The 144,179-nt window shown below is 44.1% G+C and overlaps 1 protein-coding gene across 2 annotated transcripts; it reads right to left on the bottom strand.

Annotated features, from left to right (window-relative positions):
- Positions 1-50,919: 50,919 nt before the first annotated feature.
- Positions 50,920-129,399, bottom strand: PTBP2 (polypyrimidine tract binding protein 2). Of its 2 annotated transcripts, XM_068239756.1 has the most exons (15): positions 129,280-129,399; positions 99,107-99,137; positions 87,640-87,715; positions 81,800-81,972; positions 77,555-77,698; positions 72,530-72,694; positions 70,708-70,818; positions 69,173-69,368; positions 66,977-67,027; positions 64,294-64,433; positions 60,813-60,846; positions 60,263-60,355; positions 58,527-58,743; positions 55,184-55,261; positions 50,920-52,499 (listed from the first exon to the last, which is right to left on the bottom strand). In XM_068239756.1, the coding sequence occupies exons 1-15, from the start codon at positions 129,285-129,287 to the stop codon at positions 52,370-52,372; spliced, it is 1,647 nt and encodes a 548-aa protein (XP_068095857.1). In that variant the 5' UTR covers positions 129,288-129,399; the 3' UTR covers positions 50,920-52,369. The 2 variants fall into 2 exon arrangements, with proteins under 2 accessions (XP_068095857.1, XP_068095858.1); XM_068239757.1 differs by lacking the exon at positions 66,977-67,027 and having other exon boundaries at positions 129,280-129,398.
- Between the last annotated feature and the right edge of the window lie 14,780 nt (positions 129,400-144,179).

Here is a 144,179-nt window from a genome sequence, read left to right as displayed (position 1 = left end):
AACAGCAGGAATACAACAGATCAGGATAGTGGCATTAGACGTTTTGCTCCCAATGCGTAGGCTACAGTGAAGCATACAGTCAATGAAAAGTATGATTCACTTTTACTGTTTTGCCGCAATGCACTGCATGCAGTGTGATACAATGCCACAACATGTTACACCACAATGCTCTTGCCCCACTGTGAACTTTACAAAGGTGGCGCATTGCACCACCTAAGCCACGTTTCAAAGCTGTTGTTATTGTTCATTAACCCCCGTTGGCATCTACCATTTGTTGTTGGTTTCTCTATATTATCGTATAAGCACTTTTGACACTTTATTCACAGATACCTGCTTAGCAGGCATAGCACTTTATCCAGTATATTGTGGACCAGCTCCACTACCTTAGTATGGGAGATACATATATATTAGTATATTATGCTCATAAATATTTATGCAGTTTACTGAGTTTGAATGCATTCTTGAAACCCGGGTTTCGATCTGAATGGGGTCTTTTTAGGAACCACAAAGACAATATATCATTATTTGCAATCAAAGTGTGCTATTATCATTATACACATACTGCATGTTGCATTATATTATCATGCAAGTTGAGGAGTTCATTATTGACTTTTAATTATTATTGTGATGTTCATAATATATGTTGAATAAAATGATCCTTTGTACAGACAATGGTGCTATATTGTCATCCTCATTTCTTGGCGCATTCCTTTTGTATATATGTCAGAGGCTATTGCACATTGCATGGTTATCGGTGCAGATCACTTCAATTTTTTGCAAATATAAGCATGCTAAGTGGAATTTTTTTTTAAACAAAGGTGACAAGTGGCACGATAAAGAAGTGATAATTGTAGGAATAAAAAGTGATAATTGTAGGAATAAAACGGGTAATGCCCCCTTAACCACTTGAGGACCGCGGGCTTTACCCCCCTTAAGGACCAGACCCTTTTTTTCCATTTAGACCACTGCAGCTTTCACGGTTTATTGCTCGCTCATACAACCTACCACCTAAATGAATTTTGGCTCCTTTTCTTGTCACTAATAAAGCTTTCTTTTGGTGCTATTTGATTGCTGCTGCGATTTTTACTTTTTATTATATTCATCAAAAAAGACATGAATTTTGTCAAAAAAAATGATTTTTTTTAACTTTCTGTGCTGACATTTTTCAAATAAAGTAAAATTTCTGTATACATGCAGCACGAAAAATGTGGACAAACATGTTCTTGATTAAAAAAAACCCCATTCAGCCTATATTTATTGGTTTGGGTAAAAGTTATAGCGTTTACAAACTATGGTGCAAAAAGTGAATTTTCCCATTTTGTAGAATCTATGACTTTTCTGACCACCTGTCATGTTTCATGAGGGGCTAGAATTCCAGGATAGTATAAATACCCCCCAAATGACCCCATTTTGGAAAGAAGACATCCCAAAGTATTCACTGAGAGGCATAGTGAGTTCATAGAAGATATTATTTTTTTGTCACAAGTTAGCGGAAAATGACAGTTTGTGACAAGGGAAAAAAAAAAGAAAAGTTTCCATTTCTGCTAACTTGTGACAAAAAAAAAAAATGAAATCTGCCACGGACTCACCATGCCCCTCTCTGAATACCTTGATGTGTCTACTTTCCAAAATGGGCGTCATTTGTGGGGTGTGTTTACTGTCCTGGCATTTTGGGGGGTGCAAATTTGTAGGCACCCCTGTAAAGCCTAAAGGTGCTCATTGGACTTTGGGCCCCTTAGCGCAGTTAGGCTGCAAAAAAGTGCCACACATGTGGTATTTCCGTACTCAGGAGAAGCAGTATAATGTGTTTTGGGGTGTATTTTTACACATACCCATGCTGGGTGGGAGAAATATCTCTGTAAATGACAATTGTTTGATTTTTTTTTACACACAATTGTCCATTTACAGAGCTATTTCTCCCACTCAGTATGGTTATGTGTAAAAATACACCCCAAAACACATTATATTACTTCTCCCGAGTACGGTGATACCCAGAGGCGTATCTAGGCAATATAGCGCCCATGGCAAACACTGAGATTGCGCCCCCCCCAAGTAGTCACATGCCTCCAGATAATCAAGTAGTCACTGCCTCCAATTAAAATTTTTAATTAGTCGTTTTTATTAAGTAGTTACACACCTCCAGATGCAATAATTTAGTAACCAGGTGCCTCACAATAAGCATTACAGTCAGGGGCATCAAGATCAAATAATTAGGTAGCCAAGTGCAGAAGAAGTTAGATTGTAAGCTTCTCTTGCACAGCCAGCCCGATCCCACCTCCCCACACAAGGTATACCTGCACCCCTGTAACAGAATTAGCAAATGCATTGCAGATGACAAATGATTCCGATGATAAATCACAACTAAATGATATCCCTGTGATGGTAAATTAGATGAGACAGAGTCTAACAGCATGTAATTCTGGATATCCTGCTACTGTAACATCACTCCACTAATGCCAAGCATTGCTTAATACAAGAGTCCCAGAAATCAGCCTCCTGTGATATAAAGGAAACCCGCCTATATTGAGCAGAATAATAAAACGTGATTCTGTAATATTATACATTGTTATTATACCACCAAAAGTGTGAATGGAATCACATAAGCAAATTACAAGGATAGCAAGAGGCCCTGTAGTGACATATAGCAGAAAGCAGTAAAAAGGGCCCTGTAGTGACATATAGCAGAAAGCAGTAAAAAGGGCCCTGTAGTGACATATAGCAGAAAGCAGTAAAAAGGGCCCTGTAGTGACATATAGCAGAAAGCAGTAAAAAGGGCCCAGTAGTGACATATAGCAGAATGCAGTAAAAAGGGCCCTGTAGTGACATATAGCAGAAAGCAGTAAAAAGGGCCCTGTAGTGACATATAGCAGAATGCAGTAAAAAGGGCCTGTAGTGACATATAGCAGAAAGCAGTAAAAAGGGCCCAGTAGTGACATATAGCAGAATGCAGTAAAGAGGCCATGTAGTGACATATAGCAGAATGCAGTAAAGAGGCCCTGTAGTGACATATAGCAGAATGCAGTAAAAAGGGCCTGTAGTGACATATAGCAGAAAGCAGTAAAAAGGGCCCAGTAGTGACATATAGCAGAATGCAGTAAAGAGGCCCTGTAGTGACATATAGCAGAATGCAGTAAAGAGGCCCTGTAGTGACATATAGCAGAATGCAGTAAAGAGGCCCTGTAGTGACATATAGCATAATGCAGTAAAGAGGCCCTGTAGTGACATATAACAGAATGCAGTAAAGAGGCCCTGTAGTGACATATAGCAGAATGCAGTAAAGAGGCCCTGTAGTGACATATAGCAGAATGCAGTAAATAGGCCCTGTAGTGACATATAGCAGAATGCAGTAAAAAGGGCCTGTAGTGACATATAGCAGAAAGCAGTAAAAAGGGCCCAGTAGTGACATATAGCAGAATGCAGTAAAGAGGCCCTGTAGTGACATATAGCAGAATGCAGTAAAGAGGCCCTGTAGTGACATATAGCAGAATGCAGTAAAGAGGCCCTGTAGTGACATATAGCAGAATGCAGTAAATAGGCCCTGTAGTGACATATACCAGAATGCAGTACAGTAAATAGGCCCTGTAGTGACATATAGCAGAATGCAGTACAGTAAATAGGCCCTGTAGTGACATATAGCAGAATGCAGTAAAGAGGCCCTGTAGACATATAGCAGAATGCAGTAAATGGGCCCTGTAGTGACATATAGCAGAATGCAGTAAAGAGGCCCTGTAGTGACATATAGCAGAATGCAGTAAATAGGCCCTGTAGTGGCATATAGCAGAATGCAGTAAAGAGGCCTTGTGGTGACATATAGCAGAATGCAGTAAAAAGGGCCTGTAGTGACATATAGCAGAAAGCAGTAAAGAGGCCCTGTAGTGACATATAGCAGAATGCAGTAAAAAGGGCCTGTAGTGACATATAGCAGAAAGCAGTAAAGAGGCCCTGTAGTGACATATAGCAGAATGCAGTAAAGAGGCCCTGTCCTGTAGTGACATATAGCAGAATGCAGTAAATAGGCCCTGTGGTGACATATAGCAGAATGCAGTAAAGTGGCCCTGTGGTGACATATAGCAGAATGCAGTAAAGTGGCCTTGTGGTGACATATAGCAGAATGCAGTAAAGAGGCCCTGTAGTGACATATAGCAGAATGCAGTAAAGAGGCCCTGTATTGACATATAGCAGAATGCAGTAAAGAGGCCCTGTAGTGACATATAACAGAATGCAGTAAAGAGGCCTTGTGGTGACATATAGCAGAATGCAGTAAAAAGGGCCCAGTAGTGGCATATAGCAGAATGCAGTAAAGAGGCCCTGTAGTGACATATAGCAGAATGCAGTAAAGAGGCCCTGTAGTGACATATAGCAGAATGCGGTAAAGAGGCCCTGTAGTGGCATATAGCAGAATGCAGTAAAGAGGCCCTGTAGTGACATATAGCAGAATGCAGTAAAGAGGCCTTGTGGTGACATATAGCAGAATGCAGTAAAAAGGGCCTGTAGTGACATATAGCAGAAAGCAGTAAAGAGGCCCTGTAGTGACATATAGCAGAATGCAGTAAAGAGGCCCTGTAGTGACATATAGCAGAATGCAGTAAAGAGGCCCTGTGGTGACATATAGCAGAATGCAGTAAAGATGCCCTGTAGACATATAGCAGAATGCAGTAAAAAAAAAGGCCCTGTGGTGACATATAGCAGAATGCAGTAAAGAGGCCCTGTAGTGATATATAGAATAATGCAGAGGCCCTGTAGTGACATATAGCAGAATGCAGTAAATAGGCCCTGTAGTGACATATAGCAGAATGCAGTAAATAGGCCCTGTAGTGACATACAGCAGAATGCAGTAAAGAGGTCCTGTAGACGTCACCTGACCTCTAGCAGCTAGCTGCACTACACACACATGCTGTTTCCGCTCCCAGGCCAGTCCCACCCCCATCAGCCCTAGCGGCACGCACGGCCATGGAAACAGCCAATCAGGAGGGGGGAAATATCGCTGGGGGTGAGAGGCTCAGAGTCAGCTCAGCCGGGCAAGAAGTGGCGCCAGTCGGTGGCCGCCGTTACTATGGCGACCACATGCTGGGCAGCACAGTGGGAAGGACTGTTTTGGGGGACAGATCGCCAGCTCAGGATTGCCAGCCGGCGGGGATGCGAGGCAGCAAGTGGGGGCGGAGCCGAGTCGCAGAGTTGGGGGCGGAGCCAGCCGAGTCGCCGACGTTACCATGGCGACCACACAGACGCTGGGGAAGAGCGAGGACGGAGAGCTGAGCAGCGGCACAGGGAGGACTGTCACTGCGCTAGTGCGCTCAGAAGCAAGCCGCGCAGGAGGAGGAGCCGCCAATGATTACGAGGACAGCACGTGGGTGGAGGTGGAGGAAGAGAGTCGCCGACGTTGCTATGGCGACCTGCCGAGACCACAAATGCTGGCGGGCGGGCCGGGAGGAACAGAGAGAGAGGTGAATCAATGGGCAAGCTGTGGGCGGCAGCCGCCCGCACACACACGCAGACAGTGCCGGCGGCGCCGCTCTCCTGACCGGACCTAGGGGGCGATTAATTGCTTACTGGGGGATGCGCCCCCCCCCCCCCCAGGTGAGTGACAAAGGGCGCCCATAGCAGCTGCCCCATGTGCACCCCCGTAGATCCGCCTCTGGCGATACCACATGTGTGGCACTTTTTTGCACCCTAACTGCGCTAAGGGGCCCAAAGTCCAATGAGTACCTTTAGGATTTCACAGGTCATTTTTGTTTCATGACTACTCCTCACGGTTTAGGGCCCCTAAAATGCCAGGGCAGTATAGGATCCCCATTAATGACCCCATTTTAAAAAGAAGACACCCCAAGGTGTTCCGTTAGGAGTATGGCGAGTTCATAGAAGATTTTATTTTTTGTCGCAAGTTAGCGGAAATTGATTTTAATTGTGTTTTTTTTCACAAAGTGTAATTTTCCGCTAATTTGTGACGAAAACTAAAATCTTCTATGAACTCACCATACTCCTAACGGAATACCTTTGGGTGTCTTCTTTCTAGAATGGGGTCATTTGTGTGGTTCCTATACTGCCCTGGCATTTTAGGGGCCCTAAACCGTGAGGAGTAGTCTTGAAACCAAATGTCGCAAAATGACCTGTGAAATTCTAAAGGTACTCATTGGACTTTGGGCCCCTTAGCGCACTTAGGGTGTAAAAAAGTGCCACACATGTGGTACCGCCGTACTCAGGAGAAGTAGTATAATGTGTTTTGTGGTGTATTTTTACACATACCCATGCTGGGTGGGAGAAATATCTCTATAAATGACAATTTTTTGATTTTTTTCACACACAATTGTCCATTTACAGAGAGATTTCTCCCACCCAGCATGGGAATGTGTAAAAATACACCCCAAAACACATTATACTACTTCTCCTGAGTACAGCGATACCACGTGTGACACTTTTTTGCAGCCTAGGTGCGCTAAGGGGCCAAACATCCTATTCACAGGTCATTTTGAGGCATTTGTTTTCTAGACTACTCCTCACGGTTTAGGGCTTTTAAAATGCCAGGGCAGTATAGGGACCCCACAAGTGACCCCATTTTAGAAAAAAGACACCCCAAGGTATTCTGTTAGGTGTATGACGAGTTAATAGAAGATTTTATTTTTTGTCAAAAGTTAGCGGAAATTGATTTTTATAGTTTTTTCACAAACTTTTGACAAAAAATAAAATCTTCTATTAACTCGTCATACACCTAACAGAATACCTTGGGGTGTCTTTTTTCTAAAATGGGGTCACTTGTGGGGTTCCTATACCGCCCTGGCATTTTACAGGCCCAAAACCGTGAGTAGTCTGGAAACCAAATGTCTCAAAATGACTGTACAGGGGTATAAGCATCTGCAAATTTTGATGACAGGTGGTCTATGAGGGGGCGAATTTTGTGGAACCGGTCATAAGCAGGGTGGCCTTTTAGATGACAGGTTGTATTGGGCCTGATCTGATGGATAGGAGTGCTAGGGGGGTGACAGGAGGTGATTGATGGGTGTCTCAGGGGGTGGTTAGAGGGGGAAATAGATGCAATCAATGCACTGGGGAGGTGATCGGAAGGGGGTCTTAGAGGGATCTGATGGTTTGGACGAGTGATCAGGAGCCCACACGGGGCAAATTAGGGCCTGATCTGATGGGTAGGTGTGCTAGGGGGTGACAGGAGGTGATTGATGGGTGTCTCAAGGTGTGATTAGAGGAGGGAATAGATGCAAGCAATGCACTGGCGAGGTGATCAGGGCTGGGGTCTGAGGGCGTGGGCGGGTGATTGAGTGCCCTAGGGGCAGATAGGGGTCTAATCTAATAGGTAGCAGTGACAGGGGGTGATTGATGGGTAATTAGTTGGTGTTTAGGGTAGAGAACAGATGTAAACACTGCACTTGGGAGGTGATCTGACGTTGGATCTGCGGGCGATCTATTGGTGTGGGTGGGTGATCAGATTGCCCGCAAGGGGCAGGTTAGGGGCTGATTGATGGGTGGCAGTGACAGGGGGTGATTGATGGGTGGCAGTGACAGGGGGTGATTGATGGGTGGCAGTGACAGGGGGTGATTGATGGGTGATTGATAGGTGATTGACAGGTGATCAGTGGGTTTTTACAGGGAAGAACAGATGTAAATAATGCACTGGCGAATTGATAAGGGGGGGGGGTCTGAGGGCAATCTGAGCATGTGGGCGGGTGATTGGGTGCTCGCAAGGGGCAGATTAGGGTCTAATCTGATGGGTAACAGTGACAGGTGGTGATAGTGGGTGATTTATGGGTAATTAGTGGGTGTTTAGAGGAGAGAACAGATGTAAACACTGCACTTGGGAGGTGATCTGATGTCGGATCTGCAGGCGATCTATTGGTGTGGGTGGGTGATCAGATTGCCCGCAAGGGGCAGGTTAGGGGCTGATTGATGGGTGGCAGTGACAGGGGGTGATTGATGGGTGGCAGTGACAGGGGGTGATTGATGGGTGATTGACAGGTGATCAGTGGGTTATTACAGGGAAGAACAGATGTAAGTAATGCACTGGCGAATTGATAAGGGGGCGTCTGAGGGCAATCTGAGCATGTGGGCGGGTGATTGGGTGCCTGCAAGGGGCAGATTAGGGTCTAATCTGATGGGTAACAGTGACAGGTGGTGATAGGGGGTGATTGATGGGTGGTTGATGGGTAATTAGTGGGTGTATAGAGGAGATAACAGATGTAAACACTGCACTTGGGAGGTGATCTGATGTCGGATCTGCGGGCGATCTATTGGTGTGGGTGGGTGATCAGATTGCCCGCAAGGGGCAGGTTAGGGGCTGATTGATGGGTGGCAGTGACAGGGGGTGATTGATGGGTGGCAGTGACAGGGGGTGATTGATGGGTGATTGACAGGTGATCAGTGGGTTATTACAGGGAAGAACAGATGTATGTAATGCACTGGCGAATTGATAAGGGGGGGTCTGAGGGCAATCTGAGCGTGTGGGCGGGTGATTGGGTGCCCGCAAGAGGCAGATTAGGGTCTAATCTTTTGGGTAACAGTGACAGGTGGTGATAGGGGGTGATTGATGGGTAATTAGTGGGTGTTTAGGGTAGAGAACAGATGTAAACACTGCACTTGGGAGGTGATCTGACATCGGATCTGCGGGCGATCTATTGGTGTGGGTGATCAGATTGCCCGCAAGGGGCAGGTTAGGGGCTGATTGATGGGTGGCAGTGACAGGGGGTGATTGATGGGTGATTGATGGGTGATTGACAGGTGATTGAAAGGTAATCAGGGGGGATAGATGCATACAGTACACAGGGGGGGGTGTCTGGGGAGAATCTGAGGGGTGGGGGGTGATCAGGAGGGAGCAGGGGGCAGTTTAGGGCATAAAAAATAGCGTTTACAGATAGTGACAGGGAGTGATTGATGGGTGATTAGGGGGGGTGATTGGGTGCAAACAGTGTTCTGGGGGTGGGCAGGGGGGGTCTGAGGGGTGCTGTGGGCGATCAGGGGGCAGGGGGGGGGGAAATCAGTGTTTTTGGGTGCAGACTAGGGTGGCTGCAGCCTGCCCTGGTGGTCCCTCGGACACTGGGACCACCAGGGCAGGAGGCAGCCTGTATAATACACTTTGTATACACTACAAAGTGTATTATACACTTTGTATGCGGCGATCCGGGTGCTAGTAACCCGCCGGCGCTTCCGAATGGCCGGCCGGTTACAGCAAGAAGGGGGCGGAGCCAGTCGCCGGTGGCTGATCGCGCCACGAATGACGCGATCGCTCCGCCCATGCCCGTACAAGGACCGCCGCCTCTGTGCATGCGGCGGTCCTTTCGGGATCCACTTCCCGGCCGCCTCTGTGCAGTGGGCGGTCGGGAAGTGGTTAAAGTGGACCTCCGATTCATCCTACTATTTCACTACAGTGTAATGATGGTAACACAGCTCCATAGAGAACAGGACTTACAGCAATACTTCTCATACAAATTCACTGGTGAAGCTCAAAACAAATATCAGATTCTCATTCATGTTTTTATTGTTTACCAAACTAAAAATAAAAAAAAATCCCCAAGTGCTTCCTTTAAAGTGGGTTGAAACTCCATATCAACTTAAAAAATCCAATTTACAACAAAGTTACTTATTTAGCTTACAGATGCTGTTGTTTTTAGTGTCCACTATCAGATTTAGGAGAAAATAATATATCTGCTGGTTTCCCTCTTTACTGTTTCTTTTGATGCCAAAAGTGACATCACTTGTGCCCTTTTCTTTTCTTTAACTGAACTCAGTGTTAAGTTTCCCTCCCTACTGCCACTGTTTATTGTCCTTCCCAAAGCAAACATCACCCAGACAACAGGATTACATCACTGTGTAAATTTAAACTCGGGAGGGATTCAATTATCTTCTGGCCATTGGCCTCAATTCACTAAGGTTAACTCCTGTCTTTAATAACTCTTCAGAGCTGTTTTACAGTTATCACAATTATATCACCATGGTGATAACAGTAAAACAGCTCAGAAGAGTTATTAAAGACAGGAGTTAACCTTAGTGAATTGAGGCTGTGTCCTTTTCTTATCCAAAACAGTAAGACGAACTTCCTACAATCCTGCTTGCACTGCAGAGTTCCTGCATTTAGGAAAAGATTCCCTAACCAGTTAAAAAGTAAAGGGGCAAAAGGGGTTTATGTTTATTTTGGGTGATTAACCCTCTGGGCGATACAATTATATCGCCCAGGAGGTGGCGCAGCACAATTTTTTAAAATTTTTTATTTTTTAAATCATGTAGCGAGCCCAGGGCTCGCTACATGATAGCCGCAGCGCAGCGGCATCCCCCCACCCACTCCGATCGCCTTCGGCGATCAGAGCAAGCAGGAAATCCCGTTCAGAACGGGATTACCTGCTGGGCTTCCCCGGTCGCCATGGCGACGGGGCGGGATGACGTCACCGACGTCATGACGTCGGAGGGAGTCCAGATCCACCCCTCAGCGCTGCCTGGCACTGATTGGCCAGGCTGCGCAAGGGGTCGGGGAGGGGGGGGACTGCACGGCACGGCGAGCGGCGGCGGATCGGCGGCGAGCGGCGGCGATCGGAAGTTACACGCAGCTAGCAAAGTGCTAGCTGCGTGTAACAAAAAAAAAATTATGCAAATCGGCCCACCAGGGCCTGAGAAATCCTCCTGCGCGATATACCCCGAGCTCAGCTCGGGATTATCGCTCAGGAGGTTAACTATGTTTTGGCACCTTTTTTATTTTTGGATGTTACAACCCCCTTTAACCACTTGCCGACCGCGCACTCATACAGCGCGTCGGCAAAGTGGCAGCTGCAGGACCGGCGACGCAGAACTGCTGCAGGCTAATTAATCAGGAAGCAGCCGCTCGCGCGAGTGGCTGCTTCCTGTCAATTCACGGCGGGGGGCTCCGTGAATAGCCTGCGGGCCGCCGATCGCGGCTCGCAGGCTAAATGTAAACACAAGCGGAAATAATCTGCTTTGTTTACATTCGTATAACGCTGCTAACAGTAGCAGCGTTGTACCAGATCAGCGATCCCCGGCCAATCAGCGGCCGGGGATCGCTGTCACATGACAGGCAGGAGCCTGTTAGAGGCTGCACAGGACAGATCCGTTCCTGTGCAGCCTCCGATCTCCGGGGAAGAGAGGGAGGAGAGGGAGGGGGGGAATTTTGTCGCGGAGGGGGGCTTTGAGGTACCCCCCCGCAACACACAGGCAGGCAGGAGCGATCAGACCCCCCCAGCACATCATCCCCCTAGTGGGGAAAAAAGGGGGGCGATCTGGTCGCTCTGCCTGCACCCTGATCTGTGCTGGGGGCTGCACAGCCCACCCAGCACAGATCAGCTAAAACAGCGCTGGTCCTTAAGGGGGGGTAAAGGGTGGGTCCTCAAGTGGTTAAAGTCCCTGGACTAATAGCCTCTCCATGTATACATCATACTTTCTAAAGAGTCTGATAGAATATGATCTTACACAATGCTTAGTGAATGGCTTAAAACTCTTTGTCATGTTATGCAGGTGAAACTAATAAAAGAATAAGTATAAAAGTCTCTCCTTCAAAATAAAGCGGCACCTTGGATTTTGGCTTTAATCTTTGGAACAGGCAATGTAAATACTGAATGATCATGTCTAACAATGCGATTCCTGTTGACCAATACTCTTGGAGTTTTTAATTATATTTGCAAAGACACCAGCTCTAAGAAAGATTAGTCTTCTTTCTTCCGACACCCACGCGTTCTTCACATTAATCAGAGACTTATTAAAATAGACACACTTCTGATAAGCTCTCCAGACTCTAATCTTACTTTTGTGCTTTTAGCAGAAATCTTTCTCCTTCAGGTCTATTTAGACACTGAACAAAGCTTTAATTGAATTGAGAGAGAAGTAGATTAGGTGAGGTTCTTTATAGATTATGTGAAGTTCTTTGTACTTGGAACCATATTTTTTTGTTATTAATAATTATATAAAATACAATCTAACCCACAAGTGTAAAGCTAAATCTGCTATATGCAGGGTGGAGATTAGACAAATGCCTTCTAGGGCAGCGGTTCTGGGCACCGCTGTTGACTGCTGTAGAGAGGTCCAACGTTATCAGAGAAATCTGAAAATATGAAATACTAATTTGACTTTTTTTATTTCTATAATGTATTTTACTCTAAATGTTATTTGGCTATTGCAGTTAGTTTATTTTAAAATAAATCTGTTCACCTGCTCTTCTGACAAGAAAACTGGTTCTTTTAAAATGGGGCAGACCCTGGAACAGCTTCCAGGTCAGAGTTTCGACACCCAGAGAATGCTGGTCCTTGTTAGTGCAGCTCCAAGAGTGATGTGCTGCTAAGAACAGTGAACGAGATAAACGAGATAAAACATCAGATAAAAATTATCTGGAGTTCGTTAATAAATAGACTGAACGTACAGTCGTGTTGTGTCTGCTTGGAGGAGGTAAGTCCACCACTGCCTCCTCTAATTACCAAATTTTTGGCTTTTAAGCTCTTTTAAAACCCCTTTTATCCTTTTGGTGCCTCTGTTCTCTCATATATAATGCTAAGAACAGTGAGATGAGCGAGCACAGAAGGGCTAGCCACTGGATGGTAAGGGGGCAGAAACTGGGTGAGAAATGTATTTAAAGTAGGAGGGACTGGAGAAGGACATAAGATAAGGACTGCCATTTCTTCCTGAGAATATTTGATGGGCAATCGAGTCAAATAACTATAACCAAGGTTGCAAGAACCCAGGGGAGCACTGAATGGTGAATGAAGGTGCTGTGACATAGCTCAAGTACATGACTATATGTTTAATTTCATATTAATAAACTCAGCTCGGAGAAGACTTAGAATGTTGGGCTTAATCTGCGAGAGGTAAATATTCAGATATGTTTGATTTTTTTGTTTCATTTCAGCTGTGTTTTAATCTGACCCTGAAAGTATTCATCCTTGCAAATTTGTTTTGTGCTAATGTAGTTAAGATAAGTTAACTCTAACATGGACAATTGACTGGATACTTACATTTTTTAATTCTAGGAGAACTGTTTTTCACGTTCATTTAAGGGGCCCATACACCTAACGATTTTCCCGCCGATATACAGCCGTTTCGATCACAGTCATCGAAACGGCTGTGAAATTGCCGTGCACACCGATGACAGAACGACCGATTTCCGTCCGAAATCGATCATTCCCGTCGACCCATCCGTGCGGAAGATTTTTCTCAGTCGCCGGCGGGTCGGGAGTGCGTCGTTAGCAGCGTTCGAATGCCCAACGACCGACGCAATACAGCGGTAATACATTCCCTGCTCCAGCCGACGCGAGTCCCCTGGTCTTCTTCTCCGCTTCGGGCTTCGGGCTCCAGAGCTACAAAGAACTTCCTGTCCCAGCCCTCTACTGTTTAAACTTCCCCTGGACAGGAAGTTCAGTAGGTGGAGTGGAGTCGGAGCGGAGAAGAAGACAGAGGACTCGCGCCGGCCGGAACAGGTAATGTATGCAGGAGGTGTGGTGGGGGGGTGGGGGCATGGCGGCAGCAGCGGCAGCTCCACAGATTGTGATCGGTTTCAGGCTGAAATCGATTCACAATCTATTTGCAGTAAAGGTGGCCATACGATCCCTCTCTGATCAGATTCGATCAGAGAGGGATCTATCTGTTGGTCGAATCTGATGGCAAATTGACCAGTGTATGGCCACCTTTACGCACATTCCTGCTAACCAAACATTATTTTTCAGACCAATAGATGCACCAAAGTGGGAGGAAAAGGTTGGAGCATCTTATGGACTGGATGCTACAATTTGGGTGTTTCCCTATACCCACATCACAATTACAAATTGTGCACATACCACCAGGTTGAGGGGGTATTGGGCAGGTTGTGGCCTCCTGAACATGAAAGTAGGATGAGAGAGACTGCCGACGCTGGCTGCTGCTCAGCGTTTTGAAATGACACAATAAACAGGGTGAGAGTGGCATCAGACGGGCTACGATCTCGTTAACAGAGAAACGAAGGAGAGAGGAGCCATGTTGGGAGCCTTTCTCCCCCGGCTCTCATGTTAAAGAAACCAAAGCCTGCTCGATGCCCTCTCAGCCAAGTAAGCTCTTTGGGACACAGGAGGAGGATACATAGGAATGGAGGAGAACACAAAGGGATAGAAGAGGGACAGAGGAAGATTCAGAGTGAAAGAAAAGGACACAAAGGGATAGAAGAGGGACAAAGGAAGATTCAGAGTGACAGAGGACACATGGGGACAGAGGACACATGAGGAGAAAACAGAGGGATGGAAGAGGAGACTAGGGGGGCATGAGGTGCAAGGGGATATAATAATTGGGGGAGAAGATCCACAAGATGCCCCAGCCTTGGACGCACCTAGTTTAGTATATATTTTTTCCCTGGTATTTACCCTTTAAATCTAGGTACATCTTATGTTCCAGAGCGTATTATGGTCAAAAATACAGTATTTGTAAAATGTTATGTTTCCAGCTAAGTGCCTGTACACACTGCTGCGCTTGCGCTGCACTGTTAAAATTGCATGCATTTTTTAATTGCAAGGTCTTTTCAAAAATTAAACATTGCAGCATTATGATTATTTTCTGGTGAAACATTGCCGCATTATGATTATTTTCTGGTGAAACACTGCTGCATTATGATTATTTTCTGGTGAAACATTGCTGCATTCCGATTATTTTCTGGTGAAACATTGCTGCAATACGATTATTTTCTGGTGAAACAGGCTGCCCACATTACGATTATTTTCTGGTGAAACATTGTCGCATTGCGATTATTTTCTGGTGAAATGCTGCCCACATTATGATTCATTTCTGATGAAACATTGCTGCTTTACAATTATTTTCTGGTGAAACACTGCCCCATTACGATTATTTTCATGGGGGGGGGGGGGGGACCCAAACAAATGGCTAGAGGCGCCCCTGGATATGGATCTTATGTATATGCATTGTTCTAACAGATGTGTTTAAAAACATTTTTTTTACTTAAAGAGAACCCGAGGTGGGTTTGAGGAATATTATCTGCATACAGAGGCTGGATCTGCCTATACAGCACAGCCTCTGTTGCTATCCCAAACCCCCCTAAGGTCGCCCTGCACTCTGCAATCCCTCATAAATCACAGCCACGCTGCTGACAAACAGCTTGTCAGAGCTGGCTGTGTTTATCTCTATAGTGTCAGTCTGCTGCTCTCCCCGCCTCCTGCAGAACTCCAGTCCCCGCCTGCATCCCTTCCCTCCCTTCTGATTGGAGGGAAGGGATGGGGGCAGGGACTGGAGCTATGCAGGAGGCGGAGGAGCAGCTGAGATTGACACTACAGATGTAAACACACCCTCACAGCACGGCTGTGATTTATGAGGGATTGCAGAGTGCAGGGGGACCTTAGTGGGGTTTGGGATAGCAACAGAGGCTGGGCTGTAAAGGCAGATCCAGCCTCTGTATGCAGATAACATTCTTTAAACACACCTCGGGTTCTCTTTAAAGAGAATCCGAGGTGTGTTTAAAGAATGTTATCTGCATACAGAGGCTGGATCTGCCTATACAGCCCAGCCTCTGTTGCTATCCCAAACCCCACTAAGGTCCCCCTGCACTCTGCAATCCCTCATAAATCACAGCCGTGCTGTGAGGCTGTGTTTACATCTGTAGTGTCAGTCTCAGCTGCTCCCCCGCCTCCTGCATAGCTCCGGTCCCTGCCCCCGTCCCTTCTCTCCAATCAGCAGGGAGGGAAGGGATGCAGGCGGGGACTGGAGTTCTGCAGGAGGCGGGGAGAGCAGCAGACTGACACTATAGAGATAAACACAGCCAGCTCTGACAAGCTGTTTGTCAGTAGTGTGGCTGTGATTTATGAGGGATTGCAGAGTGCAGGGGGACCTTAGGGGGGTTTGGGATAGCAACAGACGCTGGGCTGTATAGGCAGATCCAGCCTCTGTATGCAGATAATATTCTTCAAACCCACCTCGGGTTCTCTTTAAGTGCCTAACTTTCACTTTTCACTGTAAGATGACTATGTAAACATCCTAATTTATTGTTATTATGTTTGATGCCGTGCTGTGTCCACTATTTGTATTTTTATTCTAAGAATAATCATAATTCTGTAGAAAAAAAAATAGACTCTGATAAACAATTCTGAATGTGATCAAATACAGTTGAACCAAGGCTCATGCACCAAGGATACGTGGACACATATGCTTATTAGCAGAATTAAAACTCACACAAAGAAGGAGGTGTAAGCCACAAGCCCGCAGGCTGTCACTATGGATAATTGGTAATGCTTGCTAATAGTATCCTGAAAAAAAGACAGAAAGAATCTAATTCAAAATAAAAGTATAATTAAACATTTTCCACAACACTTCACTAGAATGTACACTTGAAATAAATCATTGAACTTTTCCCTAAAATTACAAAGTAGCTTGCGCAGAACCAACATGGTTTGACAATTATTAAGAAATGCTGAATAACACTTGGAGAGTTGGAGAAAGATAGGCCAGGGTTAGGCCTCATTCACACCTAAAACGAAAACACAAACGCTAGCATTTTGCATTTTTGTGCACTTTTTTCCCCCCTCCAATCGCTACACTGCGCGCTGCGTTTCTGGTAAAAGCACTTTTGTAAGCGCTTTTCCAGAGCGGTTTTGTAATACACTCCCTGATGCAAGTCAGGAACTGAACTCTTTGACCCGGAAAAGAATAAATACAATGTATTTATTCTTAAAAACGCTCACGCAATCGCTGCATAAAGCAATTTTGTGAACGTTTTGCGTTTTTTCCTATACCTTCCATTGAGGCAAAATTGCCTCAAAAATTATACAGGCACCGCTTTGCTAAGCGGATCACAAACGAACCGCTCAGCTGTGAACTCTCTTAGGGAATCATTGCACAAGTGTTTTTAGGGCGATTTTGAAATTCGCCTGCGCTTGAAAAAAGGGCAAAAATGCCCTTAGTGTGAATGAGCCCTTATGGGGTGTGATTCTATCCCAAGATAGTATGCTAACAAACATATTACCTTACATGATTTTTCTACGTAGAAGACAGTCTGGAAAATTGTCATAAAGGACCAGTGACCAGTGCAGATCACAGGGTAAACTCCAGGTCAAAGGAAAGGTAAATCATTTTTTTTCTGGACAAATTCATGCAGTCTCTCCCATTACATGGAAGCACTTTGTGCTTTGATCTCCCCTATAATCCTGTTTGTGTAATGCCAGTACTCCTGTAATCTTCCTGCTCCTGCATACAGGGTCTGTCACACTTTTCTGATGTCTGCCACTAGATTACTTAAACCTGTCATAGCATAAAGACTGCCACCTGTTCGATTAATAAAAGGTCCCGTTCCATTGAGGGCTGTCCATATCAGGCCTCATCAGTCTCTATAAAGTAATATATCTGTTGGCATAGCGGACAGCATTCTTTTCTTGCCTTGCAGAGCTGGGTCCCCGGTTGGAATGCCAGCCAGTGCACTAAATTGGCGGTGGAGGGATATTTTGTGACAAAACTATACATACTACTTAAAGTACTCCGGAAGATGTTACAGCTATACAAATACTAAATATTATTAATCATTTGATCCGCTTAATAAAGGCTTGCAGTGTAGCTAACTGATACTAATATGCAGGCATTTTTGTTTTAGTGCCTGGCTATAGGCAAGTACTGTTCTCAAAGTATGTAGGCAAACCTAGCTAAATATTGAAGGGTTTGTTCTGTACTCTACCTACACCCCAAGGAGAATATACACACTTCTGAGGATGGTGACCTACACATTTTAGATAGAGGTTCACAAGAAGGGTGAAAGAGTCTATCCATGACAAATGAGGGCAACCATCCCTAAAAAGGAGAGGAGGTCTTTGGCAATATTAGTCACCCACATGCAATGCTGTTGTATTACATTTTTATGAGTATTTTGTTTATACCTTCAGCCAGGCACTATAAAAATTATTATCTGCATAATGGTCCCTATTAGTCTTAACTGTTGGCTGAAGTGTGCATATTACCTGTTCTTATAAAATATCCAGAAATGTTCTTCACTCTTTAAAACTGAGGAAATTACTCTGTAAGAGTTATGAAATATCTTATAGAAGAAAAACGAGTCCAGCTGAACTTAACTTAATTTTCTTTGGACATTTACAACCACTACATATTCATAGCATCTTCAAAACCATTTCCCATAATGTAGAGACTAAAATAATGACAGGAGCATCTGAACATTATTTTTAGATTAACTAGCCCAATCAAAACCTTTCACTATTTTATACAATTGATCCAGTTCCAAACTGCGTAAATATGCTTAAAATTAACATCAGCTTTACCTTTTTAGCATCTCATTGACTATCTTTAGCTGTAATAAAGAACCTATAGGAAAGGAGTAAATCTTAAAGTGAACCAAGCACCATTTTTAGCACTCAGGGCATCTCAGTAGAACATTAAAAATGCATATTAACAGTGTGTTTTGTTACTAAAAAAAACTATTCTACTTCTTTTTACATTTAAATGTTTATTGCCTTACTTCTGCTGGACTGCTGTCCACAGAAAGAGGAAAGAGCAGGCAAAGAAGGATTGCAGTAATTAGCAGTAGCAGTAGGCAAACAAAAGGACAATGCACTTCAAAAAGTCAAACTTGATTACCTTCACACCTTCCTCTGGATACATAAGGGTAGAGGGAAGGGGGGGGGGGGTGATGGCCGCTCCTACAGCTAATAGAAGCTAGGAAAAATTGCAGAAAAAGAAAGCTGCTTGAATCACTTTAAAGAGGAGCTGTCAGCCATACAATCTTAGAAAAAAAACACCACATGTATAAGTATATAAATACCTGCTCTACTTACATAACATACAGTGGCTTGCAAAAGTATTCGGCCCCCTTGAAGTTTTCCACATTTTGTCACATTACTGCCAGAAACATGAATCAATTTTATTGGAATTCCACGTGAAATACCAATACAAAGTGGTGTACACGTCAGAAGTGGAATGAAAATCATACATGATTCCAAACATTTTTGCACAATAACTGCAAAGTGGGGTGTGCGTAATTATTCGGCCCCCTGAGTCAATACTTTGTAGAACCACCGTTTGCTGCAATTACAGCTGCCAGTCTTTTAGGGTATGTCTCTACCAGCTTTACCCATCTAGAGACTGAAATCCTTGCCCATTCTTCTTTGCAAAACAGCTCCAGCTCAGTCAGATTAGATTGACAGCGTTTGTGAACATCAGTTTTCAGATCTTGCCACAGATTCTCGATTGGACTTAGATCTGGACTTTAACTGGGCCATTCTAACACATGGCTATGTTTTGTTTTAAACCATTCCATTGTTGCCGTGGCTTTATGTTTAGGTTCATTGTCCTGCTGGAAGGTGAACCTCCGCCCCAGTCTCAAGTCTTTTGCAGACTCCAAGAGGTTTTCTTCCAAGATTACCCTGTATTTGGCTCCATACATCTTCCCATCAACTCTGACCAGCTTCCCTGTCCCTGCTGAAGAGAAGCACCCCCAGTGCATGATGCTGCCACCACCATATTTGACAGTGGGGATGGTGTGTTCAGAGTGATGTGCAGTGTTAGTTTACCGCCACACACAGCGTTTTGCCAATAAGCTCCATTTTGGTCTCATCTGACCAGAGCACCTGGCAAACTGCAAGCGGGACTTCTTATGCTTTTCTATTAACAATGGCTTTCTTCTTGCCACTCTTCCATAAAGGCTAACTTTGTGCAGTGCAAGACTAATAGTTGTCCTATGGACAGATTCCCCCACCTGAGCTGTAGATCTCTGCAGCTCATCCAGAGTCACCACTCTTGACTGCATTTCTGATCAGCGCTCTCCTTGTTCGGCCTGTGAGTTTAGGTGGACGGCCTTGTCTTGGTAGGTTTACAGTTGTGCCATACTCCTTCCATTTCTGAATAACCGCTTGAACAGTGCTCCGTGGGATGTTCAAGGCTTTGGAAATCTTTTTGTAGCCTAAGCCTGCTTTACATTTCTCAATAACTTGATCCCTGACCTGTCTGGTGTGTTCTTTGGACTTCATGGTGTTGTTGCTCCCAATATTCTCTTAGACAACCTCTGAGGCCGTCACAGAGCAGCTGTATTTGTACTGACATTAGATTACACACAGGTGGACTCTATTTAGTCATTAGCACGCATCAGGCAATGTCTATGGGCAACTGACTACACTCAGACCAAAGGGGGCTGAATAATTACGCACACCCCACTTTGCAGTTATTGATTTGTAAAAAATGTTTGGAATCATGTATGATTTTTGTTCCACTTTTCACGTGTACACCACTTTGTATTGGTCTTTCACGTGGAATTCCAATAAAATTGATTCATGTTTGTGGCAGTAATGTGACAAAATGTGGAAAACTTCAAGGGGGCCGAATACTTTTGCAAGCCACTGTATGTATTGCACTGTCTACATTTAGATTTTAGTGATTTATCTATAGTAAAAAAAGATAAAATCCTTTTTAGGATTTTCCATTTAAACTGTTTCTATCTTGAAGCCAATCCTGATGCCATTTCCTCCCTTACTCTTCTCTGCCTGATTGTGTATGCATTGCCCGTCCTCCTCCCAGTCCTCAGACACTCCCACCCAGCTCTGCAGTAGAAAGTGCATTGTCATCATCATTGTGTGACTCTGCAGAGCTGGTTTATTTGTATGGATGGATTTCAGAAGCTGCTGAGGTGAGTGATTTTCTCAGCTTCTCAGCATGATAAATATTGGCCAATCAGAGAGGAACAGACACGTGTAAAGAGAAAACAGGAGGGAAAGAGGCTTCAACCAATCAAGCTGCAAAAATAATGTCTAAGGGGAAATGTGGAGGGAAGTAAGGAAGAACAAAAGAAAGCCCAGCATGCCCTGCAACTTCCTTTGTGCAGCAGATGTACCCAATAAGGAGGAACAATGTTTTTAGATAACAAAAGTAAGAGTGCTTTTTAACTTTTGGATTGCCTGGTTAGCAGCCATATTACTTGTTTACCAGATAAAAATAAATAATTGATTTTTAATTTTATACCCAACAGTTACACTTTTTAAGAGATTTGCTCAATATCCAAATATTTACCTGGCTTCCAACTGTAAAAATTACTCATTCAAGTCCAAAGCTTGTAGGTTACAGTAGCAGTAAAAAGTATGTGAACCTTTTGGAATTATATGGATTTCTGCACAAATTGGTCATAAAATGTGATCTGATCTTTATCTAAGTCATAACCATAGACAACAGCACAGTCTGCTTAAACTAATACCTCACAAATAATTAAATGTTTCCATGTTTTTATTGAACACATCATGCAAACATTCACAGTGTAGGTGAAAAAAGTATGTGAAACCCTAGACTAATGACATCTCCAAGAGCTAATGGGAGTGAGGTGTTAGCCAGCTGGAGTCCAATCAATGAGATGAGATTGGAGGTATTGGTTACAGCTGCCCTGCCCTATAAAAAAGACACACCAGTTTTGGGTTTGCTTTTCCCAAGAAGTAATGCCTGATGTGAATGATGCCTTGCACAAAAGAGCTCTTAGAAGACCTACGATTAACAATTTTTGATTTGCATAAAACTGAAAAGGGTTATAAAAGTATCTCCAAAAGCCTTGCAGGTCAACAGTCCACGGTAAGACAAATTGACTATAAATTGAGAAAGTTCAGCACTGCTGCTACTCTCCCTAGGAGTGGCCGTCCTGTACAGATGACTGCAAGGGCACAGCACAGAATAGTCAATGATGTGAAGAATAACCCTAGAGTGTCAGCTTAAGACTTACACAAGTCTCTGGCATATGCTAACATCCTTGTTATCGAATCTATGATACGTAAAACACTAAACAAGAATGGATTTCATGGTAGGATAGCACAGAGGAAGCCACTGATGTCCCAAAAAACATTGCTGCATGTTTAAAGTTTGCAAAAGAGCACCTGGATGTTCCACGGCAGTACTGGCAAAATATTCTGTGGACAGATGAAACATCCAAAAGTTGGGTTGTTTGAAAGAAACACACAACACTATGTGAGGAGAAAACAAGGCACAGAACACCAACATAAAAACCTCATCCCAACTGTAAAGTATGGTGGTGGGGGCCTCATGGTTTTGGGCAGCTTTGCTGCATCAGGGCCTGGAAAGATTGCTATCATTGAAGGAAAATTAATTCCCAAGTTTATCAAGACATTTTGCAGGAGAACTTAAAGCCATCTGTCTACCAGCTGAAGCTCAGCAGAAGATGGATGTTGCAACAGGACAACGACCCAAAGCATAGAAGTAAATCAACAACAGAATGGCTTAAACAAAAGACAATACGCCTTCTGGAGTGGCCCAGTCAGAGTCCTGACCTCAACCCGATTGAGATGCTGTGGCATGACCTCAAGAAAGCAATTTACACCAGACATCCCAAGAATATTGCTGAACTGTAAAAGATGTGTAAAGAGGAATGGTCAAAAATTACTCCTGACCGTTGTGCACAACTGATCTGCAACCACAGGAACCGTTTGATTGAAGTTATTACTCCCAAAGGATGTTCAACCAGTTATTAAATCCAAAGGTTAATTTACCTTTTCCACCTGCACTGTGAATGTTTACATGGCATGTTCAATAAAAACATTTAATTATTTGTGTGGTATTAGTTTAAGAAGACTGTGATTGTCTATTGTTGTGACTTAGATAAAGATCAGATCACATTTTATGACCAATTTGTGCAGAAATCCATATAATTCCAAAGGGTTTACATACTTTTTACTGCTTATGTATCGTTCAAGCTACACAAAAATATATTTGAAGAAAACACAAAAGTTCAAAAAAACAAGTCGATATGAAAATATAATTAATGCAAAAATGTTAAAATAAAGTGGCGTTTAATAGGAGATAAGTAACCATTCCAGAAAACACTATCCCAAATACGTCCTTCAGTGTAAAACACACCACTTCGTAAGGTACCCATCATCATGAACTGGTCCTCCATCGTGCTCAGCTACACATATTTCTAATGGTTTTGAGTGTTAACATAAAAGTATTATATAGCTCTCTCCCCACCAAGCTTAATTTGTGTGACATTCTTGTACTTCTTGTCTGTTCACCAAAGTCAGGAAAAATGCATGCTGTGTTAAGTTTGTGTCCAACTAATCTCAGGAATGGTGCTAGCCTTTTCTGCTGGCCACTCTCTTCTGCGATGCTAAACCACCCTTCACTCTAGACCAGGGGTGTCAAACGCAAATAAAAAGTCGGCCAACCTCAATGTCTACTGGCCACATTCCTCCCTTATAAAGTTCCCTGGTGTCTAATGGCTCCCCTCCAACCCCTATACAGGTCCTCGGTGTCTTGTGGTCCTCCTCCCTCCCCTATACAGTTTAATGGTGTCTAGTGGTCCTCCCTCCCCTATACAGTTCCCTGGTGTCTAGTGGCCCCATCCTCCTCTATACAGTTCCCTAGTGTTTAGTACTTCCCCCCTACCTCCCCCATATGGCTTCCCCGGTGTTTTTTCACCCTCCAATATAGCTTCCCTAGTGGCATGGAGTGGGCCAAACATAATGCAAAGTGGGCAAACCACTTGTGGGCCAAATTGAATGGCTCTGAGGGCCAGATTTGGCCCAGAGGCCTGAGTTTGACATGTATTCTGTAGACCATACATGTCAAACTCTGGCCCATGGGCCAAAAAGTATCTAGAAGAAGCCTACTCATATAAATGCAATCCTGCTAGCTTCCCACATGACACTAACACCCAGGACCCTGGAACTGAAAAGCAAGAAGCTCTTAGTCACATTATTGGCCTTAGAACTCTTCAGCCTTGAGATGCCTCTTATATCAGCTATGATAACTACCATGCAGTAACAATGTGCCTTGCATAAATAGCAATGGCTCTATGATAAGCTTGTTCATATTCTACTAAATATTAGCATGAATTGCCTTCATAGGACAGAGTTTTAGAGAGAAGATATGTAGGGTTAACTGTAAACTCTGAAAAACTACTCTTAAAGATTCCTTCTCCCCAGTCTTATCCTCTAATGCACTTGGCACAATGTTCAGCACTAATGCAACCATTATAAAATCTCTCAACAATGAAGAGGTTTACGAAAACAGAACACACCACAGGCTATTGGCATTCAAGTGTGATGTTTGCCAAAAGAATCATCATCATTAATATAGATGCCAAGCAGTTCCAGTCCAGTCCTGATGCTTTCAGTGCGCAGCTGTTTCAGATCCCTCAGCTGGTCAGATGTATTCCAAGGCTAATGGCTTGGCTTCCTGTAGGAAAAGACAAGCTTCTATCCATACAAAATTTAAGTCACTTAAACGACAAGATTTTATTTCTGTAAAAATATTTTGCTATATACTGACTGCTATGGCTGTGGATAAAACAGATTAGCAGAAGTTTTACTTTTTCAGCAACTTAACACAATATACCTGCTGGAGTTTGGGCTATTTGTCCACTAAGTTGCATTCCGTGTGGTTTTTTTTATAGAGGCATAAATGTGCAAGGGGATGCAAGGGGATGGTGGTTTCAGAGGTGACTTAGGCTAAGTATATCCAAGGTGGTCGGCGGGAAGTTTTTTTTAGGTAATTGACCATTTTGATTATTTTCTTAATCAGTGATTGAACATATAATGCCAAACCAGTGTATACACATGTATGATGGCTTTTTGGATGGATCTTTTGTTTCAAGTATTTTCCAATTGGTTCTGATTCTTGACATATAACATTGATTGGTCATTTCCACATGCACACAGTGGGAAATGTGTGCAGTCAGTATAAATAAAGGAACATTTTATAACTCAATGAAAGTACATCCGAGCCGAAGGGGAAAACTTAAGCGTTAGTTCCGTGGGGCTTCTGTCAGCCCCTAGCATTCTATCCGGTCCATCGCTGCAATTCCCCGTCTTCCAAGTGCACCGCTAGCATTTCTGAATGATCCCCGACTGCAGCTGTGGTTGCGGGCTTTTAAACATTGCACAGTTCACAAAGACTTAAAGACGAACTGTAAGCAAGGATTGAACACCCTCCCAATCAGTAGCTGATATCCCCTTTCCCATGATAAAACTTTTTTTAAATAGATCATCAGGGGGGTCTGTATGGCTGATATATGGTGAAACCCCTCCCACAGTGTGATGTCAGGACCTAGGTCCTGATAGTTTCCTGTCTGTGAACCTTGTTGCATTGTGGGAAATAACAGCTGTTTCCAACTGCCAAGCAACCAGTATCACATACATATAACGAAGCCGCCGGGAAATTTGGGCACAAGGTGAAGCTGGAAAATGTCTCACCCTGCTCCTGCAAAAGTTCAGGCAGTGTTAATTACTATTCCACCACCAGGCCACTATGGACTTAGGGGGTATCATGTATTTTGGCTGCCAGCTATTGCTGATGGCCAAATTGCAGTTTTTAAAGTAACTTGGGTTCCATCTTTTGACAGCGCCCAAATTATTCTCTGAGCACTGCTTTAGCTGTAATTCCTGGGGTGGGCTATGGCAGCACCGGCTGCGTTGAAGTCTTTGTTTTTCTTTGCTTCAACTAGTGTCTCTCTCTCTCTGTGCACATGTATATTTATAAGAAAACAACCTTTTACCCTCGCAATGTTAGTGGGTGCGGTTATAATAAACAATGGCAGTTGGTGCTGTCTAGTTTTTTTCTTGTCTGCCAGTAGTAAAGATGATGGCTCATTGTGGATCATACAACATGAACAAATTACATGGCGAATATCAATCATTTCTTGATCTCTATTTTTTAACTTCTCACTTTGCAATGTATTGATTTACTTTTCCCCATCTTCGCTTAAGTTCCTCTTTAACTTATTTTCCTTTCAGTTCGGATGTTCTTGAAGAGCAGTCTGTAGAAGAAATAAGTTGTAGTAGCCAGAAACCCATATACACAAGGGCCCTTATTTAATTCCCTTTTTCTCCTACGTTTTCTTCGAGGTTATATTATCACACATTATAAATAAAATGCCTTTAAGCCACCAGCAAGCAAGAAAATACTCAAAAAAAATGTTGATAGTACTTTTTCCCGTTTTGGTACCGAAAAAGTATCTACTTGTAGAAGAATTAGGAGAAAAGGGGAACTGAATGAGGCCCACATGCAACTGAAAGTGAAAAGTCAGCTGGCTTTTTTTATGGATTTCCCATTGCAATACTCAGTAACTAAAGTTAAATGCAATGCCTTTTAAAATGCTGGCACTTAGCAATACATATGCGAATTCCTACAAGGGACGGTCATAAACCACTACAACTCAGCTACTCTCCCTCACCAACTCCCTTGGCCTCTCTCAACACACAAACTCCCCCACCTACCGTGCCCGTCATACGCTTGACCTCATATTCTCAAAGTCCACCTCTCTCAGCAGCCTGGACATAGCACCTTTCCCTATCACCAACCATCACATCCTCATCTTCACCATTTCCCCATCCACCCTTTCTCTCCCCACCCCTCAGCCTGGTCGATGGCAGGGAGACCTACGCAATCTAAGACCAACCGTCCTAGCAGGTCCCCTGCTCTCCCTCTCCTTCCACCTACCCACCCTTAAATTCCCCAATGAAGCGGCTGCACAATATAATCTTGCCCTCTCACCTGCTTTAGATGAAGCTGCCCCTTCAATCTTCCGCCCTAACAAGCCCTCCAACCCCCATGAGTTCAAGGTATTTTTTCAATGTATCCTATTTTCTTTTACTGAGCTCAGTTCTTTGTCTTCCTGTAATTGTGATATTTGTTGAGTAATCTAACAAGATGGCGCCGTGTTCGGTCGCCTCGGCCACAGGGCTCCGGCCTTTTTCTTTTTTTCTCGCCTAACCCCTCGCCATGCACCCACCCGCCCTCCTAGACCCACCTGGGGAGGATGCGGGGACCTCGGGTGCGCATCGGCTGGCGGATCAGAGGTCGGACGCTTCCAGCCCACGTGTTCTGCTCCGCGGCGGTGATGGATGATGCCACGCGGCGGTGATGGCGGCGGGGACCTCGGGTGCGCATCAGCTGGCGGATCGGGAGGTCGGACGCTTCCAGCCCATGTGCTCTGCTCTGCTCCGCGGCGGTGATGGATCGCTGCGGCCGGGGGAGACGTGCAGCCAAGACATCGCTCGCTGCCCATGCTGCCTCCACGCCAACCACACTCCATCTCGGCTGCTGCCAGGGAGGCCACACGGTGGAAGAAGTCAGCTGCTCCTCCGGCACTGCTCCCGGCTGATCGGAGGCTGCCCGCCAAGGTTCCAGGCCGCCGCTGTTGTACTGCCAATCAGCGGATCAGCGCTCTGGGCTGTCTGGGGCCTTGCCAGGGACCAGGTCGTGCCTATTGAGGGAAACACGGCTGTTCCTCTGACGCACAGCCGACCAAGGCCACGGGGAGCCTCAGCCATGGAGACCCAGATGCTGCACAGAGAAAAGCCTCAGCCAGGGACTGTCCACTGCCGTTGTCCCGGAATGGCAGTTCTACCTGCTGTAGGTAGGCTACCATGCAGCCACAGAGGAGATGATGCTTCCCCCCTCCCAGTGGAGCTGGCTGCTGCGTCTGGGCATCGGTGTCCTGCCACCATCCTGCCACCACCAAAGGCAAACGCCCCTGGCCTGTCCACCACTGCTGCCCAGCCGGGGTGGCCCTGGCCCCACAACCACCACTGCTGCCCACCAAAGGTGCCCCCTGGCCCCACAGGGCCCCCGCTGTGTCTGCACCCTCATTACCCAGCCGTGCAGACTTGTAATCAGGAGCGGGCAACCTGGTCCGAGTAAACTCTGCTGTCCGCCCCCATCATGATGCCTCTCGGCTTTCTCAGTTTCTTTCTCTCTACTTTCGTGGACAAATCGGTAGCACCTGTCTTGTTGGGAGCGTGTCGCTGTGTAGCGTCCAGTGCCGAAGATGGCAGCGCTCATATCAGCTCTCAGGCTGCTCCTCCAGTCCCACTCTTTTCTGTTCCTGCTATCAGTGTATGCTTTGCTATGCTTGTATTACGTTAACTGTACGTGTATGCTGTAATGCTCTCTGTTTGTTTTTTATCTTTGCTTTTATTGTTTATATGTATGTACCATGCTTACCTGTATGTGATGCTGCACTCTGCTTAATTGTACGCACAAGCTGTAATGTTGTCCTATGTACGCTTGTCTCATGTCTATGTATGTGCCATGCTTAACTGTTTGCTATTTCTTGTTTCTTCACCAACGACCCTGTATGTGCCAAAACCAATTCCGGGTACAATTCACCGTTGTACTTGGCGATAATAAATTCTGATTCTGATTCTGTTATTCATTTATTTTAACACACCTCTTCATATATACAGGTGTGTTATTTGAGTTTTGCAGGTGCAAACTTCATTTAAATCAGGTGTTATTTGTTTAAAAATATGTTATTGATTTGTATACTGATTTACATGAAATTTGTTTACAACACATTATTATTGCTCTTACTTTCTCAGAAGTTTAAAATTATGTATTTACATATCATAAATTGCATTAAGGAATAAATATATTTTTTACATTGCATAATTCTGTTGTTTGGCTATATTGTCTCAATGATGCACAGCCATTTTCAATTGTGTCTAATTGCATACTTCTCCAAAGCAGCCCCTAAGGTGTGGCCTATATGGGGTGAAAGGTATAAATAAGAAGATGTAGCAGTTAGTAGCAAGTTGCTGAGAGCCACAGAGCTACAGCATGAAGGTCAAGAAGAGAGAGGAGCAGGTCTCTGTCTCCTCAACAGCTTCTAAGCTGTCAATAATCACTATCAGAACAGCCACACTACTCTGTAGGCCACCAACGGTCCAGCCACTCTACAAGCCATCAACAGTCAAGTCATTCGGCAAGTCACCAACGGGCCAGAAAGCCAGCAAGGGACCACTACTCTGCAAATCACCAATGGTCCTGCTACTCTGAAGGACAACAAATGTCCAGCCACTTTTCATCCCTGGCTCGCCACTATCATGCCCCAGCTGTTAGAAATCCACACTAGGGAAAAGAGGGATGTATCGTTTGCCGTGCATCCCCATCCCTCATGTGCTACGTAGCACATGCCTACCCCTTAACCCATTAGCAGCATCAATTGAATTATGTTGTTTGAGATAAGTGCACTGCTTTTGATCTCAGACGACAGAATTCGTTGTGCTTTGATGTCTCTCTTCTAACAGAAAATATAGAAACAGAAAGCAGATGTCCTTTGTTATTGTCTCACATTGCCCCCCAGTGACAAATGGCCATAAATACACACTACAGCAGTACTAATTAGTAGCAAGGAAATGAAACAAATAAGAAATACAAAATGTGCTAAAATAAAGTGTTCTAGAGCACTTGTAAGCATCTAAATAAATTGGCTGCTAAAGGGTTAAAGGCAGGGCCGGATTTACCAAAAGACACTGAAGGCATGTGCCTACAGGCACCTGATGATGGAAAGGCGGCTCAATCTCCTTCCCAAGTACTTCCCAAGTACTTCCCTTCTGCCTTGCCTATGCAGAGTCCCGAGCGGAGTGTAAATGAGAGGTCACCTACCCAGATCTCAGCACTCCAGCGACCAGATCTCCTTTCTGTCAGAGGAATCTCTAGCTATCTAATACTTGGGGGCTCCTCTAGTTACTTAATACTGAGGATAGCTCTAGGTACCTAGTACTAAGGGGCACTTGTAGCTAGCTATGATGGGGAAGGGAAGTAAGGAAGAAGTGACAGATGGGCCTGCCAGTACACTTGCGGTGTAGTTTGGAGGGATTGTAGGTTCATGGAGGGCGAAGTCTAGGGTGCCAGGACATCTGTGCCTATAGGCTCCTGTGATGTAAATCCGGTCCTGGTTAAAGGACTAGTCCCATGCGGCTCTCCTGATATCTTTATTATACAGCACAGGACCTAAAACTGACACTTTACTAAATGCTGTTTATGGTTCCAAAACACATAACCAGAGCTGAATTTAGAGCCGCACTTGGTATAATTTGTATGTCTCACACACACACACTGGTCGCACATGGTCAACTTTTGATTAAGAAATAAACAACAATCATGCTGCCTGCCCACAATAATGACATTTAGTTTTCCAGCATTTTTAGAATTACAACACTGACAAGATTATTGTACATAAAAGAAAAAAAATCTGTTTCTAATTATAATTTGAAATATAATAAAACAGTAAAACGTAATCTTGGAAGGTGAATGTTAAATAAACATTATTATGCCGTATTGAAATGACAGACAACACATTTCAGTTAGGATTTGTGTGTGTTTGGATCTGTTCTACACGGGCATCTATGTGTATACTTTCATATTAAAGGAAACTATCAATTAAAACAGATAAGGCTGGTTCACACTTGGTGATTCTTCAGCGCTTTGCTGATCGACAACGATTAGCATAGCACTGCTACTAATGTATCTCTATGAATACATTCACACTGCAGCGTTTGCGTTTCAGGGGCCATTGTGATGTGATTCTCATTTTATTGAACGGGAATCACAAGCACAAATCCTGCGTCAATTGCGAGATTTAGTTTAAAATAGCGATCGCAGAGCCGAACGTGATCGCAGGCTATCGCCGCTCCGAGCGCCGAGTGTGGACTAGCCCATACAGGCAGCATTTTCAGATGTGCGGCATCCTGGCTACCCCACTCCCTCCCCGGCTGCCGCTCATTTATCTTCTGAGTCTGCAGCCGCCTCCTCCCATCACAGTCCCAGGATCCCCTAGACCTCAAATAAGCAGTGACCAGCAGGGCTGCAGTAACAGGAGTCAGCCGTTACCAGGGGAACCGCTCTCCTATCTCTTCACTCAATCCTCAGCACTGCGTAATATGTTGGCGCTTTATAAATACAATAAAAAAATCCTGTGGGTCATCGCTGATCCGAGGTCCAGGGAACTGTCATGGGAGGAGTCAGCCACCCTGCCAACTCAGAAGGTTAACGAGTGGTGCCCAGAGAGGGAGCGGTGACAGGCTGGCTACCTACCTGGCTAACCTATACTGGGGGCACCTATTCCTGGCTAACTTTTAATGGGGGCACCTATACCTGGATACCTATATACTAGGGGCAACTATGCCTGCCTATCTATACTAAGGGGACCTATACTCGGCTGACCTTTACTGGGGACAACTATGTATGGCTACCTATACTGGTGGCAACTATGTCTCGCTACCTATACTGGGGGCACCCATACCTGGCTACCTATACTGGACACAACTATGCCTGGCTAACCTACAGTATACTGAGGCACCTATACCTGACTAATCTATACTGGGGCAGCTATACCAGGTTACCCTATACTAGGGGCAACTATACCTGGCTACCTATATACTGGGGACAACTATGCCTGTTAACTATACTGGGGCAGCTATATCTGGCTGACCTATACTGGGGGCACTGATGCGGAAGGGGAAGCCAGGAGGAGGCGGAGAGCGGGGAACTATTAATAGGGCAGCGCAAGTAACGCTAACCACGCCCTGAGGAAGCGTCTGATGACGCGAAATGCATCGGCAGGTGGGGCCATCTAGTTCAGTGCACAGTAGCACGTGACCCGCCAGGCTGTCCGAGACCTCCATGCCAGAGAGAGGAAAGCCAAGCCGCATATGCCAGTAAAGAAGTCTGGGAGCCCGCAGTCTAGTGAAGGACAACTTTGAATACCCACCCCCACCTCTTGAGAAAGAAAGTTGAGGTCTGGACATCAGGGGAATGGAGTAAAGTGCCCACCCGAATGCGGAGGACTGCAAGTATAACACTGACACAGTTGTTGCCTGCTTGTGGCTTAATCTGCTGGCTTGCTTTATGCTTTATGTCACACGCTCTGCTGCCAATCCATTTAAGCTTGTAAAACGTTGATAAAGGCAAACCGAAAGGACTGACCCTTGATACGCTGATCAAAAATACCATGTCTATGCATAAAATAAATGGACCTAATCCCTGCTAGCAGGGAGGCAGCTGCTGTATGTATGTGTGTACCAGCATGTGTGTACCATTGTGACACTAGGAGATGGACGCTTGACTACAGAGACGTTTTGAATCTGGATGATCGCCGTCTCTGTAAGCAAGTATAGCCTATTTAACAACTGGAGACTGATGGCCCCATGTGGTTTTTATTGCTTTTCTGCGCAGAAAATTATTTTAATTTATGTACTGTGGTTGGCTCTACAAAAAGAGTAGCTTAGAGAAATATATATGTGCAATAAAACTTTTTCACTCTTTATTACAAAACGAGAAGTGCCTAGACCAATCTGTTGTTTTATAATATGAAGTTGAAAGTACGGTTGCACTAAATGAGTAATATTGAGAGTAATATATTCAGCGGAAAAAGAGCACTAATTATATGGATGGTGCCCATGTGAATGCTAAAATGTATTTTGACTGGGGGAACCTATGCCTGGCTAAGCTGTACTGTGAACACCTATACCTGGCTAACCTATACTGGGGGCAACTATGCCTGGATAAGCTGTACTGTGAACACCTATACCTGGCTAACCTATACTGGGGGCAACTATGCCTGGCTAACGTACCTATACTGGGGGCACTATACCTGACTAATCTATACTGAAGGCAACTATACCTGGCTATCTATACTGGGGGCTACTATACTTGTATACAGCAAAGTATATTAGTGGGCTGTGTGAGGAATGAAGGATGATTTTAAAGCAGAGAGAGAAAGAACTGTGTGAATAAATAAAGTGCCCCTAGCACTAGTGACAATGTGTATCCTAATATAGAGTATTAAAATAAATTGTTTTAATTGATAGTGTTCCTTTATCGCCATAAACTGTGTGTTTTCACCTGGATTGACTAAGTGAAAAGTTAACACCTATTATAGACGTAAGAAATTGCATAGATGCAGACGACACTGAATAGTATTGTGTGAAAAATGTATACTAGAGATAGGAAACCGCATACGAACTATGCTATCACCTGCGGGCTTTGCATCCACTTGTAATATAGAATTGCATTACATGATTTCAGTTTTGCATGCGCAAAATACTAACGTCTAAATAGTCCAGGCAAGATCATGAAATGCATATGGCCCCTTGTCTCAGCCAGTGAGGCCCTATGTGTGACCAAAGTGAAAACTGAAGGAGCTGTTATGATGTACTTTCTTTCATTACATCCTGTTGTTATTGTTCAAATCTATGGCACAAACTCATTTGCTTTCTCATCTGAACTTCACCTCCTATAGCTTTTCAATAAGTGGATTAGAACAGTTCATTTTAGCTTCATATCATGCTGTTAGGGCCCATTTACACTAGAAGCGCTTTCCTGAGCATTTTGCAGTTGATTAGCGGTTTTTAAAATCGCTTTCATTAAAATTGAGGTAAAAATTGTAGAAAAATTACCACGATTTTCGCATTCGCAAAATCACGGCGATTTTTCAGCGATTTTAATGGGGGTGATTTTGAAAAACGCTACTCAATCGCAAAATGCTCAGAAAAGAGCTTCTAGTGTGAATGGGCCCTAAGTGTGTGTTTGATTGTTTGATTAATCTTTTTGTGTAGACATAATCTTGCTTTCACTTTCCTTAAAGCGGACCCAAACCAAACATTTTTTTAATTAAAAATATTTAGTTGCACCACTCTGATACTGTAACGATTGGTGTCAGCAACACAGATATTTCTGATCATTGGTGATCTGCAGTATCACCAATAATACAGATGCTATACCTGATTATATGTTGATCTGCAGAATCACCAATAATACTAGTATAGCCTGACACGTGACAACCAGTGGAGGATCGTGTTTAGGTGTAACAGTAATACAGATGAAGAAGCCTACCCGAGGAGCGGGTGACCCAGCCTGCAGCTGATGCTCACCTAATGGCGGGGTGAGTCAGACAGTACTGCAGGCAAGAAGGCTAAAGTGGATGATACAATAATGTTGGAAAACTGGTCACCTATAGATCAAGTGATTCAGAGCGTACTGCAGCCCGGTAGTGTTTGGTGCACAGTATAAGGGGAGAACCACAGTAGAGCTGAACTCAGGCTCTCATGAAGGACAGATAGAGCGGACTGTCTTGCAGCCTAGGAGTAGTTGATACAATTGGTACTGCAGCCCGGTTTGATTCAGGCGTTACTGCAGCCTAAGCTTGAGTGAGACAGACAGTACTGCAGCCTAGCAAGTGACACAGATAGTACTGCAGCCTAGGATACCTGAGGAGCAGGTATCCTGACTAGAAGGCAGTATCCTACACCTAGGAGATTGGTGCAGGAAACTGATTTCCCTCACTGGTGGCAGGGCCCACCAGTGCGGGTAGAGTGGTCAGACAGGCAGAGTTTGGCAATGAGCGGACAGACAAAGTACAGAATCGGAAGACTGATTCAACGTCAGGGACAGGCTGGGTCGGCAACATGAATCAGATAGACAGAGGTACAGAATCGACAAACGGAAGAATAGTCAGAGGAACCAATAGGTCATAACAAATAAACAATGCACTAGTACTTTAAAGCTATCAATAGAATCTAGCTAAGTGTGAAATCCCAGCTCCGGCTGGTTCTAACACACTTTGGGAACTGACTGAGGTCTGAGAGTTAACACAATATGGCATACGCAACAGCAGACGCGGAGCTACTGACAGGCCAGCTCTATATATACCCAGCAAGCTCCACAGCGCCGCCCCCATCCCTCAGCCAATCCGGATGCCCGCTGGAGTCAGCTGACCGCAGGATCAGCTGACTCCCCTCTTAGCTGCATAAAGGTCCTGTCGCTCTGCTCGCGCGCGCGTAGCCCTTAACCTGTGAGCAATGGAAGGACCAGGCATAACTTGAGCATTCAACCGCGCGGCGAAGGCCGCCAGCTGATACGTGGAGATAGCCGCCATGCCGCTCGTCTCTGCGGCGGCATCTCCGCTATTCTTTACAGACACATACAAAGATAAATAAACACTCCTTTAAACCTATGATCATTTCATTGCATGCTTTCCACCCTTCTCTTTTCATAGCTAGGGTTATACTGGGGGCAGCCATTAGCAATTCTTCCATTGCCGGACACCACCTACTCCACCAGTTTGCCGGAAAAATCCCGGCAATTTGAAAGGAAGGGAGGGGTTCCTCCAATAAATGTAAAATATTTTATATTTGTCATCATGCAGCTGAAAAAAGGCTGCTATTTATTATTATAATTTAGAAAATAGATTTTATTTCTGAATTTCTTTCTATTTCTGAAAGTATTTTTCATTTGGGTCCACTTTAAGCCATTCCCCAGGTAAACTGGGTACACACAGAATTACGGTCATCTTCAGGAATCAGGATTTGCTCCCTCCCTGAAATAGTTTGGGGCCAAGTGCTATACAGACATGTTGTTAGCATACAGGCATTCTGTTGCTATGGGGGGAGGGGAGAAGGCACAGAGCGGTTTCAAGTGGGAGGGGCCGCAACCAGCTACATCTACTGAGTACCTTCAAGCATGTGTATGAGGCATAAAGGAGCATTCACACTGTGTGTGTTGCATAACGCTGTGTTGCTACATATGAACTCAATGGCCTCAATTCACTAAGCTTTATAAAACACTTTATCAAACGTTTGATAATTTACCTCATGGGTAAAATCTAATTTTGAATTCACTAAGGTGTTACATATTTATCAAATAATTTATCAATAAAACGTTTAATAAATCTATAAAAACGATGCAAAAGTTGATTATGCACTGCTACTGCCTATAGGTCCCCCCCCCCCCCCCCCACACACACACGAACATTGGTCAGGCTAAAAACGGCATGTCCAATCTATATTCGATTCATAGTTCGATCTTAAAGAGGAACTCCAGTGAAAATAATGTAATTAAAAAAGTGCTTCATTTTTACGATAATTATGTATAAATGATTTAGTCAGTGTTTGCCCATGCCCATTGTAAGATCTTTTAAATCCCTGATTTACATTCTGACGTTTATTACATGGTGCAATTTTACTGTTGGCAGGTGATGTAGCTGCTGCATGTTTTTTTTGGCAGTTGGAAACAGCTGTAAACAGCTATTTCCCGCAATACAGCAAGGTTCACAGACAGGAAATTGCCAAGAGTATGTACTCATTTCTTTGTGGGAGGGGCTTCACCACAATATCAGCCATACAGCATCCCCTGATGGTCTGTTTGTGAAAAGGAATAGATTTCTCATGTAAAAGAGGGTATCAGCTGATTGGGATAAAGACCAAATTATTGGTGTGAGTTTCTCTTTAAAGTCTACCTGAGAAGAATTAATAAAAAAGGATCATAACTTACCTAGGCCTTCCTTCAGTCCCCTGTACTCTGTAAGCTCCCTCTATGTCCTTCCAGTCCCTTCCGTTGAGCTCCTGCGATCCAGCTGCACTGCACATGCGTAGTCTCAATGAACTGCACATGAACAGAACGCTCCCAGTTATGGGAGCTGGATCAGGGGTGAACATGACTATGACAACGTATGCACAGTAGTCCGTGACTGAGCCGAGTCACAGACTTTACGATGCGGATAGAGGCACAGCAGAGGGGACGGCGAGGGAACTGACTACAGGGGGCTAGAGGAAAAATCCTTTTTATCAGTTCATATCAGGTAGAATTTAGTATCAATTGAATATGCCAAGTTGATTTATGCCGTTGTATGTATCTATAAAGTGATGTTGCTAATAATCCCACAAAAGGCTTACATTAAATACCTGTTCTGGCGTCCTGGTATCCATGTGTCCCTTGTCACTCCGGTTTTCTGGTGGCTGCATAAGCAGGTCAGCAGCGCTGGATTCCCTTTATGTAGGGACCTCTGTACTTGCTGTCAGCTAAGTCATCATATTACCATGGCACAGACGCTTACTCCTAGCGTAGATTGCGTTGTACGTTAGCGGCCATTGGCTGTCCAGCTGAAGGTAGTGCGAGATAGCGAACGGAGTGATTGATTGGGCAGCGCAGTGGAAAGGGCGGACTCAGTGTCAAAGCTGCACCCACTTAAAGAGACACTGAAGCGGAAAAAAATATATGATATAGTGAATTGGTTGTGTACTATGAATAATTACTAGAAGATTAGCAGCAAAGAAAATATTCTCATACTTTTATTTTCAGGTATATAGTGTTTTTTCTAACATTGCATCATTCTATAATATGTGCACATTACACAACACTCAGCATTCAAAATGAGTCTTTCAGAGCAGTCTGTGAAGTAATGACCTCTCCTCTAGCAGAGGAAAAGTAAATAGTCCAGGAACAGTTGAGATAATAAAAGTCAGATAACAGCCCTCTCCAAGACTAACTTAGTCGGAGAGCTTAATGGCTTGTTTGCATAGAGATAACAACTGGAGTTTCTCAACTCTTCCTGTACTGGAAACAATTACACTGATGTATCTGATCTTAATGTTTTATTTCTTAGCTGTGCTACACATACAAATCATAATATCATCATTTTTTTTCCGCTTCAGTGTCTCTTTAAGACGCGCTCCACGGGCAATCATGGCATATAACATCATGATTTCTGGAGATGTGAATGAAGCAGACGTTGCTCTATTTACATTCTAATAAACAGCAACAGTCAAATGACTAGTTACAAAGGTATGGTAACACGTTGGTAACTGATAAGGTTTGAAGAACAAAAATTAAAAAAGATATTGGACAATATATACAAGTAAGAACACAAATCCCTGGTATACAGTTGAGTTTTTGTCTTGGAAATGTTATCTGCACAATAAAGCTGCTCTTTATAGTGCCAGAAAAAACACTCTAAGGCCTCTTGCACACTACATGCGATTCCGATTTTTTATCTGATCCGATTTTGGATTCCGATTAAAAAACGTACTGCATGCTGCTAAGATTTTTAATCGGAATCCAAAATCAGATGTATGAAAAAATCGGAATCGCATGTAGTGTGCAAGAGGCCTAACAGAACTTTGCTCTTCCTCATATGTTATGGGAACAACATTTTGCTCATATAAGTCAGAGAACACCTTTACCGAGAAAAAAACAAGCCATGCTTGCCAAAGGGCCATTTCTTAATAGAATAATTATTAATAACCTCATTAATGTGACTTGATAGATTGCAGCACTCTCCTTCCACAAACATAAATTATGTTATAAACAACGCTTTTTAAGGCAATTACTAATCAGGAAAGGATTCCAATAAATCAATCAACATTAAAGTTTGCTCTTCATCAGCTAAATTCATGGTACCTAGACTTATTTACATTTTAAACTGGCTCACCTGGCTGAGCAACGCTATTCAGTTCATTACCATAATGTCTACTGACATAGCAGAAGTTACAAAATTACTGATTTAATTATGTTGCATTAATGGACGGTGAATAAAAAGTCAGAGCAAGAGATGAATTCTAATGAAAAAGGTGAACCCACATATGTATCACAATAACCTTTTCAATTTTTGGAAAACAGAACCTTGAAGGTGTTATTAAACCCCATGTCAGGGATCCAAATTTACTTAAGTTGCTTAGTAATAAGAATGCTCAAAAGCGACTTTTTTTTTTCTGTGGGATATAAGACTTCTGAGGCTAGAGACCCTGTTTTAAAAATGTAATCACATAACCAGAAGATGAGTACAGGGACTTGGTTTCAGGTGGGTGTGTGCTGCTGCTTAGATTACATCACTCTGCTGTTTAGACTTCAAGGGGGTGGGCACAGACTGGACCTCTCTATGAAGATTACAGCTTATAGTAATGACAAGTTACTATATGTTGTAGGAAGTGGCCTGTGTCTGGACTGTTGCTGACGTGCCAAAATCTAATAAAATAGTTTCTACACAGGCATAAGCAAACACTGGAAATGAATTTGCACACAGGTCTAGACAGACATTTATACAAACGTAGTAAAAAAAAAAAAAAAGAGGGGGGGGGGGGGGGGGGGGACCGAACCCGTTAAATCCAGCGCTGGAGACTTGGGCGCAGCAGCGCAGAAGACTTGGGCGCAGCCGGCGCCACCATAGGCCGTAATAGGAACTACGACTATCGCAGGCACAGGGAGTAACTTCAGCGCCGTCAGAAGACGGACCTGAAGTTGCTTTTAAAACAATAATTCGGCTTCCAGCAATTGCTGGAAGCCGAATTATTTCATTCCCCCACTATCCATGTCGGCCTGGAGGGGGAATAGTAATTAACACGGCCCGGACTTGTGCGGCAGCAAGATCAGCCATATACTGGCTGTGTCCTGCGCCCAAGTCTCCGGCGCCGTTCTCTCTCGTACGCAGGGGGACAGCATTCAAAGAGGGTGAGCAAGAGGCACTTGCAGTGTAGCGGTGGTGACTGGTGCTCCACAGAAAAAGGGGTAGTCTGAACACGTGGTGGCAGTGTGCATTTGGCGTGGCCCCTCTCTGTCGTCTCAATGACGGCAGAGCTCTGTGAGCCGCTCAGGAGCCGATTTCATTGGCTCCTGACCACTTGAACACTGTGAGCCGATCACATTGGTCTTCATTAATGGACAGGGTCCGGAGCCAATGAAAGCGGCTTCTGACCGGCATACTGAGCTCTGCAGCCATAGAGATGGCAGAGAGAGGGGCTTGCGTTGATGGGAAAGTGTTGTGAATGGCGAGGGTGGCGAGTATGTGCGGCGATTTTTCGGGAAGTGCCGTTTTGTGGTACTCGCAGTCTCTGGTCCTTAACCTCCCTAGCGTTCTGGACGAGCTGAGCTTGTCCAGAGACGCTAGAGGGCACCGCTTAGGCCCCGCTGGGCCGATTTCGATAATTTTTTTTTCAAACACGCAGCTAGCACTTTGCTAGCTGCGTGTTTGCCCCGATCGCCGTCGCTGGCCGCCGATCCCCGACGAGAAAGAGGCCCCCCCCTCCCCCGCAGACCACGTGCGCAGCCTGGCCAATCCCCGCCAGGCTGCGCTTTGGGGTGGATCGGGAGTCCCTGTGACGTTATGACGTCAATGACGTCATTCCGTTTGTCGCCATGGTGACGGGGAAGCCCTAAAGGAAATCACGTTCAGATCGGGATTTCCTTATGGGCGTGATCGCCGGCGGCAATCGGAAGGGTGGGAGGGAAGGAGCAGAAAGGGGACAATCATGTAGCTAGCGTTAGGCTAACTACATGATTGAAATAAACTGGCTGTGGGAATTGGAATGCCCAGCAGGTTAAGAGGCAGATACTGCTGGTACGCAAAGGGATAAAAGATGTGGCAATACAATTTGTACAGTATGATCCCCCATTGATTGAATAGATTTTTCAATGGCTTCATTCTTGCAAGTGTATAAGCCACCCACTCATTCTAATTTACAACAGGTTTTATGATGATGGCTTTTACAATCTGCAAGATGTTGGCGCTTTATTATTCATTATTAATAATAATAATAATAGGTGAAGCTGTTCCTTACACATTCAGGTAAATGAGGCCATGGTCTTAGTAAGCATGTAAGGGGGCGTTGCTAGTAGCTCACTAAAAATGAAGGCTGGGACTCTTCCCAGCAAGGAGCAGTTAAGAAAGTTGCGGCCAAAAAATGGACGCAATTGTTATTTATAGTTATATACGGACACAATTGTTGTGTATTGTAATATCGATAGCCGTTACGCTATTTAGCGGGCGGCTGTGATTAAATTTATCGTATTATCGTTGGCTGTGATCATGGGTTTTTAAAATTAGACACCACTTAGGGGTCTTAGGGTTAGCCACCACCAAGGGGGTGTTAGGGTTAGGCACCACCACGGGGGTCTTAGGGTCAGGCATCACAAAGGGAGGGTTCTGTAAGCGAGTAGGGAGAGGTTAGGTTATAGTTAGGTTGTATATTATCGGTAAATTTACCGATAATGTAATATTGCAATTCAATTGTTATTTAGCATTGCAGTTAAATTATTATTTACCGCTATTGTTAGGAATATTATTTAACATCACGCCTAAATTAGCTGGCAACTTTTTCAAATGTATTCCTGTCACTTGCCCTGAAGTCTATGTCATTGTGGGTAAACGTGTAGGCTCTGCCCACTGAGCTACACATTCTTTTATGCCGGCGCAGCTGATGTGAGCGTGGGAGAGTTTGAGCTGTTGTTTGTAACGTCCCTGTGGTCGTTGAACACGCTTGTCATGCAGGCCTAACAGGTTCTCAGGAGGATGTTCATGAGAGCGAATGCCCATACCTTGAACATTAATCTGGATGGAGAAGTGATGCAGTAGTGATCATCGTGTGGGGATAAATGGAGAGCACAGACCAGCAATACATGGTGACTCCAGAACGCTGCAAGTATATTAATACTGTGTTAAGTCCGGTTTGCTTATGCACCATATACTCATGGCTGTCCCTATCCATGCTTTGGTTACGTGTGCATATGTCCGCTGCCTACTAACATCTTAAGTGAACTGATATTTGCTGGTGATATATTCATGCCCTTTGCTCATTGCTATTTACGTTGTTGCTACAAAACAACATTTCTGACCCATCCGAGTCTGGCTTCAGTAAATATCACAGCACTGAAATTGCCCTCATCCAAATCTGCAACCACCTGCTCATGGCAAGAGACAGATGAGAGTACTCCATTCTGATACTGCTAGACCTTTCTGTAGCCTTTGATACAGTTGACCATGACATCTTGATAAGCATGCTACAGGAATACTGCGGCATTGATGGCATCCAGTGGTTCCAATCCTTCTTGAATGACAGAACCCAAAAATATATATGGAGCCCTTTCTGTCCACCTTTGTTCCATTTAAGTATTGGGGTTCCCCAGGTCTTAATCCTTTCTCCCCTGCTATTCACAATTTACATGTTACCGCTTGGAAAACTAATCCAAAAACATGGCCTGACATACCACTGCTATACCGACGGCACCCAATTATATATTTTCTTTGAGTCTGGTGTGACAGACCCAACTCCAAGTATAAACGACTGCTTAGCCTAACTATAGCAATGGATGAGTGACAACTGCCTGAGACTAAATGGAGACAAAACTGAAGTCCTTCTGATTGGAGGGCAGCGCATGACAACAAAACATTTTCACTTGCTATCTTCACCACTGGGAATAGGAGACACGATTCTACACAGCTCTGAGCATATTCGTAGTCTTGGGAATTCTAATTGATGGGGAATCAAACTTCAGAACATCTCTGCTGCGGTGAAATTATCCTATTTTCACCCGAAGAACATCGCAAAAATCACCTCATCTCCCCAGAGGATCTGACAACATTTTATTTATTTATAAAGCGCCAACATATTACGCAGCGCTGGACATTAGTTCATGCCTTCATTACATCCCATCTGGACTATTGTAATACTCTCTGCATCGGCTTACAAACAAGGACTTGTACCACCTACAACTGATACAGAATACTGCTGCCAGACTGTTAACTAACCAAACTCGTGACTGCCACGTAGCACCGGTACTGCACTTCCTTCCCTGGATAGCTATAAAATGAAGGATCCTATTCAAGATTGGCCTACTGAGGTTTAAATCACTACAAGTGGTTCTCAACCTTTTCAGCACATGTACCCCTTTATGGGTCATTCCCAAGCAAATGTACCCCCTACCGGAAAAAGCATTGAGGGGAAAAAGTGGGCATGGCCATGACGCGAGTGGAGCCCAATACTACTGAAATACAGGTAGTCCCCAGTTAACAAATGAGATAGGGACTGTGTCCATTCTTAACCTGAATCTATTGTCTTTTGCCCCCCCCCCCCCCCCCCGTTCTCCATGTTTCTCTTGTCCCTCCGTGTCACCTCAGATCTCCCTCTGTGTCACCTAATCTCCACCGTCTCAATGTGCCTCTTTTGTCCCCCTCTGTTGTCCGTGCCAGATCTTGTCCCTGATCCTAGCCAGGTATAGGTACCCCAGCATAGGTAGAAAGACATAGGTGCCCCCAGTATAGATTAGTCAGGTACAGGTGCTCCCAGTATAAGTAGCGAGCTATAGGTGCACCAATATAGGTAGCCAGGTACAGGTGCCACAGTGTTGGGAGCCCGCTATAGGTGCCCCAGTATAGATATCCAGGTACAGGTGGTGCCCCAGTACAGGTTAGAGACTTACATAACTCTGTTCCTGCATGGACTCTAGCCAGGCTGCTCTCCTCTCTCCACTCTTCTCGCTGCCTCCTACAGCTGTGGTTACTCCCGGCGGCACCTCTGACATCATGAGAGGCACCGCCAGGAAACCATGGAGAAAGGATGTGAGGCAGAGAGAAGAGGGCGAGAGGAGTCCATGCGGGAACAGGGCTATGTAAGTTACAGCACCCCTTGCCTTGGACACTAACTGCCACTTTTCTCCTGGGGGAGCAAGATCTGCCATTTTGTCTGCAGCCCCTGACAGGTGCTGATGTACCCCCAGAGGTCTGCAGACCCCAGGTTGAGAACCACTGCATTACATAATCCAGGCCCTGGATACATGAAAGAAATGTTGCAGCTGCGTAGCAATCCCTTCAATCTAAGATCCACAGGTTCTAAGAATCTAGTCATACCCAGAGTCCACCTGAAAACTTTTGGTTACAGAGCCTTCTGTCATACCACTCCTACATTATGGAACTCCTTACTTCAGCAGATCAGGACAGCTCCATCTCTGGATGTGTTTAAATACAGACTGAAAACGCACCTGTTCAGTCAGGCATTTGCAGAAATATAATTTTGTTGTGTTAATACTTCATCCTGCTACCAATTACTGAATCTGAGCGAATCTAAGCGCTTTGAGTCCTATGGGAGAAAAGCGCTATAGAAATATTATTCAATTTACAGTGCGATCCATGTGGACACGATAGTGCTGGTGGTTGCATAATATATCCCCCAATCTGTGCTATTCTTCGGTGATGACACAAACATCTATGGACATTGCCTAATCGCTGGCCGGTACAATTGTTGTGTGAATAGCAGTAAGACAGTACGTGTGTTGAGCTGACAACGTTGTTATTTTAACTATAGGTGAATTACTGTGCTTTTTTTTTTTAAATGGTATTTTGTATATGGAATCCGTGCCTCTGGTATCATTTCTCACTCCTATACCTTTTCCAATCATATGACCTTTATATCCCCCTACAAGATACAGTGAATCCAAAATACTTATAAGGGTCATTTAATTGTTCCTTAACTGTATAAACCTTTTAACCTTTTGTGCTCCCCTCCCCTTAAGCATTCCTTTAAAGAGTAACTGTTAGCCCCCAAAGTGAAATTTAAATCTCTATAGCAATGTTTTATTTAGTATTTAAGTGAGCCAAAAAGCCAATGCAGAACTTAAAAATCAATCTAATTTTTTTACTATGTAGTCTTTTGCCCAAGCTCCGGACGCAAAGCCGCATATCAGATACTGCTTCAGCATGCAGAGCATGCCTATGTCTGCCCGACCCCCCTCTCCCCCCCAGGACCAGGTGCCATTCTCACATCAAACAGCTGACCGCTCTGACACGGAGAGAGAGCGGGAGCACTTCCAGCGCCACCACCGCAGAGCAGCCGCCGACGAGCATCTCTCTCACATGTGACTCGGCGGCGGCTGCTCTGCGGTGGCGGCGCTGGAAGTGCTCTCTCTCCGTGTCAGAGCGGTCAGCTGTTTGTGGTGCGAATAGATCAGCACCTGGTCCTGGGGGGGACAGGGGGGGTCGGGCAGACATAGGCATGCTCTGCATGCTGAAGCAGTATCTGATATGCGGCTTTGCGTCCGGAGCTTGGGCAAAAGGCTACATAGTAAAAAAATTAGATTGATTTTTAAGTTCTGCATTGGCTTTTTGGCTCACTTAAATACTAAATAAAACATTGCTATAGAGATTTAAATTTACTTCGGGGGCTAACAGTTACTCTTTAATAGAAATTAAGCAGTAAGAATATTACTGGGATATACTGTATTTTTCGGACCATAAGACGCACCTAGGTTTAGAGGGAAAAAAATATATACTAAGCCTGGTGCATCCATGGTCCAGGGGTGTCTTGTGGAGTTTCCCCCAAGCTGACTCTATTTAAGCTATAATGACAAACAGTTTTCTGCTTACTGAATACAGGATCAAAACATAACTTTTATGCTAATTTAATAATAATAATATTGCAAAATGTCTGCTAATTACATGGAAGCCTCATGCAATGGAAACTTTAGTTCCTCACCCATTCTCTGCTACCAGGATGTACTGTTGAAAGTACCTACATCCATTTTAAGCATACATTAATATTAAAGTGAACCTCCGGACTAAAAATCTACTCAGCAGAACTGAAAAGGCTTGGTGTTTCTTTAACAGTTTCACAGCATCAGAACTTTGTTTTTCTTACCAACGCATCATTTTTGGCTGCATTTTTAGCTAAGCTCCACACACCAAAGAAAAAAAGCCCGGGCTTTTGATGCTGTGCAGAGCATGATGGGATTTCCTGTTATTCACTTTGCCTAGCAACTGGGAGAGGTGCTCAGGACACAGGACAGTAGGAACTGTGTCTCATGGTCCCTGTCACCTCCTTTCAACCAAAAAGATGGCTGCCATCATGAAATCAAACATTTGCCTGTTCTTTTAAAACAGTGTGGGTAAGAGATTATATTACCTATTTTAATTAACATAACTAATGTAACTTAATGACAGTACGTTTGTTCAGGATGGAATTCCTCTTAAATACTGCTAGAAAATATTGGAAATCACCTCATGAAGACAGGATACCAACAGCTACTAGCCATGCTCTTCTCAATCGCTCCTCCACAATCCAGATTCCTTCTTGATGGGTATAAGCACACTGACATTTTGTTCCGAGTTTGCCTCACTTATTCTGCCTCCTGCACACACAGTCACAAAGATGATAGAGCCCAGTGATTTGAAAGTCCTGCTGAAAGACAAGCTGCAGAAACCTCCAAACCCACTTGACACGGACCTCCTCCTAGCCGCCTCTTCCCAGACTCAAAGACCTCTGCTTCCACGCTGGCAAGTTCAGCCCTGTTTTCCCACGATATCCAGACTGTCTGGTGTTACATTATCTACCCCCTGCACAGATACCCCGAGCAAATGTTCTTGGTGCCCAAGTGAAAGGCAGCTTCCAGCTCTCACAGCCGGCCCAGACATGAACTCTCAGCTGCTGGATCAGCTAACGCGCCGGGGGGGGGGAAGCTTTGGACTGGCACCCCCCGGTGGCGGGAGGGGGCAGGCGGGCTGGATGACGTCAGCCGGACCTAACCGAACATCTAGCTGTTCGATCATCACTACCTGGATCCCGCGGCCTACCTCCAGTGTCCATGTGGGGTTCCAGGCTACAAACTGCCTTATTCTTCCCGACCTCCAGCCAGCCTGTTCGAAGTTGCACTACTCTCTGTCGGATCCGACAGCTGCAGCGATCGCAGCACGCACCGATGAGAGAGGGGACAGAGCGATAGGGCATCCTAGCTGACGTGCACGATGCAGACCAGGAATGAATAGCGGTAATCCTCCACAGCAAAGCCGCTCGGGGGTTCGTGCACGCTGCCATAGTGTCTCTCTCGTCACTTCTGCATTAGTGATATAAGCAGAAGTGACGAGAGAGACGCTATGGCAGCGTGCACAGACCCCCCCCCCCCCCCCCCCCAAACGGCTTTGCTGTGGAGCATTACCGCTATTCATTCCTGGTCTGCATCGTGCATATCAGCTGGGATGCCCTGCCGCTCTGTCATCTCTCTCATCGGTGCGTGCTGCGATTGCTACAGCTGTCGGATCCGACCTGTCCCTCCTCTCAGCCAGGTACAAATTGTCCCTCACTTCTAAGCCACACACCCGGGGGCCATGGGTGACACAGCTTAAACACTCAGATGCTGTGGAATTCCCCTAAAGACACTGGGACAGAGAAGGGGACAAGGGACAGCAGCCAGGAGACACATACAGCGGGACTCAGGACAGGGGGCAGACACCCGGCCAAAATTGTTACATTCGGACCATTAGACGCAGTGACTTTTCCCCCCATTTTGGGGAGAGAAAAGGTGCAACTTATGGTCTGAAAAATACGGTAAAATTTATGAAAAGGTTAAAATACACAGATAAAAAGGCTTAATACTATAAAATAAAGCATCAGTAAATGCACTTATGATGAAATGATGTGTGAGCTTTCAAGGTCCCACCTGATAGAGCCATATTAATCCATACCATGCATTGATTAGGACCAACTAGTCTGAAACAGTCTGTATGCATGTTGGATTAGTGTGGCTCTGTAATATTAACAAGCTGACACATCGTTGCATTCCAGCAGTTCTGTAGGTGTGTTTAGCTTACAGGGACAATCTGTATATTCAGCAATAATGCACTGATGACCTTATGCTCACTCTAATCTGAATAATCACAAACACCTTCTGTTTTAAGAAGGCAAATTTGTTTTTGCATTCTGGATCCCCCAATGTCAAATTGTATTTTGGATTCAAAGGGAACCAGAGATGAACGTTTCACACAAAATAAACATATCAGTCAATAGCTTGTAAAGAATAAATGCTCTACCTGATAATTTCGTCACTCTGGTGTGCCTTTTTTAGTGTTTTTTTATCCATTATTGCTCCAGGAAAAATCCAATATGGTCGCCAGCTCATATCCCTTCTGCTTAGGGTTATGAGTTGTTCTGGATGTGCTGTCTAGGCTATATGAGAAAGGCTGCTGCAGTCTTTCATCTGTGTGCTTTCATTTTGGTATGATGTGCAGCTGCCTGTAGGAAGTGTCTCATAGGAATGAAACTGCAGTCCTCATTATCTATGCAGAGCGCACACAGATCATATTGCAGCCACACTTGTCTGTTTCAGAGCTTCTCTCTCAGCAGAAGCAGCCCCTCCCATGTCATCAGAGCTCTCAATATGCAAAGCAGAGCCAGGAGGGAGCAGGCTTTGGCTTGAAAAGACTCCACAGTAGAGTGACTCAGCTATAATGTTTCCAGGTCAAACCTAGACTGAAGACTCAGTCAGGGATTCCTATCACAGCTGATAACAGACTAATTAAGAAAAGAATGAAACTAAAAGCAGGGTAGGTGTTTACTGTCATGTTCCCACTGAAATGTAGTAAAATACATGAGGGTGCTTCGTCTCTGGTTCTCTAAGTATTTTGCTGTTGGTGGACACTCAACTCAGCACTCTCCTTTTGCCTCCATACAGAACATCTCCAGATCCTGCCACTTCCACAATATCAACAAAATTTGGGCCTACCTATCCCTCGATACCGCCAAGCTCCTAGTCAATCCACTCCACTCTTCCAACATTCGACATAACTTGCTTGCAAGGCTTCAGGACTTCTCCAGAGCAGCCCCTACTCTATGGATCCCCCCCCAAATCATTCAAGCAGGCCTTAAAGACCCATCTGTTCACCATTGCTTACCCACCATCTCCATAGCTCTCCCCCACCCCTTAGATTGTAAGCCTATTTGGCAGGGTCCTACTCCTCCCTACATTGCAATCTGCGCACCATTGTTTATTGTTATAATCACTATTTTGTGTACCATTGTTTAACCCTGTATTGCCCTTCTGTGACATTGTTTAATGTTGTAACTTTTCCCCCATCTATTGTATAGTTAGGACTTTATAAATAAAAGTTTAACAATGGGTGAAAAATGGCCGGTTATGGATATGTCCCTTGCTGGGTATAATTCTTTTTGTATTGTGTCCTCATGCTTATTGGCAGTCCAGTAATTTATGTATTCGATTTTTTTACTTTAGCGTTTCAAATTTCTACTGCATTGTTTTATGTGAAAAATGTTGTATTCTGCATGATTCAAAAAAGTTTTGACTAAAAACAACAAAAACGTGTGGGATAAAGTACTTCGTACTAAACTTCCTACTACTGCTTGTTGCCTTGAGGGTCCCTCCCATTCTAAACTACTTTGGTATTTGAAGTGAAAGAACGGGGACTCTAACCAGGCAACGAGCAGCAGTAAAAGGTTTGGAACTAAGTGCTTTAAGAGTTTTATACAATGATTTAAAACTTTCATAACGCAACAAATCTTCACCTTTAAAGCATTGCGTTTTTTTGTTGAAATGGGCTTTCATTTTATCCTTTGTATTTTTGGACCAAGTAAACAGTATGACAATACATAAGATCTGTCTGCAATAGTACAGAGTAATAGAAGCAGCTATAGAGAATTAGACAGAAGAAGGCATAGAGGCAAACAGTGAAGAATAGGGGAGGACAGTATAAAAGTAAAGACTGTGGCATTAACAGGGAGTTAATATGTTGCTAATGGAATGATATTAGAAAGCAAATTCGAAAGTGTGCGTTTCCGATTTTATTTTAATAGCTCAAATCTTCTGTATATTAGAATTGAGATATTTGACTCCTCAACAAAGGAAATTGTAATGTTTTAATGGATTTAAACTTTTTTTTAACTGCAATTCAAACTGGCATACAACTGTGTAATGTATGGTGTCAACAAGGGTAGGGGTGGATATATCTGCATAGCAATGAATATGGGGAGATTTCTAACAAAGATACTGTATCAGTGATCCCTGAATAAGGCCATACAACTGATTTTCAAAGTAATGTTTCCAGAAGTGCTGCATGGGCAAGACTGAGTGCCACTGTAATATTCCTGGGGAGAAGGGTCAGGAATAGATTCACTGTTCTCTATTGAATCTGCTCCAAACATCAAGTACTCCCTGATGTGTATGGAAGGTGAATTAAAAGCATTCAAAAGACATTTTAAACACAAGTCATTATCTGTGTATTACCAGCTTCACACTAGATTCCATTGCGTCTCCTGTGGACCGGGGAGCGCAGTTTAACAAAGTAATCTGACATAGCTCAGTAGACTTTTTATTTTGCTAGCATTATTAATGTAAGAACCCAAATGTGTGATATATCTTGCTACCACAATGGGTGTGTCCTTCAGGTGAACAGTTACTCATAAGAATGCCATCACCTCTCTAGCAGCTTGTACCATGGGTTACTGTGACCATAGGTCAGGTGGCCATTGTGATGAATGTGTGGCAAGACACACTTTGGAAAGTGAATTACTTAACTCCTTCAGTTAATACATGTAAATTTAAATTCAAACACAGTTTGAGAATACCAGATAAAGATTTTTCCCATTCCTGTATCTTTATCGCAGCTGGCTTTAAAGATCCATAAAGTGTGCCTGTGCTGTTTATAGATATGCCTGCATTTTTGCATCATTTGAATGGTGCATTTTTTTTCCAATGATATATTCTATAAACAATCTTAGGAAATTACCCAACCAAATTAGTCAGAAGATTGTGCGTTCTTCTCTCAAACCATCATTTCATAGTAAATTAAAGATGGCACCACTGTATTATAATATTCCACACAGACAGCAATAAAATGTGACCATGACATTGTTTGATGAGGTTTGGGAACTTTTTTTTTAGCATTTTAGTTCTTATACTTTTAGCCACAGCCCCTGAACAGTTCAGAATCTATACATAAATAAGAATCAGGTTTCAGAAAAGGTACACAAATAGTAAATATTACTAGTTGTGCAGTAAAAAGACTAACCTGCATATGAGTTTGCAATACTGCCAGTAATTTTGTACTCACTTTTACAATGGAAGTGCATATATGTTACTGTTATTTATGGCATGACACTTTATGGATGTTTAAAACGGTTTCATAAATAAAGAAAAACTTCTATCATCCAAATAAACAGCTGGAATCAGAATTAGACTAAGTAGCTGGATAGCGTGACTGGTTACGGTTCTTGCCTTTCACCAGGGTTCAAAATCTCGGGTGAAGCCACAACGTAAAAGCAGTAAGGCTCTTCAACACTCCTGGCCACCCATGGAAAGCGTCCTAAGTGGCTTCAACTCTGAAGTGCTTTTAGTTTCCCAGGAGAAAAGTGCAATTTAAATGTTATGTATCTTGTGTAAAATAAGCGTTATATAAGTGAAATTTAGAATAGCGGTATGATTCAGAGTGAGCCGAGAAGCGCTGTGTACAGATAAAGTCAACACCTGCTGTGTTAGGTATGTGAGAATTACATTCTAGAAAACATGACCTGTAGGCAAGTAGCTTGTAACTAGAGCCGAGACGTGCTGATCTAACACTCCAATAGCCTCCAAAGAAACACAGTATGTTATTAAAGGTGATGTTTGTAAGAGCAGCTGATATTTAACAGGGTGGGAAATGGTTGGCATTGGCCGCTAAATGCAACTCAATAACTGCCAACTCTGATATGCTAGGGAAATGTGTTCCTTTGACAATGCGCTTCCAATTAATGGTTATTTTCAGATGATGATCAATATGTAAGCTGTGAAAAGTGTTTCCCACTCAGGCAGAGGAACATGAATTTTAAAGCATAGTAGAGAGGATACAGAGCTGAGAAAAGAAGAGGAAGCAGAGAGAGACAGAAGAGAGAATACAGAGCTATAGAAGTGTTTATTGAGCATGCTACAGAGGTAAGCAGAGTACACAAGATGAAATCAAAACCACCGTCAACCTCCCGACTTTGTTAGAAAATTAATTTTTAATTGTGCCGCAATCAAACTAGACTGAATTTTACATTTTTTTTTTAAAGATGTAAAAACGTAACTAATAGAAAATATACATGACCATTTTTTTTTCTTCTACACAGATAAACAGAATCTAGTCATTTCAACCAAATACATAAATTTTATTAACAAAAAAATAAATGTACTTGCTCAAAAGTGAACCGAGGAAAACGGATCACTGTGAAAGGAATAAACCGTCTACTCGATTCAAAAAAGGTAGATTCTGATCCAGGTCTGTAAGTCAGGTCTGTTTCTACGTACAAAATATCTTGAAGTTCTTTATTAAAACAGAATATTACAATGTAAGGTAAATTAAGACTAAAGGCACATAAACTTTGGTCCCACCTGGTTGTCAGTTTCTTTTTTCAAAAACTGCCACTAGTTTCTTTTTTTTTGTCAAAAAGGCGCTCCCTGCCATCAAGTACATGCACCAGTTTCTGAAATCGCTTGACCTCTCTGCATATGCTCAGAAAATCCACAACAATATTTTGAGTTGAAACAAACAGCAGATGGCAAATACAGAGTTAAATGCACATCAGTCATGTCAACTTCAAAAACTACAGGAAAATATTCGGCCACAAACGAGACGTTACTTTAGTTCTAACATTTAAATGATACATTTCACGAGAAGATTACAAAAAGAATAAGGTTCTACAATATTTTCTGCAACACGACCAAGACTTCTAGGGATCATTTTCCTTGCCTTATTTTTTTTACAAAGAAAAAACATTACCTGCTATTTGTCACTAAGACATCAAAAATAGAACGTCTAATTTTACAAGGCATACAACGACAATTTAAGCAAAGTAAAACAGTTTCCTCCCAATAAATGAGCGTTTTGTAACGTGAAAGAAAATGGTGACGTGGGCACGAGTACAGATAGAACATGACTGATGATTGAGTTGAAGTTCTGAGCAGGAGGAACCAAAGCTTAACCTCTGTACACATCTCCTGGTGCAAAATGCTGCCGTTTTACATGTAACAATGTGCCCAAGATTATAAGCCTGCATTTTAAATGGTAACAAGTTGGAGGGGGGAAAAAAAATGTAAGGCACATGTCCACGGATTGAAACAACTGAAAAAAAAAAATATATATAACCAAAAAGGTCTTCCACAGTCACCTTGGAAAACTTACAGCTCATTTATAGCTGCAATTATAATTAACTAATGCAATGAACCAAGGAATGATAACTGAATGAAAAACACAAGCCATACTCTGGTCCCCACTTTTCTGAACAGTCTGTTGGTGACAAGATACGTAACAATGCGATAAACCCAGATGCTCTGCTTTTAGTTTTTTTTTCTGTATTTTTTTTTTTTATATTGTTGACTTAGAGAAGGAAACTCTCAGATGGTGGTTATCACCAATGTTGTAGTTGTGGAGGTCAATCAAGGCTTGTATAGCTTCTTCCACTGTAGACATCTGAAGAAGAGCCATCTTGTGGTCTCTGAAATAGTTTAAAAAGACAAAATCCAGATTAATATTCGTAATTAATATTAGTAAAAAATTAAAAAACAAATAAGTAATTGCTATCTAAAAAGTATAGATTGTTTGCAAAATGTTCAAGTTCACGGCACCTTTTATACCATGGCAATTTTGTCAGGGTACCTGTTGGGAGCGATCACGCACATTCGGTGATAGAGCTTTATAGCATCTAACAAAGCTTAACCTACCATCCCAATCACCCTAACAGTTTCTCAACCTCTTTAACGTGTCCCCCTTTTCCCCATTGCAGTGTCTCCCCCTCCACTATATTGCCCACATAATTTTCCATTAAAGTGGACCTGAACTCCTGCACAGGACAGAAGGAAAAAAGAGAAATGCACCTTGCATGCATTTAAAGAGTTTAGCCAGTCTGATTCCCCCTCATCTTCCCCCTTCGTAATGCTTCATGTAGTGTCCAGGGTCGCCTTGAACGCCAGGGAAAATCGGGATCTGAACGCCGGTAAAAGCCTAGTACAAACGCTTCCAGATATGTACACAATCAGAAAAGATATGGACTGCTATTTGGGATGTAAACAGGTAAACCTAACCAAACAGCGGTTTCCTTTGAGTGTATAACTGTACAATAAGGGAAGCACCCCTTAAACAATTTTTATAAAAAGATATGTATCATACACATTAGTATTTCTTTGGTTTAGAGCTCTACAGAACGGTTGCACTAGCAATGATTGTAAGGCAATATTCAACTTTACTGCTTTGTAAACAAGTCCCCAGAATTACTGTTACAGAGTTCCTATGACCCCACTGACTTAGCTGACGCTTAAGAGGGATTGATAATTAAAAAGCACACTGATATTATGGGGCCTTTTTATAAAGAGCGGCGATCTGAGATTTAAATTGCCACTTTTGAGATCTCCGAAAATCACAATACACAAAAAAAAAATTAAATCAGATAGTCCAATTACAAATGCATTCTTTAGAAAAGGGCCATTCTGAATTATTTATGGCAGCAAAAAGTAATTTGATCGCCTGCTCCATTTACGTTACGGTTTGGACCAGGAGTTCCACTCACTAGCTTGAAGCCTGACTAAAGCACCAAGGAAAGCTATGCAGATATCAAACTAACAATGATTCAGGTAATACCATTAATGACTAACTGTACATGGTTTATTGCATGATCCACGACTAACACCGAACCACATGAGTACTTCACACTTGCAAGGACTGCTATACATCTTTGTACTGCACAGTACAACCCCTGCTATCCAGCTCAGATGAGGACTGCCTGATACCGTATAACTGTTCTTGCCAGTTGCTTGAGATGGCCTTCTTCCCAGTTGTGCAGATCAGTGAGCAGCAGAGCAACTTACTACACACTGGGTTCAATACACCTCTGACAGTCATTGGCTGAAGCATCCTCCAAAGGCTCCTGATGCCTGTTACCTGATCTGACGTGGGTCAGGTGACATGCATCGGAGCTTACGGAGGATGCTTCAGCACAGTCCGGAGCTTTAACCAGCTGAGCGGTCTGGACGAGCTCAGCTCGTCCAACACCGCCAGCGGCTGCCGCTCAGGCCCTGCTGGGCCGATTTTAATGAAATAAAAAGCAGCACACGCAGCCGGCACTTTGCCAGCCGCGTGTGCTGCCTGATCGCCGCCGCTCTGCGGCGATTCGCCGCGAGCAGCGGCGAAAGAGGGTCCCCCCAGCCGCCTGAGCCCAGCGTAGCCGGAACAAAAAGTTCCGGCCAGCGCTAAGGGCTGGATCGGAGGCGGCTGACGTCACGACGTCGGCTGACGTCGATGACGTCACTCCGCTCGTCGCTATGGCGACGATATAAGCAAAACAAGGAAGGCCGCTCATTGCGGCCTTCCTTGTTTATTCTGGGCGCCGGAGGCGATCGGAAGATCGCCTCCGGAGCGCCCTCTAGTGGGCTTTCATGCAGCCAACTTTCAGTTGGCTGCATGAAATAGTTTTTTTTTTATTTAAAAAAAACCCTCCCGCAGCCACCCTGGCGATTTAATCAGAACGCCAGGGTGGTTAAAGGGAAGGTCCAAGCAAAATAAAAAAAATGGGTTTCACTTACCTGGGGCTTCTACCAGCCCCATGCAGCCATCCTGTGCACTCGCAGTCACTTACTGCTGCGCCAGTCCCCCGCTGGCAGCTTGCCGACCTCGGAGGTCGGCGGGCCGCATTGTGTACATTTTTACGCATTCCCACAAATGCAGGAACATTAACACATACATTTTTACGCATTATTGGTGCGATGCGTAAAAATGTACGCATTGAACCAGTAATGCGTAAAAATGTATGTGTTAATGTTCCTGCACTAGCGGGAATGCGTAAAAATGTACGCAATGCGGCCCGCCGACCTCCGAGGTCGGCAAGCTGCCAGCGGGGGACTGGAGCAGCAGTAAGTGACTAGGAGGGCACAGGATGGCTGCATGGGGCTGGTAGAAGCCCCAGGTAAGTGAAACTCTTTTTTTTATTTTGCTTGAACCTTCCCTTTAAAAGGACGACATCCGGGGTAATTGCAAGTTGCACCACTACCGCTCTGCATAGCTGGGGAAGAGGAAGCACATGCCACCATGGTACCCAGTTGCTGAAGAGTACCGCTTACATGGTTGCCGGATAGCAGTGGTTTTACTATGTATCGGTCACACACAAAAATATAAAGCAAGGAAACCTACTGGAAAAATTTGAATGCTTTCACTGTTCCTCCTGTGTTAGTGAATAAAGTCCGCAAGTCATCTTCAGTTATTGTTTGCCTGTAACGAAAAACAAGCTGAAGCAATTTTACAAAAATTAAGATCATTTCAGCTGCAAAAGTTAATCATGTCAACTTGTGAGACAAAAGTAAAAATGTAACATCCAACAGTAACTTGGGAAAGCGCTTTAGTGCATGGTCATTCAGCGCAATGAGAATAGATGAATGTTTGCCATGCTTGTTTAATAGATGTCTCTAAAAGGAGCCATTCCCATTCCCTGATGCAGTCTATGAAGAACAGTTGTTCTCCAGTGAAATATTCTTATCCACTCCAGATAAGGGCTGCCTAACAAAGACCACAAACAAAACATTAACAGTTTTAACCATCACGCAAGAAAAAAATAAATCTTATTGCAAGTAAAAAAAAATTGTGTTTTTACACCTTGGAGGGTTGTCTAAATGCATCACAAGTTTAGTAACTTTAATTCAGCTTTAAATGTATGTGACAGAAGTTCAACACAACAGGGAAGAGGCCACGGACATTTGTGGAATGCAGCGTGGGTGTTGCAAAGCCGCAGCACAGATCAAAGCAGGAGCCCTTAAAGGGAACCAGAGATGCCGGACGTACAAAAAGAAAAAAAGATTTAATACATACCTGAGGCTTCTTCCAGCCCCATAAGCCTGGATCGCTCCCACGCCGCCATCCTCCGCTTCCTGGATCCGCCGGTACCGGGTCCCGTCACTTCCGGTGGACGCGGGCAATTGGCCGCATCACAGGGGCTCCCTGCATACCCTTACGCGTGCGGCTGCGCAGTAGGCAGCCACACGCGTAATGGTATGCTGGGAGCCCCTGTGATGCGGCCAATTGGCCGCGTGCTGACGCCGACTGGCCGAAACTACGGGACCCGGAACTGGCTGATACAGGAAGCGGAGGACGGCGGCGTGGGAGCGATCCGTGCGTATGGGGCTGGAGGAAGCCCCAGGTATGTATAAGATCTTTTATCTGGCGTCTCTGGTTCCCTTTAAAGGTGTTGCATTTCCACTAACTGCCAGACTGGATGGTATTATGGCTTCAAAAGTAAGAAGTTTTGAATCAGGATGATACCACTTCAAAAGTGAAAAAGTCTTGGAGGCAGGCTACAAGACTGAAAAGCCCCCTAAATGAACCAGTAGTGTCACAAAGACTTCCAGTTGAGGATCTCACGCCTTCATGTCATCACAAGCCTGAACTTCCACAGTCCATTAGAGTGGAGTTAGGTCTGCTAGTCACCTAGAACTTTCTGCCATTCTTAACAGTCATGGGCTTCAATTCATCAAGCATTACCACATTTGGTAATGCTGAAAACAGCTGAGCGAGCACTTAAGAAAATGTCATTTAATCAAAGCTGTTACCGCATGAAAAGCTGAAATTACAGAGCAGTGAGATAAATTACTGACTTGTGCTCAAACACATCAGCAAATATCAGTAAATGTCAATTCATCAAGGTTACAGCATTCAAACACATTCGGTGATTATCTCCAGCTCTCCTCTGTCGGTAACTAGCTTCGAATGCCTTCCTGTGGATGTCCCTATGATTGACAGGAGCAGGCAGCCAATAGAAACAGCCCCTGTTCTCCTGCAAGTCCGCTGATAGGTCGCACATTATTCTCCAGTGGAACAAGCTTTTAGACCCCCCAGGGAGTGAGCAGAGAGAACGGGACAAATACTCCTATTAGACCTACCGGTAATGGAGTTTCTAAGCGTCTTCCGGGACAACAGGAGGGACCGGATCTCTCCTGTTGCCCCGGATGACGATTAGAGAAAAGATATTTTCCAGGCACCCTTCGGTGGTGTAACCCTTTAAATCCCTGTTTGAAAATGCAAAGTTGCTAGTGGTGAAATCACCAAGCATGGCATTTGTAATGTCTCCAGGAAGTTCATCTAAGTTGTGGCAATTAAATAAAATGTTAAGAAAGACTGATGGACAGATTCAGAGCAGCAGATGCAGTACAAATGTTTACATCTAAAGGGATGTCGGGATGCCTTCTATTGTAAATGCCTCACAGCAGCTTGTAACAGACATTCCAAGCTGCTCTGCACTGCTCTGCTGTTATCAAACAGCCTTTGATGAATTGGAGCCGTAGTAGTTCGGAAACTTAACGAACATCTACCGCACATGTAAAAATATTGATGAATTAGCACACACAAGTGTAAAATACCGAATGTGGTATTTTAACGACTTGGATTTTGTTATCGAACAGCCTTTGATGAATTGAAGCCATGGAGGCTCAGCACTGTAGGGTCTACTAGAGATAAGCAAAAACTTTCTTGTGCGAGAGAATGTCCTGCAGTGTTGCAGGAGGCAAGAGCAAGGTATGTGGTGGTTAACCTCCCTAGCGTTCTGGACGAGCTGTGCACCGCTCAGGCCCCGCTGGGCCGATTTTGATAATTTTTTTTTTCAAACACGCAGCTAGCACTTTGCTAGCTGCGTGTTTGCCCTGCTCGCCGCTGCTCGCCGCCGATCCCCGACGCGAAAGAGGGCCCCCCCGTGCAGACCCGTGCACAGCCTGGCCAATCGCCGCCAGGCTGCGCTTTGGGGTGGATCGGGTGTCCCAGTCGATGACGCCACTCCGGTCGTCCCCATGGCGACGGGGGAAGCCCTAAAGGAAATCCAGTTCAGAACGGGATTTCCTTATGGGCGTGATCGCCGGCGGCGATCAGAAGGGTGGGAGGGAGAGAGGAGGAAGGGGAGAATCATGTAGCTAGTGCTAGGCTAGCTACATGGAAGAAAAAAAAAATCGGGCGAAAAAAACCCTCCCGCGGCCGCATGGCCGCCCAGCAGGTTAACTCGCCTACCACTGACTTCATTCCAAGTGTTTTATGTTGCGTTCCAACTCCTTACAACTTCCACCTTCAGAGTGGAAGCTCTGGCTTAGAAGGCGGAAGTGTAGGAAGATGGAATGCAGCATAAAATGCATCGGAATGCAGGACGTGGCTAAATGAGTTTACCCCTGCATACCTCGTCTCCTGCACACACAGCAGTACATTCTCACGCCTCCATAGGATCTACACAGGGTTCTTAGTGGGGTTGGGCCTGTCATTTAAGCCTGTTTTTTCCTATGGAAGAAAGTTGTAGCTCTGGGCTAGTGGCAGCATCAGGACAGCGCGATTCCAGTGCCAATTCCAAAGCAGAAGGTCACATCTCTAAGTTGGTGACTTGCCTGGAGTCTGAGTAGATGCAACACTGACGCTGAATGGATGCAACACTGACATTGCCACTTTTTTTTTCTACAGATATGTTCCTATGGGCTCAGTGAAAAATAATCTTATAAAATGCTTTACTCACGGAATGTTAGACAAGTGAAGAGTTGCTGATGGCGGAAATATATTCTGAAAGTTTTTAGAACCAGGCTTTTTGAAACGATGTAGGGGGGAATTGACAAAATCTTTAGTTAGCCCTTGGTCATCAAGCCCTTCCCGAGGTAGTTGGACTGTCTGATGTTTGGACAGTGTAACCCTGATGATCTTTCCATACATCTTCTGCCCATTGAGGTGGCTCATAGCTGAAATGTAAACAAATACAATCACATTTTAGCAAAAATAAATAAAATATTCAAGAGAACTGAATCCAGCCAAGTTACATAGGATTGTAAAAGAAGGAATGAACATGCTTAAAATTAAACCAATTTACTCTAAATGATCACTTCTAGTCTCACATAAGACTCATTGTAATTTGAGAACTGCTTTAAATCCAATCAGAATGTGGATGTGTATCAAGCATTTTAAGTAAACAAGTACTGGTATTATCCTTAGGGAAATGTAATTGCAACAATTTAGAGTCTATGCTACAAAAATGGAACAAAACTGAGTAATAGAATTAGTGAATGTTATACACAAAGTTAATTTGTGCTTTAATAAGGATTTAAAAATTGTTAAGTGGACAGGACAGAAGGAAAACGTAGAGAAATGCAGCCTGCATGTATATAGAGAGTTTAGCCTATTTAATTCCCCCTTCATTTGTGTCTAATCACAAGTTGTAATTTGATCCTACCCTGTGTCACATGACTGCCTATGGCAGATAAGCCCATATGAAAGCACAGGCTGTAAACAATATGTCTACTGCCATGAATCAGGAAGTAGAAACTGTGCTAATTTATTTTAGGATTTGTACCAGCTGTAACAAAGAAAGTTTTTTACTTAAAGGTTATTATGCCATTGTGTATCTTTTAGAACCTTATAAGGGATTTACTAGAAAATTAATCAATATCTGTTCATTTGCCCTATGCGGATTAGGGAAAATAAATTCAGTGCTGCAGCCATCACGAGTACACATCACAACAGAGAGTGCATAGAAATCGACTATGAAGCCTTGACAAGGTGATCCAAATTGGTACTGAAACCCTGCAGTAAACAAACGCAAATACTAAGCTTTTGAGACAAAATAATTATACTAAGTATTGTATGTTCTATACATGGCTGTGGAGTCGTTACAAAAATCATGGGACTCAGACTCCTCCGTTTATAAAACCACCGACGCCAGGTATCCAAAATTGCTCCGACTCCTCAGCCCTGGTTCTACAACTCTATTCCTAGGGTTCATTAAAAAGATATACTTATCTGCAGTCATGAAAGCCTCAGGATCATATTGAGGCTTCCCTCATTGTTCTGTAAAACCCCTTTGTCGAGCACGGACCTCGTGCATATTGGAGCCGCCCTCCTCTTCTGTTTAGAGCGTGGCTGTGCAAGCACAGCCGCGCATGTGCAGTAGCCCAGAGCTCCTGCTTACTGCCCATTCATGGCTACTGTACAGCCGCGATAATGCCAGGAGGTGTGCGGCCTCGATAAGGCTGCCAACAAACCATTGCTGGCAATCTTTCGGGAGTCAGTGGTCAGCAGAACACCGAGAGAAGCCTCAATACTGTCCTGTGGCTTCCCTCTCATTAGCTTAGTATCTCTATTTGTACCTAAGTTTTGGCCCGGGTACACTTTAGTATGTAAATACCAAAATAATGTTTAGAAATACCGTTTTAGTCCATTCATCACCAATGTTTGACGTTTCTAAATACAAGTCACATTACTTACCCAACTGTGACTGGTTCCCATCTGCCATTTGGATAAGAGCACTGTCTTTCTTATTGTACAGTATCTTCACACGCTGCACATCTCCATAAACACCTTTTCATCAGATTTAAAACATAAACAAACGTAAAAACGAATGAGCAAATTAAGCATTGAAACCTGGTCTAAAACTACATTAAGGTTCCAAAGATCAAATGAAACAACCAGACAACAAAAGTACCATTCACCCAATCCTGACATTCACAAGAATGAAAAGTAGATCAAGAATTTGAACAGTGAATTTTGGATAAGAATATATTTGATATACCCTCAAAGCTATGTGAATGACAAACAAAATTAAAGACCATGCAAAATAAATTCACATGCATTAAAATAATGTGACTATGGTGAGAAGAAAAAAACAAAAAGAAAACCAAAAAAAAGAAAGAAGGCAAAAAACAAATAAAAACTATTCAATTTTTACGCCAAAGTGCTAGCTACAAATAAAAATAAGTAAATAAAGTGAAATAAAAATGAAATTAATAATAAAAGTATAGTGCTAACAATAACATACCGAAGAGGGTAAACAGACTTTGGGGCGAAACCATCTTTAGAAGGAGAGAAGAGCAAGCAGCGTAAGACAAGAAGAGAGAAGAGTCGAGGAAGAGCGGAGATGAACAGATCATCCATAACGAAGGGTGGTTCCCGTAGAATGGTGAAGGTGGTCATGGATCATGGTTCAAGGCAGTTAATTGGGGCAAGTTGGTCCGAGGAACATTTTGTTCAAGCAAAGCAGCATGAACATAGGGGGTTTGAGGGGGGATGGGGAGGACAGACACAGATAATGGGATAGGACAGACAGCAGTGTTTGGAAGACAAAATAGGAACAGGAAGAACACCACACACACAAGGAGGATAAGGATGTAAAGGGTAGGGAAGGGTAGGAGATGATGCAGAACAAAATAAAAAAGTGGGGAGAAAATAAAATAAAGGTCAGTACAAAGGAAATGCAGGAGTTTGGTCAGAAAAAAAAATGGTTGGCTTATGTACCGTACAAGAAAAACTTAAATGTAGTAATCAAAGACAAGTATGGGAAACACATTCATATCAGAGTACAAAGTAGTCAATTGTTCTGACACAGGGAAGGTATGCAGTAGAAGGACTCATTTCACCGCAGAGGACAGCTGGCTTTGAAATGCTTAGGAAGTCTCATGTGGATGGCTGATAAACCATTGAAACATGCAGATGGCAGAGACTAACACGTGAAAATGATTACCATACTCTGCACAGAAAGGGACAGTAGTTTTCTGGACTGGAGAAAGTCATGACATGCTTCTCTAGGTTAAAACCTACCTTACCATCAGGATATTTCTGCACCTTGATACTGTCTGCAGAAGCGATATTTAAGCGCAGATATGAATCTGACTATAAAGTCATATGGGCAGACCGACCAAGAGACCGATTTCTCTGATAGAGATCTGTTGGCTGCCCATACCTTACAGATTCCCAATCGACTGCAGCATGAAATCTCTTGGGAATCGACCTTACCTTGACCCCCCCCCCCCCCCCCACAAAAAAAAAAAACCACAATATTCATTAAGGTTCTTGTGCATTCAAATCTCTCACTTGTCCAGCTGCTCCTGATCCTGTGCTTCCCCATAAGCAATGCCATACAGCCGCCACATCATAGCCACGAATAGCAGGTGGTGCGTGTGACATCACACACCAGCCTGGCGGCACTCCAGATGTGGCAGATTTTCCTCCAATTTTATAAAATTATTGAAGCGGGTGGTCGATTGGGCCGTAGAATTGATAGATGTTTGGCCACCTTAAGCCTATCTCCTACTCAACACTAACCATTCATATTAGCTAGTGAAGAAAGAGCATGGCAGGGATAAATCTGAGTGCAGAGTGCTAGTAAATACAAATACTTCATATCTGAACACCAATACGCTCATCTTGCATCAAAGGCAGGAGCTTTCCTGGCAGTCAGGGGTGAGAGCAGCAGTCTGCCTGACTTCAGTCTAGAACATGACAAGAGGAGGCAACAGAAATGAAACAGCCATCGAGATATCCTGGCTATCAAACTTCCCATATTTCATACCAAAATACACAGCATCCAAACAGAAATGAAGGAAGAGCGTAAAATGACAGTTTAGGGATAGGAAAGACAGGATTCAGAGAAAAGATACAGCATTAGAAAAGGTGAGAGAATGCCCAGTTACTGCAAAGAATAAGAGATTACTAAAACAGGAAGAGAGCTTCATCAAAATCTTTGGTAGGACCTTGAAAGAAAAATGCATTAGAGAAGTTGATACAAATTGAGATTTGTATAAATAAAAAAAAACAAAAGCAAAAATGAGGCATGAAATGAAACAGCAAATTAAAGGGTGTAGAAAGAAAATGAACACGGATATAAAGTAATCATGGATGGTATTTGCAGGGAACTATACAGATGGAGTAACATTGAATGTGAATGTCCCATGAAAGTCAACTAAACTAAGCTAATATCAGTCAAGGAAGGAGAATGCACTCTCGGCGTATCTACTCATTTCAGTCTTCTGGCAACTCAAAGGCCATCATCCAGGAAATTCTGATCAGGTGCCGGAGGTCTTACATAGGTTTGCAATGGTTTGACACCTACTGCCAGCAATGGATGAATGCGAACAGAACCCTGGAACTTATACCATTCCTCGTAACCATGAGATCTCCAAAGCAGTTACACACTCAAGAATAACTGTCCGCTAACTATGGCGTGATGGTGCCAAATAATTACTCACAGCCATACTTTATAGTGGAAGTTGATGTCTAAGAAAGCCTTTACAATGAACTACACACAAAATCAGGAGGCAAAAAGTGCACAAGTGCAGATGGACCCTAAAAATGTAACAGATTACTTAATCCCAACCATTTCTCTGCAAACTTTTCATGAATCTACCCTTCAGGAATTATTATACTACAGTTTTTAAAAAAACTATAGGATTTAAGGGGAGGGAGGGGGGGGGGGGGAGAGTGCTGTATATCTACCTAATCTGAGATCTACCAACAAAAGCTTTAGATCTAATGGTATGCACAAAACATAGTGGTTCTGGACCAGTTAGAGACCTACAAGCACAAGTATCTTTTATATTTTAGTTCGTATTTGCATAGCGCTGACATCTTCTGCAGCACTTTATATACAATATAGTCTTGTCACTAACTGTCCTTCAGAGGGGTTTATGTATCAAAATAAACCAAAGATCTAGCTATCTAAACATTTGATACTTACGCAGGGCTTCCTCGTGTCCCATAAACACGTGCGAGTCCCTCACCGTGCTTCTGCGGTCTCCCGTTCAGCTGCCATCAGCCCCAGTAATAGACTAAGTCATGTCAGTCTGGATGGTCTGCGCATGCGCAGAAGACCCAGACTGGACCCCACTGAGCCTATTACCGGAGCTGACCGGGAGACCGCGGGAGGACGGTGAGGGACTCGTGTGTTTATGGGCCGGGAGGAAGCCCCGGGTAAAGTATTAAATCTTTAGATAGCCAGATCTCTGGTACACTTTAAAAGCAGAGATTCCCATGGACTCAATGGAACTATGAAACCTGCCCCTATGAAACACGTTAATGCAATGCACAGAGTGAATGAACAGCGGCTGTGCAGAAAATATTCTTATTTTGCTGTATCCTCCATCACTCTTATTCATATAAGCTCACCCAGTATTGACCACTCAGAGTTAACCACATGCATTCCACATGGGTTATTCATTTAATCCTAATGAACCATTCACTGCAATGACCTCCATCTGTATTCTGTATACATAAAAGGTATATTACAGATACCAGCTAGATTCATTTCACAGAATCCATCTTATTACATAATTAGCTTACATTTTCTCCCCACACATTCCGTGGTTACCAGATTATCATTCTATAATGATTTTTTTTTTTTTAAACAGACGTTAGGAGAGAATGTGTGTTGAAAATAAAAAGAGAAGGTAGGTGAAGATAAACTGAAACAAGTGTTCATGAATAATGTAAATATTTCCATGTTCAAATAGATTTGCTTCACTGACCTCTTCATTCAGATTGCTTACAAGAAGAACAGTGCTGGCACTTGTAGTGACGCCATGAATACCAACACGGCCAGCGGCGGCAGCGGCCGCAGCAGCTGCAGCATTTGGTATCCCCAGAGGACTCAGTGCACCAGGGACGGCTGTAAAAGGAAACAAAGCTAAGCAATCCATAAAAACATTATGGGCCCTGGGCCTTATGCAGAAAAAGTGACTGAAAAAGAAATGTTTTTATAAAGAAAGGCCAAAGCAACTAAAATTTTCATCTTCCATTGAAAACATTACAAATCATCTACCTGATTTACATTCTGAAATGTATCACTGGCTGTGACATCTTTAGTTCTGCCAGGTGATCTGTACGGAATGTTTGTTACAGAGAGTTTTATGCACAGAGGGAGATATCGCTTGCTTGGCAATTGGAGTTACAGATTACCCAGCAAGCTCATGGTGAAGCAGAACTCCTAGGAGAGTGTGAGGGGCGGCTAAAATGGACCAAAAGCCCTCACAGGGCTGGTTCACACGGCAAGAGCTTTTTCTAGGCTTGAGATTTTAAAAGCTCTTACTATTGTAATGCTATGAGTTTTATAAAAATCCCTACAGCATTGCATTAGCAAAAGCTTTTCAAATCAATGCAATTGCCTTCATTGCAACGAGCACACTGTCAGGACCATGGTTATGATATCACACTGTGGGAAGGGTTTCATCACAATATTAGCCACACAGACCCCCCCCCCTCCCCCCCTAAGATCCATTTGAGAAAAAGATTTCTCATGGGAGCGTGGGTATAAGCTACTGATTGAAATTACGTTCTATCCGTAATTAAAGTTCCCATTTAACCTGTGGCTGCTGCTCACTGACATTGGTGATGGCTGTTTAGGGCAGAATATTAATCTGCCGACCTGGATGCTGCTAAGCTCTAAATTTTAGCAGACTTCTTCCTGCTCTCAAGCAGAGACCTCCCCTACCCACATACACCTACCTGGGAATGTGAGAATAAGTTTTTCACTACTAGCAAGAACTCTGGGACTGCTCAAGTTAATAAAAAAGGCAGGGGTGGTAAGTTGGCTAAGCATGTCTGGTATTTGACTGGATAACAGAGGGTATTTCTATTCTTAAATTATACAGCAGCCATGCACCTAGTAAAAGTAATCCAAATGGTTTTCATTAAAGGACAACTATCAAAGTTAGCTAAAATTGTAAATGTCACATATTTCTAATAATTACAAGCAAATAACAATACAAAGACTTATGTTTTATATGAAGAAAATGACATTTACCGAGAATCGTTCTCATTGTGGGCATTACTATGGAGGACTGTGTCCAGCACACCCAGCATACAGAAACAATCTTTACTGGTTCTAATACAGTGTCTGGAATCTGTTCAGAATGATAGAAAGCTGAAATACAGCTTCAAATGTATGTAAATCATCAGTTGCAGCTCTGTGAACCTGTTGGTGTGTGTCTCTCTGTGCCACACAGTGTAAAGTAAACAGTTTACATACAGCCAGGTTACAGTTCAGCTCTGCCACTCCTATCCCCCCCCCCCCCCATACGCGACCGAAAATGGCTGTGCTGAGAGACCTCCGAAAAGCATGTTAGCGTTGCTGGCTAAAATCTCTATTGGTATGTGAGGGTTTAAAGGACCAGTGTCACAAATGATTTTTTTTTACACATTGTTACTTTAAGAAATGTTGTAATTAGAGTATTGGTTACCAGCATTTCTTTTTTTTTGTGTGTGTGTGGGCATTAAAAAAAATAAAATCTTACTTTTTTCGTTCTGTCCCCACCTAATAGCGACGGCGACGTGGATTATACTAGTGCAGCATAGGGGTGTGCAAGCGGCAGTTGAAATGTAGCAATACCACTCTCACCCCTGCCTCCAGCTGCCGTCCCTAAGGAGCGTGGATATCGCCACTCTCACACACAGCGGGAGCGCCTGTCCTATTGACAGGTGACGTCACCGCTGTTGAATCAGGAAGACTGCGGAGGGGGACCTTCACAGTCCCGTCTGTGCAGGCACTGCGGGGAGCGCCTATTGAGACTAGCGCACATGCGCAGTCTAACCCAATCACTGCGCTGAAGTGTGCAGTGATGACTTTGAATGTCAAGTAGTTGCGATCAGCGTGTGGTGATTTTTGACACTGGTCCTTTAAAGGAAAACTGTTACTTTGATAGTTGTTCTTTAAAGATGGGCTTTAATTAAGCACAGCTCAGCATAACCTAAAGCAGAAGGGGACAAGTATATGGGTGCTATGTTCTGCTGTAAATTATCTAAAGACCGTTGCATCTATGTCTCAATTTGTATTTTTCCCATCAGACTTTCAGAATACTGTAGTAAAAAATGGAAATCAACAGCTTAAATTTGCTGGTCCAAAACACCTGCAACTTCGCTGCTAGGAAATGATGAAAAACTCTAGTTGCATGAAGTTCACTGTAAATGCCATTTATACCACAAAGCTGCAAATTATGTCAGTTCAATCATTTGAGAGGTTTTGCTGATTGTATACACCTTGCTTCATCATTACACTACTAGCTAAGCACACAATAAGGTGATATGGAAAGTCAGAATAACAGCAAACTCCTCCACCGAAGAACCCTGTACTACACCATGTGCGCAACACCAATTTAAGTTATTTCTGAAGAGAAAGAAGCCATGACTGTAAGGCAAGAAAGATTTGTAGGATACCTTTGTACATATGTATGAAGTCTTGGTTGAGAAATATCTTTTGGGGATTGGCTGAAATAAAATTAATATATACCATTATGCAATTGTGATCGTTATACCTTTCTCAGCCCTATTCATGAACATTGACAAATGCAAAAACAATGTAGCCAATGCACCTAACAAATTACAGATGAAAACGTTTATGGAGGTAAAGGGACACTTGCTTTGAAATTCTAGTAAAGGTATTCACTCTTATTTTAAAGCCAAGGTCGAGGCAGATAAAATAAAGGAAATTAATAGGCACCTGTAGTGAGAGGAAAACGGAGGCTGCCATCTTTATTCTCTAATAAACAAATGGTAGTTTTGCCAGACTTCTGTGCTGATGCTCTGCCTCTAATACTGTGAGGCACTGGCCCATAATGACCATAAAGATCAGATGCATTGACTCTAGGCTGATTCCACTAATTGCATGCTGGATGCAGGTGTGCGACTCAAAAACCACTACATCCTAAAGCTCAGCACGATAGCCAGTCAACTGGATTGTTCATAAGGCAATGAAGATGCCAGCCTCAGACTGGCTTCACACTGCGGACTGGGGTTAGTGGTCACCGCCAAGAACAGTCTTCAGGGATCACTGGGTTAGTACACGGTAATCCCTGTCTGGCGGCCAAGCAAGTAGTGACGCTCACTTCCTGTGGCCAAAGCGATTACGTGCACGGAAGCGTATTGCTAGACGCTGTGCAGACGCAACATGCTCCTAATGAGGCAAGCGCAGAAGACACCAACTCAGCCGGGGATCGGCGATCTTCAGAGGCTGCCAGCGGGAGACTGGAGAAGACCGGAGCTGCGGCGAGGGTTACATGTGAAGCCCCAGGTAAGTAACTTTGTTTACTCAACTCGGGTATTCTTTAACACTTGCTGCACTAAAACTGCAAGTCTTGATGGGATAGGATCATTGAGAGAGCAGTAAGTAGTTCATTTTACACCTGAGCTTAGATGCTTCTCTCAAAGACCCCTGACCGTATCCAGCAGCCTCAAAAACATGCCCTTTTCCCAGCCTGAAACTGTTGCAGAGGAATTTATCACCTGACCACATTGACAGGTTTAGCTATGTGGCTGTTTTATCTCAATTGAAATGTGCAGCAAAAGATTAGGAATCTGCTAAGGTGCGGCAACTGTGAGGCATATAATCAAAAATCAATTCTTTATTTTTATCTGGTAAACAAGTAATAAGGATGTTAACCAGGCAATCCAAAAGTTAAAAATCACGCCATCATTCCTTAGTTTCCCTGGCTCTTGTTTGGTACATCTGCTGTACAAAGGAAGTTGCACGGCATGCTAGGTTTTCTTTTTTTCTTCTTTATTTTCCCCTCAGACATAACCAACGTAGCCTGGTTAGCTAAAGCCTCTTTCACTCCCGTTTCTCCTCAAACACTCCTGTTCCTCTCTGATTGGCCAATATTTCTCATGCTGAGACAATGCCCGTTCTACTGCAGAGCTGGCTGGGAGTGTCTTAAGACTGGGAGGAGGGTGGGCAATGAAACACAGAGTAAGGGAGGAAATGCTGTCAGGATTAACTTCAAGATAGACAACAGTCAAAATGGAAAATCCTAAGAAGAATTTTCTCTTTTTTTACTATAAAAAAAAATCACTAAAATCTAAATGTGGACAGTGCAATACATATGTATGTAGAGCAAGTATTTATCTACTTATATAATGTGTTTTTTTTCTAAGATCCTATGGTTGACAGCTCCTCTTTAAGGTACTTTAGAATAGGATTGTGTTTACTTCTGAACCAGCAGATAATTTCAGTATTATTCTAAAAGACTTCTAACACTAACATAACTTTAAATAACACTAACATAACTTTGTAATAACAAGGTAAAACATCTTGTTAAAATAAAAAGCCAGTGTTTAAGCTTAGCTGTCACAAGGTAATCAGATGTGACTATTCCCAGATGCACTTGGCAACTCACAACCTTCCTATTGTTTATATAAGCAGAACTCAAACACCACCATATTAGGTTAACAGTGCAGGAGCCTCAAGCCGAGCATCACAGAACCCAGCTGAACGGCACATTAGGTAGAAGACAGAGAATACATCGTTCAGGTTGTAAGACGAGCCATATTTGGAGATAAAAAAAAGGAAGTACATATACCAGGGCTACATCAATGAAAGTCAGTTTTGTCACAAGACAATTTGAAGGCAATGTATACCTAGAAGTGAGGTCTCCTTGGCAAATGCTGCAGCAATAGCAGGATCTAGCGCAGGCTGCCCATCACCAGACGGCAAATCTGGGCGTGTGTAGTCCCGACTTTTGTCATTATTGTATTTTACATTTAAGTTCACCAGCTTTGAAAAATCAATCCTAAGGGTACAGCAGGCATTGTAAATGTTTTGACCATCTAGCGCCTGTAAAGAAAATACAGATATCCATTCAGAAATGCTTTAGTCTAATGAATGAAGGTATGGTTGATTCATGCACTAAGGTATTCTAATTCATTTCTAGTTGATCATAGTTTCAAAGCCCATTTTCACACATATCTGATGATTTACTAAGCAGAGTGCCCACATATTACCTTCTTGCAGCAATGTTTTGCCTTTGATTTACAAATGTGACTTAAAAGGGCACTTGAAGTGAGAGGGATATGAAGGTTGACACATTTATTTTTTTCTTTAACCAATGCAAATTGCTTGCCAACCCTGATGATCCTTTGCCTTATATACTTTTAGCCACTGTCCTCAGCGGTCTGCAGCTTCGAGAATCGTGTCCCGTCACTGCAGGCAGCCGGCTACAGTCTACGCAGGAGAAGTGCACGCTCTATGTATCTCTCCAGCGGCTGCTGGAGATATGCAAATCTGTTGGTGGGGAGAGAGCTCTGTTGGTGGGGAGAAAGGGGGGGGGGGAATCACTTGTGCGCTGAGTTGTGCGGCCCTGCACAAATGATACACACTGTATACTATGGGTGTCTACATCCTCATTTGTGAGACTTTATTTCACTTCCTTCTTTGTGACAATCTGGAGAGTGTAAAGAAGCAGGTTAAACTTAAAACCTGATGTTCTAATGCAGGCCTGAAAGCTGCAGTGGCCATTTTAGTAAAAAAAAAAAAATGTCCTGGTCACAAGGGGGGTGGGGGGTTCTAACACATTGGTACTCAAGTGGTTAAACAAAGCTGCTCATGCAGCTTTTTTTCCTTCATACACGAGTGCCATGTTCCACTGGGCATGTGTGGACCAGACTTTGTCCCTCCATGCCCAGTCCTGGATGCAATTGTCCTAAGATGGGAGTGAGGCCAGAAGAATCCTTTTCTGCAAGCTTCTGACAAATAGGTTTAGAGGGACCCTGTGCTAGTACGATGGGCTTTAGGAAGAGCCTATAAGCTTATGGACCATCCAGAGGCTTCCCACTACTGATGTAAGTAACTTTTTTCCACTGACTTCAAGTTTCCTTTAAATATACCAAAGTCCTATCTCAGCCACTAATTGCTGCATTTCAGTTGCAGCAAGACCCCTGTGGCCCACAATCTGTCCATATTGCAAGAGGTAGGATACAGAACAATTTGTGTGAAAATTACAGGTTTTTTTTTTTTTAAATTAGCTAATTGAAGTGTTTATAGACAGATACAAATAGGTTCTGTCATTGTGCCACAAGAAGTAGAAACATTTTTAAGCCTGCAACTTCTTTCAAAGAAATGGCTGCAAAGTTTTGGCTGAATATTTCGTTAAAAGGAAAAGAATGCCTTCACTCACCAGTTTTGCTTGTTGTGCATTAGCTGGGTCTCCATACTGCAGAAGGGCCTGAAACTGATTGTTTTTTGTGAATGTGATTATCTTTAGCACAGTACCGAATTTTGAAAATATCTATAAAGCAAGACAAAAAGCGCATCAAAGAAGGGAGAAAAGAAGATAAACACAAATCAGCATCTGTCAAAAGTAAAAAAAAAAAAAAAATCTGATTCGTATAAAAGAGGAACTGAATTAAAGAGCTTTGAACATATCGCAGACACAGCATTACAAATACTATCTAAAGCTCCCCCAGAGTTGAATCACATTCAGGCTATGTGTAAATGATATGCACTAACTGTTAGCTGTGGGTGTCTACATCCTCATTTGTGAGACTTCATCTCACTACCTTCTTTGTGACAATCTGGAGAAGGCAAATAAGTAGGTTAAACTTCTCCAGTACAAAAGCTAATGGCAATTACAACCTAATATTCTAATCCAGGGGTGTCCCACTCAAATAAACAGGCAGAGGGGGGGGGGGGGAGATTGCAAACTTAGACTTAAGGTGCGTACACACATGCGACTATAGTCGTTTGTAACGATCGTTCCCCGATCTTTACCAACGACGATCGTTACAAAAAACGAACCACCGACTATTAAGGCAAACGACGAACGAGCCAAATCGCTACAAAAGAAAGTTCTGTCTCGGCGGATTTTAACCAACGACGATCGTTTGCAAAAGTAGTACATCGTTGGAAACGATCGTTCGTACTAGGCTTGACATGCGCATTTCACTATTTCTCCATGGAACTTCTCATTTTTATGCGCAGGCGCAATAGTTGCTTTCTGTGATGTAACGTTCGTTCTAACGATCAGATCGTTACACACATTTTAAAACTACCTTTACTTAGGTCGTTCTTTCATCAATTAAAAGTTCGTTCGTCGTTCTTAACGAACGATCGTTGTCGCATGTGTGTACGTAGCATAAGTTGAGGGCCAACACTGATATGCCACATTGCGCTATACAACGCAAACGTCGCTATAGGCGGTGTACTGCAGTGTGGCAAGCGGGTGTGAGGGTCAGAGCACAAGCATGGCCGCGGGCCAATTTTAATGTAAATGTAAAACCCAATAACCACAAGCGGGCCAAAAATCAAGTTGACATTTTAATGCAGAATCAATTCTTATCAGCTGATATTCGATCACATTTTTAAAATGAATCTATCGAGAATGTCGGGTTATTTCAATCGATGGAACAAGAATAGAGAGCTTTTCATTAAGGAGTCGATCAACCTTTACTCAATTTGATCCATCAGAGTGCTTATTTTGTGCCTCCGATCACTTAAAGATGGAAAAATTGAACAAAAATCAACCCTAGTGTAATGGCAAAGAAAATCAATTCATGTTCGATTGATTATTTTGAATGAATTCTAAGAATCAATAGGTTAATCGATCATCCTATGACTGACCAGTATATGGCCAGCATTAGGCATAAGACTCAAGTGGCTTGTACTCCGACTAGCCAAATGCAGCGTGCTAAAGCCTATAATGTGCAGCTGAGCTAAACTGTTACCTTTAGTTAATAGTTGGAGTTACACATACTCCAAAGAGTTTCCTACTTTCACCGATTGGTGATCAACATAAATCTCACTATAGTCTGCCTTTCCCTCGAAAAGTAAGAAAAAAAGTACACATTCCTCGCTTTGTCTAAATCCCAAATTCAATTGTAGAAGTTTCATGTAAAGTACTGTACAAGCATAGGGTTTTACATCATCATTTGTGAATGTTACCAGGAGATTCTTGTACTTGTTTTAGTTTTGCTGTTGATTTTATAAATGATTTAACAAACCTGGTGAAGGACGTCAAGTGTGACAGGGTAGTACATGTTGTCAATAATTATTCTCAGGACAGGGCTCTGCGCTGAGGATACTGTGGTCTCACTTCCTGAGTTACTGCCCACAGTGGAATTTGTAGTTTGAACTGCAGACACAGCCTGAAGCATTGCCTGAGCACGCTGAAATAAAAACAATACACAACGTATAAAGTGGTAGTAGTGAAAAGAAAGCCAGTAATATACGGCCATAAACAAGCCAGTAAAACATTGACTCTTCCGGGCCTTATCGCTAAAAAAAAAAAAAAAAAAAAAGAGCAAAAAATAAACTGTTCTAATTCTGACTTTTTATTCTCTAGCTTAAAGTAACTTATTCTTTAACTACTTTAGGACCGCAGTGTTAACCTCCTCTAGTGACCAGGCCATTTTAGGCCACTGCAGCTTTAAAGGGAAGGTTCACGCAGGAGCTGAAAAAAATAAAAATCCAAATCCACTTACCTGGGGCTTCCTCCAGCCCGTGGCAGGCAGGACGTGCCCTCGTCGCAGCTCTGCAGGCTCCCGGTTCTTCTCCGGTGGTGCACCCAACCTGGCCATGCCCGGCTGCCAGGTAGGGCTCTTCTGCGCTCCAAAATGCGCCTCACAGGAGCGCACTGACGTCATCGGACGTCCTCCGGCCCGTACTGCGCCTGCGCAGTACAGCCCGGAGGACGTCAGCGCGCACTAGTGACACGCACGTTGTAGCGCAGAAGAGCCCTACCTGGCAGCCAGGCCTGGTTAGGTCGGGTGCGCCACCAAAGCAGACCGGGAGCCTCCGGAGCAGCGCAGAGGGCACGTCCTGCCTGCCACGGGCTGGAGGAAGCCCCAGGTAAGTGGATTTTGATTATTATTTTTTTAGCTCCTGCGTGAACCTTCCCTTTAAGGCCAAGCTGCAGGGCCATACAACTCAGCACACAAGTAGTGATTCCCCCCCCCCTTTTCTTCCCACCACCAACAGAGCTCTCTGTTGGTTGGGTCTGATCCCCCCCCCCCCCCCTTGTGTTTGTTGTTTCATAAATATTTATTTATATTATTTTTTAATAAAGTCCAGCTTTTTTTAATCAACTTTATTACCCTCCCTCCCTCCGCCAGCCAATCAGCGCGATCGGCTATGATAGGCTTCAGCCTATCACAGCGGATCGCTTCTCTGTGTCCCATGGGGACAGCCATGTCACACGGCTGTCCCCAGTACAGCGCTGCTGCAGATCGCAGCGCTGTACAAAGCAATTAGACGCCGCTTTCGCCGTCTAAGTCTCCCGAGTGGCAATCGCTGCTTGGAGACTGAAGGCAGCGATGCGCACGCGCACCCTGCGCGCAATCTTTTGCTAGCCCCATAGACAGCCGTTCCCGCCAATGGGCGTGGAATGGTCCTGGTGCTGCCGCACTACTCAAGCCAATTGGCGTAAAGCAGTCGGCAAATAGTTAACATTGCACAAGCAGCAAAGTCTGACATACAGTTACAGGATCGTTTTCTTACTGGTTTGACTTCGGTAAGGTGATTTAAAATTGGCTGCAATAAGCTACTGGCATACCGCTGCTTGCATTGCATGTGGCTGCAAATGTAGTGGTAACAATAGGGATAACTTATGAATAGAAAGAACAACTAATGGTGCCCACAATCAACGTTTATTTCTAGCCAATTCAATGATTTTTATTAAATTGACTAAAAAGTGAACATTTTCATTTCAACTCTTTCTGTTCAATTCAAGGTCTAATCTTTTGCTGAATAAAGAAACAATTAGAACTGATGGAAAGGTTTCCATTGCTTTTGATTGAAATGGTTGTGTGTGGGTTTCTTTGCTAATAGTTTGAAAAATTATCAAAACTTTGTGCTCTGTGGACCAGCAAGATTAAGGCTATAACAACAGGAGCTGCTATACTGTTTCCCCGCAAATAAGATCAACCCCAGAAATGAGCCCTAGCAGGACTTTTATATAACCCTTCTCCAAAAATAAGCCCTTGGTGCAGTTCATAAAAACGTCAGTGTTAATAGTGTTCAGGTAGCTACAGTATACATGTAAAAAAGCTTAATTGGAAATAGAATGCAGCAGCACAGACAGGGGGAGAATTAAAGACAATTAAAGGTGTGTGTCGGATGTAGGGTCAAAGTAAGCTTCACACACGTCTAGATACACAAAAATGAACTGTCAACTCTTTCACTGATCTCTATTTAAAAATAAATATATTAGTAAGAAAGGTCTCCACACTACTATTCAAGAACTTTGTTTTACTGTCTCATTACCAAACACATAATTTGACTGTTAAAGGGAGACTTAAGCCTGCAATTGTAAAAAAATTTTTTTACTCACCTGTGGCTTCCACCAGCCCCCTGTAGCCGTCCTGTACCCTCACAGTCACTCACGGATTTTCTGTTCCCCCGCCGCCAGCTTGTTTCGTCGACAGGCCTGGGCACGCGTAGCCTACTTCACGTTCGTGTACGCAACAGCGTCCTGCGCAGGATGCTATTGCAGACAGGAATGTGAAGAAAGGAGACGTGTGGCCAGGCCTGCGCAGTAAGCCCAAAAACGAGACTAGCTAGTGGCGGGGGACAGGAGGTTCTGCGAGTGACTGCGAGGGCACGGGATGGCTTCAGGGGGCTAAGCCCCAGGTGAGTAAAACTGTTTTGTTTTTATTTATTGCAGGCTTAAGTATCCCATTAAGCAAACAATTGTTTTCGGGCCTCGCAAGGTCCCCTTTGTTAACACAGTACAGATCGAAAGAATCTTTAAGGTGCATACACACGCACTACTATAAGGAACAACGGGTCCAACAGACCCTCCCGCTGGGTGGGCGTTCCAGCGACAGTAGAGCGTGTGCACAGTCTATCAGCAGACTGATAACTTTGTTTCTGAACGACAGACTGTACACACGCTCTACTGTCGGTGGAACGCCCGCCCAGCAGGAGGGTCTGACGGACCCGTCGTTCCTTATATTAGTGCGTGTGTACGTACCTTTACTCTGCAGTGACAAAGCAGAAATCGAAATAATCATTGGTTTAATGGTCAGATGATGTGTTTGGTGATAAAACAATAAAACACAGTTCCTAAAGTTAAGTAAAAATAGAAACATCAGCTCCGTGACAAGAAAAAATGAGTAGCTGCAGAACAGCACACGTGAAATAGTAATTGAACTAGAGGAATGGTGGTTACATTTTAGGCCCCGTTCACACTGCACGCGTTTCCAGCCGCGTTTTGGAAACGCGTGCAGGAGGCCGACACGCACAACATCAGACAGTGCATAGAGTGCAATGTCTGATGTTCACACTGCATGCGCTCCGGACCTGTGCGGTCCGGGAACGCATGCTGCACGCATTTTTTGCAAAAACGCGTGGCTGTCCCATTCACTTTTTCAGTGATGGGATCAGCCACGCAATGCACACAAACGCGGATGGCGTGCGTTCGCATGCGTTGCGTTCCGCACGCTTGGACATCCACGTTTGTGATGTGAATGAGGCCTTAGGTCTCCAGCAGGCTCTGTTGCATGCGCTCTGCATAGAGGGAACCACTGGAGGGGATTTAAATGCATGACCAGAAGGCAAGGCGGCAAATAGACAGGGACTGGAGCACACCACTGATCACTCTGCACCTACCCAAATATGGAACAAAATTTGAAATATGGAGTAATTTACTTGCACCAACAAAATTGTATACAGAACCTTATAATAAGTAAAGCTATACTCGTATATTGGCTCCAATTTCCATAACAAATCCAAAGAGGCTAAAGCTATGTACACAGCAAACATTCTGGATTTTCTCTTCTGAAAATCCAAAGTGTGTACACATATTCCTGTATGCTGTCAGGCATGCTTTGCAGTTTGATCATGGTTTTCAGTAGTAGCTATGCTTTGTTCACAATCTCCTAATTTAGAGGAGCAAATTGCATAACAACCTCATGGTGAATCAGAACTCCTAAGAGTGTGTAAGGGGCTGAAAGAGACCAAAACACCTCCTTACCAAGATGCTATACAAACCAGAAGTTTGTTTTCTTAAAACAGAAGGTACTTGTTATTACTCAGGTTGCAGAACTGGGTATATGAAAAGCCATATGTTCAGGGCTCAGGAATTTTCTCCCTTCACCGCAGAATTCATCTTCATTGGAACATGTCCATAAAAACTTCACCTTGCTCCATGGATAAAGCTCAATTTATGGTAGAGATTTGGTGATGTCACTTGTCTGAAGCAAACCAATAAGCTACCTATAAGGTTTAGACCTCAGGACATGTCCCTCCATAACTTGGCCAGTTGTGAGTCATGGGAATGGCGGTTTTCATTATGCTTTTATTAATTGTATTGGCCTTTTATGCTGTTAACCCCACAATTATTATTATTGTTGTTTGACATACAAAGTTAAATATGCTTTAATGCCACAAGTTGAGCCACTTGTCTCATTGACAGTGTTGCCACAAGGTATCTTTTCTACGCATATTAACCACTTAACAACCAGCTGGTCCCACCTGTGTTTCCATGGAAATGGCCACTCGTTCGAGCGTCCGTTTCCTGTGAGTTCATGGTTCGGGGCCCCGTGAACAGCCTGCGAGCCTCCGATCGCGGTTCCCAGGTTAAATGTAAACACCCGGGGACGTAATCCACGGTGTTTACATTGTACGGTGATGCTGTCACAGCAGCCCCGTAAAGGAGATCGGCGATACGATAGGCTGAAGCCTATCCGAGGCGGTACAGGACGGATCGCTGTCCTGTACCGCCTATATTGAGAAGGGGATAGAGGGAAGGGGAGGGAGGGGGGAATATCGTTGCGGAGGGGGGCTTTGAGGCACCCCCCCGCTAGGCACAACTAGGCAGCGGCGATCAGACCCCCCCAACAGGACATCCCCTAAGTGGGAAAAAAAGGGGGAAGTCTGATCGGCCTGCCTGCCAGCTGATCTGTGCTGGGGGCTGAAGAGCCCACCCAGCACAGATTATACAAAACAGCACTGGTCGTTAAGTGGTTAAGGTCGGGTCGGCCCTGGGTTTGCTAAAAAATCATCTTAAATTATTGTAGCATAAATACCTGGTTAAGTGCGCTGTCTGTCTTGAGTTCTTTGTGGTTGGAGTACTGAATATAAATGGGCTGGTTACGTAGATGAGGTGGCATTGATGCATAATAATTAACCATGGTGGCAGCTGCTTCTTCAGTAGCCAGTTCCAAAAACGCCTACAACACATTCAGATGCTGGATTTATAAGATCGCGCATACAGAGATAAATGTAATTCTTACCTTTCTAGCTATATATATTTCAGTTTTCTTTATATTAAACAATTAAACGATGTGCTGTACCTGATAAGTGTTGCTAAAACATAAAATACAGGCGGTAGATGTTCAAAGATCTGCAATTCTGGACATGCTTACTAAACAACCTCATTCATTGAAAACATTCACCATTACAGCAGAAATGTGTATTTGTACTTCCTATACCTTAATGCTGTTAAAAACTTTTAAATTAGTGTATTCAACAAATATAGAACTTTCTTTGGAGAAAATGGTAGTTTTCAAAACTCTGACTCACTCATCCTGAACTTGTAATAAGATCAGGAATTCTGAGGTCACAGCCTGTCTTGCTTGTTCTAAAGCTAGGCATACACTATGATATAGAAATAAATATGGCTGGAAGGTGTAATGGTTAAGGGCTCCGCCTCTGACATAGGAGACCTGGGTTCTAATCTCTGCTCTTCCCATTTCAGTAAGCCAGCACCTATTCAGAAAAGATTTCTCCGGCAAGAATCCCTAACACTGCAACTGCGCTCTTGTGGCTGCCTCACAAGCGCTTTGAGTCCGACAGAAGAAAAGCGATATACAAATACTAGAATTAAATATATTATATAATACAAGTATTTCCCTACTGACTGTTTAACTACCTTCCACTAGTTAGTATTTCGGAAACTGCATTTCAATCTCAGTACAGCTCAAATCTGTACAAAACTATGTAACTCTTCGATGCTCAATGCTCCCACTGAATGAGTACTCCAAAGCAACGAAGCAATAGCAATACTCAATATTTCAGAAAGAAGAAGAAAAAAAAAGTGCTCTAGTTACTACCCTAATTTCATTAATTTAATGTTTTTAATAGTTAATTAAAAGCATCAAGGAATATTTAATAAAGCAATATTTAATAAAGAAATGTGTAAGCATCAAGGGGTACGTGAAAAGATGTCACTATCATAGAGGGCACTTGGCTAACAGACATTTATAAAAGGGGTACATGCTATATTTAGGGCCAGTCCACATGGGTTTCTGCACGCTTGCAGAAAAGGAATAAGCAGCGTCACAAAGTGTTTTCACCCTCGCTGGAGACATGGAAAGCGATCCTGCAAGGTTTGCCTAAGTGTCTAGCAGATGATGTGAAAAATGGGAATAAAAATGCAGGGTTCGTGCAAACAATAAAAGGCAGTACCGGCGCTGCCCATTCATTTGAATAGGCATCGCTTAATGACAAGCACCAGGGCCGACATTTACAGCTCAGGAAACGTCCATGTGAACTGGCCCTTAGGGATGGTTGGTGAAACACATAATTCAGTTTTTACGCAGGACAATGCAAATATATGCAGCTTGAAAAAAGATTAATTAAACCCTGCCTAGGTGGAATATGCTTTGTCCATTTTCAAGATGCATAAACCTGCATCAACATTGAATTATTTTCATTTCATTGACCATCCCTACCTACATATATCCTCCGTATAAATGTATTCACAATCCCAGATGTGCCTAAGCTACAAATGTCATCTCAACAAATATTTAGTTAATTTTCAGGTGAATTTCCAATCAGTTAAGCCCCACACACACACAACAGCGATCTTTTAAGGCGCGTAACACACGCACTACGGCCGCCAACGACGGGTCCGTCAGACCCTCCCAATGGGCGGACGTACAGCCAACAGTAGCGATGAGCGGATCGTTCAGAAACAGCCTTATCAGTCTGCCGACAGCACGTACACGCTGTGTCGCTGGAACGCCTGCCTAGCGGTAGGGTCTGACAGACCCGTCGTTCCTGAAAATAGAGCGTGTGTACGAACCTTTAAAGACCGCTGTTGAGTGTATGTATGGGGCTACAGGCAGCATATTTTACATAACCAAGTAATCATAAAACATTATATAAGATGGTTGTTATCCAAGTTGTAGCAAAATCTCTAAGATGTACTTCAAAATTCTTACTGCACTACTGTGCAGCCGTGCTCCACATTGAAAAGTGCATTGAAGGTGGTTGTAGGAGGTTACTTGCCCTCATCCGACCTACTTCCACTAATCAGATCTAATGGGTTTTATGAGGCGTTTTCATGACGCATCTCAGGCCATTTGTAGACGCCTATGAGCCATCCATAAGGTGGCAGTGCTGTGGGTGCCAATCTGAATGATGGCCAGAATTGGATAGCAAGAACGATGCTTGGTAAATATGTATATTTTCCACAACTACTAAAAGTTAAAAATGACCATAGAGTCGCGTCAGTAAGGTAAATCTGCCGACGTGACTCTAAACCTACACAAGGATGGTGTTAGTGTAAAAAAAAAAAAAATCATCTGCCACATTGCATGTTCCTAACTATTCTCCACATACAGCTATACATATCACAGCCACAAAAAACAAAGAATTTAGCCATTGTGCCCCTTTAAACCTCCCCTACAAAAACTTTCCCCAGTTTTCCTCTCACCCAACCTAACATATCAATCAAGAAACTGTTTAGTTGTCTTTCTCCTAACTAAATAAGCCCAGTTTGTCCAAAGTTGGCTAGCCAGACCTTCCATGCCTACTAATTTAGTTCCCTGTAGCTGGGTCTACACAGAGCGATGTGTTATCAATCTCGGCGCTGATGTGGCTCGATTAATAAGATCCGACAGGATCGATCTCGCCGCGGCCGGTTCCCCGCTCGTTCCCCGTGAGCGGACAATAGCGGGGAATCGAGCGGAAGATAAGCGGCGCCGACAGGGACGCACGCGAAGACGAGCGGGGACGCTGCGGGTTCGCGCGGGGATGCAGAACAGGCGATCCGGCGGCTACTCGAACCGCCGGATCGCTCCGTGTAGATTAGGCTTTAGTACCTGTTCTATTGTTCTAGAATGTCAATGTCCACTGGTTGTATGTTCAGTGTTACTTTTCGTGACAATCATTAGAAAACACAGATGTGATTTTATATACCACCATTTTTTTGTATATTAGGCATTTGAATCTATTTTGTATTTTCAAATGCTCAATAAAATTGTATTGTTACTAAAAGGATGTCAATGTCTTTCCTATAATGCAGTGCCCAAAACTGTATCCCATACTGCAAATATGGCCTCACAAATGGTTACTAAAATGTTGTGATTTTATTTCCAGTTTTATGCAGCCCAGAATATTATTTACTTTAGCTGCTGCTCCTTGGCATTTAACATGCATCCCAGAATTTTATTTACTTTAGCTGCTGCCACCTGGCATTGAACATGGCTGATTAACTAACAAGTAATTAATGAAATCGGAGCAAGTGATATGCATACTTGCTCTTGACTAAGGACAAAATGGCAGAGGAAACCCATGAAAACCATGTGGCATTACTACCCTGTTTTTTTAAGGCAAGCAAGTAGATATTGGAAGCCATCAAATTTCTATAAATGTGTGTGTAGTTTGAAGCCAAACGTGGTTAGTGCAGGAATACGTTAGCTCTTCATCTCACTTTTTAATGTGATGTGTTCCCTACTGGAGAGATTTCTCATCTCCATGACTTTATGATAAGGAATGGTTAATGAGTGGGTAATCAATTTAATCGGATTCAAATGTTATGGTAATGTATGCAACCTTATGCAGAAAGAACTCAAACGTATCAATTTCAAAGCCTGACAATTTCAAGCTGCATAAAATTAACATGAATTTTTTAGAATATCATTGACCATCTATAATCAAGATTCCTGTTGGTTATAGGGGAAAGAGAAAGAGGCACGAAAATAAAAACTTGGATTCTAATATGTATCCATTGTTCAAAGAAAAGTATATGTTGTGGCGTATCCCTGTTAGAACATTTCTCCTACATACCGTCAGGGCAGGGCTCAGTGTGCATTGACATAACCAGCAGAGCCCACTATAAAATCTGACTCTTTCCACAACAAAATTTTGACAAAAAAAATTGCTAGAGTTGAATTTTATAAAATAAACACCAGCACATTTGAAAGGTTTTTAGCTTACCCAGAAAAACAGTATACCAATTAAAGAATGACAGCAACAACTACTGTTGAAATTTGCCTCCTATTTCAGAGGAAACTGAACAGAAAGAAAAAAAAAACAAAGCATACCTGATTCTTGCCTTTCAGCATTAATATGTTTGTGACTTTACCGAAAGGTAATCCAAGAGCAATGACTTCAGTTTCCGTTACTTCTCCTGGAAGTTTTCGAATATGGAGCACCCGGGATGGTGTGCTTTCCATCTTATCATCACCTTTAAACTTTTTGTTATCATTACCATTGGCTACAGGGAATAAAGGAAATGCAATCTTTAAGTATTTTAAAATTAAATTATTACCGAAACCTTTCTCACAAGTCCTAAGAAATGTTTTCTGACCAGTTTTCCATTTTACTTCATGAGAGAAAAAGCAAAGTGAACCTGAACTGAACAATAAAAAAAAGGAAAAAAAAAAAAAAAAAGATACTCCCCTATATAGAGGGAAGGCTCTGGACCACAGAACCTTCCCTCTATATATGGGCCTTCTACCCGTCCCCTTGTTCTACCGATGTCCATCATTCAAATTACACGCCTTCAGGACTCCTTGGTAGGGTTTGGAAGTACTCACATACCCAAGTGCTTCCGAAGACTGGCACAGCAAGGACTCACGCATGCATGGATCCCTCATACTCAGGGATGCAAGTACTTCCATATCTCCAAAGCCTGCATGAAGCGTTCCAAAGAGGTATTAAACTTGCTGGTCGAACACCTTCAATACTGGGTTAGACAGTGATGGAACGAGGTAGAGAGAGGTCTGGGAAGGTCTAGGAACAGCCCTACCCCTCTATGTAAGCAAGTATCTAATTAATTCTAATTGCTTGCCTTGGGTTCACGGCAAATCTAGTTCATACTTTTCTTTTAAAAGTTACCCCACTTTATAAAAGTTAGGACTTTTTTTTTCTTTGGTAAAACTTATTAGCCAAAATAGTAAAACTACCGTATATATTCTCGAATATAAGTCGATCTGATGTATAAGTCGACCCTCTTAACCACTTAAAGACCGCCTAATGTGGCGTTTCCATGTCAGTTCATGGCAGGGGGCTCCGTGAACAGCCTGCGAGCCTCCGATCGCGGCTCGCAGGCGAAATGTAAACACGCGGGGAAGAAATCCAGTGTTTACATCGTACGGCGCTGCTGTCACAGCAGCGCCGTAAAGGAGATGGGCGATCCCCGGCCTCTGATTAGCCGGGGATCGCCGCCGTCCTGTACCGCCCATAGAGAGAAGGGGAGGGAGAGAAGGCGAGGGAGGGGGGAATAGAGTTGTGGAGGGGGAGAGGAGCCCCCCCTAGGCACACGTGAGCAGCGGCGATCAGACCCCCCCAGCAGGACATCCCCCTAGTGGGGAAAAAGGGGGGGGGGTTAGTCTGATCGCCCTGCCTGCCTAATCTGTGCTGGGGGCTGAAGAGCCCACCCAGCACAGATCCTCCACAACACCCCTGGTCCTTATGTGGTTAAGCTGGAATTTTTTAATGACTCAAGTATAAGTCTACCCAGCAAAGTTAATGGATGCACTTGAGGACTAGGAAGAATTAACAGCTGCACTTGGGGACCAGAATGGGTTAATGACTGCACAGTATTCAGTATTGCAGTCATTTACTCCTTCAGGCCCCCAAGTGCAGCAATTATTCACCCCCCCCCCCTCCTGCAGCCCAGTATTTTCCCCCCTCTTCCTTTCCTTGTTAATTGTTGTGGCCAGGACATTCAGAGCAGTTTTTCTTGGCATTTTCTTTATCAAAAAAGTGTCACTTACCAGTGAGCGAACACTTTCATTCCAGCGCAGGAGACTTGGGCGCAGCAGTGAGTAACTTATTTCATTCCCCACCATCCATGGCAGCGTGGAGGGGGAATAGTATTTAACCTGGATGGGAATTTGTGCAGGAGCAGGATCAGCCATACCAGCTGTATCCTGCGCCCAAGTCTCCTGTGCCGATTCCTCTCGTACGCCGACTGGGTAAATTGCTGCAGATGGGAATGTCACTATTAGTACACACATTACTCCGTGTGCTCGAGTTGTCAGGCACTAAAATGTTAGCAGCGAATGTGGTGTTGCAACACATTCGTACACCTCACAAAACAGCTGCATGGAGTAGGAGGGATCCCTGCATAAACCACACAAATAGGATTATTTAAAGGACAACTGTATTGAGAGAGATATGGAGGCTGCCATATTTATTTCATTTTAAACAATACCATTTGCCTTGCTGTCCTGCTGATCCTCTGCATCTACTACTTCTAGCCATAGACCCTGAACAAGCATGCAGTATATCAGGTGTTTCTGACATTGTCGGACCTGACAAGATGATCTGCATGCTTGTTTCTGGTGCAGCCAAATAGACCAGCAGGGCTGCCAGGTAACGGGTATATTTTTATAGGAAATAAATATGGCAGCCTCCATATCCCTCTCATTACAGTTGTCCTTTAAATGCACTATGCCCCATCCAGGAAACTTCATTTTTTTTTGTACACAGTTCTAGCTTATCAAACCAATGTTAAAATCATTACACAAATCCTAAAAAAAATCCATCAATTTGGTCAAAAGCTATAAAACTACATTAGTTTTAAGGATCACAGACAATTCCCAATATACAGTAGATCTCTGATCAAATTACTACTCTCACCATACTTGCAACCTAGGTAACCGTGTGGAGGGAATAATAGGATTTGCTGAACCTAATGAAATGCGCAAAATATCAAGTTCGGTGATCAAGCAAAAATCATCTCTAGCACAGGTAAACTCCAGTTATTTTCAAGCAGCAGCTAATGTCAACTTCATTTTATCGCTTTTATGCTAGTAATCATCTTTCTAAACTGAGTCACTACTCTAAAAATGTAAGGTGAGAAACAAATCTTGAGTGGAGGAACAAAGAACAGGATTCAAAGCGGCACTCCAATTCCACATGCCAGTAAAGAATGTTTGTTCTTGCAGAGCAAAATCTTTTGTTTTGTTTGAAAACTGCATATGTAAAACATTTAGGTCTCTGTTCTGGGGCATTTCAGCACCTGTTTCACTGTCTTCTCCCAGCAGAAAATGACCTTGGAATAAGTGAGGAAAGTACCAGTGAATAGATTCTGTACAATGTCATAATCATGTGGAATAATTTCACACTGTATGTCTGAATCCCATTTACTGGCTAACAAAAGGCTCTGCACATTCCAAACAGCTTTACTTTTAAAGCGTCCTAAATGTAAGCCTTCACAAAACCACTATTCACAGCCAGCATGAACAAGCAAAGAAAAGAAGCTGCTATTTGGAGGGCCAGATGATAGCCGTTTCAAGGTAAATTAAAATAAGTACATGAGCATCACAATTGGGGAAAAACTAGGTGCTCTTATATTTCACACTTATAAAATCAATAATGGCACATTTTATATGTGCTAAATATAATTCTGCTTTCTTAAAACAGAAAGCATTGCCAAGCATGTAGCTCCATGTAGTAAATAAGTTACTTTGATAATGTCTGGCTTTAGGTTAATGAGTAGGCAAATCATTTCATTAGGTCTTGGAACAGCCAGGCACACATAGGGCTGGTGCACACCAGAGCGGTAACGCTTGCAGGGGGAAAACCACTTGGCTAATGACAGTGAATGGGATGGTGCACACCAGAGGTTCGTTTTTTCCACAAACGCAAACTCAGGGGGCTGCAGCATTTTTTTAGATTTCTAAGGCGTTTCTGCCTCAATGTTAAAGTATAGGTAAGTGGAAAACCGCTCTGAAAACCGCTAGATCAGAGCGGTTTTTCAGGCATTTTTGTTACAGAAGCTGTTCAGTAACAGCTTTACGGTAACAATATATGACATCTGCTACACAAAAACGCTCCAAAAAACGCTAGGCATGTTAAGAAAACCTCTCTAGCCATAGACCCTGAACAAGCATGCAGTATATCAGGTGTTTCCAAGGAATCGCTTTGAAATCTGCTTCAAAAACCTCTAGTGTGTTTGCAGATCTGCTAGAGGTTTTTGGTGTGCACTGGGCCATACAGAGCACGGTTCATACATTTATTTTTTTCTTACAACTGCAGACATGTCAATAGTAAAACCCACAGTGCTTCATTTTAAAATAGATGTGTTTTTTGTATAATGTAATATACTTGCATTATTGATTCTGACCGTCCTTTCACACACTAGATCATACTCGAATCTAGCATGTGTACAGCTGCCCTGATGTCTTCAGCAATGAGTATCGGCTGAGGACGTTTATGCCTCCCTACCCCTCCCACTCCATTGTGTGCCTCACTGTCAGCACTTCACGCCACTGCATACAGACAGAATGTGCTGCTTGCCTACAAGCTGGCAATGCATCTGTATAGCAATCAACCCCAAAATGACATTCTAGGCATGGCGTCCGATCCCTGCAGGCAACTGTCCACATGCATGTGTACAAGGCTTTATGCCCATATAGTGAGAAAGAAGCAGTGCTATGCACTCCTATAGAATGGGCAGCATTCTGGCCTAGCAAAACTAGAATCCCAGGTTCAAAGCGCTCTAGTGCTCATGTTTGTGTAGCTTTCATTCAAGCACAGTTTGTGATGTGGCCTGACGAAATGACATGCACCGCATCACCTTGGTCTTTAGTGAGTATACTGTCTCTTGCAGGCTTAAAGTGAACTTGGGGGGAAAAAAATGCCCCTAGGGAAGTGTTTCTCAAACCTGTCCTCATGACTCCCCAACAGTGCATGTTTTGCAGGCAACCTCACCTATGAATAGGTTGGGTAATAAGTGTCTCAGCTAGGTGGATTCCATGAACTGAAACACTAATTATCCCATCTGTGCACAGGAGAGGTTGCCTGCAAAGCATGCACTGCTGGGGAGTTACGAGGTAGGTTTGAGAAAGACTTCCCTAGGGGGTACTTACCTCAGGAGGGGAAAGCCTCTGGATCCTAAAGAGGCTTTCCTTGTCCTCCTGTTCCGCCACATTCCTGCGCTGGGACTGCTCAAACATACACTGACAAGGTCGTCTTGTCACACAGGCCCAGACTACTGCTCTGGCTCCTCAATCATAACAAGCCTGTTACGCACCCTGAGCAGGTGAACTAGCGGCTTACCACTTGGGCTTTGGCGGAAATAGCAGAGCCGCCTGCGCAGTAGAGTGGACTAAATGTATTGAAAACATTTTTCATCAGAGAAATGAAAGAACAGATGCTAGAAGCACACATTTGACCAGAACTTCATTTAAGGCGAAGTTAGTTTAAAGAAGTGCTTACAAACAGTAACATTAATAAAATACCTCTTTCAAAAATATAATACAATATAATATATTGACAATCACGCTTTAAAGATAAAAAGCTAATCTTTCCTTTTTACAAAATATCTTAGTGTAACTGAGGCTACTCAAATAAAAAAGTAACCATATACTGTATACTTACCCATGTAAAGGCAAGCCTCTGGACAATCCGGAGGCTTCATGTGCCCTTCCTCGGAACATATCCCACAAGATTTTGTCTGATAGGTTATTGTGCCCACACTTCTTTCCATACACAAGTGCAGCCGTGCTATGCCTGCAGAGCAAGCTGAAAGCCGCTCGTCCACTGGCAGCTCCATGCTACTGTGCAGGCACGGTTGTACTCGCACAGGTGCAGTACGGATTTGCTCGTGCATGAAGAGGAGCCGGGCCTCCAGAGGGTTACGGGCAGCAGCGGTGGTCTAGAGGAATATGTTGGAAGCCTCTGGACGATCCAGTCTTGTCTCTTTTTAGGCAAGCATCTCATTTTTTTGGTTTTTAACCTCCTAGGGTTCTCTTTCAAGTTTAAATAAGCACAAGTTATCTGCAGAATTTAGCAGCAGTGGAGGGGAGGTATATATTTTAATAATGGCCATCTAAACATTCAGCTACAACTTCTCGGTGCAATCCATTTTAAAATGTCACAAGTAAGGTAATCCTTTACATAAAACATCTACCAGACGGAATGTACTTACCAGTAACAACAATGCTGTTCAAGTTAGAACTGGGACCATTAAGACCGCTTCCAGACAGCAGCTCATCTGACCCTCTCTGACAAAACATAGAAAGTTTATCACAATACAAACATGCAATATATGATAAAAATAGAACTTCATGAATTGTCATTAGACTGGTCAATCAATAGAAAGACAAACTTACTTGTGGTAACGTCTTTTCCAGGAGTCGGAAGGACAGCAACCCTGAGACTTGTCTCCTTCCATTTGATGCTGGATACACACCATGAGTTTCCGCGTCGCACGCGGCCGTCGATACGCGTCGATTCGATTATTTCCGAACATTTCCGAACGAATTTCGATGATTTTTAGGTCGAATGCCATGTAAAGTATGGCAAATCGACCTAACGATCCATCGAAGCTTGAATCGGACATGTCGGAAATAATCGAATCGACGCGTATCGACGGCCGCATCCAACGCGGAAACGCATGGTGTGTATCCAGCATGAGATTGGACAGGACGCTAGTTAAATTAACATAATGAGATTAGGCAGGAAACAGGCAGCATATATAAGGCAGCATTCCCTTACCCTCCTCAGTAATAAAAAAAAAGACTCCACACAGAATGATGCTTCAACAAAATTATTTTATTCGGGTGGGTAGCAAGGGTGCTGTCCTTCCGACTCCTGGAAAAGACGTTACCACAAGTAAGTTTGTCTTTCCAGGACGTCTCAGGACAGCAACCCTGAGAAGATAAACAAGAAACTTTATTAGGGAGGGATAACAGCCTGCAACACACATCTACCAAAACATAAATCAGAATTGGATGATAAGTCCAGTCTATAATGTTTAACGAATGTATTGTGGCTTGACCAGGTAGCCGCTTTACATATCTGCTCTATAGTAGCTCCTGCCCTCTCTGCCCATGATGTTGACACAGCTCTAGTTGAATGTGCTTTCACTGGTCCAGATAATTGCTTTCCCTGTTGGATATAGGATAATGCAATGGCCTGTCCGATCCATCTTGCTATGGATGATTTCGAGGCCTGTCTGCCACGGCCTTTCCCAGCAAAGAGAATCAACAAAGCGTTGGATTTCCTCCAAGATTTAGATTGTTGAATGTACTGTATTAAACACCTCCTCACATCTAGACAGTGCATCTTTTCCTCTTTCTGATTTGATGGGTTACTACAGAAGGTTGGTAATAGGATCTCCTGAGATGTATGAAATTTGGATACAATCTTGGGTAGAAAAGAGATATCTAGGCGAAGAGTTACTTTGTCTTCTGAAATGGTACAGTATGGTTCATTGACTGATAACGCCTGTAATTCTCCCACTCTTCGTGCAGAAGTTATGGCTAGAAGAAAAGCCATTTTCAAGGTGAGATGTTTTTCTGAGATTTCCGAGATTGGTTCGAAAGGAGCTTCACATAGAGCTTGCAATACTGTGTTCAAGTCCCAAGTAGGTACTTTTATCTGTACTGCAGGTCTTAGTCTTTTCAGTGCCCTAAAAAAACGGACAACGTATTCCTCCTCCGCCAATCTTCTCTCTAAGAAAACACTCAATGCCGCGGTCTGAACCTTCAGAGTACTAGAGCTCAGGCCTTTTTGGAATCCCTCCTGCAAGAACTCCAGCACTGAAGAAGAGAGGACTGGATCTTTAGATGTAGATGTACACCAGTTGCTATAGGTATTCCATGCTTTAGCGTAAATCTGTCTTGTCACTTTCTTCCTGCTCTGGATAAGTGTCTCCGACAACCTGTTAGAGAATCCTTTCCTCTTTAATAGTTGCCACTCAGGCTCCAGGCAGAAAGGTGAAGGATTCCTGGATTGTGATGCAGAACCGGACCCTGGCTCAACAAGTCCGGTCGATCCGGCAGGATCAGGAGATCTGAGGCTAAACTTTGTAGCAGAGCAAACCAGGATCTCTTGGGCCAAAATGGTACTACCAAGATTGCTTGGGCCTGGTCTCGTTGAATCTTGCTCAGTACCTTTGAAATCAGTCCCAAGGGAGGAAAAAGGTAAAGATGATGCTTGTTCCAAATGACTGAAAAGGCGTCCAGGACCCAGGGATTGTCCTGTGGACACAGGGAGGCAAATCGAGGACATTTGGCATTGTTCCTTCTTGCGAACATGTCCACCTCTGGTGTTCCCCATCGTTGAGAGATCTGCCTGAATACTTGGTCGTTTAGAGACCATTCGTCTTGATAGATCATCTTTCGGCTTAGATAATCTGCAACGCAATTTAGAGCCCCCTTCAGATGAACCGCTTTCAAGGACTTTAAATTCTTTTCCGCCCAGCAAAGAATCTTCGAGGTTAGACTCCACAAAGATCTGCTCCTTGTCCCCCCTTGACGGTTGAGGTAGGCCACTACCGTGTTGTTGTCTGTCCTGATTACAACATGATGTTGATGTATAAGTAGGGAGAAGGTCTGAAGAGCTTCCCAAACAGCCCGTAGTTCTCTGTAGTTCGATGATCTGCTCTGAATTAGTGTAGACCAATGACCCTGAGCCGGTAGTTGCTCCAGATAAGCTCCCCATCCCCAGGAACTCGCGTCTGTTGTGATCAGAGACTGCTGAGGGAATTCCCAGAGATTCCCTGCATTCAGATGTTCCTGATCTGACCACCAGTCTAGAGACTGTTTCACTCTCCAGGGAATTGTCACTCTTGTCCAAAGACTTCAGGCTTCTGTCCCATTTCGATAGTATCCAGTTCTGTAAGGTTCTGGAATGCAACTGACCCCATTGTATCGCTGGGAAGGATGCTGTCATGGTACCCAATACAGCCATAGCCTTTCTCAGAGTGATGGAGACTGAACTCTGAAAAGAAAGAACAGAATTTAACATCAGCGAGGATTTCCGTGATGGTAGATACAGTCTTTTACTGACAGAACATATATCAAACCCCAAGAATTCCATGTATTGTCTGGGTAGTAGGGATGACTTCTCCCAATTAATCAACCACCCCAAACTGATAAGGAAGTCAATAGTCAACTCCACTTGGAGATTTACTGAATCAAAAGATGGACCCCAGATAAGTAAGTCATCCAAATAAGCAATCACTTGCACAGATCTAAGCCTAAGCACTGCCAAGACTTCTGCCATAACTTTCGTAAAGAGCCAAGCAGCAGATGAAATACCAAAAGGGAGAGAATTAAATTGAAAATGTCTTACCTCTCCTTGAAACACCACTGCAAATCTCAGGTAGCACTGGGATTCTAGATGGATAGGCAGATGGAGATAGGCGTCTTTTAGATCCAGGGATGCTAGAAAGCAATTTTCCTGCAGAAGATTTATGACTGAGCGGATGTTGTCCATCCGGAATTTTCTGTATCGGACTGCTTTGTTTAAATGTTTCAAGTTGAGGATGAATCGATAACTTCCTTGTGGCTTCTTTACTAGGAACACAGGGGAGTAAAAACCTTGACCCTCCTGACATTTGGGAACCTGTCGGATGACCCTCTTGGATAACAGTGATCCTACCTCTGTTTGTAGAGCCTGATTTTGAACCTGATCTCTTGGAGGGGGAGTTACGAAAAATTGGCTTGGTGGAGGGTATGAAAACTCTATCTTGTACCCCTGGAGAATGATGTTTAATAGCCATCTGTTGTGAAAAAGTTCCTGCCAGTGTTCGAAAAAGTGAGATACCCTGCCTCCCACCGGAATCCTGGCGTCATTGTTTAGGCTGTTGGTTGGCCGGGGTATAGGGTATGCCGGGCTTTGCACGGTGAGATCTATTGGGGGGCCATCTCCTTCTGGGAGCTGATCTATTCTGTCTCCGTTTTGCCCTGGTCACGAAAGGAACGGTTTGCCCGAAAGTTACGTCTTCTAACGGGAAAGTTCTTTTTCCTGTCTGAGGATCTTTCTAAAATCTCGTCTAGCTTAGAACCAAAGAGGAGGTTGCCCTCACAGGGAACTCCACATAGCTTAGATTTTGATGATGTGTCTCCCTGCCAGGTTTTGACCCAAATGCCTCGTCTGGCTGTGTTTACTAAAGCAGAAGCTCTGGCAGTAAGGCGAACTGAATCGTCTGCCGCATCAGTTAGGTAGTTAGTGGCATGCAGAATCTTAGGAAAGGAGTTAAGGATCTCTTCCCTAGGGGTTCCAGTAGCGATCTGGGTCTGTAATTCAGTCAACCAGATCTTTAGAGATCTAGAAACTGCGGTGGAGGCTACAGATGGTTTGAAATTCAAAGTGACCGCTTCCAACCCCCGTCTCAAAATGTTGTCCATTTTCTTATCTATGGGATCTCTCAGGTTGCCAAAATCTTCAAACTGAAGCTCAGACCTTCTAGAGACTCTGGACAAGGCTGGGTCTAGTTTTGGAGAGTGACCCCAGAATTTCTGATCTTCCGGGCTATAGGGATATCTTTTTGCCAGGGATTTAGGCCAGAAAGCCCTCTTTTCCGGATTATCCCACTCTTTCTTTATAATGTCTTTTAGACTGGAATGAACAGGGATAAAAGATGACTGTGTATCTGAAAGACTTTCGTACATCTGGTCTAGAGGTGACAAAGACTTTTGTTCTTTAGTAATACCCATTGCACAATGCATTGCTTCAATTAGTTCTTTCATAAAGTCAGTGGAAAAAGCAAACTTTAATGGTTTCACATTTTTACTCTCGGATGCATCAATTTCTGATTTGGGTAATTCTTCAAGGGAGGAAATGTCTATTTCACCTTCTGACCCCTCTGACCTTTCTGAGTCTATCTCAATCCTCCTTCTCTTAGGTGGTCTGATAGGGGACTGGGAAGTACCAGCAATAGGGGCATCGGAAGGTAGAGTAACAGGAGGTGTACTCGGGGGCACATCAGGATTTATGGCTGATCTCTTAATCTCCTGAATGGCTGATGACATCTCTGATCTCATCCAACCCATAAGGTCTTTTAACAGAGTGGGTGACTCGTCCTTAACCACCGTGCAAGACTGACACAGATGCTTAGCTGAGTCCGGCATACGAGTATTACATACTGCACACTTCTTTGACTTAGGTACAGACTTAGTTTCAGAAGTAGTCGTTTTATCAGGCTTATCAGTTTTATCAGACTTGGTAGGCCTATCCTGTTTGTGCCTTGAATCCGACTTTACATTCTTTGGCTGAAAAACACAGACAAAGGAAATAGCTAAAGCCTGAACCTCCCTCAAACAATGAATAAAAAAATATATACACACAATTCAGGTATTAAGTCAAATAACCAATGTGACACATACCAGAGAGGGAGTGGAGCTCGTCTCCTCAGAGCCCTGGGAGCAAGAGCCTGCGGGTGTTTCCATGGTCAGCCCAATAGAAAAAATGACCATGATGCCATCTTAAATAGCACTCTGTGGTGCTCTGCCCAAACTCAGGTTATGCACCTGAGGTCTTTTACCTGATCCGCGCCGTTTCCGCCTTGATTCGGAGCCCTAGCTCTATAGCGGTGAATGGCCGCTGCAGCGCACGCCAGGCTGACTTCCTCCTTCCTCTCAGCCGATCACATGACTCCGCCATGTGATGCGTGCGTCCTTCCGGCGGAAGTCCGTCTACGGAAGACCTCCAGTCTTCAGCGCGTCTGCGCACAATGCAGGGAGAGGCAGATGCGTGCGGCCAGCGTCCGCGCATGGCTCCAACTGACCAGCGCAAGTCGGAAAGCGTGGCAGCCGCGGCTCCTGAAGTTCCCTCATGGGTAGCCAGCCCCTCCAGCGAACCAGCATCCTGCTGGACAGGAAAACAACTGAGGAGGGTAAGGGAATGCTGCCTTATATATGCTGCCTGTTTCCTGCCTAATCTCATTATGTTAATTTTTTAACTAGTGTCCTGTCCAATCTAAAATGGAAGGAGACAAGTCTCAGGGTTGCTGTCCTGAGACGTCCTGGAAATTATATTTGTAATTTATACCTTTATCCTAATTTTTAACCACATAAATCTGTCAGGAGAAAACTACTACAACTGGTGTGTCTGTCCATGCCAATATATCCATCTCTGGACTGAAAAATGTGTTGTGTTCCTTCTGCTTTGAACAATGTGTGACAGCCTGATTGCAAGTTAAAGTAACCCTGTAGTGGTGGATTGTATGGAGCAGGGATGAGCAAAAACAGTTTAGCAAAAGGCAAAACTGTTGCAGCATGTACAGGGTGGCAAAGGTGCCTAAATTGCAGACAAGCAAGGTCTTAAGTTTCATCATTTTAAAGGACAACTAGGGATGAGCTCACGAGCTATTACGAGTAGTTAGCTACTCAAATTTGTGATTCTAATGAGGCGCAATTGCTTCAGGTGTGCGGCTGGGAGAGAGGGGGTTAATTACCCAGCTGCCCGCCGCTTCTATGCGTATCACAGACTCGGTACTTCCTCTTTCCGGCTGTTTTTTTCCGACAGTTTTGCCTTTTGCTAAACTCACGAATTCGAGTAGCTAGCTACTCGTAATGACTCGTGAACTCATCCCTGAAGACAACTTTCAGGACATATGTAAATTGCTATAACCTATAAGGAACCATGCCTGACAAAATTGCAGACAAATGCCTAAGGATTAGTGGTACAGAATGTTCAGACTGAACACTCATTTTTCACATTTTCTGTCTGCTGCTAATTCCCAATGCTGGACTGGACAATATATAATCTCCCCTCTCCAATCCCAGCAAAACGCTTTCCAGCTTTGCTTGCTCTCTGACACACGCTGGGCATTTTTATCTCACAAGATGTGCAGTACACAGCAGCTTTACTTATTTTTTTGCATTACTATGCCCTTCCTCTAGTTTCCATTTGCTATAGCTAAAGGCAAACTATAGATAAATGTAAAAAAAAAAAAAAAAAAGCCAACACCTGGCTCAACTCCTACCTGTCTGGACGTTCTTTCATGGTCTCCTATGCCAATACCAACTCCTCTCCACGCCCACTGTCTGTGGGAGTACCACAAGGGTCCGTCCTTGGACCCCTCCTCTTTTCCATTTACACCCATGGCCTGGGACAGATAATAAGCCCTTTTGGGTTTCAATATCACCTCTATGCTGATGACACCCAAATTTATTGTTCTGCCCCAGACCTCTCCACACTACTATCAAAAGTCCCCGAATGTCTATCCGCTGTATCTACATTTATGTCATCCCGCTTCCTTTAACTCAATATGAGCAAAACGGAGATTGTGATATTTCCACCTTCGCTCTCTGCTCCACCTCCCATTGTCACAATCAATGTAGATAAAACCCCAATAGCATCAACCCCCAAAGCTCGTTGCCTAGGGGTAACTCTGGACTCTGAGCTCTCCTTTAAACCACATATTAACACTTTACCTCCTGCTACTTCCATCTCAAAAACATTTCCAGAATCCGTCCCTTCCTTTCACAAGAAGCAATTAAAATGCTTGTACATGCCCTAATCATCTCCCGCCTTGACTACTGCAACACCCTACTCTGTGGTCTACCAAAAAGCAGACTGGCACCTCTCCAATCCCTACTAAACTCTGCGGCCCGTCTCATCCACCTCTCTTCTAGATCCTCTGAGGCAGCCCCTCTCTGCCAATCCCTCCATTGGCTACCAGTTGCCCAAAGGATCCAGTTTAAACTTCTCACACTTGCATACAAAGCTCTACAAAAGCTATCGCCTCCATACATTTCCTCTTTAATCTCCAGATACCTCCCCGCCCGGACCCTCCGTTCCTCACAGGAGACCCTTTTGTCCTCCAGCCTAGTCACCTCCTCTTACTCTCGCATCCAAGACTTCTCACGGGCTGTCCCTCTCCTTTGGAACTCTCTCCCTCAGCCGGTTCGTCATGCCTCAAGTCTGGAAACCTTCAAACGTACTCTGAAAACACACCTGTTCAGACAAGCCTATAATTTGCTATAGGCAGCACTGAAGGCACACTGGCTCACCCACTAATCCTTGTGTTTCCTTCCCTTTTGTTTCCTCCCCACTACCCTCTAGATTGTAAGCCCGCAAGGGCAGGGACCTCCTCCTAGTGTTTCTCATACTGCTGTTATTTTAACATATGTACATGTACCAACCACATATCAACTATGTATGTATCTGTATTTACTCTATTCAATGTCATGACTGTACAGTGTCTTGTATTTCTTATGTATATTTGTCCCCATTATTTGTTTGTACTATGTACAGCGCTACGGAAGATGTTGGCGCTATATAAATAAAAAATAATAAAATAATAATAACATGATTGAAAAATCTTGTATTCACATGTGGTATTTGAATCTGAAGTGCACAACCATATACTCGCGTTCCCTCCTGTCTGAAGTTACTTTGCTGGCTTCTAGGGGTGCTGTAGAAGGCATGCAAGTCTTTGTCCTGCGAGAACCTCCCTGTTTATTTTAGATGGTACAGTCCAATGCCATCAGTAAACAGCACTCGATGGTATTACAAAATTGAGGGAAAAAAGGCCATTTGAAGTAAACATTACTAATGTACAGTACATTCAAAATGTGTTTGCTTTTTTGTTAAGAACACTTGTAATATGTGTAATGATCATTGTCCTTTAAATAGCAGGAAGGAAGAAACTAATTGAGGCTTCTTTTACACTGAAAATCAAAATGTGATTCAGATTTTCACTGGATGCTAGTAACACAAAAAGCAAAAAAAAAGCAAAACAGCATGAAGGACTTTTTAAAATTGTATCAAAATCAGAATCTCATTGGAATCACATCAGTGTTCTCCCCTCCCCAGAATAGTTTTCCAGCCGGGTGGCATGGAAAAGTATCCTGGTGGGGAGAGATGAGAAAAAGCAGGGCCGGTGCTTCTCTGCACAACTCCGCTTACAGCAGAGAAGGTGGTGAGCCGATGACAACCGGGTGCTCACAAAAACTAGCCGGGTGGAGCAACCGGCTAAAAGAGCCTGGGGACAACACTGTACATGTAGTGTGAAAGAGCCCCAACACACCCTTTAAAGCCCAGCCCTCTGAACTGAATCACGTTCACAAATCTGAGGGCTTTGATTACAGTTAGTCTCAGTCCTTTGCGACTCTATAACTAAAATAAGGCTTGATTTATTTATTTTTTGTGTTTTAAATTTATTTTTGTGCATGCTTATTTTTACAATACACTTATATGGACTCCTGCAAGTCCTATGAGGCTATGGTCTGTCATTAGAACACTCAGAACTTCAGGAATGTGAAGGCTTGTACACATAGAAGAGCCAACTGCAACTTGTTGACAGAAGTAAATATTTTCTCAAGACATGTGCCAAAGGTAAACACAGATCATGCTCTTTATGCAGGTGGCATAAAGTACTGGTAAGAATATTTATAACAGGTTTATCTTCAATAATACAGTGTGATTATTAACTAAGCAAAAGAAGAAGAAAAACAATAGTAGTCATATTGAAAGACCCCCAACAAGCACAAACATTGCAAAATAAAAGACAAACACCATACAGTATACTCTCGTTATAGTAAACAATCAGATATAGTAAAATTACATGTCCAGGTCCAGGCCAAGCACCATTATAAGTATATGGGATAGGTCTTGATACAGCAAACCCTGATATAATAGAACTTCTGTTATAGTAAACCTGTTTGCGGCCCCTGTGGTATTCTGTATCCAGCTATAGTGGAAAGTGTTTAATGATATTTGTCCTTTAAATAGCAGGAAGGAATAAACAATTTGAGGCTTCTTTTACACTGCAAAAAGAAGCCTCAATGTGTTATACTTGTGTCCGAAACCCATGAGCCGTGGTTGGTGGGCAGGCTGGCAGCAAATTGTAGCCTTCTTGTTATCTACAGACTACTCTGAGCCTGCATGAATTACCTCAAAAGCAGCAGCCTGTGAGACCTATACCTGTGTAAGCTGCTGTCTGATTACGGAGGGAATTGCCTGCCATCTGTGACTTGCTCGTGTATAGCTGTAACGCTACAGTATCATCCAGGCTGCACAGAAATGTGGACAGAGGAGCACACTATCAGTACTGAACCTGGTGAGATCTATGGTTCCTGTTCAAGCTGTTGGGGGATTATTGCATGCAAATTCCTGCATATTGAGCACTGTGCATTGTGATCTAGCTTATACACTGCCTGGGCTCATTTGCTTAAGCATTGAAAAGAAAAAATGCCTCCCAATTATTGCCTGAATTAAGAGCCAGTACTGTAGTAAACTTAGAGACTCTGAAGTCTCAGAAAATGCAAGTTTGTATTGCAAAAAACTTTTTAACATGATTACCCTAACTAAATTGCCACATCCCCGCGGCTGAAATCTAACTAAGGCCCGGTTCACACTTGCGGTTTAGTAAAAACCGCACCGGATGTCCGGACCGCACCGTATCCGGACCGGACCTGATCCGTACGGTTCCTATCCGGATCCGGTCCGTTTGCATCCGGTTTCCGTGCGGTGTGAACACGGTTGCGGTCCGGATCCGGTTTCTTAAGGAGATAACATCCTTTTAATTACCTGGGGTCTGGGAGGTCAGCAGAAGGGTCTGGGGTCATTGTTGGAGACAGGTGGACGTGTGGAGACCATCCGTGGATACAGAGACTGCAGTTGGGACCATGGATCCAGGCATTTACTCGTAAACCTGGGAATTCTCTCTGTTGTTACTCGTAAACCTGGGAATTCTCTCTGTTGTTCGCCTCCTTCAGCAGACATGTTGCTGGCAAAAAGCGCTCCAGCATGAAATCGCTGCTGCCCCACTCTTCGCTGGGCCCATGTGGTCCCCATCCAAAATGCATAGGAAGTGGGGTAGAACGTCCGGTTTTTGTAGCCAGTGTGTTGTGCGCTCTCCGGCTCTCATTGCTTTGTATTGGCCGGATGGTGCAGTCCGGCTCCGCTCCGGATACGGCTGCCGGAGGAGCCGGACCAAAAAATAGCGCATGTTGGAACGGACGCCGGAGTCCGGATCCGGCCCGGATCCGGTCCGGCTCCGGTCCGGCAGAACGGACGCATGTGAACGGACGCATAGGCTTTCATTGCCATGCCGTGCGTCCGTTCCGTCCGTTCTGAAAGCGGTCCGGCTCCGGCACGGCGATTCCGGACGGCCACCGCTAATGTGAACCGGGCCTAAATCCCCCCAAACTCCCCGGGCACACTGCGGGGCACGCTTCCGTGAGAGGCAGAGCTTTCAGCTGCAGCTCTGCTTCTACACGCATCTATCAGCACATAGCTCCGCCCCTCCCATCCTTCCTTCACTGAGAGGGGCGGGGGAGAGGCGGAGATACGCGCTGATAGCCGTGTTTAGGGGCAGAGCTGCAGCTGAAAGCCCTGCCTCTCACGGAAGCGCACTGGGCAGCAAAATCCACGACCAAGAAAGTTGTGGATTTTGCGAGGGGAGTTTGGGGGGGATTTAGTTCGATTTCAGCTGCGGGGATGCAGCGTTTTAGTTAGGGCAATCATGTTGAACAGGTTTTTGCAATGAAAACATGAACTTTCAGAGACTTCAGAGTCTCTTTAATGTGCTTGACTATGACAATTTCTCATATATAAATTTTTGATATAGTAAACTACTTTGCCCAGCCCCCTGGAGTTTACTATAAAGGGAATTTACTGCATTACAGAAATGAAATGGCACAAATAAATCCTACCTTAACGCCAACTGCAACATCAGAAACAATGCTGTGAAAGAAATAAAGCAGTTAATATTGATAAAGGTGATTATTTGCACTTCAGTTTGAGGGGGTAAGAAAAGTCAATACTCAACTTCTGCGTGTAATAAAAAGTTCTACACCAAATGCTCTACAACAGAGCTTCCCAAACCTGTCCTCAAGTACCACCACCAGTGCATGTTTTTCAGAAAACCACAAACATTCACAGGTAATAAGTGTTTTAGCAGAGCTGATTAACTACCTCTGTGCTTCCACTTGCACTGCTGACAGGGTTGGGAAGCCCTGCCCAACTATCGATTAACATGTTTTTTTAAACCTGGGACAGGGAGAGTTCCTAAAGTGCTGCTAAGTAGCAATGTATACAATTCACTTGTTTATATCTTGTTTACTGTATCAAATTCCTTTCACTGTTAACTCACGCCAAATCTGACGGCCCAGAGAACCATGAGGGGAGGGGGGATTTCCTCACACTTTATCAGTTAACCTTGAGAGTGTGAAAAAGCTCTCACTAGCTGAACTGCAGCTGCCTGTGTCTGACTAAGCTGTCTGCAGGAGAGCAGTGGAAATGTATCTTGTTACAAACATTTGTAACCAGGGCTGTGGAGTCGGAGAGTTGGAGCAATTTTGGGTGCCTGGATTCGGAGTCGGGAAAAAAATGCAGCGACTCCGAATGAATTTAAACTGTAATTAAAATAGAAAATATGATAAAATGTTCGTTCTATTTCTCACATAATAGTCATCATAAATAATTTATACATATAGTAATAGCTGTGCTTAATCCACAAAAATGAAATAAACCAATCAAAATTAGTTACTTGTGCTGCTTCAATAAAGCAGTCCCCGTATTTTTTAAGTCAGATATACACCTGATTGTGACTGTATATATGATGTGTACACAGGAATCTCATATATACTAAATAACATCTATGCTGTAAGTATAAAGCCTGATGTGTAGCTGTGTCACTAATAGAGATGGTCAATGAGATGGAAATAATTCTGTGTTGATGCTGATTTATGCAAATATGTGCACTCTTTTTGCTCATGAAATCAAATAATTTGATATGTTGTTAAAATTTGGTTTGGTGACCACGAATTAAATGGTACCTGAGAAGGATGAAAAAAGTTTTATACATACTTGGGGCTTCTTCCAGCCCCCTTCAGGCTAATCAGTCCCTTGCTGTCCACCTCCACCACCTAGATCAGCGTTCTGCACCTGCGCAATAGTGCTGCGCAAGTGTAGTACGCTCTCGGCGGCGGAATGTGTGCATGCGCACTACGCCAGACTGGCTCAAGTACCTGGACTCATAGCAGAAGATCCAGGTGGTGGAGGAGGACAGCGAAAGACTGATTAGCCTGAAGGGGGCTGGAGGAAGCCCCAGGTATAGTTTTAGTCTAGGACTAGAGGGAATAAATATGGCAGTCTCCATATCCTCCTCACTTCAGTTGTCTTTTAAAATTCCTAAGCGTTGGCATTTAAGAGACGAATTTCATGTTACATACTTTCAATCAACAAGATTGTAATATGCAAATTAGAGGAGTCGGAGTCGAGGAGTCGGTGGATTCCTTAACTGTGGATTTTTGTACCGACTCCACAGCCCTGTTTGTAACTGTGTGTGAAACCTGACACCACAGCTTTTCATACTTTTTTTTTTTCTTTCAGAGAAAAATACTCTGTATTCTGTTATGCAAAAAACAACACTGGCAGTGCATCGAAGCAGACACCCCTTTTGTGAATGATTTATTCCAATCGAGCTAAATCCTACACACAATGAATTAAAGCTTTTGCCTCTGATATTTAAAGGGACCCTGATCAGTAAAAATAAACAAATTGGTACTTACCTGGGGCTTTCTCTAGCCCACCGTAGGTCGGGAGGTCCCCCGGCGTCCACCTGGCTCCTCTCCCGGTCCCACCGCTGTATACTGCACCGGCGGGCTCCCACTTCCTGAAGGGTGACACTCTTCGTCATCATGCCGGCCGTTGCGCGTCATCACAGTGGCTGGCGTGACTACTGCGCATGCGTGATTAAACAGTGCATACGCAGTACTGTCACGCCGGCCGACAAGATGACGAAGAGTGTACCCGTTCAGGAAGTGGGAGCCCAACACCCGGCCCTGTGTCGCTGGTGCGGTATGCGGCAGAAGGACCGGGAGAGGAGCCAGGTGGACGCCGGGGGACCTCCCGACCTACGGTGGGCTGGAGAAAGCCCCAGGTAAGTACCAATTACGTTTATTTTTACTGCTCAGGGTCCCTTTAACATGAAAAATAGGAAACCATTTACACAGCTAATTAGACATTATTTGTACATTGTCATTTTAGAACACTTGAGTATTGATAGTGTTTATTTAAGTGCCAGAAATCACAGTTGCAGTCGTCTGCAAAGTGCTTACACAAAACGCTAGCAATTGCGGTATCGTTTTGCGAATTCTAGTGTGTTCCTGCCCTTAATGTGGTCAGAAAAGGAAAGCACCACAAACCTGTACCGGAGCCAATACAATTCAAAGAAAAATAATGTACTCAAAGCACTAATATAGACTAGGATCACAAATCAAAGCACATTTGGCAAAAAAGAAAAGGTTAATAGTTCACGTATTTTCATTCAGGGACACTTAATGAGCTGCCACTGAGCAGAGACAACAAAACATTCAATCTACTGTTTAACATTTTAAATAAAATCATGAGATATCTAAAGTAATTTTTAGGAGAAGGAGGATAAATACACTTCTCATCAGCTTATTTTCACTTTAAAGAGAACCCGAGGTGGGTTTGAAGAATATTATCTGCATACAGAGGCTGGATCTGCCTATACAGCCCAGCCTCTGTTGCTATCCCAAACCCCCCTAAGGTCCCCCTGCACTCTGCAATCCCTCCTAAATCACAGCCACGCTGCTGACAAACAGCTTGTCAGAGCTGGCTGTGTTTATCTCTATAGTGTCAGTCTGCTGCTCTCCCCGCCTCCTGCAGAACTCCAGTCCCCGCCTGCATCCCTTCCCTCCCTGCTGATTGGAGGGAAGGGACGGGGGCAGGGACCGGAGCTATGCAGGAGGCGGGGGAGCAGCTGAGACTGACACTACAGATGTAAACACAGCCTCACAGCACGGCTGTGATTTATGAGGGATTGCAAAATGCAGGGGGACCTTAGTGGGGTTTGCGATAGCAACAGAGGCAGGGCTGTATAGGCAGATCCAGCCTCTGTATGCAGATAACATTCTTTAAACACACCTCGGGTTCTCTTTAATGGAAACTTAAATATGTTGCAGGGCCAATTCATGCAAAGGTTTGTACACACATCAGACTATAGTCTTTGGAAAATGAAAGATCACAGACCAATATTACCACCCTTCATGTGTGAGAGCCATACCTTTAGTCTTTTCTATGGAGCTGAACTCCCCATCAGAAAAAAATCTTTGCAAGATGCTGCACACACAGATGCTGTACAGACACAAAAGATCAGTATCTGCAAAAGATCTGTTCCTGCCAAAGATCCGTTCCTGCAAATTGCATTCATAGTCTATGAGATCTGCAGATCCTCATACACACCTTGTTTAACTGACATTCATCTGCAGATCTGACAATCATCTGCAGATCTGAAAATCCATCCTGGTGGATCTGATCTGCAGATGAATGTCTGTTAAACAAGGTGTGTATGATAATCTGCAGATCTAATATACTATGAATGCATTTTGCAGGAACGGATCTTTTGCAGGAATGGATCTTTTGCAGGAACGGATCTTTTGAATGTCTACAGCATCTTTGTGTGCAGCATCTTGCAAAGATTTCTGTCTGATGGGGAGTTCAGCTCCATAGAATAGACTGTGTAGAGTATGGCTCTCATACTACATGGAAGGGGGTAAAATTGGTCTGTGATCTTTTATTTTCAAAAGACTATGGTCTGATGTGTGTATGAGCCTTAAGCCTACTCCTTCCTCCAATGCCTATATCGCAAATAGGTTAGGCATTATGCAAAGGGTTGTCAATAAGTTAGCTACCCTCAAGGCAGATTTCAACTCTCAGGCTATTTAAGCATTAAACTTGAGAACATCAAATGTAAAGCCATTAGATTCTTCACACAACAATATACAAATGCATGGCTGATAAACCTGCCACAAGCTTCACAGCACACACAGGGCTATGCTTTGACCTGAGCTTAACCTCAAATGCTTCGCCTGGTTTAACCTACAATCAAGAGTAACCAGGCATAAACACACAGTTAAAATGTTCTACAAATACACTGCACAAATTAAAGGGAGTCTTTATTTTTTATTTTTTTAAGTTTCACTTACCTGGGGCTGCTATCGGCCCCCTGCAGATGTTCTCTCCCACACTGGTTCTCAGGGATCCTCTGGGTCCCCCGCCGCGGTTCACTTCCCATTTTTTCGTCTAACAAGATGAATGCCCCTGCTTGGCCGTGCGTGTCTTGGCTCCTGCTCACGTCACTGTGGAGTGTCCTGCACAGGCGCAGTATGAGAAAACTTTGTACTGCGCCTGCACAGGACGCTAGCGCAGACATGAGAAAAAGCCAGGATGCACGTGGCCACAGCCATACAGGCGCAGTAGCGTTTGTATCGTTAGATGAAAAAAATGGGACGCGAGCCGTGGCGGGAGATTGCAGGGGTGGGGGGGGGGGGTAGAAGCCCCAGGGAAGTGTAACTTTTTTTTTTCTAAATCGATTAAAGACTCTTTAAGCCACAAATATAAGGGATAAGGTAACAACAGCTGGGAAACAGAAAGAGCTCTGTGTTGGGAGTAGGCTTCTCCTTGTAAGGTAGATTCCATCTTGCACTTTTAGCAGCAAGCATCCTTAGCTAAAGTATATTAACCACTTTACCTCCGCAGTGCTAAATTTCTCCGTCCCTCTGCGCACTGCTTCTCCCCCAGGGACGGAGAAAGGCGTATGTTTCTGTTTACATGCCTGGAGTGGGCGGGGCAACACGCTCGCACACTCTAGCCAGCCCGCACAGCAGTTGACTAATTGGACATTAGGAACGAGTGTTCCTAAATCCAATTAGAGTCCCCGATTGATGTATGAAGGCTGCTTCAAAGAGAAGCAGTCTTCATAACAAACCGCCGGCACATTGTTATTGTGTCCGTGTGCGCGCGATCACGCGTGCACACACCCACCCGCACAGCCCCTGCAGTCCAATGATTGGTTATTGGGGACCCCAGTCCCCAATAACCAATCATACCACATGACAAATAAATGAATGGAGACTGCCTCTGCTTGAGGCAGTCTTCATTCATAACAACAGTTGTAAACAAAGGTGCAGCGTGCGATCGCGCGCCCCCGCGCCGCGCGCACGCACGTGCACACCAGCTCCACAGTCCAATGATTGGTTTTGGGGACCCCAGTCCCCAATAACCAATCATATTGCCTAATAAATAAATGAATGATGACTGCCTGGGAGGAGTGAAAAATGCTCTGGTTTTTAAGGGGAAAACCCCTCAGTTGTGAAGTGGTTAAAAATACTTTTCAAAAAGGTGTAAAAAGGAACTAAAACGAGAAAAAAAAAAAAAAAAAAAAAAGGTTACATAGGAGCCTTGATACCAGAGCCTTTCTGGTCTTCGTTCCATCTTGTCATTCCAACGCCATTCCCCATTGAACTTCTTCAACCCATAAGGATCAATACCTCGGGCTGCTTTCAGAAGAACTCCCAACCCAGCTCATCCATACAGGGCTGTGCTGATGTTCCATGCAGTAGAGAGAGGGCTTATCATGCAGTCCCTACCCTAGAAGATTATGGATCATTTTGCTTACAGGTGTCTCCAGTTAGGACGTGAGACCTGATCATGCAGGCTACAATGGACATTACTATCCAGAATACAAAGACATACATATCAAAGGCTGAAATCTGAGTTTATTCTTCTACAACTAGGTACACACGCTCAACTAAAGTTGGCTGAGGAGGCTGATAATCAGGCCTCAGCTGATAAACAGGCGTGTGTACAGAGGCATCCGATCCTTGACCCGTGACGCATAAGCAATCCACCCAGCAGATCAACTCAACCCGAGCGACGGCCTATTCCTTAGCACATGCCCTACCCTGTCGCCCCTCCGCATAGCAACAGTACGCATCAGCCGCACAGCTGACTAAAGTCTGTGTAGCCTGGTGATGTCACTCAAGGGGATCAGATTCCAATTCCCGACGGGCAACATCCATCAAAGGTGCGTACGGACCTTAACACAGAGCAAATGCAACAGCAGCATGCAAACATAGATCAGCTATTCATCAAGCATATTTATTGCTGAAATACTGTGCTTTCTTGGAGCTCCTCTTAAAACCAAACTGCATAACAATTTTCCTGTTTGTTCCCTTTAAAACAATCACACCCCTTTTTAAACAAGCAATAAAAGTTAAAAAAGATAGATTTGCTATTATATAGCTGTGTGCACAGATGTCTCGGTGTTGCAATACATCTTCCACAATGGGGATGTTGAAGGATGTGACCTATTGGTCGCATAAACCGGAAGTTACGCGACGATAGGCGGAAGTGGCGCGACTGCCGGGAAAACACTGGACCTTTGTCCTCCCGGCACTCGGTAACGGCTGAAGCAGCCGTGGCGCTAACGGGGCGACCTATAAGATTTGAATGCAATGGAGTCCATCCCCTTCCATTGCAGATTGACACATTGGTGGAAACGGTAGGCGCTGTATTCAGTAGCATCATATGTTAACTATAACGTTCACCTGGCTCCCATGTATGTGTATGATGGGGGGGCTACTGGAATATATACTTGGATATGTGGAATTTAACCACTTTCTACTCCTGGACGTAGAGCTACGTGTCCAGGAGGCCATGTGCGCTCCCATGGCCAATCGCGCGCGTGCACGCGCGCTCCCAGCCACAGATCGTTAGCCCAGGAATCAATGAATCGGGCCGTGGTGCCCGATCACTGATATCTCTCCCCCGCAGAAAAAAGTGACAGCTTCTCTCGGAAGCCTTGCTTTTTCTGCCTCCTACTTCCCTCTAAGTGTACATTTTACTCTTAGAGTGACATCATGTAAACAAACCTAAGTAAAACTACATCTACATAAAAAAAAAAAAAACATTTACATAAAAAAAATTACTATTTACATCCCACCCTCCCAAAAATACCCAAATAAAATGTTTAATAATTAGATAAAAAAAAAATTACAATAAAAAAAACACGGAAATATTTAGGGTCTAAACTTTTTCAATATTTTTGTAACGATGCCGAAAACTGAGAAATAATGATTTTTTTCCCCCGTTTCTTTCTTATTCTTAGTTAAAATACATTTACAGTAAGGTAGCTCTTAGCAAAATGTACCACCCAAAGAAAGCCTAATTGGTGGCGGAAAAAACAAGATGTGGATCAGTTTATTGTGATAAGTAGTGATAAAGTTATAGGCTAATGAATGGGAGGTGAACATTGCTCGGATGCATAAAGTGAAACCGACTGAGGGCTGAAGTAGTCGGCCACTCAGCCACTGGCTAGATTCATAGACTTCCATCTGCAGCCTCTGGTCCAATCGCTACCAGCATATCTCAAGGATACCGATGACTTCCTGCAGAAGCTCTCGATCGTCAGGGAGGTGACTAGTGACACACTATTGTGCACTATGGACATTAGTTCTTTGTACACCTCCATCCCTAACCAGGAAGGGATAAAAGCGGTAAGTCACTTTCTATTGAAGCAAAACAGAAAATTGTTACCTGTGGAATTTATCCTGGCAGGACTTGAGCTCATTTTAACTGAGAACGGTTTCCGTTTTGAAAAGGAATGGTACACACAATGCAAGGGCACTGCCATGGGCAGCTCGGCTGCCCCAGCCTTTGCTAATCTGTTTGTGGGCTATCTCGAGGAGATGGGGGTCATGGGGTCGCCGATGTGCCTCGCCCATGTGATTATGTGGGTGAGGTACATCAATGACGTCTTTGTCCTATGGAGAGGAACATCTGATGAGTTACAAGTATTCGTCGGACTTCTGAACTCCATTTGAGGGATTATTATTCAACCCAGAGATATCTGACACCAATGTTCCTTTCCTAGATGTAATGATAAAAAGGAGGGGGCTTTGTACACCACCTTATACAGGAAACCGACAGATCGGAACACACTGTTACACCATGACAGCACCCACCCCAAACATCTGGTAAACAGCCTTCCAATATCCCAATTCCTAAGAGTACTTAGGATATGCAATTAGCCCAACGACATTAGGCAGGAGCTCACAGTAATGGAATCTCAGTTCCTAGAGAGGCTACCCATAGAAAGTACTGCAGGAGGCTCTCACGAGGGCCAAGGACATTATAGAAGGGAAAGAGGACAAACCCCCTAAAAATGCAATTGCCTTTGTACACAATCACAGCCCAATGGCTGGAACTATTAAAAAGATTATGATCAAAAATCCTACGATTTTGCAATCCGATACCACACAATCCGATTTTGCATGAACCTCCCTTGTTTTCATTCAGATCCAGTAGAAGTCTAAGAGACATGTTGGTCCAAGCGGACCCAGTGGAAAAATATGAGAAATCTCCATTTGTATTCTCTCACAGAAAGGGTTGCTATAAATGTTTTTACTGCAATGTGTGCAAAGCACTAATCACTGGTACACATTTTTTACATCCTAGGAGCGGGAAATGCTATTACCTCAAGGGCTATTACAATTGCAGAGTATTGTACGTATATGTTACGGTGCCCTTGTGGATTGGCCTTTGTGGGAAAGACCACCAGTGCCTTTAAGGTTCGCTTTCAACACCACAGAAGTGACAACCGTTTAGGGATCGAGGCATTGGAGAAAGGTAAAACCTTGGATGTTACCAAACCAGTGGCAGTCCACTTTGCAAATATGAAGCACAGTATCATTGATTTGAAAGGGCTTGTCATAGATTGTGTTAAAAAACCTCGGAGAGGGGAGGATCGAGAGACTATTACTGCAAAGAGTGGCTTACTTGATATATACCCTTGACACTTTATCCCCCAAGGGAGTAAACCAGTACAACTCACTTAACTGTTTCCTTGATGAGAGATGATGGGCTGGATGCTCTCCTGGTTGATGGAGGAGTATGAACTTATGTATTCACTGGTTTGGGACTGATGGAACTCACTTTTTAAGCTGTGTATGAGACTGTGTGTGGGACCCTTATGGTTGTACACAACACTGTTTATAATGGGTATTGTATATCACCTTTATTGGTTAATCATATGTGTTTCCCTTCTCTGTCTTCCTCTCTCCCTCCCCTATTCCCCTTTCGCCCCCCCCCCCTCCCCCCTTTGGATATAGATTCCTGAGCAAGTTTGCTGTTGATAGGTGACCTATTGGGAAGTTGCTTTGTGGAACGCTTTCACACCCGTGTGTCATATGCGATGAGCGGCGCACACACGGCACAATGTATGTAGAGTCTGCAACATCGGCGCAATGATTACGGATGACCGGGATCTCTGTGCGCACCTCTTTAGCATGTTTAGGCTGCACCTAGCAGCTGCAACATAATGTTTGGTAGTCTGGAGAGCCCTCAGGGGTTAGAGCTGCTGTCACACTTTGGGTTCCCCACGGTCTGTGTAATGAACACAGGTGTTGGGGCTACTGATGTGGTGATAGCGGCAGAGAGGACGCAAGTGTGACTCGAAGGCAACGTAAGGAACATGAGGAGGATGCGACCGTATGGCCGCAAAGCAGCTGCACAGCTTTCCGTGCCTGTCACTATGGTGACGTGCGCAGCCACGACCCAATGGTCGCATGGATCCCGTTGGCGATGCTGTAAAACACAATGGCATGCTACCATATGGTCACATAGCTGTTGTGTGGATCGTCTCCATGGTTGCCGGTAAACATGGTAAACCTATTGGTTGCATAGACCGGAAGTGACGTGACGGCCAGGAAGACACTGGACTTTTGTCCTCCTGGCGCTCGGTACCGGCTGAAGCAGCCGTGGCCCCAACGGGGCGACCTATGAGATTTTAATTCAATGGAGTCCATCCCCTTCCATTGCAGATTGACACATTGGTGTTAACGGTAGGCGCTGTATTCAGCAGCATCATATGTTAACTATAACGTCCACCTGGCTCCCATGTATGTGTGTGATAGATTATATATATATATATATATATATATATATATATATATATATATATATATATATATATATATATATATATATATATTGCTACAAAAGAGAATCTTTAGCATACGAAAACAATAAGTACCGTAACTCAAACGGCTAGCTTAGCCCCACTGATTTTAGTCTAGGGTTACACATTACAAAAGTACTGTTTTCCAGACAGGAGGCCAGTGGACAAACTGACATGAACATATAAAAACACACACACACACACACACACACACACACACACACACACACACACACACACACACACACACACACACACACACACACACACACACACACACACACACACACACACTGTAATAAAAACAAAAATCCCTCTGTGGGAAACTTACCTCAGGAGGGAGAAGCCTCTGGATCCTAACGAGGCTTCCCCCATCGTCCTCCTCCTTTCAAGTGCCAGGTTCCCACGAAGTGCAGGGAGGTAAATATTTACCGACCGCGACCCTGCGCAGGCGCACTAGCCGCTCTTCATTCGGGTTAAGGCGGAAATAGCTGAACCCTATTAACGCCTAGCGCTACTGTGTCGGATCCCGGAGAGGTAAATAAATTAAGCCTTGACAAACTTGTCGGGGGAGGATTCAGGGGAGCCAGCGCTAGATTCCCTAAAGCTACAGGGGAGGGGGAAACCTCATTGGGACCCGAGACTTCCCCCACCCGAGGTAAGTATAACCAAGAGGTTTTTTTTTTTTGCAGAGTCTCTTTAAGCTTAAGGCATTGTTCACACTATACGCACTGCCGTCCACTTTTCTGCAACACGTAATCTTCTCGCATCTCCGATATTGGATCCCCGCACTTCAGTCAGTCGGGCCAGTCTACGCAGGAGAAGTGCGCTCTCTACGGATCTCTCCAGCAGCTGCTGGAGAGATACGCAAACAGTGCACTTCACTTACGTCAGACTGGCACAAACTGACGGAAGTGCGGTGACCAGGTATCGGAGCTGCAAGAAGCCTGAGGACGGCGGCGTGGGAGCGATCCGTGCGTATGGGGCTAGAGGAAGCCCCAGGGATGTTTCAAACGTTTTATTTAGAACAGCTCTGGTACACTTCAAACAATACCAGTTGCAATACATTAGCAGTGTCTGAATTATACACTTGAAACAAGCATGCAGCAAATCCAGCAAGTCAGCCTAGAATTTGCATGGTTTCAAAGGAAAATGGCAACCTCTATATCCCCCTCACTTCAGGGGTTCTTTAAATGTTATACACTACTTTTGTAAAATGATTACTTATCTATATTAAATATATACATGATCAGCCACTATTTAAAAACTATTATCCTATCAATTTAGACAGAGCAAGTATTGCAGACTACAGGAATAATGGTTTAATTTACTATTTACAGATGTACATGTTAAGAACACTTTATTTTAAGTATTAGAAATGGCCTTGGCAGCAGTCATATTTATGTCACCTTCAAAATGAAATGCAAAACTTTTCTGCCTAAACAATTTCTGTGAGGCATAATCTCATTCAGACTATTGTTTTGTCTGTCTCACCAGAAGGCTTAATTATCTCCATCACGCTGCATTTATGAAGGCGGATTCAGTGGTCACAATAAGCAGGGTACCCCTCCTCCCCTCTACCATGAGACAGAGCCATGTAATGTGCTGACTGCTCTCCCTGGATCAATGCCACGACACAAAGGACCTATTCCATATGGCTACAAGTTCCACTGCAAGGCTGCCTTCAATTGAAAGCTTGCCTTTTCTTCTATCTGTTCCCATACTAGAAAGTGTTTACCGTGACATTATGTTTACAGCATCCATATTAGAACAGACAAAAACAAAGTCAAACTAAAAATACATTTTACAGTGAAATATACATGCTATGAATGTAGATGAGATCACATAAATGTGGGTTATGACTCAACTTTGTCCAGAAATGGATAGAGGCTTTTGTCATAAATGAGCAATTGCATTTGTTCATTGTTGCTGCATTGACTAGAGAAACCACTGTAAATGAACTCTAACGCAAATTAAAATTTCAGTTAATTGTTTTGTTTCTAACGATAAAGGAGGCTTCAAACCCGTGGACACCATTTCAGAGAACAGGTCGTTTGAGAGGACTTGGGATTAATAACAGCAGACATCTCAGGAGTTGCAATTTTTAAGATGTATTGGCAACCTGGCTCCTGGTATGTGTACAATTCTGGGTTACGACATGCCCCACATTCATGTTTTTACCTGCTATAAAACATGCATTTACAATATACAAACTGCAGCTCCAAACATGCTAAAGCCTATATATGTATAGACAGACACCGATTGCTGGGAGGACCACCAACATACAGAAGTGTAGACTATCAGGCCAGCCAGGACCAGTTCTACAGTGTAAGGATGAGTGAGCAGTTTTGCAAGACATGAACCTACACCTACTCATGTCTGCAAAAGGGGCTGGGGTAATGAGCATTAAAGGACAACTGAAGCAAAAGGAATATGGAGACTGCCATATTTATTCCCTTTTGAACAATACCAGTTGCCTGCTTGTACTGCTGATCCTCTACCTCCATAGACCCCGAACAAGCATGCAGCAGATCAGATGTTTCTGACATTATTGTCAGATCTGAGGAGATTAGCTGCATGCTTGTTTCTGGTGTCATCCTCTGACTAATACTTTTAGCCATAGACCCTGAACAAGCATGCAGCATTTCAGGTGTTTGACATTACTATCAGATCTGAGTAGCTGCATGCTTGTTTCTAGTGTTATTCAGATACTACTGCAGCCAAATGGATCAGCAGGGCTGCCAGGCAACTGGTATTGTTTAAAAGGAAAAATATGGCAGCCTCATTCTTCTCACTACAGTTGTCCTTTAACTTACTGAGATAGACGTTCGGCTCTTACCACAGCGCTCCATCCTCCAGATACTTCCTTTTTCACAGCTGGAACTTTCACGATACATGCTTTATATTCATGTTTTAATCCTACGAAAAAAAACTGGAAAACTGCTACACGCCAGTGAGAGCAGTGCTGGACCAGGGATAGCCAGTTCTAATGGCAATGATACAACAAGTAAAGAGGATCCATACAATGCCTCAGTCCAATCATTTATTTCGGACGTATCCAATCACAGCATATTGCGAATATGTTTCGGGCCAAACCCCGTCCAAACCAGAGGCCAGTAATATAAAAAGATTAATACATAGCTGGGGCTTCCTCCAGCCCTATCCGCTCCGAACGCTTCCACGCCGCCGTCCTCCGCTGTCTGTAGCTCCGATATCAGGTTCCCGCACTTCCGTCAGTCAGAGCCAGTCTAACGTAAGAGAAGTGCGCCCTCTACGGATCTCTCCAGCAGTCGCAGAGCGCACTTCCCCTGCGTAGACTGGCTCCGACTGAGGGCAGTGATAGGACACAGTACAGAAGCTGCAGACAGCGGAGGATGGCAGTGTGGAAGCGATCGGAGCGGATGGGGCTGGAGGAAACCCCAGCTATGTATAAATCTTTTTCTTTTACTGGGCTCTGGTACACTTTAAAGAAAACCTATAACTAAAAAAAAAACCCTCTGGGGGTACTTACCTCAGGAGGGGGAAGCCTATGGATCCTTAAGAGGCTTCTTCCACCCTCCATTCCCTTCGTTACCCTCCGTTAGCCTGCCAGGGTCCCCCAAAGTGCGGCAAGGTAAATATTTAGCTACCATAATCCTGCGCAGGTGCACTAGATGCTCTTCCTTCGGGTTAAGGTGGATATAGCTTGTCGGGGGGAAATTTCGGGGGGACCAGCGTTGGAATGCTGCCAGCTTCAGGGGTCGGAGAAGTCTCATTGGGACCCTGAGGCTTCCCCCTCCCGAGGTAAGAATCCAAAAGAGCTATTTTTTTGGGAGTACAGAGTCTGTTTAATCATAGCCATGTTTTAATCCTGCTGTAACACACGCATGTGCAATATATCAATTGCAGCTCTCAACTCCACTGTGAAACAGGTAGTATTGGACAGTGAACCGTGATATGATGAGAAACATAGGTACATGTACTACTAAGCTCTACTAAGAAATTGTCTGAAGTCCCTTATGTTTTCCAGTACAGCAAGCGTTAATAAAAACAAGTTGATATTTATGATAAAAAGCTCAGAATAGCTTGTCCAATTTAGTCTGTTTTCTGAAAAGTAAACAGACGCTAAAAGAGTGCAAGTCCCCTTTTTCCAGGGATGCTCAAGGCAGTGAATTCACAGCTTACCAGCTGCTCCCCTGCACCATGGGCATTCAAGAGAGGGCCCCTCTATGGAGTTACATCTGAGCACGATGGCTGCCATCCTCAGACATGACAGGTTGTGTTTTATGCTGCATATACACCTCTGCTGTAAACATAAATCGCTATCAAATCTGATAATAAAAAAGCAAAAGAAAAGTTTGCCACCAGCAAAAAGCTAACGTTAGATTATCACTATCCAATCCATCTTTTAGTGCAGTACAGTGGCGTAGTGGTTAGCACTCTCGCCTTGCAGCGCTGGGTCCCCAGTTAGAATCCCCGCCAGGGCACTACCTGCATGAACATTTACACTACATTTGACTCCAATTTTAATGCCTATCCAATTTTTGATGGGATCAAAAAAAGTCCTGCATGCTGCGTTTTTCTTATTGTGTTGCTAGCATTTAGTGAAAAATCGCAAATTGGAAATGCAATTTGAAGAATAAAAGAATCCTAAATCAAACCTGACACGTACCTAGAAAGAAGCGATTTGGACTGATTTTTTTCCTAGCCATTCACTTTAACATCCCCCCACCCCTATGAAAAAAAGAAGCTGAATAAGGGTCTCTTCTATTTTAGCTAAAGAACATACATGCTCTGTGGAGCTTAATGTACATCTTCACAGTCTTTCAAATGCAAAATCACTAGATATGTTTCCCTTTTGCATCCAGTAAATACTTTATCTGCAACTATCTTTACTGAGTCTAATCCATAACAGTAATATTGGTATGGCAAATGAGATGCTAATAATCCTGAGTTGATGCTAATTTTAGGCAGCTTGGAAATTAATTGACCAAATGAAGCAGTTATTCAGAGTTAATTCACACAAATGGCAGACACTGGTGGATCCATCTATTATCGGTCATTCCTGTACGTCTGCCAGTGGCTGGAGGTAAGGCAACCACCTGCAAGCATTGCATCAGCTGTGATCAACTACCCAACCCGCAAATCTAATGCTGCTAAGGTATGTGATAACTCCAAATCATAACCGTAGAAAAAGTTTTAAATGCAGGATTAGCATCTTTATCACTTAAAGAGACACTGAAGCGGAAAAAAAACTATGATATGATTTGTATGTGTAGTACAGCTAAGAAATAAAACATTAAAGAGAACCCGAGGTGGGTTTGAAGAATGTTATCTGCATACAGAGGCTGGATCTGCCTATACAGCCTAGTCTCTGTTGCTATCCCAAACCCCCCTAAGGTCCCCCTGCACTCTGCAATCCCTCATAAATCACAGCCACGCTGCTGACAAACAGCTTGTCAGAGCTGGCTGTGTTTATCTCTAGAGTGTCAGTCTGCTGCTCTTCCCGCCTCCTGCAGAACTCCAGTCCCCGCCTGCATCCCTTCCCTCCCTGCTGATTGGAGGGAAGGGATGGGGGCAGGGACCGGAGCTATGCAGGAGGCGGGGGAGCAGCTGAGACTGACACTACAGATGTAAACACAGCCTCACAGCATGGCTGTGATTTATGGGGGATTGCAGAGTGCAGGGGGACCTTAGGGGGGTTTGGGATAGCAACAGAGGCTGGGCTGTATAGGCAGATCCAGCCTCGCTATGCAGATAACATTCTTTAAACACACCTCGGGTTCTCTTTAAGAACAGATACATCAGTCTAATTGTTTCCAGTACAGGAAGAGTTAAGAAACTCCAGTTATCTCTATGCAAAAAAGCCATTATCTCTACTGGAGAGGGCTGTTTTCTGACTTTTATTATCTCAACTGTTAGTTAACTATTTACTTTTCCTCTGGCAAAGGAGAGGTCATTAGTTCACAGACTGCTCTGAAAGAATCATTTTGAATGCTGAGTGTTGTGTAATCTGCACATATTAGAGAATGATGCAATGTTAGAAAAAACACTATATACCTGAAAATAAAAATATGAGAATATTTTCTTTGCTACTAATCTTCTAGTAATTATTCATAGTACACAACCAATTCATTATATCATATATATTTTTTTCGCTTCAGTGTCTCTTTAATACACTCAGACTAGTTGCTGCTGAAATTTGATTTCTATGGTGACAATGCCACTAATTCACATGAGCAGCTGTAGAGCATGGGAGGCAATGCAGCAGAAAGACACTGACTGCAACTCAGCTGCTAAGTTTTGTAACCTAATGGCTCGGCTTACTATAGCGATTCAGGCTGCGGCTACAAAGCCCAACGGGAGTCGTGACTGAATCGGCAATTGGCCGCGGCTGCAGTGGAAATAAGCCCTTAAAGATAGTCTGAAGCGAGAATAAATCTCGCTTCAGACCTCATAGATAGCAGGGGCATGTGTGCCCCTGCTAAAACGCCGCTATCCCGCGGCTTAACGGGGGTCCCTGATCCCCCAAATCCCCTCCGTGCAGCGGGGGAGCGCTTCCGCATTGGGGCAGGGCTAACCGCCGCAGCCCTGCCCCCCGCGCGTCTATCAGAGGCGCACCTCCGCCTCTCCCCCGCCCCTCTCAGTCTTCCTTCACTGAGAGGGGTGGGGGAGAGGCGGCGATGCGCGTCTGACAGACGCGCTGAGAGGCAGGGCTGCAGCCGTTAGCCCTGCCTTCAGAAAAGCAAAATTTACGACCAATTTGGTCGTTGATTTTGCAGGGGGGGGGGGGGGGGGTTGGGGGTGAAGGGACACATGCCCCTGCTAACCATGAGCTCTGAAGCGAGATTTATTCTCACTTCAGAGTCTCTTTAACCACTTAAGGACCAGGGGATTTTGCACTGATCGGGGCTGCGTGGGCTCTACAGCCCGCAGCACCGATCAGGAATGTGGCAGGGCGATCAGACTTCCCCCCCTTTTTCCCCACTAGGGGGATGTCCTGCAGGGGGGGTCTGATCGCCGCCGGCTACTACTGATTTGCGGGGGGGGCTCCTCAAAGCCCCCCTCCGCAGCATTTTCTGGGCTCCCTGGCTTACCCTCCCTCTACCTTTTTTTCTGAGCGGCACAGGACGGAATTCCGTCCTGTGCCTGATAGGATAGGCGTCTGCCTATCAGATGACGGCAATCCCCGGCCAATCAGAGGCCGGGGATCGCCGATCTACGTCGCGCTGCTGCGCGTGTGATGTAAACAGCGGGGATTTCTTCCCCGGATGTTTACATTATGCGTGCGAACCGCGATCGGCGGCTCGCACACTGTTCACGGAGGCAGTCTCTATAAACTACAGTCTTTCAGGTGGATCTTAAGTCTGTCTATATCAATATATTCACTTGTTCCTGTAAATCAGAAAAAAACTCCACATAGAGTAGTACAGTTCAAAATAAGGCAGTTCAGGCAATCCCAGTGCTACATACACTCCAATCGTGCAACACCACCCGTTGATCGTGTTCCTGCACCAAATTACATGCCACACTGCTCACCAGATGCAGCCCACCTCTATGCACAGGTGGATATTGCGCTTTTTTACTTCAATAACTCCACACGATCCTCAGTGGTTCAAACACTCCTCTAACAAAGGCTTTCCATTTATTTTCACTAAAATTGTAGCTCAAAACATAAAAACATAAAAACAAAAACCGCATATAGCGTATTACTGATAACAATGCTCCAGTGCGCAGCCAAAATATTGCACTTACGCCTCCTGAAGCTTTATGCGCATATTGTACAGGTGGATGTCAATGCCCATCCGTCTGGCTCCCGGGTCCGCTCCGAGACTTCCGCGTCCTCCCGTTCCGCCTTCACGTTTGCCCGCAGGGTGTATCCTAATGCGCTTCCTTGTTGACCCTTGTTGGTCAACAAGGAAGCGCATTAGGATACACCCTGCGGGCAAACGTGAAGGCGGAACGGGAGGACGCGGAAGTCTCGGAGCGGACCCGGGAGCCAGACGGATGGGCATTGACATCCACCTGTACAATATGCGCATAAAGCTTCAGGAGGCGTAAGTGCAATATTTTGGCTGCGCACTGGAGCATTGTTATCAGTAATACGCTATATGCGGTTTTTGTTTTTATGTTTTTATGTTTTGAGCTACAATTTTAGTGAAAATAAATGGAAAGCCTTTGTTAGAGGAGTGTTTGAACCACTGAGGATCGTGTGGAGTTATTGGAGTAAAAAAGCGCAATATCCACCTGTGCATAGAGGTGGGCTGCATCTGGTGAGCAGTGTGGCATGTAATTTGGTGCAGGAACACGATCAACGGGTGGTGTTGCACGATTGGAGTGTATGTAGCACTGGGATTGCCTGAACTGCCTTATTTTGAACTGTACTACTCTATGTGGAGTTTTTTTCTGATTTACAGGAACAAGTGAATATATTGATATAGACAGACTTAAGATCCACCTGAAAGACTGAGGTGGTAACAATCTGGTGAGCATCTAGTGAGAGGGGACAAGGAATAAGCGTGTGACACCGGGGGAGCACGAGACACTGGTGTAAATTGGGGCACAAAACTTAAACAATATTGCCCTATGTGGAGTGTGTTTTTTGTTTCAGGATTGGAGAGCGCAGCAGCATAATTGAATTATATGACCCAGTGATTGGACTTTTTTCTGCAGCGATCCCATAAACTGTTTGTTGTGAACGGACTGGTAATCACTGTGTGTACTTTGTGGCGCGGTATTGTATGAATAGTCTCTATAAACTAGCATGGAAAGGCCACTCGATCGAGCGGCCGTTTCCATGCTATACCACTAACGACCCGCCGACGCCTATCGGCGTTAGGCGGTCGTTGAGTGGTTAAAGTGAACCTCCAGAATAAAAATCTACTCTGAGCACTGAAAAAAACTTGGTTTCTTTAACAGTTTCACAGCATCAAAACTTCATACCCAAGCCTAATTTTTAGCTGCACAAAAGCTCATTTCCACCCCGATCAAAGAATTCTGCCTGGGAATTATTCCCCTGATGCTGCGCAAAGCATGATGGGATTTCTGATATTGTTCTGATATTGTTTTTTGAGATTTGAAGCCTAGCGCGTAGGGTTGATCAGGATACAGGACAGTTGGAACTGTGCCTCATGCTCCCTGTCACCTCCTTTCAACCAAAAAGATGGCTGCCCCCATGAAATCACAACCTTTTGCCTGTTCTTTCAAAACAGGGTTGGTAAGAAATTATATTACCTATCTATTTTAATTAACATACCTAATGTAACTTAATGACAGTATGTTTGTTTAGGCTGAAGTTCCTCTTTAAAGAGACTCCGTAACAAAAATTGCATCCTGTTTTTTATCATCCTACAAGTTCAAAAAGCTATTCTAATGTGTTCTGGCTAACTGCAGCACTTTCTACTATCACTGTCTCTGTAATAAATCAATGTATCTTTCCCCTGTCAGACTTGTCGGCCTGTGTCTGGAAGGCTGCCAAGTTCTTCAGTGTTGTGGTTCTGCTATGAACTCCCCCTTCCAGGCCCCTCTCTGCACACTGCCTGTGTGTTATTTAGATTAGAGCAGCTTCTCTCTTCTCTCTTATCTTTTACAAGCTGGCTAAATCGTCCTCTGAGCTGGCTGGGCTTTCACATACTGAGGAATTACAGACAAGGGCAAAGCCGTTTGCAGGAAGAAAAGAGCAGCCTGAAACTTCAGTGCATGAGAACAGGGGGAAAGAAACACACAAATGATCTCTTGAGATTCAAAAGGAAGGGTGTATACAGCCTGCTTGTGTATGGATGTATTTTCTATGTGTGGATATACTGTACATCAACCTACTTCCTGTTTTGTTTATAAACAAACTTTTTAAAACTGTTTTTAACCACTTTTAATGCGGCGAGGAGTGGCGAAATTGTGACAGAGGGTAATAGGAGATGTCCCCTAACGCACTGGTATGTTTACTTTTGTGCGATTTTAACAATACAGATTCTCTTTAATGTGCACATAGTCCAGTACCACACAGCATGCCTTGCATTATGCCAACTGATTCTGTTGTAAAGCTAACACGCCAATGTTAATGTACCATTACAACATAATTCCATCACATTAGCTTAGCGGTTATATTATCTGAAGCAATGCACTACAACATGTCAGTTTGAATGTAGCCTTTCTTACATTATATAAACGCATCTCTCAGTTATGCAACAGCAGTATATAAAAAAAATTGTCCTCAGATTACTCTGACCTACAGATGTTATGTTTTGTTGGAGGAACCAGTATGTTTTTCTTCTTCAATAACTGCAATAGGCAGGAGCTGAACCAGAATTTTGCACAGGGCTAAGATCGCTATATACAAAAGTGAATCTAAAAACAATAGAGGAAGAGATCCAAAAGGTCTCGGACTCTTTAAAAGAATTTGAGAAGGACCCACTATATAAAACTCGTAGTAAGGAATTAGACAAACATACCACCCAATTTAACAAAAAATTGGTGATACATAGGGATCAAAAAGTCCTAGGAGATAGAACGGCATACAAAATTGGTTCCGCCTATAGGTGGAGCAATCCAAGGAGACGGCCTCCTATTAAACCCAAATCCCCTAAGCGAGATCCTCCTAAGCAGCCTCAGGCTGCAGAGGAATCAGATTCATCGGTTGGTAGTAGTATTCCCATTTCGGATAGCTCTGCTTCCGGGATCGATAATTCCAAACAATATAATCTGAGACATAAACTGGACAGATCACACCCAAGCCAGGCAATAATAATAAAAAAGGCAAGGAAAAAGAAAACATCCGTAAAGATACAGATTCATCATGTCAGGAGGACTCCGATGGCATCTCACCTTTCTCATCCTCAACCTCGGCTTTTTTAGCCAATGGTCGGGTGGTCGGGAAGGTGACTGATGGGGACCGTGGAGGAGCTATCTCCCCAAATGCAGATCTAGAAGTTATCAATTTGACAGGGGAAATTATTCCTGATGAATATTTATCATTATTATCTAAAGGCTTGGGCTTTTGTCCCACGTATAACAAATGTTTTTGATACTATAGTGGATCTGCATTTGTTTGGAAGGCGGATTTTATTACAGGCCCTCTATGGTGACAAGTCAAGAAAAGTTCCTTCACATATCTTGGAGAAGCCGTGGTCAGAAGAGGATCTTACTATCCTCCAAACCTTAAACGAGCTACAAAGTGATACTGTGGCTGGTTCTCAAACTGAACAAACAAACCTGTATGCATCTTACTTCGTCCCAAATTTGGATGAGTTGGACTACGTAATACTTCCAAAAAATTTCCGCCTATTTCCATTTTCCCTAATCTGAGAACCTTCATTGAGGTGGTAAAGAGGGATATTTCTAAACTAAGGGGTCACAAGTCAGATAATGACAATCTGGATCGGGTTGAGCGTGGTACACTCACGGAATTAATGATCAATAAAAAATGGGTTATTAAACACTCATATAAAGGGGGAAACACTGTGCTTATGAAGGTGGAACTGTATAGAGAGATGAGTCTTGACATTTTGAACCAGCAAAGTTGTTATGCGAGGGTCTCTTCGTCGAGGGCCACACGCTGCCAGAGGGAGTTATTTGCGATCATTGACGACGCTTTATCCCGCACGGTTATTGATTTAGACACAGTGACCTTTTTGAAAGTACTATATCCAATTTTGCCCACATTCTATTCACTTCCAAAAGTCCATAAAGATTTAAAGGAATCGTCATGCAAAAAAAAAAAAAAAAGTTTCACTTACCTGGGGCTTCTACCAGCCCCATGCAGCCATCCTGTGCCTCGTAGTCACTCAATGGTGCTCTGGTCCCCCTCCGTCAGCTAGTTTTGTTTTTGCCGACCTCGGGGTCAGAGTACATCTTTACGCATTTCCGCTGGTGCAGGAACATGAACACATACATTTTTACGCATTGCACCAACAACGTGTAAAAATGTACTCTGACCTTGAGGTCGGCAAACACGAAACTAGCTGCCAGCGGGGGACTGGAGCAGCAGTGACTACGAGGGCACAGGATGGCTGCATGGGGCTGGTAGAAGCCCCAGGTAAGTGAAACTCAATTTTTTTTTTTGCCTGACGATTCCTTTAAGGAAACCCCCAGGACGCCCGATTGTATCGGGTCTGGGGTTCTCTGACTGAACGCGCTAGCGTCTATGTTGACAGACATCTGCAGCCACATGTTCGGGCATTGCCATCATATGTCCGGGATTCGTCGTATCTATTACAAATTTTGGAGAATCTTCAGCTCCCTTCTGGTGTGCTACTTGTGACCTTAGACGTAGAGGCCCTATATTCATGCATACCGCATGATTTTGGGGTGGAGGCTGTTAGGATTTTTCTTGGGGAATTGAGTATACAGAATACGGCCCATAACATGTTTCTACTGACCCTCTTGGATTTTATTTTGAGAAATAACATTTTTTTGCTTGAGGGTACCCACCACCTCCAGGTGCAGGGGGCTGCGATGGGCACAACCTGTGCTCCATCGTATGCCAACCTGTACCTGGGGGGCGTGGGAGAGGTAGTTGTTCTCTGATGAGGGCCTGTCGATGTACCTGTGTCACGCCTTGGCCTGGCACAGGTACATCGACGATATCTTGGTTTTTTGGACGGGCGGTAGAGATCTTCTGCTCCAGTTCATTGAGGTTATTAAAAAAATTACATGGAATCTTAAATTTACTATGCACATGAGTTGTGCGGAAGTCCCATTTTTAGATCTTCTAATCTCGGCTGATGGCCTCATCTCTACACGTTTATACAGAAAAGAAACTGCAACAAATGCATTATTGAGAGCGGAAAGCTTTCATCCTAGTCATACTATTAGAGGAATTCCTACCGGACAGTATTTATGTGTCCGACGGAATTGTTCTGAGGATACTATTTTCCGGAGGGAGGCCGCGCAGTTGAGGTCAAGATTCAGACAAAGGGGCTATAAAGATAAGATCCTTACAAAGGCATATAAGAGAGCAGATGCAAGTGATAGAACCGCATTGTTGGATACAGGTAGACACCCTGCCCGAAATAGATTGGAAGCCATGAGATTCTGCACAAAATTCTCCGCGCAACATCGAGAGGTCTCCAAAATTTTGGAGAAACATTGGCACATTCTCACCAATGACACCAAATTAAGCACAATTGTAACAAGAACCCCCCCTCTTTTCGTTCCGTAGAGCACCATCTTTACGGGATTTTCTGGTCAGCAGCCATTTTGTGGATCCCCAAGCCAGCATAAAACACTGTAAGGTCACCGGTACATATACCTGTGGTGGGTGTTCAGTAAGTCGATACATTCAGGTGGGCAGATCAATTCGCCTACCAGATGGTCGTGAATGGCATTTCCCACATTGTTAATTGCAGCACTACCCTTGTGGTATATTTGCTACTTTGCCCATGTGGGGCGTTTTATGTGGGAAAAACTAAAAATGAATTCAGTTTAAGAATTTCGCAACATATTGCAAGTATTAAAAGTACAAATGTAAGTAATCTTACCCCTGTAGCGAGACCTTTCAAGTCTGCTCATGGAGCCAGGTTTCAGTGTTTGCGTTTTGTTGGCTTGGATCGCATCCACAATCAGGGGAGGACTGGGACCTTTTGGCCTGGGGGGAAAACAAACTAGAGGCCCATGTTCATGGCAGCCTCAGCCCAAATGGTCCCCCCACACACACTTACTGTATATCCAAAGAGGGACTGTCCCTTCAAAAGAGGGAAAGTTGGGAGCTATGAAGGTAAGAGAGCAGACAGTTTTTTTCCCACAGACCCTCCAGGCAAGCCTCTGCTCTGCATCATGCTGTGTATATTTACTTTCCCGCCCTCTAATTGCTAATTGGGCTTTTACTTCCCTCAGCCAACCTAGTGGTTCATATTGCCTTATACAATAACCTGAATGCAACAGGCTATGCACCAGCCCTAAATCATTAAATGAGAGGCAGCCTGGGGGGAAATCTCCCCCCTTCCCCCCTGGCCAGTCCTCCCCTGTCCACAATGCTGTGAGGGGTGATAATATGGATCGTTTACTTTTACAACAAGAAGCACCTTGGATTTTTGACCTTGAAGCAACTAAATTACCAGGCCTTAAAGAAAATACTAGTTATGTCCCTTTTCTCCCACTTCAGTGATTGGGTCTATATATATTTTTTGATATGGTTGCTGTCCTCTTTGCTGTCTGTGTCTGTAGTGCAGGTCCAGGGGTTAGGGGCCTGAGGCTTTTCACTGGGGCATTTTACCCACTGTGCTCCGCGTTATATATAATATAATTCTTTATAATATGTTATGATATGTTTAGCTGCTGATTAAAGGCATGTCCCCATCTGAGTGAGAGTGTGTGCTTTTGCACGCTCATCGCTCGATGTGATGGGGTTAATTTAGCCACTACTGTGGAGCGGAGGTATACATACTGTCATGTATAATTTCAATTAATCTCTGCCATTGGGCGGTATTGCATATATATTTTTATTTTCTAACCTGGATGAATGATCTTGTCATATAAGTACATGTAATGTTAACCTACATTTGGGCTGGACGCTTTGCTGCTTTTGTGCTGCCGCCATTCGGTCCGGCAGCTTTCTGGCGTCCCCCGCTCCCTCCCCTGGGCCTGCGTGCAGGGGGGCGGGGCTTGGCGGACGCGCCGGGTCTTGACTGCCTGCCCCAGGCGCGCCCGTCTTGTCTGCCTGCCCCGCCCTCCCGCTTGTGTTGGCCCTGGGGTGGGGACGGGGGATGCCGTATCCTGCAGCCGGCGGCTTGCGCTTAGCCGCAGCGTCGTTTACGGAGGGACACGCCTCCTGAAGAAGCCGGGAGAGCCGGCGAAATCGATTGAGGACGCCGTCCTCCATCACGGTGATGCTATCCCCACTCTCCCACGCTGTCTAGCCGGGCCCCCGGCTTCCCTCCTCGCAGCACCACATCTCCTCGCTTGGCTGAACGGCTCATATCTCACCACAAGCCATTGGAACTTCTCATCTGGGGACACAGTAAGAGCCCACAGGGCACATGTGTTGCTACTAACGGAGCAAACTACCATTTGGCTGTACAGAAACGTTACTAATGCTACCCATGCATGAACTTTCACTCTATGCATCTTGCCATGATATGACTTGCATATGCTATGCTGCATTGATATGCGCTGAACTGCTACTTTACCTGCTTTGCTACCCTGTCTGATTGGCCTGCATCACTGTGCTTGCTGCAAAAAGATATTGCTATGCTACATTGTTATATATGCCTGTGGTGATTTTCAAGCCATGGAGACATGAAGATCTCGTTCTGCTCTGTCGAGCTGGCATGTGTACATAGACTGTGTTGTACATGGAACCCTCGGTCATGTGGAGAAATCATCTGTTTCTGACCTTTTTTGATGCTGTGAAGTTTGCCAGCAGGCACTAACTTGAGTGGAGCTTTCCAGTGGAACTCTATAGATTAATAACAGATTCTCCCTGCCAGTTTTCTCAGGGTCATTTCAAGATTAACGAAAGCATCATTGAATCTTACGTATTAAGAACAGTCTTCTTGTTCACAACTAGAGGCTGCGCAGCCATTAGTATTGTTCATGTGCACATGACCCATAGGAGCATTTGGTGGCTGTGGGTGGGTAGTCCTTTTTTGGGGGGCTTGGGGTGAAACGGGCTGGGTTAATGTGGGCGGTGGGTTGCCTGGTGGATTTTTTATTTTTCATGTTTTAATATTTTGGATAAATTATATAAATAAAGTTTTGTTTACATTTTGAATAAGGTTTGTTTGTACTCAATCAGGTCATACCCCTCCTTTGTCTTATCTCATAGTTTGTACAAAAGTGAATGATTAAATTGTACCTGAAAAGAAAAAAGTGCCCTTTAAGGATATCCGAGGTAAAAATAAACTGATGAGAAAAACAATTGTATCTATCCTTCTCCTCCTAAAAATGACTTCCGATATCTCACAGTTTTATATTATATTTAAATCTAGTTTTTAAGTTTAACTGTTTCATTGTCTCTGCTCAATGACGCCTTCATTGAAAATATGCCAGAGATAAAAGCTATGATTTATTGACCCTTTTTATCTCTTTCCTCCTCTCAGAAGTCATTTACTGACAGGAAAGTGTTTTATGGCGGTAATTACTTATCAGTGAGGGTTATGCTATAGTCTGACCTAGTCCAACCCGGTCAGAAAATCACTTGCATACCTGATGTTTATCTCTCTCAGCCGGAGAAAGAAAAAAACAGGAACACGGCCTAGTTATTTGTGTGCTAGGCACTGTACATACACGTCTATCTCATCATGCCACCTCAGTTGTCCTTTAAGCTGTGTACCCACGCCAGACGGCCGATAATGACTGCCTCAGCCAATAATCTGGCGTGTGTACAGTATCCCTGGCAAACAACCGCCGTCTGGCTAGCGATCTGCCAGGCAGATCAACTTAGCCAAGCAATGGCTGATTGCTTTGGCCACGCCACTCGCTCCGCCTGTTGCCTGACATCATGTGTGCTTAAAGCGGTATCGTCACCATAAAAATCAAATTTCAACAGCAACTGGTCTGAGTGTATTAAGTGATAAAGATGCACACAATGATTTGGAGTTATCACATACTTAAGGAGCACTGGTTCTTTAGTAGTCGTGCCAAAGAATTGCATGCTGGGGGTTCTTTTTATCTATAATCTATTCCTCCTCTTCCCTTTATTTCCCTGCCAGCTGCTTATCTGAAACCTAATCCCCTACTCACTTGTGTTTACAAGCAAGGCTGAGGCGACTCAGCGATTGGAGGAGACAAGAAAAAAAGTAAAGGGCAGAAATGACATCACGAGTTAGCCTTAACTGTGGGCAAAAGACATGGCCCCCACCAGGTACAGAATTCTCATCATTTACTATATAACATTCACTGAAATCAAAACGTGGACAGTATAATACATGTGTTATGTAAGTAGATCAAGTATTTATCTACTTATATATGTGTTTTTTTCCCTGGCATAGTATGGCTGATCCTACTGATTTAAGGATAATTCCAGTTATTGCACACAAAAAAACAAACAGCATTTAGATTTGCCGCATTCACTTGCAATTCATCCCAAGTGATAAAAAGAGACATGTGAAAGTTTGTGAGTACCGCAGATAGATTTGCTTTGCCAGTAAAAAGAAACAATGGCTTGAACGAGGCCTAGTCATAAACATGCATCATCTTTCAGATGATTCAATGACATGTATACTGTATAATAACTAGAGGTGAAATCATACATGAAGACCTATGAAGTATACTTTTGTGAATATGTAAAGACAAAGCTACAGAAGTACGGCTAGATCTCAGCAGTAATAAGGATTGTATAGATTTGCCAATGTAGGCACACAATATCAAGGGAACAGCCCGCTCATACAAATCTACTTTATGACCGATAAGTGTATGAGCTGTTTTATGCTGGGCATACACGGGTCGATCCAGCGGCCGATTAGCCGCCGGATCTACTCCCGCCGCGTCCCCGCTCGTCCGCATGGATCGATTCCCGCTCGTCCCTGCCGGCGCTCGATTCCCCGCCGGCGGGGATGGAGCAGGGACTCTATCCAGCAGGTCATCGGACCTGTCGGCCATCAGCGGCTCGATTGATAAGGAAAAGAAACTCCATGTATGCCCATCATTACACCAAAAATTATTTTGAAGTACATTTATGATCATCAGTGTTTTAAAAAGCATTTGAATAATGAAATCCTATAGGCTATTTCACACCAGACGATCATTAAAATCGTAAAAGCAATGCATGTAGCATTGTTGGAGTGATCGAGATTATGTAACAAATATAGAAAAGCAAAAACGCTATGGAAAATTGTTTCAAAATCGCTAGTGCTTTTTGGGGTGAAACAGCCCAGTGTGCATTAAAGAATGACTATCACAGTGGTTTCCGAAGGAAGCAAATATATGTATAAAATGAGAGACCTGGTCATATTTGCACAACTACAGTATTTTATAAACTAAAATGACCAGAACTTTGTACAGGGCTATCAGACATAGAATCCAATGACAGCTTTACTAATGCTAGGAATTCACAAGGAGTTTTCTTGGCAGATTTACTTTCCGATTGATTTTCCAATCGTTTTTCTGATCAATTTCCATTTACTTCTATGAGAAAGTCAATCAGAAAATCGTTCAAAATAAGATCGGACATGTCGGAAATTATCTATCGAACTATCTAGCTGCTGAAAAAAACTCATGGTGTATTCCCAGCATAAAAGCTCACTTAATTAAGTAGGATGTCAAACAGTCGCTTTTATAAAGTTTTGGTTTAGCCCCCGCTGATTGTAGTACCAGTAATTATAAAGTGGGAGTGTGTGTTAGCATACACAAAGTCATGGTATGCTGAAGAAAGGCCTGATCATAAACATGCATCTTCTGACAGATGATTAGATCTATGCAACTTCCTATATAATATGATCATCACTATTCAACACGAATTCTGAAAACACATATGGACATCATGGCTGTTGTATTGTGTGTCCCACTGAGCTAGTAAGGGGGGGGGGGGGGATGGTTAGCGAGACACAATGGCAGGGGATAAGTCAAGACATACACATGCTTCTCTTAAGACATTATAACAGATCTAGGCAACCCTTTAGCATATAGATCAATATTCACAATGTGTATACTTGCAGTAAACTATAGAAAGAGAGTGTGTGCGAGTATAGAGTAGAAGGAAGTGTATCAGACAATGGCAGGTGATAAATCCAGTCAAGACGATACATAGATGTAAGCCATCTTGTGCATATAATCAACAATATCCATGCATATACTTATTATATATGGTGTGTGTATTATTTAGTATTTGTATAGCGTCGATATCTTGTGCAGTGCTGTACAGAGACTATAGTCTTGTCACTAACTGTCCCTCAGAGGAGCTCACAATCTAATCCCTACAATAGTTGTATGTTTACCTATGTATCATGGTATCATGTAGTGCATTTCTTTTAGTCTAGGGCCAATTTAGACAAGACAAATAACATTTATATCGCACTTTTCTCCTGGCGGACTCAAAGCGCCAGAGCTGCAGCCACTAGGACGCGCTCTATAGGCAGTAGCAGTGTTAGGGAGACTTGCCTAAGGTCTCCTACTGAATAGGTGCTGGCTTACTGAACAGGCAGAGCCGAGATTCGAACCCAGGTCTCCTGTGTCAGAGGCTGAGCCCTTATTCATTACACCATCCAGCCACAATTTAGGGGGAAGCCAATTAACTTCTCTGTGTTTTTTGGATGTGGAAGGAAACCAGAGTGCCCAGGAGAAACCCACACAGACATGGGAAGAACATACAAACTCCTTGCAGATGTTGACCTGCCTGGAATACAAACCGTGGACCCAGCACTGCAAGACGAGAGTGCTAACCACTACGTGTGTGTGTGTGTGTGTGTGTGTGTGTGTGTGTGTGTGTGTGTGTGTGTGTGTGTGTGTGTGTGTCCTTCCCATGCTAGTGTTTTTTTGTTTTGGTAATGCTAAATGTATTTGGTCCTGCCAAGAAAGCTTTTTTTTTTTTTTTTTTTTGAGATTTGGAGTGGTAGAGAATGAGAGACAGTGTTTATGTATAGAGGGATGCATATAATGAGACACAATAGCAAGAGAGCAGTCTAGTCAGTCATGCACATACATCTTGTGAGACGTGATAAATAGATCAATGCAACCATTTGCTATAGATCCATCATCTCCATATACATTCTTACAGTGTTTACATACAGAGTGTGTATGTATGTAGCTCCATTGTGTCTGTGCAGACGGATGTATATCATAAGACACACATTAGACACAATGGCTGGCTGGGGAGAGGCCCTGTCATCAGACAGCTCCATGCACCTGCACTGCACACTCACTGACAGGCCGCATACACACACACAGGCAAGGAGGGTGACGTAGCTCAGGTGAGAGGACGGAGGCCCCACTCTCTCCATTCCCCCAGCTAGGCTGACGGGTCACATGGAGGCCTCTGTGCAGCCTTCGCCCGCACACAGCCCGGGCACACAGCAGCGCCCAGGTGAATGGAGCATGCTGTCAGTTCCCGCCATGGCGGGAGGTAACCATACAGCGCCCCCCGCGCCAGCTTACCCGCCCCCTGCCGCTATCCCAGCTATCACCCGCCACGCACCGTGCGATACATACCCGTCCATGGCCGCGCCACTCTATCCGTACGGTATCCGATCTGCACACAACCTCCGCCGTTCGCTCAGACGCTCACACAAACAAAATGGCGCTGCCCGATAGGACGGAAACTGCCGAGTGCTAGGCGAGCCGCGCGACGACACTGTACGGAAATGAGCGAGTGCGGCGCGCATGCGGGGTGAGGGCTGCAGCCTCCGAGCTGTGACAGCAGCAGCAGTAGCAGCCTCGCCTTGCGAGAGGGAAAGACAAATTATGGGATCAGCCAGTATGGATGCGAAAGCTAACGTTTAGAGAATACACAGACAGGCAGCCCCAGGCCATAGTGTCTGCTAGTATTACAAGGGGAAATCAAGATTGTATGAAACGGAATCAGACACTACTACTAGACAGTGACTTGGTTAGCCACAATAATACCACAGAGAGGGGCAAACAGCAAGGAAACTACCCGGGATTTTCAAAGTGTGTTTGTGTGAATAATATGATAGGACATTAGATAGAGTGACTAGATTTTTGTAGGCTCAACCTGGGACAGGGCGGCGCGCGCGGCGCCCCAAAAAATGGGGGACTGCTGCGCCAACTAACGTGATGCCTGCGCCGCGCCGACAAATGGGCGTGGCCATGACATTATATGGGCGGAGCTAACCTAATGATATAACAGTGAGGCATAAGAAAGCAGTGTTTACGCCGTGATGTGGTCAAACGAGGATTCGCATCATGGGTCTGCAGAAACTGTGTGATGCTATTTAATAGTATACCGTAACCCCAAAGCAGCAAACATAGCCAACTATGACCATTAAATAATAAATGCAGTAACAGTTACCCCGGACACCACAAAATAAACGCAATGGGCAACATGTCAGCACAAAATAAACGTATTGCAGGCAACATATCAGCACAAAATAAACGCAATGCGGGCAACATTTAATTCAGCACAAAATAAACGCATTGCGGGCAATATATCAGCACAAAATGAATGCAATGGGGGCAAACATGTCAGCACAAAATAAACGCATTGCGGGCAACATTTCAGCACAAAATGAACGTTATGGGGGCAAACATGTTAGCACAAAATAAACGCATTGCGGGCAACATGTCAGCACAAAATAAACGCATTGCGGGCAACATGTCAGCACAAAATAAACGCATTGCGGGCAAACATGTCAGTACAAAATAAACGCATTGCAGGCAAACATGTCAGTACAAAATAAACGCATTGCGGGCAAACATGTCAGTACAAAATAAACGCATTGAAGGGCAACATGTCAGCACAAAATAAACGCAATGGGGGCAAACATGTCAGCACAAATTAAACGCAATGGGGGCAAACATGTCAGCACAAATTAAACACAATGGGGGCAAACATGTCAGCACAAATTAAACGCAATGGGGGCAAACATGTCAGCACAAAAACGCAATGGGGGCAAACATGTCAGCACACAAACGCAATGGGGGCAAACATGTCAGCACAAAAACGCAATGGGGTCAAACGTCAGCACAAAAACGCAATGGGGGCAAACATGTCAGCACAAAAACGCAATGGGGGCAAACATGTCAGCACAAATTAATCGCAATGGGGGCAAACATGTCAGCACAAATTAAACGCAATGGGGGCAAACATGTCAGCACAAAAACGCAATGGGGGCAAACATGTCAGCACAAAAACGCAATGGGGCAAACATGTCAGCACAAATTAAACGCAATGGGGGCAAATATGTCAGCACAAAAACGCAATGGGGGCAAACATGTCAGCACAAAAACGCAATGGGGGCAAACATGTCAGCACAAAAACGCAATGGGGGCAAATATGTCAGCACAAAAACGCAATGGGGGCAAACATGTCAGCACAAAAACGCAATGGGGGCAAACATGTCAGCTAAAAACACAATGGGGGCACATTTCACCTGGAAAAAAAAAAAGCATGTACTCACCTGACAGAAGTCCCCTCACACAGCCGGCCTCTAGTGTGTGTGCAGCTCCTCCGGACGATCCTCCTTCAATCTACCGCTCTCCTCTCACAGGCAGAGCGGGGCTACGGCAAGATGACGTCCGGAGGCGGAGCCCTGTACTGGAGACACAAATAGTCTCCAGTACAGGGCTCCGCCTCCGGACGCCATCTTCCTGTAGCCCCGCTCTGCCTGTGCCTGCCGGAGAGCTCAGCACAATGCAGGCTGCTGGAACGGGCTGCGCGTAATGAACTAGCGCAGCGTCTATGAGACGCTGCGGCTAGTTCATTGTACGTTGACCAGAGTCCCGAGGCCGGGACGTCCCGCTGCTGAAAGCGGGACGTTTCCCGGGACCTCATGCAACCTGGGACAGCGCCCCCCGAAGGCGGGACTCGTCCCGGGTAAAGCGCGACGTATGGTCACCGTACATTAGAGTATGACTATGGTAAGGTGTGAGTTCCTCTGAGGTAGAGTGAGTGGACGTCCCGATTTACCTGCTGGGATATGTCCCAGGGATCCCCTGTCCTGGGCACAAATATGTCCCATGTGGGCAGTGTTGCCAACTCGTCAGTAAGGAAAGTAACTATTGGCTGTCCTAGAAGTAGCTAGATGACGTCATCACTTAATTTGCATAACAGCTCCACCCCAACGACGCCCTAGATGACGTCATCACGTAATTTGCATAATGATCCGCCCCCACTTGGCGACTCGGCTCCGCCCCCACTTGCTGCCTCGCATCCCCGGCAGCTGGCCTGGCGATCCAGAGTGAGATCTCTGTCCCCCAAACAGTCCTCCCCACTGCGCTGCCCAGCGTGTGGTCGCCATAGTAACAGCGGCCACCGGCTGGTGCCACTTCTTGCCTGGCTGAGCTGAGCCTCTCACCCCCCCCCAGTGATTCCCCCCCTCCTGATTGGCTGTTTCCGTGGCCGTGTTGCCCCAGCCCCGCCCGTACTGGGCGGCTACCAGGCGGCTTACTCCTGCGAGAGGATGGTCTCTGCTGTCTCTGTGAGTGGCGTGCTTTTTGGGGACGGACAGGGGAGGGGTCGGCAGCTGGCATGGTAACTTAGATTCTCCCGACTTCCCAAGTCTCCAATAACAGGAGACAAAGTCGCCAGATTTGTTGCTAGGAGCTTTTATTAAAATCTGTCGCTAGAGGGATGTTAAAAGTCGCTAAATATAGCGACAAAGTAGCTAAGTTGGCAACACTGCATGTGGGCTGCTGGATATACGCTGTCGGATGTATCAGCCCCTGGTCTTTGTGGCCGCCTCCTGAAAATATTGGCTGACCCACAGATCAAAAATGGGGAGGCTCTCTGACTACCTGGCTTTCTTCATTTGTGTTCCCCACTTAGCTGTTAATGGGCAGCATCAATGGGAATCGGTCTTAAAAAAAAAGCCAGATACTTACCTAGGGAGAGGAAAGGATCCATGTCCTATAGAGCCTTCCCTCTCCTCTCCCGGTCTCCATTCCAGCGCTAGCTCCCCCGTTGCAGTATTCAACCAATTTGGTCAAATAATGCTGTCTCTGCTGCCAAAGGGAGGCTCTGGAAATCTTCGGGAGCACGCGTGCTCCATACTGCGCGAGCGCCCTCTCTCTCTCTCACACACATTCCTATTAACTTTAACGAGAACCTGAGATGAATAATAACAATTCATACATGCCTAGGGCTTCCTCCAGCCCCCTTCGGCCTGATCCGCCCTTCGCCGATGTCCTCCGCCTCCTGCATCCTCCGTTATGGCTCCCAGTCATGGGGGTAGCAATAGGGGTTGCAGAGGTTGCGACCGCATCGGTGCCCCGAAGGGCCCTCCCTCAACTACAGTATTAGCTCTTTATTGGTCCTGTGCTCATAATAATCACTTCTATAGATACTTTGAATAGTGGGAATAATTAACAAGCTGTTCCCCCTCCCCTTCTTGCACCTCTGACACTGTAGTTACCATTGGCAGGTTTTGGTGCGCCGTATGAATTGTTATGTATAGAGTGCTTGGGGGCCCCTTTGTAAAACTTGCATCGGGGCCCACAGCTCAATAGCTATGCCGCTGCTCCCAGTAACTTCGGGAGTCAGGTCTTACTGCACATGCGATTTCCAGCCATGTGTGCACTCCGGTCACCAGGTTGTTCTGCGCGGGAGCATGCGCAGCCACACTGCGCCTGTGCCGACTGGCCAAGGTTACCGGGAGCCATAACGTAGATTGGCGGAAGAGGACTGTGAGGGAGGAATCAGGCCGGAAGGGGCTAGAGGAAGCCCCAGGTATGTATGAATTTTTTTTTATTATTCATCTCGGGTACACTTTAAAGAGGGACTTTAGTGAAAATAAGACAATGAATTATATTGCTTTTTGTTTACAATATTAATTTATAGATGATTTAGTCAGTGTTTGCCCATTGTAAAATATTTCCTCTCCCTGATCTACCTTCTGAAATGTATCATTGGTCGTGACAGCTTTAGTTCTGCCAGGTTACCTTACTTGTATGGAATCTTCGTTACTGAGAGTTTCTATGCACAGAGGGAGATGTTTCTTCCTTGGCAGTTGGAAAAAGCCGTTATTTCCCACAATACACCAAGGTTCACAAACAGAAAACTGTCAGGACATGAGTGGTTGTCAGTGTGTCTTTGGGGAAGAAGAGAGTGGGGGAAAGAGAGAAGAGGTGGAAAGAGTGAGAGACAGGAATGGGGAGACCGAGAGATACACACACAGGACAGAGTAGTACAGAGAGAGGGAATGGGAGGCAACATAGAAACAAGTGAGAGATACCAGGATTGCAATATTCTATATTGCAGAGCTATATTAAGTTAATCCACAGACATATTGCACTGTGGAGGAGAGACAGGGAGTAAAGGGGAAAGAGGCTATACCAGGGAGATAGGGGGCCATATGCAATTCACTTTTTCACCTGAGTTTTCTCCTAGGTGATGTTTTAAAACTTGTCAATAAAACGTATTTTAAACCAGTAGCAAGCAAAAAAAAATACTCAAAATTATTTTGATAGTACTTTTTACATACTTTTTGATACTTTTTTCTATTGCAAAGTGCTAAAAAGTTATTTGAAATCAAAGATGAAAATTTTTTACCTAGAAGAAAACTCAGGTAAAACGTGAATTGTACAGGATCTTCTCAAAAAATTAGCATATTGTGATAAAGTTCATTATTTTCTGTAATGTACTGATAAACATTAGACTTTCATATATTTGAGATTCATTACACACAACTGAAGTAGTTCAAAGCCTTTTATTGTTTTAATATTGATGATTTTGGCATACAGCTCATGAAAACCTAAAATTCCTATCTCAAAAAATTAGCATATCACGAAAAGGTTCTCTAAACGAGCTATTAACCTAATCATCTGAATCAACGAATTAACTCTAAACACCTACAAAAGATTCCTGAGGCTTTTAAAACTCCCAGCCTGGTTCATTACTCAAAACCGCAATTATGGGTAAGACTGCCGACCTGACTGCTGTCCAGAGGCCATCATTGACACCCTCAAGCAAGAGGGTAAGACACAGAAAGAAATTTCTGAACGAATAGTCTGTTCCCAGAGTGCTGTATCAAGGCACCTCAGTGGGAAGTCTGTGGGAAGGAAAAAGTGTGGCAGAAAATGCTGCACAACGAGAAGAGGTGACCGGATCCTGAGGAAGATCGTGGAGAAGGACAGATTCCAGACCTTGGGGGACCTGTGGAAGCAGTGGACTGAGTGTGAAGTAGAAACACCCAGAGCCACCGTATACAGGTTTGTGCAGGAAATGGGCTACAGGTGCCACATTTCCCAGGTCAAGCCACTTTTGAACCAGAAACAGCGGCAGAAGCGCCCAACCTGGGCTATAGAGAAGCAGCACTGGACTGATGCTCAGTGGTCCAAAATACTGTTTTCAGTTGAAAGCAACATTTGCACGTCATTCGGAGATCAAGGTGCCAGAGTCTGGAGGAAGACTGGGGAGAGGGAAATGCCAAAATGCCTGGAGTCCAGTGTCAAGTACAGGTCAGGCGCTTCTGCAGCTGTTTCTGGTTCAAAAGTGGCTTTATCTGGGGAATACGGCACCTGTAGCCCATTTCCTGTACATGCCTGTACACGGTGTCTCTGGATGTTTCTACTCCAGACTCAGTCCACTGCTTCCACAGGTCCCCCAAGGTCTGGAATCGGTCCATCTCCACAATCTTCCTCAGAGTCCGGTCACCTCTTCTCGTGCAGCGTTTTCTGCCACACCTTTTCCTTCCCACAGACTTCCCACTGAGGTGCCTTGATACAGCACTCTGGGAACAGCCTATTCGTTCAGAAATTTCTTTCTGTGTCTTACCCTCTTGCTTGAGGGTGTCAATGATAGCCTTCTGGACAGCAGTCAGGTCGGCAGTCTTACCCATGATTGCGGTTTTGAGTAATGAACCAGGCTGGGAGTTTTTAAAAGCCTCAGGAATTTTTTGCAGGTGTTTAGAGTTAATTAGTTGATTGAGATGATTAGGTTAATAGCTTGTTTAGAGAACCTTTTCATGATATGCTAATTTTTTGAGATAGGAATTTTGGGTTTTCATGAGCTGTATGCCCAAATCATCAATATTAAAACAATAAAAGGCTTTGAACTACTTCAGTTGTGTGTAATGAATCTAAAATATATGAAAGTCTAATGTTTATCAGTATATTACAGAAAATAATGAACTTTATCACAATATGCTAATTTTTTGAGAAGATCCTGTATATGGGCCAGGGTGAGAAAGACATGGGGGAGAGCGAGACACACTTCAGTTAAAGCAGTAGGATCAGCCATACTATGCCAGGGAAAAAAACACATATACAGGATCTTCTCAAAAAATTAGCATATTGTGATTGAGTTCATTATTTTCTGTAATGTACTGATAAACATTAGACTTTCATATATTTTAGATTCATTACACACAACTGAAGTAGTTAAAGCCTTTTATTGTTTTTCTCATTGAGGATTTTGGCATACAGCTCATGAAAACCCAAATTTCCTATCTCAAAAAATTAGCATATTTCATCCGACCAATAAAAGAAAAGTGTTTTTAAAACAAAAAAAGTCAACCTTCAAATAATTATGTTCAATTATGCACTCAATACTTGGTCGGGAATCCTTTTGCAGAAATGACTGCTTCAATGCGGCGGGGCATGGAGGCAATCAGCTTGTGGCACTACTCAGGTGTTATGGAGGCCCAGGGTGCTTCGATAGCGGCCTTAAGCTCATCCAGAGTGTTGGGTCTTGCGTCTCTCAACTTTCTCTTCACAATATCCCACAGATTCTCTATGGGGTTCAGGTCAGGAGAGTTGACAGGCCAATTGAGTACAATAATACCATGGTCAGTAAACCATTTACCAGTGGTTTTGGCACTGTGAACAGGTGCCAGGTCGTGCTGAAAAATGAAATGTTCATCTCCATAAAGCTTTTCAGCAGATGGAAGCATGAACCCACTTTTGAACCAGAAACAGCGGCAGAAGCGCCTGACCTGGGCTACAAAGAAGCAGCACTGGACTGTTGCTCAGTGGTCCAAATTACTTTTTTCGGATGAAAGCAACTTTTACATGTCATTCGGAAATCAAGGTGCCAGAGTCTGGAGGAAGACTGGGGAGAGGGAAATGCCAAAATGCCTGAAGTCCAGTGTCAAGTACCCACAGTCAGTGATGGTCTGGGGTGCCATGTCAGCTGCTGGTGTTGGTCCACTGTGTTTTATCAAGGGCAGGGTCAATGCAGCTAGCTATCAGGAGATTTTGGAGCACTTCATGCTTCCATCTGCTGAAAAGCTTTATGGAGATGAAGATTTCATTTTTCAGCACGACCTGGCACCTGCTCACAGTGCCAAAACCACTGGTAAATGGTTTACTGACCATGGTATTACTGTGCTCATTTGGCCTGCCAACTCTCCTGACCTGAACCCCATAGAGAATCTGTGGGATATTGTGAAGAGAAAGTTGAGAGACGCAAGACCCAACACTCTGGATGAGCTTAAGGCCGCTATCGAAGCATCCTGGGCCTCCATAACACCTGAGCAGTGCCACAGGCTGATTGCCTCCATGCCACGCCGCATTCAAGCAGTCATTTCTGCAAAAGGATTCCCGACCAAGTATTGAGAGCATAACTGAACATAATTATTTGAAAGTTTACTTTTTTTGTTTTAAAAACACTTTTCTTTTATTGGTCGGATGAAATGCAGTGGTGTGAAAAACTATTTGCCCCCTTCCTGATTTCTTATTCTTTTGCATGTTTGTCACACTTAAATGTTTCTGCTCATCAAAAACCATTAACCATTAGTTAAAGATAACATAATTGAACACAAAATGCAGTTTTAAATGATGGTTTTTATTATTTAGTGAGAATAAAAACTCAAAACCTACATGGCCCTGTGTGAAAAAGAAATTGCCCCCTGAACCTAATAACTGGTTGGGCCACCCTTAGCAGCAATAACTGCAATCAAGCGTTTGCGATAACTTGCAACAAGTCTTTTACAGCACTCTGGAGGACTTTTGGCCCACTCATCTTTGCAGAATTGTTGTAATTCAGCTTTATTTGAGGGGTTTCTAGCATGAACTGCCTTTTTAAGGTCATGCCACAACATCTTAATAGGATTCAGGTCAGGGCTTTGACTAGGCCACTCCAAAGTCTTCATGTTGTTTTTCTTCAGCCATTCAGAGGTGGATTTGCTGGTGTCTTTTGGGTCATTGTCCTGCTGCAGCACCCAAGATCGCTTCAGCTTGAGTTGACGAACAGATGGCCGGACATTCTCCTTCAGGTTTTTTTGCTAGACAGTAGAATTCATGGTTCCATCTATCACAGCGAGCCTTCCAGGTCCTGAAGCAGCAAAACAACCCCAGACCATCACACTACCACCACCATATTTTACTGTTGGTATGATGTTCTTTTGCTGAAATGCTGTGTTACTTCTACGACAGATTTAACAGGACACGCACCTTCCAAAAAGTTCAACTTTTGTCTCGGCGGTCCACAAGGTATTTTCCCACAAGTCTTGGCAATCATTGAGATGTTTTTTTTAGCAAAATTGAGACGAGCCTTAATGTTCTTTTTGCTTAAAAGTAGTTTGCGCCTTGGATATCTGCCATGCAGGCCGTTTTCGCCCAGTCTCTTTCTTATGGTGGAGTTGTGAACACTGACCTTAATTGAGGCAAGTGAAGCCGGCAGTTCTTTAGATGTTGTCCTGGGGCCTTTTGTAGCCTCTCGGATGAGTTTTCTCTGCGCTCTTGTCGTAATTTTGGTCGGCCAGCCACTCCTGGGAAGGTTCATCACTGTTCCATGTTTTTGCCATTTGTGGATAATGGCTCTCACTGTGGTTCGCTGGAGTCCCAAAGCTTTAGAAATGGTTTTATAACCTTTACCAGACTGATAGATGTCAATTACAGTACTTTTGTTCTCATTTGTTCCTGAATTTCTTTGGATCTTGCCATGATGTCTAGCTTTTGAGGTGCTTTTGGTCTACTTCTCTGTGTCAGATAGCTCCTATTTAAGTGATTTCTTGATTGAAACAGGTGTGGCAGTAATCAGGCCTGGGGTGACTACAGAAATTGAACTCAGGTGTGATAAACCACAGTTAAGGTATTTTTTAACAAGGGGGGCAATCACTTTTTCACACAGGGCCATGTAGGTTTTGAGTTTTTTTTCCTCACTAAATAATAAAAACCATCATCTAAAACTGCATTTTGTGTTCAATTATGTTATCTTTGATTAATAGTTAACGGTTTTTGATGAGCAGAAACATTTAAGCGTGACAAACATGCAAAAGAATAAGAAATCAGGAAGGAGGAAAATAGTTTTTCACACCACTGTATGCTAATTTTTTGAGATAGGAATTTTGGGTTTTCATGAGCTGTATGCCAAAATCATCAATATTAAAACAATAAAAGGCTTGAACTACTTCAGTTGTGTGTATTTGAATCTAAAATATATGAAAGTCTAATGTTTATCAGTACATTACAGAAAATAATGAACTTTATCACAATATGCTAATTTTTTTTAGAAGATCCTGTATAAGTAGATAAATACTTGATCTACTTACATAACACATGTATTATACTGTCCAAGTTTTGATTTCAGTGAATGTTATATAGTAAATGACGAGAATTCTGTTCCTGGTGGGGGCCATGTCTTTTGCCCACAGTTAAGGCTAACTCGTGATGTCATTTCTGCCCTTTACTTTTTTTCTTGTCTCCTCCAATCGCTGAGTCGCCTCAGCCTTGCTTGTAAACACAAGTGAGTAGGGGATTAGGTTTCAGATAAGCAACTGGCAGGGAAATAAAGGAAAGAGGAGGAATAGATTATAGATAAAAAGAACCCTCAGCATGCAATTCTTTGGCACGACTACTAAAGGGCCAGTGCTTCTTAAGTATGTGATAACTCTAAATCATAACAGCAGAAAAAGTTTTGAAAATTTTGAATGCAGGATTAGCCTCTTTATCACTTAATAAACTCAGACCAGTTGCTGTTGAAACTTGATTTTTATGGTGACGATACCGCTTTAAACATAGAGGTAATTGGATTTAAGAGCGCTATAACCCGAGACCAGGAAGTATTTAGCTGGCTTATCCGTCCAGATCTCTCTTATTGCTTCTTCTCCTGTCACTACAGAAGTAGTACATAAGCTGATTGAAATCATTCTTATCTGTATCCACTGGCCTCTGCAGAATATTCAGTTTGGGGTTACAAGAGCCAGTGAATACAGATAATGAGGACAGCCAACATCTGTAATGAAGAGGGAAGTAAAGCCTTCTGCAAGTCCCGGCTTCCTTCTTTACTAGCACAACACAGGGACACAGTGCTGTGCTCATACCTGGCTCTGTGCTTTGTCAAGTTCCCCAGAGCTGCTCCATGCTCTGTACACATGCGACTGCTACATCCAAAGTCAACTGTATCCGGAGAAAAAAGGGGGCGGGGCGGCACATAGTGCAGGCAGCAGCACAGTGCAGTGAGCAGCAGGATGACTGCAGACATTCTGGTGTCTCAACTTGTGCCTGTCTCTAGACACTGGACCAGCTCTGGTCTGAGGGGAGATTCTGGGCACCAGTAATCCTGACCTAAACTTGCCTATGACAGACAGGTGAAGTGACGGAATAACATCTGCTTACAATGGAACCTTGTGAGAAAACGCAGAAAAGCCGCCACGAGTACTCAGAGCAAGGCGGCTTATTCCGCGTCCAACGCGGCAGGTTGCACGCGTGGGTCTGCATCCACTGGCATGACGGAGCGCGATGAAACTGCCGCATGCCTTATGAACAAGGCGGCGAATTCCGCGTCAGACGCGGATGCTGGCACGCATAGGCATAATTCTGACAGTACTGCGGAACGCGGAGGAACCGCCGCATGCTTGGACAGCGGTGCGGCTGGTGCCGCATCCAACACAGCAGAAACATTACAACACATGTCGGGTGTGGCTGGGACTGATAGTCCACACAGGTTCAGGAGGACGCGCGCGCGGAGAGGCAGAACCTTTATGACAGTCAGAAGGGCGTCAGCTGACCAAGCCGGTCAGCTGACAATTCCAGCAGTTTTCATTGGTCCAGCACTTAGGGGTGGCGCTGGAGAGCGCTGGGGTATATATACTGGGTGCTGGTCATTTCTCTGGTATTTGGCGTTGCGATCACTACGTGGTAGCACTCAGATCTTCTGTCAGTATCTGTGTTATTATCTAGATCAGTTTCCAAGGTGTTGATGACCAAGGAGCTTACACCTTAGTCTAGGAATACTGTTACCATCTGTATTATTATCTAGACCAGTTCCGGGGTGTTGATATCTAGGAGTTCACACCCAAGTCTAGGCATTGTTGATTATTTGTTATGACCTTCTGCTCTCCTGACCACTCTTCTGATCTCTGATTAGGTACTTCGGTATATCTGATACTCTGTTGCCAAACTCTGCTAGTCTTAGGATTCTGCATCTGTCTCCTGTCTCTGTACTTTATCTGTCTGTGTGTTAACGACCTGGCCTGTCCGACCTCGAGAACTATCTTCCCTGTTGGGAGATAGTTCCCAGACCTGTCAGTGACACTTCACCTTTGGTGTCACTCACTCTCTGATCCTTCCCACTCTCAGCCTGGCTCTGCCCCTTGGGGAGCATCAGACCAGTGGAAGGAACCTGTTCTCTAAGCAGTATCTCGTGCTGCCTAGCACCCTCTACGCGGGTGCTCTCCTCAAAGTATACGGTTGCACCAAACACTCATATTACTCAGGTGTCCAGAGGTTAGAGATATATCTGATTATCGGTGATACTGCAGATCATCAATAATCGGGTATATATCTGCATTCTCGGTGATACTGCAGATCACCGGTAATCAGATCCTCTCTGTGTTACACCGATCGTTACAAACCTGTTAAAGGTTGGCATATATTAGGAAGCAGTGAATTGCTGAAGGTGTGGCGTTGCAAGCAAGGTAAATAGACAAGTGTAAGGCCTTGAGTGCGTCACACAGGAACATCAGAAGTGCATAGACTGATATATGACATAGTCTGATGTTTTCATCTATTTGTCCCAATTCACCATGAAATCGCAACACATGGTTGCATGCTTTCTTTAAATGAATGGGATCACAGCTGCATAAGAGAGAATCATATAGCAATGCAGCGCAGTGCATTGCGACAGCCACCTATGTTATGCAGAAGTGGAAACGGGGCCTTCCTTATGCTGCATTCTCACACTCAATGGTTGTCCAGTGATCAGTAGTTAAACCCTTGGGTGAACGTTTAGGGTTAAAGCACTGTACGGAGGCCTTGCTATGCTAAAGCAGTGGTGCATACTGTCTCTATGTGGAAGAGAGATGGTTGAACAGCGTTCTGAATCTTCAAGCAAGCTCAGGGATACCTGTACACATGCTTGATTGATACAGCATGTGTGCACACCTTAAAGTATCACTGAACTGGGGACAAAAAAATGACCAAAGTCCATGATGGGCTAGAAGTGTCCTGGTGCTGCTCATTGTCCTCTGCCCCCGATCCCAGTCATCTTTGTATTCAATGAAATCATCCAGTTGAATATGAAAACAACAAAGCTCCCCCTAGCGACAATGTGGGAATTGGAACCATGCAGGCACAAGTTCAAAACTGCATGAGTACAGAGAAAGTAAGCACCTTCTTTCATTGTGAAGGTGCAGCACAAAGCTCACACCTGCACACTTCAGAACAGCTCTGCACTACTCAGAGGAACTTCTAGGAGGTGCTGAAGCTATGAGGATGGGGGGGGGGGGTAGACTCCAAGAGCAACGAGCAGTGCCATGACGATTCTCAAAGGGTAATCTTGCCCGCCATGGACCATTTAATAGTTTTTACCCTGGTAGGGGTACTTTAAGGTTTTGAGTAATATTGACATAAGGTTCTGAGTAATATTGACAGGAAATAATACACTAATTCATGTACATGCTCTGCTCATTTCCCATCTTGATTACTGCACCCTTCTCTGCAAAAAAACAAAACAAAAAAAACAGACTGGGTACCTCTTCAGTCCTTAGTTAACTCTCCTGCCTGTCTCAGTACCTCTTAGGTACTTACCTAGGTGGAAGGAAGGTCCTGAATAACATAGAGCCTTCACATTCCTCTGTCTGGCTTATTGTTGCAGCACTGTCCCCGGTTCTAGCTATTCGACCTGCTCTGTCTTATAGCTGTTTAAAACTCCTTGAGCAATCAGTAGTTCTGAAGATGAGTACATCCATACTAAGCATGTGTAAGTTCGGACTCACGCATGTGCAAGTCTGAAATCACATATGTGCCGTACAGAAGTGCTTATCCTCGGTATCCTCGGTTATCCTTCTTGGTGAAATTACCAATATTAGACCATAGTCAGTGGCTAATTCTGATAGTAAAATACCGGTAATTTTTACACCTAAACCCTGTTTTCACACGAGTCCTCCCTCTATTGTTCCTTATCCCTAAGGCCCCTTTTACAGTTAATGCGTTTTGTTGCATTGCATTGTGGCATCCACCATGCAGCATGCTTTTTTTGCAGATACCAAAACACAAGGCAATGCATTAAAACGCATTAAGAGCAGCAATGGGCTCATGAGTGCTTGCTCATGATTTAAATGAGCCTTAATTGCCGCACCTGAGCGGCCGGATTACAAGGGGTTATTTACCCATAATTACGCTGTCCGCTATGCATTCCAAACAGCTTGCACGTGTCCTATTGGTCGCGTTGCAAGCCTCCCCTAGGCGCACTTCCTCCTTCCAGCTTTAAGGAGGAAGTTGGCTGTGGTGAGGCTTGCAACGCGACCAATAGGACCCGTGCAAGCTGTTTGGAACAAAGGACGGACGGCGGAATTATGGGTAAGTAACCCCTTGTAATCCAGCCGCAAAGCTGCGGCAATTAAAGCTCATTTGAATCACGACGAGTAAGTACTCATGATTACTCGTGAGCACATCGCTAATTAAGAGTAAAAGGCCCCTGACCGACCCTCCCCTCCACAATCTCCAACAATATTTATTGCATAACCCTAACCTATTTTCACACTAACCCTTCATCTACCATTGCCTAACACTAACTAACCCTTCCCACTCCAATAATATCTGCGCCGCCTTCGCCACTAAATTTGCCCTTTCTTCCGATATATACTGGGCACTGCTGATGTCCAAATTACCCTTTGCAATTGGAAATAATGAGAACATTATTAGGTTCCAATTACCAAAAGCAATTGGAAACGAGATCGTATCTCTATATATCTCTTTCTTTCTTTCGCCAAAGATAGAATAAAAAGATCTTGGCTTTGTCACCTGTTTAAGTCTTTACTACTTCTCTATCTATACATTTGGTCCAGTCAGTCAAAATAAGAAAAAGAGTGGTCCCTGAAGAAAGGATGTATTTACTGTAAAATTTATCAGTGTGCCTCCCTTCATCTTTTTTACACCACAGACCTATCCCTAGACTCAGGATTCATATTCATTATTTGTTATTTATAACCTGTTAACGTGTTTTTGTGCTTGAATGCTGGGTTGGTTGGTTGGATTTTTGTTCTCTCCAG

The sequence above is a fragment of the Hyperolius riggenbachi genome, chromosome 6 (assembly GCF_040937935.1).
Source record: "Hyperolius riggenbachi isolate aHypRig1 chromosome 6, aHypRig1.pri, whole genome shotgun sequence".
In the NCBI taxonomy this organism is placed as follows: domain Eukaryota; kingdom Metazoa; phylum Chordata; class Amphibia; order Anura; family Hyperoliidae; genus Hyperolius; species Hyperolius riggenbachi.
Note: the sequence above shows the minus strand (reverse complement) of the source record. Positions and strands in the feature narration are given on the sequence as shown.

Bases quoted from the DNA above. Each gene is read 5' to 3' on its own strand.
- PTBP2 (XM_068239756.1), bottom strand. The intron at 60,847-64,293 runs GTCAGTGAAGCA...CTCCTTCTAAAG, and splicing joins TAAGCAATCTGAATGAAGAG to ATGGTTTCGCCCCAAAGTCT. The intron at 52,500-55,183 runs GTAGGTTTCCTT...AAACTATTTCAG, and splicing joins AAAGCATTCAAATTTTTCCA to AGACCACAAGATGGCTCTTC.